General features: G+C 34.9%; 13 protein-coding genes across 20 annotated transcripts in view; 8 read left to right on the top strand and 5 right to left on the bottom strand.

The window, feature by feature from the left end:
- Nucleotides 1-818, bottom strand: part of LOC147283797 (putative serine/threonine-protein kinase WNK7) — a 3,843-nt gene extending 3,025 nt beyond the window's left edge. For both annotated transcript variants that reach the window (XM_086245897.1, XM_086245898.1), the window contains exons 1-2: nt 641-818; nt 71-207 (exon numbers count right to left, since the gene is read on the bottom strand). In XM_086245897.1, coding sequence (XP_086102023.1) covers nt 71-172 — 102 coding nt within the window. In that variant the 5' untranslated portion in view covers nt 173-207; nt 641-818. The remainder of the gene's footprint in view (nt 1-70; nt 208-640) is intronic.
- A 4,825-nt stretch (nt 819-5,643) lies between these two features.
- Nucleotides 5,644-10,842, bottom strand: LOC147283796 (ribonucleoside-diphosphate reductase large subunit). The gene is made up of 17 exons (XM_086243393.1): nt 10,416-10,842; nt 10,189-10,250; nt 9,974-10,061; nt 9,490-9,753; nt 9,144-9,384; nt 8,962-9,038; nt 8,696-8,866; nt 8,465-8,557; nt 8,204-8,353; nt 8,011-8,097; nt 7,733-7,897; nt 7,532-7,651; nt 7,177-7,379; nt 6,942-7,091; nt 6,708-6,855; nt 6,121-6,204; nt 5,644-6,034 (listed from the first exon to the last, which is right to left on the bottom strand). Exons 1-17 carry the CDS (start codon nt 10,641-10,643, stop codon nt 5,936-5,938), a joined length of 2,430 nt encoding a protein of 809 aa, XP_086099519.1. The 5' UTR covers nt 10,644-10,842; the 3' UTR covers nt 5,644-5,935.
- A 10,472-nt stretch (nt 10,843-21,314) lies between these two features.
- LOC147283795 (protein LIKE COV 2-like) lies at nt 21,315-31,564 on the top strand. The gene is made up of 7 exons (XM_086244518.1): nt 21,315-21,519; nt 23,020-23,072; nt 23,164-23,273; nt 24,639-24,806; nt 26,049-26,146; nt 30,207-30,333; nt 31,170-31,564. The coding sequence occupies exons 1-7, from the start codon at nt 21,403-21,405 to the stop codon at nt 31,268-31,270; spliced, it is 774 nt and encodes a 257-aa protein (XP_086100644.1). The 5' UTR covers nt 21,315-21,402; the 3' UTR covers nt 31,271-31,564.
- Nucleotides 31,565-35,921: 4,357 nt separating this feature from the next.
- LOC147283794 (actin-related protein 7-like) lies at nt 35,922-41,753 on the top strand. Its single transcript, XM_086243980.1, has 7 exons — nt 35,922-36,176; nt 37,282-37,497; nt 38,091-38,232; nt 38,764-39,008; nt 39,543-39,726; nt 40,105-40,172; nt 41,268-41,753. The coding sequence occupies exons 1-7, from the start codon at nt 36,099-36,101 to the stop codon at nt 41,418-41,420; spliced, it is 1,086 nt and encodes a 361-aa protein (XP_086100106.1). The 5' UTR covers nt 35,922-36,098; the 3' UTR covers nt 41,421-41,753.
- Nucleotides 41,754-44,673: 2,920 nt separating this feature from the next.
- LOC147283793 (uncharacterized) lies at nt 44,674-46,004 on the top strand. Its single transcript, XM_086245590.1, has 3 exons — nt 44,674-44,686; nt 45,624-45,940; nt 45,996-46,004. Exons 1-3 carry the CDS (start codon nt 44,674-44,676, stop codon nt 46,002-46,004), a joined length of 339 nt encoding a protein of 112 aa, XP_086101716.1.
- A 24,662-nt stretch (nt 46,005-70,666) lies between these two features.
- LOC147283792 (DNA repair metallo-beta-lactamase family protein) lies at nt 70,667-74,573 on the top strand. 3 transcript variants are annotated; one of them, XM_086244976.1, is made up of 4 exons: nt 70,667-70,978; nt 71,083-71,188; nt 71,666-71,853; nt 73,063-74,573. In XM_086244976.1, exons 1-4 carry the CDS (start codon nt 70,784-70,786, stop codon nt 74,386-74,388), a joined length of 1,815 nt encoding a protein of 604 aa, XP_086101102.1. In that variant the 5' UTR covers nt 70,667-70,783; the 3' UTR covers nt 74,389-74,573. The 3 variants fall into 3 exon arrangements, with proteins under 3 accessions (XP_086101102.1, XP_086101101.1, XP_086101103.1); XM_086244975.1 differs by having other exon boundaries at nt 71,642-71,853; XM_086244977.1 differs by lacking the exon at nt 70,667-70,978 and having other exon boundaries at nt 71,148-71,188; nt 71,605-71,853.
- Nucleotides 74,574-74,809: 236 nt separating this feature from the next.
- On the bottom strand, nt 74,810-76,513 carry NDHO (NAD(P)H:plastoquinone dehydrogenase complex subunit O). 2 transcript variants are annotated; one of them, XM_086244978.1, is made up of 6 exons: nt 76,282-76,513; nt 76,096-76,151; nt 75,471-75,536; nt 75,299-75,340; nt 75,122-75,181; nt 74,810-74,982 (listed from the first exon to the last, which is right to left on the bottom strand). In XM_086244978.1, exons 1-6 carry the CDS (start codon nt 76,502-76,504, stop codon nt 74,953-74,955), a joined length of 477 nt encoding a protein of 158 aa, XP_086101104.1. In that variant the 5' UTR covers nt 76,505-76,513; the 3' UTR covers nt 74,810-74,952. The 2 variants fall into 2 exon arrangements, with proteins under 2 accessions (XP_086101104.1, XP_086101106.1); XM_086244980.1 differs by lacking the exon at nt 75,471-75,536.
- A 5,424-nt stretch (nt 76,514-81,937) lies between these two features.
- LOC147283790 (Splicing factor, CC1-like protein) lies at nt 81,938-90,305 on the top strand. The gene is made up of 13 exons (XM_086243774.1): nt 81,938-82,736; nt 83,682-83,760; nt 84,191-84,247; nt 84,760-84,815; nt 85,701-85,929; nt 86,268-86,354; nt 86,438-86,512; nt 86,668-86,751; nt 87,354-87,418; nt 87,493-87,694; nt 87,782-87,870; nt 89,402-89,516; nt 90,001-90,305. The coding sequence occupies exons 1-13, from the start codon at nt 82,126-82,128 to the stop codon at nt 90,037-90,039; spliced, it is 1,788 nt and encodes a 595-aa protein (XP_086099900.1). The 5' UTR covers nt 81,938-82,125; the 3' UTR covers nt 90,040-90,305.
- A 1,554-nt stretch (nt 90,306-91,859) lies between these two features.
- On the top strand, nt 91,860-95,678 carry LOC147283789 (uncharacterized). Of its 3 annotated transcripts, none has more exons than XM_086243940.1 (9): nt 91,860-92,029; nt 92,123-92,248; nt 93,005-93,085; nt 93,201-93,289; nt 93,389-93,463; nt 94,156-94,217; nt 94,312-94,371; nt 94,823-94,996; nt 95,306-95,678. In XM_086243940.1, the coding sequence occupies exons 2-9, from the start codon at nt 92,123-92,125 to the stop codon at nt 95,380-95,382; spliced, it is 744 nt and encodes a 247-aa protein (XP_086100066.1). In that variant the 5' UTR covers nt 91,860-92,029; the 3' UTR covers nt 95,383-95,678. The 3 variants fall into 3 exon arrangements, with proteins under 3 accessions (XP_086100066.1, XP_086100064.1, XP_086100065.1); XM_086243938.1 differs by having other exon boundaries at nt 91,867-92,029; nt 95,297-95,678; XM_086243939.1 differs by having other exon boundaries at nt 91,872-92,016; nt 95,297-95,678.
- A 4,338-nt stretch (nt 95,679-100,016) lies between these two features.
- On the bottom strand, nt 100,017-100,697 carry LOC147283788 (uncharacterized). Its single transcript, XM_086245487.1, has one exon. The coding sequence runs from the start codon at nt 100,652-100,654 to the stop codon at nt 100,202-100,204; it is 453 nt and encodes a 150-aa protein (XP_086101613.1). The 5' UTR covers nt 100,655-100,697; the 3' UTR covers nt 100,017-100,201.
- Nucleotides 100,698-105,620: 4,923 nt separating this feature from the next.
- On the bottom strand, nt 105,621-113,560 carry LOC147283787 (cellulose synthase A catalytic subunit 5 [UDP-forming]). The gene is made up of 14 exons (XM_086243187.1): nt 113,022-113,560; nt 111,668-111,863; nt 111,339-111,571; nt 111,103-111,202; nt 110,809-110,995; nt 110,261-110,527; nt 109,773-110,118; nt 109,474-109,611; nt 108,860-108,985; nt 108,491-108,703; nt 108,138-108,411; nt 107,830-108,026; nt 107,388-107,738; nt 105,621-106,709 (listed from the first exon to the last, which is right to left on the bottom strand). The coding sequence occupies exons 1-14, from the start codon at nt 113,100-113,102 to the stop codon at nt 106,128-106,130; spliced, it is 3,291 nt and encodes a 1,096-aa protein (XP_086099313.1). The 5' UTR covers nt 113,103-113,560; the 3' UTR covers nt 105,621-106,127.
- Nucleotides 113,561-127,017: 13,457 nt separating this feature from the next.
- Nucleotides 127,018-131,325, top strand: PRORP1 (proteinaceous RNase P 1). Of its 2 annotated transcripts, XM_086244641.1 has the most exons (8): nt 127,019-127,267; nt 127,915-128,029; nt 128,109-129,273; nt 129,835-129,924; nt 130,024-130,205; nt 130,445-130,565; nt 130,808-130,876; nt 131,010-131,325. In XM_086244641.1, exons 3-8 carry the CDS (start codon nt 128,146-128,148, stop codon nt 131,109-131,111), a joined length of 1,692 nt encoding a protein of 563 aa, XP_086100767.1. In that variant the 5' UTR covers nt 127,019-127,267; nt 127,915-128,029; nt 128,109-128,145; the 3' UTR covers nt 131,112-131,325. The 2 variants fall into 2 exon arrangements, with proteins under 2 accessions (XP_086100769.1, XP_086100767.1); XM_086244643.1 differs by having other exon boundaries at nt 127,018-127,267; nt 127,915-129,273.
- Nucleotides 131,326-140,217: 8,892 nt separating this feature from the next.
- On the top strand, nt 140,218-141,384 carry LOC147283785 (extradiol ring-cleavage dioxygenase-like). Its single transcript, XM_086243961.1, has one exon. It carries the CDS (start codon nt 140,323-140,325, stop codon nt 141,136-141,138), a length of 816 nt encoding a protein of 271 aa, XP_086100087.1. The 5' UTR covers nt 140,218-140,322; the 3' UTR covers nt 141,139-141,384.
- The last annotated feature ends 1,330 nt before the right edge of the window (nt 141,385-142,714 follow it).

The raw sequence follows: 142,714 nt of genomic DNA, 5'->3' as shown, positions 1-142,714 counted from the left end.
ATGAGCTAAATGCAATTTAGAAAAATAATAATAAACAATAGAAAAACAGAGAATTGGATGTGAACATTACCCGAATGTAACGACATGTTGGGTCAATTTCAAGAACATCAGGATCAGGCGGCTCAGCATATCCAGAACCATTTACTGAAGCCTCCAAACCAGCCGAGCTCATTGTTTCAGGAGCTGTACTGTCTAAAATTTTATAACCTGAATGATTAATTAGACAAAATCAAAATTTTAATGTCTTAAAAACTGTATTAAGAAATTAAGCATCAAATTAGAACTTGACTCCTTGTTTCAGCATTGCAGAGCACTAAATTGGCTGATACTCGATAAAAAAAATCCAAACAACTTCAAATATCAATATCAAATTGGCTGGTACTCAACAAAAAAATAAAAAGCCTAACCTATCGAATTATAAAGCTGCATATAACCACCAAAAAAATCAAAATTCATACATCTAATTGAGCTTTCGTAAAAGCAATGACCCGCCCAAAATTCAAACATTCATTTTCGCCCTCCAAAAAAAAATATATATATATAAACCAACATTAATTAAAGGATTCACGGTAACCGATTTCGGAGAAGAAAAGGACCCAGAATCAGAAACAACACAAATTACGAGTTTCTAATTGGTTACCTGGAAAAGAAGCTGGTTGTATTCAGCTTGTTTGGTGGATGAGAAAAAAAATGAAACCCTAACCCTAACAAAATGGATTGTTCTGGTTTAATTTCTTTTATATAGGAGAGAGAGAAATCGAACAAGTGTCGAAGTCTATGGATGGACCACCAGCTTCTCGTGTTCTGTTCTGAACAATTTTCTCTTTCTCTCTCTCCCAACGAGACTCTCCCCCTATAAATTTAAAAACAGCTAAAAAAGGATTAACAGGCTTTAGTGGATATGTATTTATACCTATCCGTCTTACCTAATAACCTCTTTTTTGTTTGGGCGTTTCTCACGTGTTCTGCATGTTACTCTTCTATGGCTTTCCCTGGACTATATTATTGGTTGTTTATCAGAGCTCTGCTGAGCTGGCGACGGTGGATTGGGCATTTACAGAAGTAAGGTGACAGCTTGAGTAGCAGATTTTTTTAATAATAAAAGTGGGGCCGAACATTGATTCTTTATCCACGTAAGATTTTCATCCGGATAATGATTATGGAAAGTATATTATGTATATATGTATTCTCATTCTACTTTATATCTTCTCATGCCATCATGAATCGGTTATTTTCTAGACTACTCTTTAAATACCAACTCTATAAAACAATTAACTCTATAAAACAATCAACTAAATTGAAATATGTTTAGAGCTTTCAACTGAATAAACGATTTTGGTAACAATTAAATTAATTGTCTATTTATTTGTTAATGGTTAGATGACTAAATAATTTTATGTGAAAATTTAAGAGTAGTTTAGAAAATAAACCGATCATGTGACTAAAATAGATATGGCTTATTTCACGATTTACTATCCAAAATTATTTTCCATTCTAGATTACTACCTAAAAGTTTTTTTGTCATAGGTTATCACCATCTATAACTTACACCTGTATCCTATTTTATCTTGTTTCGTCAACACCTCCGTTAAAATATTGACGTGGCGCGCTGGATGTGCGACACTTGTCACATCTTTCTTTTTTTCGGATTTTTGTTATTTTCTTATTTTTATAAACTTTGAAAATTAATTAAAAATAGCTTCAGACTCAGAAAATACACCAAAAATTTCTACAAACTCATCTTGACTAGTACTAATTTACTATGTGGTCAAAATACCAATTTTTGCTTTGAGTGTTTCCAAAAAATTTGAGAAGCCCAAATTTATTTCTAGAGAATTAAAATACTCTAGACTCTTTGGAAATTCATAGGATAATCTCCTGAACTCCAAAAATTACGAGGTCTGCATCGTTGGTCTTCTAAAAACTAACAATATCTTTCTCGTGAACACTTGCTATCCAAAAGACCGGTCTTAGAGGAAAATATTTTTTCCTCTATAAAATAAATTCTAGAAAAATTTTACAATTTCTGTAAAGTCTTGAAAGAATTCTCTAAAATGGGTTTTTGGTAATTTTCAAAACATTTTTTAGAATTCTTCCTAGACTTTTTTGAAAATTCTATAATTCTTCTAGAATTTATTTAATAGAGGAAAATTTTGCTTAATTTTCTAGAAATCAATTGGAACTTCTCAAATTTTCTAGAAACACTCATAGGGAAAATTGGTATTTTAACCCCATAGTAAATTAGTACTAGTCAAGATGAGTTCATACGAATTTTTTGTGTATTTTTCTGAGAACGAAGCTATTTTTAATTAATTTTCAAAGTTTATAAAAATAGGAAAATAAAAAAAATATGAAAATAAAAAAAAATGTGACACATGGCGCACATTCAACTCGCCACGTTAGTATTAACGGCTATATCAGCATTTTTTACGAAGGTGTTGACGGAACATGGTAAAATGGGATACGGGTGTAAGTTATAGGTGGTAACTTGGGACAAAAAAACTTTCAGATGATAATATGAGAATGAAAAACAGTTTTTGGTGGTAAATTGTGAAATAAGACAATAAATAATGAGAGGAAGAATAGAGAAAGTAGAAAAGAGAAGGCAACTAGTTTCCTCTTAATACCATACCACATGCTATATAAAAAGAAGAAGTTTTGGGTTATTTTTTAAACTTTTCCTTACGTTGTTAATACTTAATAGTTGTTAAAAATAGTACATAGTTTTAGATAATCAGTCATGAAACGATAAGATATAATGAGAAGTCAATAACCATTTAGTCTAAGGAATGATATTCAGTCTCCCTTTGTCGGAATAGATCCTAAGTTCAAATCTTATAGACTCCAGTTGTTTAATTGAGTATAAAATATTTAATAAAAAATAAATTAATTTTATGATAATTTCTCATTTTAATTTAAATCAAAATTAATTATTTTGTCATGAAAATTAAGACACGTAAGGTTTCCTAAACATATATGTGTGTGCACATATATGAATGTTCTAATGAAGCTTTCTTCATGGCAAGAATCACGGAGACAGTAGAACTATTACTAATACAAACGAAGGTGTGTTTGTGTCACCAGAATAATGCCAATACAAAATATAGAAAATTAGGATTAAATATCAAATCTTAATAAATTTTTAGAAAATTAGGATTAAATACCAAATTCTAATAATTTTTTGGTATAGCATGAAGACCATATAATATTTCAATTGAACTACTAAATTTAAATGTAGTTTTTTAGATTAGGTCACAAATATGTTGACCCATTTAATTTGAGCCTTTTCCATTTGACATTTTTGTCCTTTGACCCACATATGATGGGTGTTAGTTAAAATTTATAAGGTTTTGACAAAAATTGTCCTTGAGGCTTTTATATTATTTTGAAAATTTGCTAATGTAGTCTTAACTTCACATTTAGTTGTGACTAAGGAGTCAAATTTCGAAATTTTCGGCGAAATTTCGTCGAAAATTTCGTTTTTTAGGGGTATGGAAATTTTAACACCATACCAAATTAATTTCGAGAAATTTCGGCGAAATTTTTGATATAGAGACCGGAGAGAGAGGGGAGGCTGAGACCGGAGGGAAAGAGGCAGAGCCGCCGCCGTCACCATCGCCGGAGGGAGAGGAAGAGCCGCGCGCGCCGTCGAAGGAGGGAGAGAAGAGATCCGGGGAGGGAGAGAGGGAGATCGGGAAGGGAGAGGGAAATAGAGCAAAGAGAAGAGAACATGGAGGAGGAGGGAGTGAGGGACTAGGAGAGAGAAAGAGAAGATGAGAACTGAAGAAGGAAAGAAAAAAAAAAAAAAGAAGAGGTCTGGACCGTCTGGTTAGTCACGGGGGCAGGGAGGAAGAAGTGAAGAACTGAAGAAGGAAAGAAGAAAAAAAAGAAGAAAAAGAAAAAGAAAGAGAGAGAGAGGAGAGAGAAGAGAGAGAATGAGTGGGGTAAGGGGGTAGGCGTGAATCACGGGGGAAGAGAAGAAAAGGGAAAGAAAAAAAAGAAGAGAAAAAGAAAGGAAAAGGAAAAAAAAAAAAAAAAAAAGGAAAGAAAAAAAAAAAGGAAAGAAAAAAAAAAAGAATTTTTTTTTTTTTTTTTAAGGTAGATTGAGATTTGGAGTCTTTAGACAATTGGAAAGAAAAAAAAAATTTAAGATTTTATTTGGGGTTTGATTTGGTCATTTTGGTGTTTCGTTTAATTGTAAACATAAATTATGAAAAAGACATAATATGGTATATTAGTAAAAAAACGAAAAAAGACATAACACAGGCTACACAGCAAGTTAGTATTTGGATCTGAAGATTAATAAAATAATAGAGTTTACAATGGGGTACATAGGTCAGATTGAGCAAATGTGAGGTGTTATTTATATAATTATTAATTAGTGACCCATTTTTTTAACAGTATTTACCATCAGCGCGCATTATATTCATCTTATATTACATAAAACCTATTATATAATTTAGTTTTTTCAATATTTTTTATCAATACAGTAGATAATATGTTAAATAAGCATATAGTCAAGTTTCATTCAAAATTTCCGTGTTTTGATAGCAATTTTCGTCGTTTTTATCTAATTTTGTCGAAATCGAAATTTTAATCGAAATTTCCACGAAAATTTCCGTCGAAATTTCCATCAAAAATTTCCGTCGAAATTTCCATCGAAAATTTCCGTTGAAATTTCCATCGAAAATTTCCTCGAAACCGAAATTTTACTCCTTAGTTGTGACTATACGACACTCACAACTTCAAATTTAGTTATGACTGAACGACAGTCACATCAAAGTTGTGATTTAATTAAATTATTTTTAGAGAAATTATACTACAATATAGTATAAATAAATGTCAAAACAATATTTTTACTCAAAATAATACATAGTATAGTAGTGTAAGTTGTTTCTTTCAATTTACCAAGACAGTCACAGTTAAATTGTGATTGGATTGTTTTTTTTTTTTTTTATACAATATAGTATAAATTAATGTAATATTTGTGATGTAATATATTTTTTTTTTTATTGTAGTGGCATGTGATGTAATATTTGTAAATTTTAATACCTTTTATTTTATTATTTTGTTTAACTTTTCAACTAGTACCTAATCTAAAATGTTATTTTATTTTGGTACCTAAAGTAAAAAATTATTGAAATTTAGTAATTAAAATAAATGAACTTATAATTTTTTAATATAACATAAAAACCATATAATTGAAAATATTTCAATTGAATTACTAAATTTAAATATAATTTTTTAAATTATATCACAAATTTATTAGCCCATTTAATTTGAACCTTTTCCATTTAACATTTTTGTCCTTAGGCTTATGAAAGGTTGGGAGCAGTAATAGTCTAATAGATCAAAGGCCATCGTCGAAAAAAAATGATTACTAAGAAAATTAATTTGCATAATACGTGACAAGCAGAACGCTCATTATGCTCTTCTATTCATTTTAAACTTCTAGATTGGAATAGGCATGAAATAAACCAATTAATTGGCAGAAAAGAAAAAAGAAATAGACCAATTAACCCAGGTCCAATTGGACAAGCACGAAGCTCCCTCTTTGGGCCAAGCTCGATCGACACAAGCTCTACAGCACAGCAGCCAAATAGCCAATTGCAGAACCGTATATACACGATGTCTCCAGGAAAAAGGCCAAGATCTCCATTACTTTTCCAGAAAAGACTTTCAGCTGACACATACTTTAAATTTGTGAAATCAATATTAGACTAAATTATTGTAGTTAGGCTAATTTCCATATGTAATTGCTATATAACGAGAATTCCAGCTCCAGTTTTACACAAAACCACATAGACATTTAAAACACCAATATCAGTAATAGAACTATACACATTTTTAGTTCATTTAAACTTCACACTATTAGTAGATATCCAAAATCCTTGCCGCCCCTTTAAACCCCCATAAATATTAGCTTAACATACTTCTAACTTCCACAAGCAATGCACTCCTCACGGTTTGTCAGAGAGCAAACCATCTGTGCCATTTGGGTATTAACATCATCCTCTGCTACCTCTGGCTTTTCCTGTATTCCCCAAGAAGAGTGGTATTAGTAATATGCCCAAATTCAATCATAAGATAAAATTGATAGCAAAAGATGTCGATGATTACTTTGAGAACAGGGGTATCAACTGTAAACTTGATGGCATCAGCTGCTGCACGTGATCGTAGATAATACATCCCTGTCTTCAGACCCTGATATATTTAATAGAAAAAGATAGAAATTAGTATGTGCTAACAATTTATAAAAGTTTTAAACAGCCCACTGGGAAAATTGCCCGCGCCAGATTCAGCATGACAACCAATAAATAATCAATATTTACAGGCACATAAATAGCGGCAACCAACCCAATTGCACCAATGGCCACCTCTAATATATACATTGAACAAAAATGCCCCAGCCCAAATTGTTAGTAATTAGAAACAAGCTTCAACCATGGCATAGAAGATCATTGGCCAAAGTGGGAGCACCATTATCTGTACTAAATTTTTTGAAGCAAACCATATGCACTATCAAACATTTTGGAAGCCCAATCATGAAACATGTATTGTTTGACCACTTGATAGTACACTGCCACATCATTAACTCCATCACACGCAGAACCAATACATTGCATGTTTACCACAAAGCTAGTACCAACTTGTCCATATAAAATCCCAAAGTACTAGGTACTATTACAGAGAAAAGTAGTGCATACCTTTGACCAAGCATAGAAGTGCAACGAAGTAAGTTTCCCAAAATTGGGTTGGTCCATATGTATGTTAAGGCTTTGACTCTGATCTATGTAACATCCCCTATCAACAGCCATGTCAACCAACGTCTTTTGCTTGATCTCCCAAACAGTTCTGATTCCAACACATTGTCTTAGCATATTCTAAATAAACAAACAAGCTAATTTAGGATTAAAATTTAGGAAATGGCAATTCCGTACCTGTAAATGACTTTCAGGTCATCAGGTATTTCTGGGATTTTCTGAACAGAGCCATCGTCATAGATTATATTATTCTTAATTACAGGAGACCAAAGACCCATCTCAGTTAGGTCATGAAGAAGATGTTTGTTCACCACAACAAATTCACCACTGAGACAAAAGGAAGAGAAGGGTTAAAAGGAAACCACAGACAATGAAAATGAAAACAGATGAACACATAAGATGGAAAGCAAACCTCAAAACCCTGCGACTGTAGATATTGGAAGTATATGGCTCAAAGCATTCATTGTTTCCAAGAATTTGGCTAGTTGAAGCAGTAGGCATTGGGGCTACAAGAAGTGAATTTCTAACTCCATTCTTTGATATCATTTCTCGAACAGCACCCCAATCCCATCGATCTGAAGGTGTTGCACCCCACATGTCTGGCTGAAGAATTCCCTGAACAATACAATTGACCACTTAAGAATCTAACAGGTAGTATTAGACCAAAGAATGTTTAAACATGCATAACAGGAGAGTTAGAATTGACGGTAAAAATAGAAAACCTGCTACCGACAAAAAAAAAAAAAAAAACTTTCAAATTTTAGTACCTTGCTCACAGGACTGCCATTATATGTTTCATAGGTGCCTTCTTTAGCAGCTAACTCAGAAGAAGCTTTCAGAGCATGGTAGTATATGGTCTCAAATATGTCCTTGTTCAGTTGTTGAGCCTACAGTTCAAAGGAAAATCAACTGTGAAACCAAAATTGTCAAAGGTTAAAATAAAGCACCAAAAAAAATATGGGACTTACCTCAGGTGAATCAAAGGACATGCCAAGTAAGATGAAGGTATCAGCAAGACCCTGAACCCCAATCCCAATTGGTCTATGTCGTAAATTCGATGTCTTTGCACTCTCAACAGGATAGTAATTAACATCAATTATTTTGTTGAGGTTTGCAGTGACAATTGCAGTGACCTAATTAACAGCACAAGAGAAACATAATTAAAGGCCATATTTTATTAAAATGACAATTTCAAGAATTAAGCCTGTAGAATCAAAAGAAAAATTCTCCAGATTTTGGCTCAAACCTCTGCTAGTTTGTCAAAGTCAAAATATCGATTTTTGGAACCTCTGCTTCCAACAAGCTTAGATGAATGTGAGTCTGCAGGAACACCCTGTAATATCAAGATGTAAGAAATACCAAACCAAGAGTTAAAAACACTATAACTAGCAAACAACTAACAAACAAGTTTGAGTTTATGCAAACCAAAAGTGCCTCACCTTCTCCCTAACATATCGTGGTAGAGCAATTGATGCCAGGTTGCATACAGCAGTTTCTGTTGGACTTGCATACTCAATTATCTCAGTACACAAGTTTGAGGACTTTATGGTTCCCAGATTTTGCTGATTACTTTTCCTATTGCAAGTATCCTAAATAGATAACCACACAAAGAAGAGGGGGGAAAAAAGGAGATCAAAACATACATAAACAAGAACATGGATAAACAGCTCAGAAGACAGATTCTTCATCAAAAGAATTACCTTAAATAGCATATATGGAGTTCCTGTTTCTATCTGGGATTTCAAAATTTCAAACCAAAGTTGTTGTGCCTGGACAACCTTTTTGGCCTTTCCCTGTGCAGAAGTACCATGAATAAATACATCCCAGTGATTAGGATTAAAATATATACATTTATATATATATATATATATATATATATATAAAGAAAACATCCAAAATTACAACAGCTAACAAAGCAAGTTTAGGCATACCGCTCTTTCATATTTGGTGTACAGCTGTTCAAATTTTTCACCCCAGCAATCTGCCAAACCCGGAGACTCATTAGGACAAAACAATGACCAAGTGCCATTACTTTGAACTCTTTCCATGAAGAGATCAGGTACCCAAAGAGCATAAAAAAGATCACGAGCTCGATGCTCTTCCTGCAAGATAATAAATTATGCGTCATCAAATGAACTAACATAATGCTTATGCAAGCAAGGTAATGCTCCCAAAGGATGATTTTGGATATACATACCTTCCCATGATTTTTTCTTAAATCCAGAAATTCAAATATATCAGCATGCCAAGGCTCCAAGTACACAGCAAAAGCACCTAGAATCATCAAACAAAGTTTTAGTATTCAACATTAAGGCACACTTCACACACAGCATATAACACCCCCCCACCAGAAAAAAAAAAAAAAAAACAATTATATACCTTTTCTCTTGCCTCCCCCCTGATCAACATAACGGGCAGTATCATTGAAAACTCGCAGCATGGGAATAATGCCATTGGATGTCCCATTTGTTCCACGAATATAACTGCCTGTGGCACGAATGTTGTGAACAGAGACACCAATTCCTCCAGCTGATTTGCTGATAACAGCACATTCCTTCAATGTATCATAAATGCCTTCAATGCTATCATCTTTCATGCAAACAAGGAAGCAGCTACTCAACTGCCAAAACAAGTCAGCAACAACCATGTAAGTAAACTTCAATAACAAAATAACAACTTTGTATCATTCTCCAAAACAATCGACTAGAAAAAAACACCAAAATACCTGAGGCCTTGGCGTTCCAGAATTGAAAAGAGTGGGAGAAGCATGTGTGAACCACCGCTGAGACATCAGATGGTATGTTTTGATAACAGAATCAATATCATCCTTGTGAATTCCAACAGAAACCCTCATTATCATGTGTTGAGGCCTTTCTACAACCTTCCCTTGAACCTTTAAGAGGTAAGACCTCTCAAGAGTCTTGAAGCCAAAGTAATCATAGTCAAAGTCCCGATCGTAAATGATCTCACTATCTAGACAAGCCGCATTCTGAAACAAAAGAAAAAGAACATAAGCTGTTTCAAATTTCTAGACCATCTAGACAAGCTGCATTCATAAATGTTTGTTTCTGACCAAGATCAGAGATTGACAAAACAATTATAAACATAAGCTGTTTTAGATTCCGAGACCGAAGAACATAATCAAAGCTATCGTATACTCTGACTAAACTATATACTGACTAATAAACATAATTTGCTAAGAAAATTACCTTCATGATGATTTCATAAACATCATCAGCTATCAAAGGGGATTCAAGTCCGGATCTATCATTAACATGGTTGTACATGATTTTGATCCTGCATTGACCACCCACTTGCATCAAAATGGAGATCAAAAGAAAAAAAAAAAAAAAAAAAAAAAAAAAAAAAAAAAAAAAAAAAAAGGTAAAAAAACCAAATAGTAACGACTCTTCATAAAACTCACGTCTCTGAAAACGATTTCTTTGTGTTCTTGTGTAGATTCGACACAACAATTCTAGCAGCCAACTGCATCAAAATCCAAACGAATTTATATTAATTCAAGAAGTCTGCCATTTGTGATGTCCACTATGAAACAAAACACACAGAATCAACTACAAAATCGCTCACAAAAGGAAAACCCCAAAAAAAAAAAAAAAAAGCAAGTAGAAGATGTGAGGCAAAGAGACTAACGCAGGCATAGTCAGGGTGATTGGCGGTCATGGCGGCAGCAGTTTCGGCAGCCAATTCGTCGAGCTGGCTGGTGGTGACGCCCTTGTAGACCCCAGCGCAGACCTTCTGGGCCACCAGAACAGGGTCGCAGTGGTCGATGCTAAGCCCGTAGCTCAGCTTCTTCAAGCGCGCCGTTATCTTGTCGAAGTGCACCGCCTCCTGCCGCCCATCTCTCTTCACCACGTACATTTTCTCTCTCTCTCTCTCAGAAATTTCGTCGAACAGGTGTTGAGCAAAGCAAAAGCAAGAAATGAAAAATGAAAGAGATAAGGAGCGGCTTATTATATATAAGAGGGAAGAATTAGGGTTTGTTTGAGTTTTCCCTCCAAGTGAACATTTTAGTGAATGCGGTTTTGGATTTTCCCGCTAAAAAATTAATGTTTGCTGGGTTGGGGAGCAATAGCAATGTAGCAATGTAGCAATGTGCCAAAGTCTTTTGGGCTTATGTGTTTGCTGTTTAGTTGCAAAGTGGGGCCCACTCTCAGATGCCTACCGGAAAAAAGGCAAAGGCAGGTCCAAAGGTAATAAATTGAATTGAAAGTGATTTGATTCTGCCGGGTATTTTGAATTAACGGGAGAGACTCGAGAGAGTGCATCTTTTTGGCGCCATTGGTCTTTGTCCGGAGAGTGATGTCAATTTATTGGTTGGTCTCAAAGTTGTCTGATATCGGTTTGAATAGTGCTTATTTACCTGCTAGTTGCAGTAGCTTTGAGAGTGATATTGTTGTAACAAATTAGATTATGATCGTGGCTATTTCAAACGTCTTAAACTACTGAGTTAACCATTTTAATTTTAATTTAACAAAAATATATATACTCTATAGCAAATGGATCATAAAGGACATCGTCTTTTATTTTTAAAACATATTTTCTCCTTACACCCCCTACCATCTTCAACCACAAGCTGGCTCTACCATCATCCTCACACTCCACTCTCTTCCACTACCACCATCTTCAACCTTCCATCACCACCACCACCACCCTAAACATAGATTGTTGCCTTAAATAATCTCACCAACTGGCTCCACCCATGTATACCACCATCTTCAAACCACTCCATTCTTTTCCACCACCACCATCTTTAACCTTCACCATTTTCAACCAAAACAACAATTTGAAGTCATTAATTTTGACGAATGGACACTCAAAACGACAATTTGAAGTCATCAAATGAAGTAAGTTCGGGTTTTTTTAAAATTTTCTTGAATTTTTTTTAAGGCTAAAAAACAATCAATTCGCATTTTTATTCGGTAAACCAGTACATATTTCGGTTTGGTACATGATCACCAAATAAATGTGTATATTTCGGTGGGCATCCACTGTTTGTAAATTTAACTATAATTTGCTAATTAGTCGTTCGGCTGATGTCAGTTGAAAAATGGTAAACTATTCGATGGTCTTCCACTGAAGTTTATACAACCATTTGGCAGAGATTCACCGAATGACTAAAGTATAGTTTTTTTTTATTGTTTCATTCAGTAGTGATTTGTCGAACTCTGTAAGTATATTCGGTAGTTTTCCACCGAATATATATGATATTTTCGGTGGCTTCTCGTCAAATACTAGGACCCAAATAATTATTTTTTTTTGTTGAATATGAGCAACAACTGGGTGTTTCCACCGAATACAGTATGGTTGAAGGGAAAATGCGAATATGAGTAATTCACAACAACGGAGGTAAGCATTTTTGATATGGGAATTATGAGTTGTGCATACTTAAATTTGAATTATAAATAATATAATTGTCATATGTAGGTGTTTCAAAGTAAGGATTCAATGCTTAGTTGGATTCGTTCACAAGGAAAGAGAAACAACATGGTAATTGTCATTAGAATGTCTAATGCAGGCGGGGTTCGTGGTAAGAGACCTTGGATCAAATTTGTTTGTGAGAGAAATGGTCAATATGAGCCAAATAGGTCAACAAAGTCAACCAAGTCAGATTCTGGCGACCAAACATTCGATGCTGCTAGCCCGTAAGCAACCACTTTATGATGACTCTAAGGACACTCGTTCGAAGAAATGTGAATGTTCATTCTCGTTGAAGGCAGTGAACACTGCATGTGGTGATCAATGGGAGTTCGAGGTTGTATGTGGAGTGGATAACCATGTCATTTAACAGTATATCAAAGGGCATTCATTTGAAGGCAAATTAACTGAAGAAGAGAATTCGTTGCTAGTGGCTTTATATTTTTGGACATGCTAGAAGAAATCCTCTAACATACCTTTTCACTTTGTTATTATCATTTCTACCCCACAAGTCCCATGTACGAAGCTTTGTAGTTTTGGACATGTATCTTAGGGGCTCACGTTCCTAGTTTAAAAAACAAGCCACAAGTCAATTACAATATTACAAACTATATAGTTTTAAATTTTAAAATTATATAAGCCATTATGTATAATTTAAAATACCTCATTTTTTCAAATGGAAGCAGCAATGTGACTTTTAAAGCTCTTAAGAAATGACATATCAGTGGGACCTCCAAGGAAAGGCCCATCTGACTCATTGTTGTTATCTTCTATTACAGTCTTAATCCAAAGTTTCTTCCGGCTCGACATCATCCCCCACCTCTAGGCAAGTAGTTTTAGCCGCTTTCTTTCGCCTCTCTGAAGTTATAAGACGTGTTCGATCTTCATTTGTAACACCACCTCTAGAAGATCTACTTCTAGAAGTTCCACCTCGAGAAAATTTACCTCTAGATGCTCCTTTTTTATTCATACCTACATTCACAAATTGAAATCATGTTTAGAATGCAGAGCATATAAGTTATCATGGAATATAGAATAAGAGAAAAGTGCATGTAAAATATGTTATATTCGTGCCATTCGGCAGATGTCCACCGAAACTTTCAAACCCATTCGGCAAACACCCACCGAAAATTTCAAATCCATTCAGCAGACACCAATCGAATAAATTTAAAAGTTTCGATAGATGCCCGTCGAATAGAACCAATATCAGTTAAATCAATATATTCATTCGACAGAGACCCATCGAATAACATTTGATATGTCAGAGTATAACTACCGAATGAATGTAAATAATTCAAAACTGAACTGTCGAATGATTTGTAAACAAATTTCGACCAAATTCTATTTTGAAGTACATTGTCAAATATTTGGACATAATTCGATAGGTAGCTATCGAACAAATTGTGAAATTTTGACACACCAGTACCAAATGAACTTCGAACAATAAGGATATATTGAAGACACCCACTTTCAAAATTTCATTTTAATTTCTCTAAAATATCAAATATATGTGTAATTGGTAGGCCAAATATATAAATTATTGCATAGCACAATGAAATTACATGAATATTTGCAAACAGAAAACCCTAAACATAGAGGACACAAAGAGTGAGTGAGGGAGAATGAGAGGGAGGAAGCAAAGAACTGGCGACGAAGGAATCGATGATGAAAGGGAGCTCTGGCAACAGAGGAAGCGGCGGCGACCAAGAGTGAAGGGCCTTCGATCTCTGCGAGTAAGGGGTGGGGTATGTGTGTTTGTTTGGGTGAGGTAGGTGTGTTTGGGGTATGGTAAGATTAATTGGTGAGTTTAGAGGGTAAAAATGATGCTTTTTATGAAATTAGGGGTATTTGTGTCATATTAGGGTGGTTAACTCAATATAAATTAAAGAATTCAAATTTGTCAGTGGTGAACAAAACAAGGGTTGTCAACTCAGCAGTTTAGGGTGAAAAAAATTATTAAGCTCAAAACTAGCTGGCCCAAAAATTAAGCTCCAGTCCAAATTTTAAAAAGTATGTTACTGTTCATTGCACGCATTGTTCACCGCGTAATTTTTTTTAAAGAAAAATCTTCAAGCAACATCAAAGAGCATCATATGTGCATGCAAAAAAAAAAAATATATATATGTTTTATAGCTTCATATTTGATATATGCAAGCATAGAAAATAATTCTTGGTTCATAGGATAATGATGCCTAAAGGATAAATGAAATCTTCCTATTAGCTTGGGTTTGGTTTTCCCTTTTTATGGGAAAATATAAATGATATTATTTTGCTAGTTTATAATTTTCAATCCCCTAACCTCCCAAAAAATTTGCCTAAACCCTCACCCATATAGAAACTCTCTAAAAACTCCTATAACTTATAATCCTAACTTACCCTTTTGACGCATTGACTTGTGTAACTGAATTTTGTTGAAACTCAATATTTCGCTAAAACTAAAATCAAACACTGAAACTACAAATCGAATATTTACTGGAATTGAAAATAGAATATTCGCTAAAAATGAAATATTCAAATTGTAACTAAATTGAAAAATAACATCGAAAAAAATAATTTAATTATACCGTCACACTGCTTAAACATTCTATTACACCTAAAACGAAACAATTTCACATAACACAAAAAAAAAAAAAAAAATAGTTACACAGTTATAGAGCTCTGGGTAGTTTTTCAAGTACAACTGAAACTGAACCAAAATCTTCAGAATTAAAATTATAACTGAAACTGAACAATAAAACAATTTCAATAGAAATGAAATGAAACAAAACATTATAATTATATACAAAACATAGTTATAAGTGAAACTTAATTTTCACAAACTGAAACTGAATTTTCACAAAACAAAAAAACTCATGAGATCATTATTTTGGGTGAGAAAAACACAGGTGTAGTCACAAACATTGCATCATTAAGTACATAATGCCATTTTCAAGCAACTCTATATGACCAATTGCAATCTTAAAAGCATGTAAGGAAGTAAAAAATTCACCAACTTGTAACATATGGAATGGTGAGGCAAATTTCTCTAAGAATGCCAATAAATCTTTAAAGTTCTATTTGCAATTATAAACACTCTCTAGTCACAAAAAGTATAATGCTTTGCATTTCTTTCATACTATCAAACATACGACTCAAAATCAAAAGCCAATATTTTCTTGAAAGTATAGTGTAACTCATATGTAAACCAAGAGCTGTTGTACTAAAAAGATTAATGGCTTGCTAGATATTATGTACCATAATAACATGTATTACCTCTCTTGATTTTTGTACAGTACACATTACCTTATGGCAGAGTCTAAGTTGGTCATTCCACAAACACCAAACAATAATTAGAAGTTGACATCCAAATTCAAAACGAAGACAACCAAAATACAAATTGAAAAATGCTCAAATCATGAAAACATAAAATTACATTAACAAACAAATCCAAAGGACATAAATTTGAGGAGCATGGAGAGAGAAAGAGAGAAGGCACTAATAGGTATGGAGGCATTCAAAGATGGTAGTGGCTTGGCTGAAGAGCTTTTAGCGGAGAGGATGACGCTGAAACATAGAGATGGTCGGCTAAGATGTCACCGACTTCTCTCATTCGAAACGGTGGGCCTAGGGGTCTTCTAGATCTTTTGATGGAACCAACGGACTCGAGACGACGAGAGAAGCCATCCCTAGCGGTTCGGAACCTCGTCGTCGTCAGAATCGGAGGATCGCCGGCAAGGGAGCTCGGGTCTGCCTAGACCCGATCCAACGTCAAAGTTTGGTTTCACGCACGTGGAGGGTAAGGGGAGGAAGAGGTGAGCATGATGGGACCGGTCTTGCTGGCAACCGCCGCTGGATGGTGGAGCACGTGCCAACAACAGCAGCTGGTGTAACACCCCGAACCCCGGGTATGTAACAGGGACACCCACCTTGAATGCCCCAAGAAATTAATACCACTAAATCAAGTATTAATCCTCCAAGATACCTAAGGCAAGTTAAGCCATTTGTTTAGATAGTATGTGTTGGATAAGAGATAATAAATAGAGAAAACATGTGAAGTAAAAATAAAACTTCTATATAAAACCAACCCCCAAGGTTACGATATATTACATTGCAATCTTGAACAATTAAATAAATTCGAAATACATAGCAAACACAAAATAAAGGTTTCAAAGCTACGCAAATGTAAAGTCAAAGTAAATTGCTTAAAACAATCTCCAAACAATTGAGAAAAAATCAATAAAACAAACTCGACACGAGAAAAACAATTAAATGAAATCACCATTTGAATTCAAGAAGTTGACAAGTATCAAGATGTTACTCTGCTCAACTTCGTCTAAGTTTGTCTCTTTATCATACCTCGTACCTATAAAACATTCAATAAAAAAGGAACAACAAAAAAAATGTAGGGGGTAAGTATCTCATACGATCATAACTTCCCTTCAGGGGACTCTGACTAGTTTGAAAACCACAAAACTTTTTCAGTGCAAATCATTATGGAAATCATTTTTTTACGGATCCTGAAATTATCAAAATAAGTTCTCCAAACCTTTCTCTTTAAATCATTTTCAAAACATTTATGACTCGGATGTACATCAATTATGATTATAAACATGCAAATTCACAATAATCATTCATAGTGAGAATACAACAACCACAGAGGTAGGAATTTGAGAACCGTACCATCTGCCAATTGATCAGTTATGAGCTCTGGCTTCGCACAATCATACGTCACTTGTATTAGCTTGGCTAGACACCCCATAACTTTGACTGATCACTTCTAGAAGGTTTAAGGACTTGCACCCAAGGTTATATGTGAACAACGCTACCCGTACTCACAGATCATAGCATGTTATAACAAATTAAAAACACAAATACACACAAAGTCTATAGTGAGGAATGTATGATAAATCTCTCTACTTGGAATCCAATTCTCTTCACATATTCTCTTACATAGCCTAAGCATCCTCATCCGTCTCGAATCCATCGCCTTTTTGTCACGTCACAAAGAAATCTTTCGATAACTAGTGTTCCTAGTGTTCGACAATACGACAACTTAGTCAAAAGTTAAGTTCAACACAATCTCGTTATGACCTATCTTTTTAGGTCACACGTCCCTAAACACTTTAGTCCTAAGTGGATTAAACTCTACTCTTTAGGGTTTTTAAGTTTCAAGTTAATTTTAAAGTCAAACCACTTGACTAATTGTCTTGGTTTAAAACAATTCCACAAATTAATTTAGGTTAGAATAAATCAAACCTAAGTATTATCCAAGTATTTAATTAATTAGTATTTCTAAAAAATATTCTACTAATTAATCAAGCTCGAATAATAGCTTTAATCCAATTTAATCTCCACAAGTTAATAACCTTTAATTAGATCTCCAAATTAAGGTTACAACTAATCATGCTTAATTACCAAATAAATTAAGTAATTAAATCTCCAAAATAAATCTAGGCATGCTTAATTAATAAATAAATCCTACTTAATTAATCTAAGCATGCAACCTAATATTAAAGCCTAAGAAAAATAAATAAGAAATAAAATAATAAAATACTTATCCGGTTGTTGACCTCCAAAGCTAGACTCTACTAAGCTCTCCAAGCTAGAGACCTCAAAATATTTTATTAGGAAGGAGCTTCTAAAAAATATGAGCTTACTCCAAAATAGAAAGAATAATAATATTTCTAGAGAGAAACCAAAGTTAGACTGAGAAGTTCTCAAACTCTATTTGGTGGTGCAAGTGAAAATGACGTATAAGAGTCTTTATTTATGTATAGGCACAAGGGGGTGGGAAGAAATTGTGAGTTTCCAATGTGGGACAAATTGCACTAACAAGTGAGGAATTTCGAACTGGGTTAAATGAGGTATATGTGGGTCGAAAACAGATATTTTGTGAGACAAAATGGATGGATTCGGTGGGTCAATGGGTAGGTCAAAGCGGTTCAACGCAGGGGTCAAAGTGGGATCCATATTGGCTAAGTGAGTTTCTAAAAAATGAATGGCTAAGTGAGTTGCTAAAAAATGGATGGCTAAGATTAAAACATGGTTTAATGAACTCCAATGATCAAGATTAAAACATACAGATTGATCCAATACAATCAAGCTTACACTACTCATGTGCTCTCATTTAAACCAGCACATAGTTAGCTTCCGCCCAGCCTCTTTCCACATGCCACATGGCTGTGTGTCAGTCCACGTCAACGCCACGTCATTTTTCCTATTTTCTAATTTCTCTAAACTTTGGAAATTCATGAAAAATAATTCGGGACTCCAAATAATTCTCTGAAAAATCCTACGGACTTGTTTGATGAGTACTAATTTCCTATAACCTCAAATAGTTAAATCACTTCCTGAAAAATCCTTCTGTCATAATTTAATTCTGAAAAATGAAAATAAATAAAATAATCACCAAACACTTGAATTTCATTTTACTAAAATTCTCTTCCACACAACTAAACTCTAGAACCACAATCAAAGGTCTTGGTTAGTCAAAACAAAGTTAAGGAAAATTTCAATTCCTTTAAACAAACCTTAAGAACAAAGTTAAAAAGCTTAAGTAACAAAATTAATCATAAGTAAAAAATTCAGGGTGTTACAGCTAGAAGAGAGAGAGACGCATAGAGATGAGAAAGAGAGAAAGCGTAGAGATGAGAGAGAAAGAGTGTGAGAATGAGAGAAATTAAATTGGAAAACTGATTTTGAATAATCTAGGGTTATAATAGGAATATTAAAAAAAAGGTCAAACCTAGCTGAGTGTTAGTTAACCAGGGAGTTTTGGGAGAGTTTAAGTGACTAATAGAGTTTTGAATCAGTTTTATTAAGGGTGGATGTTTTTAAATAACTAAGCTCTAAATAGGAGGTTATGAATAGTTTACTATTATTTTAGAGAGGCGATTTTCGCATTTCACTTTTCTCCACTTGCACTCCTTTTATATTTAAATGTTTTCCATATAATTTTATTATGTGAAATCCCAAATTACCCTTAAACTTTCTTTCTTATACAACTTCATTTTGTTTACAGAATATCTTTTCGTGTTTCTTTGCCTCAAATGATCCTTTTCCTTGTTCAATTTAGTTTCTCGTTTCTTCCTACATACTTACATGGATACCAAGTATTTCCCACTTTATTTTTATATGCGGATGTTGGATATTGGACCTTGTTTTATTGTTTGGGTTGATATTTCTATAGCTTCGTGAAGTACTTTTTTATATTCATTCTTTTTTTTTTTAGCCTGGTATTTATATTCATTCTTTAACCATTGCAAAAAATGGTGTAAGCATTTTAGTAATCCATGTGTCTAAAATTAAAGCACCAATAGTCTGTATAAGAACCCATTTGGTGCTCTGAATTTGTTGAATGTTTTTATATTCTAGGAATAGTAGGACTAGGCCGGACTAAGTATGCATGCCTTGCCTATAAGTTCGGTTAGGTGCTCAATGATTTTTGAAACTAAAACCATATAAAACATACTAAGGCAAAAATGTAATGGTGTTTGTTCAATCTATCTAAGTTTCGCCTGACATACTTCTGATTGACATGAAATGATGAAATTAATAGAAGTTTTGAACAAATAGAATACAAGTAGAGAGAGAGAGTGTTGTAGATGAAAATTAATTAATCAAGCAATGAACATAAAGAGATTTTCTAAAGAAAATGAAGTTGTTCAGGAAATAAGGTCTAGGGGTAAATATGAGACTTCACTTAATAAAATTATATGGAAAACATTTAAAATATAAAAGGACTGCAAGTGGAGAAAAGTGAAGTGCGAAAATCGCCTTCCTTATTTTAAGACCATATTACTTTTTAATAATTGAAAATTCCTATTCTATCCATAAGAAACTGTTGACATTCTTATTATTTATTATATATAAAAAATCAAAATGGCTAATATGAAAGACTGTCTTATAAGAGCCCTATAAGAGCCCGTAGATTAATCAAATGACACATATTTTTATTCATCCATGCTCATTTTATTACTTAATAAACCTTTTTAAATTACTAAAAAAAAAAAAAACTCACTCAAACCCATTATATTCATCATCCCGTTTTTTACCCCATTTGCTCATGGGTTAACCCCATATTCTTCTAGGGTGTAGAATGAAGTTGTGAATGTTGCATATTAGCTTTAACTTTGAGATTTTAGACGAAGTCGAAACCCAAAACTTAACATAAAACCGACAAACTAAATATTATTGGATTAATCAAAGGGCTTTTATAAAACAATCTCTCATAGTCCATCATAATTAGTCTCTCATATTAGCTAAACTCTATAATAAATAAAGATATAACTGGGAAAATAAACTATAATTGTTTCCTATTCACGTCCAAACTAAATATGGAAAAAAAAACTTGTGGTTACTTTTCTAGTTTTCTTACATGATTAAACATAAGAATAAGAATCTTAAGACTAGTTTAGTATCCTTGTCAAGAAAACATATTTGGTAGACAATTTTCAAAAACAATATTTAGAAAAAAAATTTAAACATAGGCCTATTTTTAAAAACGATAAAACAACGTTTTTCTCCTTTTTTTTTGTTTTTTTTACACTTCATTCTTCCTTAGCTGCCATCATTTTTAAAATTTTAAAATTGTTTTCAAATTTCATATCAAACAAGTTTTTAAATTTTTCAAATTGATTTTGAAAACTCATATTAAAAAAAAATCTTAATTTTTGAAAAAAAAACCGGCCCTTAGATTCTTTTTTTTTTTAAAGCATAAAAATTCATGAAATCTGCGAATCAAACTGAGCCTAGAGGTGGAAAAATTATTGGGTGTATCTAATACACCGTTACGTGGTGTAACCAATGCACCTTGTAAGGTTATTATTGGATGATATATTTATATTGGTAATGTATAATATTAATACGATCCACCTATATTATGACACGTTGGATTAGTTACACTATATGGCAGTGTATTGGTTATACAAAATAATTTATCATAGAATTGATCCATTGTAATAAGTTCTGTTTTAATAAAAAAATTTCCTTTGGTAGAAAAAAAAAATTGTGATTTTCTCCAACATGCCACATGGCAGTGCTTTAGTTGCAACTAAAATGTAGCTTAACGTCCAAGTCTGCACAATTAATCATTTAATCCCCAACTAAGACAGATGGCCAATCTTTGGAATCATCTCTCGCACCTAAATCACATTCATTTCATTTCCGGAATTCTCTCTCTCCCTCTCTCACAAGTGTGAGTGCCTCGGCAAACTGAGACAAAATGACCGAAGAAAAAGAATCGACGTCGATTCCACTGAGTCAAGCTGAGAATGGTGGTCCGGATCCCGAGGATCCAGCCAAGTCTCCCCCAAGCTCCCCCAATTCCTCTACTCGTAAGGTATGCTTCAATCTCTGCTGTCCATTCTTTTCTCTTCCAAATGTATGGATATACTTGCCCCCTTCTAGAAAAAAAAAAAAAAAAGAAAAAAAAAACCGTATTGGGTATTTCGTGTAAGTGATGATTTTGAGGGTTTAACTTTGTTTTTTTTGGTCGAATTTTGGAGGTTTATCTGGAACATGGATTTTGGTACATGGGTTTCGTATAAATGTTTGAGTTTTACTAAAATTTATGGTTGGGGCATGTAGAGTATAGCAGTACATGAAGGACTTTGAAGGACTTATGTCTTGCACTTCTTCTTAATTGATATCACCAATTCAGTGATATCAAGCAGAGATGGGATGGGTATGATGAGTCATTACCTTATTCGAATGTCTTTGATTTTGTTTTTCTTGTAATCCTGTCAACCCATGAAATCTATTTTCTACTTGGACTTGTGCAATGTGATTTAAGGAGATTATTTGGTTTGGACTACCCAATTTCATTGTCAAGTAGGAAATCTCCTATATTAAATTTACAGTCTATATGGAAGGATGGATATAAAAATGGGATATATGGATTTATTGTAATAAGGAATTAATATTACTAAAGTTCAATTAATTATTTCAGAAACAAAGAAAATAAAAGTTCATTTGAGCAACTTTTACTAGAAATGAACTCCAAATCGCTCATTTAAAATCCTTCAATATAAATGAACCCTTGATTCATTAAAAAAAAATATATTTGGATTTGACGACAAGGCTGAATTTGTTAAAAAATTTATAAATACATCTGATGGAATGTGTTTGAAATAACTAGATACTATATATTTGAAATAACTATATATAATGAATTATTTGATTTTTATTTTAGTTCGATTACAGATATAGATATTTCTGTATTGTAACAGTTCAATCAAGCAATTTAACTATAAAATATTAGTTAAATCCATAGAATTGAAATCACCCATTCCAAATGGACCCTAGTTCTTTTTTTTTTTGGGTCTGCAATGGACCCTAGGTTCCATTTGGATGGGTAGGGTTTAAAATGAAGGATTTGGATTTTCTTTTGCTTGACACAAGGACAGAAGCAAGGACAACTGGCAAAGAAAATGCTCAAGAGAAAAGTGTTATTTCGAGTACCTCATTAGCTTAAATAATCAAATTTATGTGGGATTTTATTAACATAAGAAATTAATATATCTAAGGTCCAATTAAGTAATTTACACTGAAAGCTCAAATCTAAACTTTTCATTTTAAATCTTTCCATCCGAATAGACTATTAACCTGTGTTATAATTAGGAATTTTAGTTAAGAGATGCCGCCACCCAGCTTTACCTACAGTAGTTACAATATGGGATTCTCAACAAAGGACCCCATATGGGTCTGATGTGAACTCCACCTGGACAATAGTTGAAAAATTGGCAATTCCAATCCATTTGTAGGGAATTTGTCATGTCAACGTAACAACCAAAGTAATATCTTGTTCTGCGTTTAATGCCCGAGTCATTTCATTTTTCAGGCTTGCTGTTTTGTTCTCCAGAGTTGGGTCTCAAAGAAGTTTATGACTGGATGGTAATAAGCTTATCTATTACTTTTAAATTTTTTAATTCTTAATAATTTCTCATGATTTTCTAAGCCTAATGTTATGCTGAATTGTTTGCAGTGTAGTTCTTTTTCCTGTCGCTGTTACATTTTTCATTACATGGTGGTTTATTCAATTTGTTGACGGTTTCTTCAGTCCACTCTATGCCCAGCTTGGCATTGACATCTTCGGTAAGTTCTAAATGCCTTACTAGTGGTCTTTGTTGAAAACCTTCTCTTATAAAGTGTGGCAAACATGATGATAATGGTTGTTTTCTAGAATAGCTGCAATTTTCTTTTGCATTGGTTAAGATGTCCACCAACTTAAAAGATCCTAGATAACAAACTCTAGGATATTTTACAGACCAAACACTACAGATAGCAATAGCATGTAAAACAGGCCTAGAAAACACATAAGCTCTAGACCCTAATGTGACAGCAATAATGAAGCCCTAACACACTACAGCCTCCCAATCAGACAGAATTGTATTAAACGAGTTGTCCCTGAATGCTGGAGTGATTGACGTCCATAATGAAGCCCAAAAACAAACTCTCTCCCACTGATTATCCACCTCTTCTCCCCTAACATCATCGAAAAGCCTTCTATTTTTCTCCAGCCAGATTACCCACAAAACAGCCAACACTGCACATCTTCCCAACATCACACCCCACTCCTTCCCCTTAAAGAACTTCAATCTCTCCGACAGCAAAGCAGCACAAGAAACTGGAGTCTCCCACCTCAATCCACCCTCCCTGAACAGCCTCCGCCACAAGGAAAGTACAATAGGACAATGTAAAACCAAGTGATTCACACTTTCTGCATCCCCTCTGCACATCACACACCATTGAGGAGATAAACACCAATTAGGTCTCCTCCTTTGCACCATGTCACAAGTATTCACTTCCCCATAAACAATGACCCAAGCTAGAACCTTTACCTTAGGTGGTACTTTAACCTTCACCTTAGGCGGTCAGGACATTGGACTCTGAGACCATGATTTTCATTTTAGGTTAGATAGCTTGGCAGAAGATAATGTAAAAGGTTTTAGATAGTGGAAGGAAACATTACATGGTTGCTTGCAACATTTGCTTATTCATTGTGATAGGAATTTTAATAATTGGTTAGCCCCATAGTGTAAGTGTCCTGCATGTGCTTAATGGGGCTTCATGGTGGAGATACAGTGTGGTGGGAAAATTGCAGTTGCAGAAAATCTGAAGGGTTTTAAGTTGTAAAGCAAGTTGGCAAGCGACCTTGGTGGTTGTGGTCTTTAGAGTATGTAATGATGATGTGCACCACATTGACTTTTCACCTTGGGGTGAAGAAGAAGGGGGGGAGGGGGAGGGGGGGAGGGGTGAGAATGTAATGATGGTGTGCCTTCTAATGTGTCAAAATGATGTCTAATCCGATAATAGATTTTACTGTGAACTATGTTGATATTTCCAATGCAAAGATCTTCTTTATCATTTAATGGAATTTGCTTGCTTCACGTAGTTTTTATTTTGATATATTTACTAAATGTTCTGACTCTCACAAGGCACTTGGTTTATATAATGCAGGACTTGGATTTGTCACATCCTTACTTTTTGTATTCTTTGTTGGAGTTTTTGTTTCGTCATGGATGGGTGCTACTGTTTTCTCGCTTGGAGAATGGATCATAAAGAGAATGCCTTTTGTTAAGCATATCTACTCAGCCTCCAAACAAATTAGTTCTGCAATTTCTCCTGGTAATAATTATTTATTTTCTGTACATGCTTGGTGAATTATACATACTGTTGCATCAAGGGATTCAGAAATGTGCAAGCACTTGTCCACATCGTACTTGGGGAGTTCTAGGAAACACATGCTTTATTTAGTATGGGCTGTCCCAAAGAGCAATTGTACTTGTTGTAGCCCAAATGCACCAGGAATGTTCTTAACAACAAACTAAGATTTCTCAGCAACAGAACAAATTAGATAGAAATCACCTAGACATAATGCATTGCAGCAGAAAATTGCGAGAAACGTGAAAAGAGGATTACGAGTCTTAAACATAAGCTTGCTGTCCCAGGGATACAGAATAGCTTAGACAGAAATCACTGACCAGTCTTTTGTGAGATAAACTGCTCCCTGCAGTGTTTACCTTCATTTAGACTTTTATGAGCTGTTATTGACTATAGTCTACCAGACTCGCAGAAATTACCATAACAAATTACTTATTTCTTCTCCAACAAAGACTTTAACTACTCTTGGCTGTTTGTCTTATTTATTCAAATTAAGCATGAGATCACATAACTTATTATATTTATCAAATTGCCAAATCCTGGTAATCATGTCACAAAAAAGAAGCTTCTCTGTTGACATTGATTTGTTATTGGTAATGTTTTATATGTTATTTTATTTTTTTTGGTATGTGTTTTATCATTTTTTAATTCTTTCTTGGTAGTTTTGTCATAAGAAAACGCAGAATCTGATCATTTTTTGTATGCGTTTAAATTGCACTTGCAACTTATGCCAAGCATGGAGAATGGGGCCTATGCTAGGTTGAATTTTCCTTCTTTTATATGCATCAAATAGATTCAAGCTCATTACCTGAAGAATGTATGAAAATTTTTGGTAAGAGTTATGTATAAGAAAAATTTAAAGTCTCAAAAAAGCTAAAAAACGAAAAATAAGAAGGAAATATTAAGGTATGCAAAATAATTATACGTAAACAAAATTTTCTTATCTTCCGTACTTTTCCAAATGTTGTTTTGTGTGTTTTTCGATCTCATGCATAGTGAATACTCTTATAGTCTGCTGATCTGTTTGAATATATTGAAAATTTCCTATCACATGAGATTGATTTGATAGTGATAGAAGCTACCCCCCAAGAAAAAAGAAAAGAAAATAAATGTTGATTCATTTATATGATCCAATTCCAAACAAAGAAATTGCATTAATATGCTTTAAGTTGTCATTTTGGGCTTAGAGCTCCATTTTCCTTGCAGACCAAAATACCACAGCTTTTAAAGAGGTAGCAATTATCCGTCACCCACGCGTTGGCGAATATGCATTTGGGTTTATTACATCAACTGTCATCCTTCAGGTTATTCTTTTTATGTTTTTATTTTTTCTAAATGTTTGGATCGTAATCCTTCATGTTCTTGTGGTTGATATTCTGTATTTCAAATGCATAGCTTATTCCAAGAACTTTCATAGCAAAGGCCACACCCATTTACTTTAGTGCTGTATTATTTTGTTGGCATATAGGACACTAGGCTTAAACTTATTGACTCTTTGTTTGTGATAAGTAAGAGTGATCATATTTCTAAGCTTAAGAAAAATGTAGTGGTTTAAAAATTGTTAATAAACGGTCTGAAAGTGCCATCCATGTAGAAGCTATTTTGCATTTCATAATTTGGTTGTCTCGTTTTTAGTCGAGATGGTCATTTCCAATGTATTCTTATCTATCAGCATCTGTTGAATATTGCTGGTTGGGGGTAGCTCCTTTGGGGGCAGGGAGATTGTTGGTTATGGGACCAATGAACTGCCCTTGTAAACTCCCAGCTGGCTAACTTAGAATTCGAGTCTCATAATAGAAGAGACTATAAAATACTTTGTAAATCCCTTTTCTGGCAAGACATCTTTTCAAGAGAAGTTGGTGAAGATGTGGGCCTCAGAACCTTGTTGTTATAAGTTCCAGTACATTTGTATTGGCATATTCTGTTGATTAAACAAGCCAGAGGTTTGTACGTGTCCTATTTTTTCAGTTCATCTTATTCATATCAGAGACGGGAGTTTGTAAATCATTGTAAAATTCAATTCAAGTTGCTTTCTCCTTAGGTTGGTAGGTGACTTAGTAACCTAAACTTCCTCGTTTTGCAACCCCTGTATTTTTCTCATCACTTAGTAACCTAAACTCGGTAGTGGGTTAGTGGACCTTAGATTGAGCATTTTGACTTTCATAGAATGTCATGTAATTGTAAGGTCAAGTTAGGCATTTTAATTTAGCTTAAAATGCTTTAATTTTCGTTTTTATATGTCTGAATCAATCCCTTCTGGAAATGCAATTGATATGATTTCCAACTATGCTTGGTGTTTTCTTTTTGCAAATCCGATCAATTGGATATTACATCCAATCCATGAGACCACAACAATATAAATAGATGGCTCCAGTTCCAAGCAGAACCCCATTGATGTCTTGGGAGGCTATGATTCCTCTGGTGTTTTTGAGTGTGGATGATGCAATTATTGTGGCTTAGTACTTAATTCCTAGTTGGTTTCTAAGTGATTGATGATCATAGAGCATTCCAGTGATGGTCATAGAACATTCCATATGCCCTTGGCTTAGTATCCTTCTCTAGGATTCCATTTCTAAGAAACTACACACATTTCCCTTCATGATTCTTTCTTTGCTTCCGTCGCTCAGTGCATCCGCACCACCGCACTACTGCCCCTGACAAACCTTTTTGATGGCTTGTGGATTCAAGCTTGGTTAGTGTTTTGGTATCGCGGATATAGTGAGGACCATCGAGTGCTTGATTCTGTGAATTCAAGGGTACAATGAGGGGAGCAGTAGAGAGCTTGTGTCTGATTGCAATTATTGTTGTGTCTTGTACCTTTAGTGTGAGTGTGTGCGGATAAGACTTTGTTTGGGTTTAGTGTGATAAAATTAGAGTAAAATATATGTTTTTGTCAAGGATGAAAAGTTGGCGATAAAAATTTCGGGAATTCCATCCACTGGCAGTGGTAGTTTTTTCACCTGGTATTGCCAAATTATTGGAAACTTGTTGATGTAGAAGTTGAGATTGGCTGAAAGGGGAACAAAACAATGGAAAAGTATGGAAATTCGAAGAAATCCTCAAAATTTTGGAAATGCTGACATTGCCGACATTGAAGAGAAGAACTTTGCAAACTCAACTCAAAGGAGACAGAACCACAGAGATGGTGTAGCTCAAGAAACCCAACAGAAAATGGAAACCCAAGCATGGTGTAGCCATATCTGCAACTTGTAGATGCCAACGAGAGAAGACAGGGGGAAGTGAGAAGCCATGTCTGCAACTTGTGAAGCCAAAGAGAGAAGACAGAGGGAAGTGAGAAGCCATGTCTACAACTTGGAGAAGCCAAAGAGTCATGTGAGGTCCGTGAGGGAGATAGAAGAAGCTATATTAAAGGAAAAATGAAAAATGAAAAGGGAAAAGGAAAGCCGAAGGGGCTGACTTTGAGGAAAGAAACGTGTGCTTGTGGTGGAGAACAGTTCATTTAATGGGCTAGAATATTTTGACTTGTGGGAAATGACAGACATACCCTAAATAAGAGTATTAAGGGCACTTAAATAATTTAAAAGTAAGTACATACTAAAGTATGTACTCTGTAAAACATAAATAAATTTACACGCTTATGCCCAAGGGTTAAGATCCAAGTTGTCACACTTTGCCCGGGTTTAAACCACACCAAATGAAATGATGCTTGAATTATCATTTATAGTTTTATGCCATACTTGTCATCGATGTGCATTATATTCACCCTATGTATTATATACTTATAATAGATATAAGGCTTAATTTCACCAAAAGTCCACTTACTTTTCCAAAAATTCCATTGTGGTCTACAAATTAAATTTTGTTTCACTATGGTCCACGAACTGTCTGACGTTTCCCATTGTGGTCTAAACTTTCAACTCCGTTTAGTTTCGTATTAAATATGGCCATGTGTCGCGCACATGATCACTTAAGTAAGGACAATTTTGTCACTTCATTCTAATTGTATTTTTAAACATTTCTGTTTTATAATTATTACTAATTCTACTTCAAATACAATTAAATAATTTAAAACACTAAATTACAAAAAGGAAGATGCAGCACCTCCTAACCCCATCCCTCCCCACCCCAACCCCTGCAACCAGACAAGTCTGTAGATTTCCGGCGATGGCTGAGCTTGGAGTTGGAGAGAAAACGTAGATCTCGATGGCGTAGGAGGTGTCCCCAAAGGAGCTCTGGTCGTGGAGTTCCTAAAAGAGGCAGTGGAAGCCGTTCGGTGGAGGCGCATGTGTATAGGATTTTCCCGGTGTCTAATGGCGACAGCAAGGCCCAATTCTAGTAATTGGCAGTCGCTGGTTCACACGGTGGTGTTTCCGATCGGAGCCGAATGTGTCGACAGTGCGTGTACCTCGGGCGACAAGCGGCCTTTTTCTAAATATTCTTTTTTTTTTTTTTTCTATAAGCTTCCTTTTTTTTTTTCTTTGTAGCTTCAAGAACCAGATCTAGAGAGATGGGTTTTTTCTTTTCTTTGCTGGGAAGGTTTATTTTATTTTCCTTGATCCACTGTGTTTGAAAAGAGAGAGAAAGAGCAAGAGAAAGGGAGGGAGAGCGGAGTAGGGTGGAGTGGGGAGGGAGGTGCTGCATCTTTTTCTTTTCATTTTAGTTTTAATTTTTATTTAATTTTATTCTGACGTGAACGGACAATTTTGTCCCTCAATAGTAGCCCACGTGCGCGGCACATGACCAAAATAGACGGACGTCCAACCAGATTTGACGGTTTGGACCAAAATAGGAAATGTCAGACAGATTGTGGACCATATTGGAACAAAAATAAATTCCGTAACCACAATGGGATTTTCTGAAAAGTGGACTTCTGGTGCAAATAAGCCTAGATATAATATCTTATGAAGTTTATTAGTTTAACAGATACATTGATGATTGATCTAACGTTTTCTAATATTTCACTTAAAATTGCTATATTTTAAGCAAATTTCTGTAGTTTCTGTTACCAATATTGAAGTATTCAAGTACTGATATTTCCATCAATATTGATATTTTCATCCTTGGTTACTGTATTTATCTATCTAAGTTGGTCAATATAAATCTATAAGACTTGGTGCGAGTTTTAATTAATTTAACGTAGTATTTTTGTTGAGTTGATGTTGGAATTGTTGTTGCTGCTGTTATTGGATTAGAACTGTGATCATTACAGGGAATGTGTAGTTATGTGAGTTTGGATTTGAACAAAGCAGACCAGGATTTGGTATATTGACTCCTTTTACCTTATATTTCCAACATAAAAAATGACTTTTTGGCATAGGGTTCTGTGTGACTAGCCACTTAATTATGTAAGTGCATTGTCTTTGAGTGGCTAATCTATGGTTTTCTTGTTGGTTTTTTCTGCAGAAAGATAATGGGGATGAAGAGTTATGCAGTGTTTTTGTCCCAACAAATCATCTGTACATAGGTGATATATTTCTTGTTAACTCCAAAGAGATCATCAGACCCAATCTGTCTATCCGTGAAGGCATAGGTATGTTTTCTGTTTTCATCAGTTACCATATTGTTTTGATTCCTTGATCATTGTTAATCTGGTAGCTTATATTTTGTGACAATGTATCTCTTTATTTATTTAATTTTTGTGGGGTGGGGGGGAACGATTGTTTAATATATTGCATGATCTATATTTATAGTTTAATTTATGATTGGCTCTCACAAGGGATGGCTTATTGGTAAGGAACCATGCCTTCAGCAGCCTAGGTCCCGAGTTTGACTCTTCTAAACCACTGTGGGCCAGCTCCACAGTAATTAGGGTTCTCATAGCTATTGGGTAACCGTAACTACTGTGCTCATCTGGTAGACTTGGATGGAGGTGCCTTCACTTCAAAGTTTTCCCACCTTATCTGAAAGGGTGGGTAAAAGGTTTTCTTCATTATTCAGAAAAAATAAAACCAAAGGTCTATGCTTTTGTCTTTTGCATCAACCACCAAACATACATGTAATTGTGTTCAGTAGCAATTAGTAGGTAGTTCCATTACGTTTCCAGTATATCCCTTTATAGAAAAACTAATATACCTGCTAATGGATGTGACACATGCACTGCTCCCCATTCAACTTTTTGGATATATTGTGTACCAGTTAAAGGTAGTTGTGTTTCAGTAGCAATTAAGTAGGTAGTTAGCCTAAAAATAACAGATGTACATGTGAATTTGCATGTCTGCTGTTGGGTGAAAAGTTTGCCTTCCTAATCATAACTAATGTGTATTGGCAAAAGGGAGTGCCTCAATGTCAAAGTTTTTGTTACCAAAGCATGGAACTAGGGCCTTCATTCTATTGCTGATACATTTTTCTTTTCTACCAATGATGCAGAGATCATTGTTTCTGGGGGTATGACAATGCCACAAATAATTTCTCCTATAGAAAGGATTGCCCAACAGAATGAGAAAATTCCTTTGAACAGAATAAAGTAGTGAGTGCATCAACAGAAGGCCTTCCTTCCTGGTAATATATGATTTTTACTTATATGCCATGATGTATCAAGCATCAGATTCTTCTCTGATGGCAGAAATGATGAGATTAAGTTGTTCATAGAAATAGGCTTTACGACAAAATATTACGGTTTTTTCAACTTGTATTTATAGTCACTTTGGGAAGTGCATTTGTATACCATGATTAATGTTGTATCTTATATGTTTATTTAGAGACAAGTGATGGGATCTGATCGATATGATTCTTGTGAGACCACCGAAAAAAAAAAAACTGAACGATATGATATGATTGTGCATATATCTTATTTTGCTCATGATGATGATTGTTAACCATCAAATTTATTTTTGGTACGGTTAGCCATTGCATTTGACAATTGCTGATTCATGGTGCTTTTGGTTGTTGGCCGTGATGTAATATCCAACTTTATTTACCAAAAAAAAATAGACACAATATCCAACTGCCGGTAAATGCTGGTAGAGTAATACAAGCGGATTTAACAGAACCCTATTCCAGTGACAAATCTGCAAACCCATTTGGAAGCTTCTAAAGATTTAAACATTACGAGGGATTTTTTTTATAAGCACGAGTATGTAATGTAAACATACATAAGCAAGAGAAATATGAGTTATTGTATTGCAATATTTTAATAGGTGTTTTGCAATCTAATGGCTCACATTTCTCATATTATGAAAGAATTTCTCTATACATAATTACATTAAATTTTTATGCCGGTTACTATTCCATCACAAACAAAAGTTTATATTTTATTTTTGGATTTGGGTTGTAAAACTTTCATGATCTAACTGCATGTTAGTATGTGGGGATTACAACTATAATCTTTAAGTTCGTCTGAACGAAATGATGTAAAAGAAGGATTTTGATTTTGACAATAAAGACAACTAACTTCTTCAAAAATGACACATAATTAATATAAGCATGATGAGCAGAACAAGTACTAGTATCTTCAGCCTTTTTGGGAAAGGAAAGCTCAAATGTTGTGACCAGAAGATTCGGACTGTCCAACATTGATCTTCAATGATAAATTGATAGCTAAACATTATATGCGCATCATCATCACTACTCATGAAATCTGTCAATTGGATGGCGCGGATAACGTAACGAGGGTGAATGCCATTGTGGTATATCCCAAAACTATCAATTTAATTACGCCGTCACCTCCGGCTGATCCAGATGCCAACTAACCTCCATATCACCACCGCTCAATTTTTCTTCCTTTTTTTCTCTCTTTCCTTTCTCTCTCTGATGAGAATTTGACATCAGGTAGGCCTCAGAGAGTCAGAGACATGGAAGAGAGGCCGAAGCTACTTATACTCAAACAGAAAACGTGTTAGATGCTGCTGAGCGAGTGGGCCGTGAAGCCGAGCGCAGAGGCTGCCCCATCCACCTCCTTTCCATCGACCAATACGACGCCGTAACTCTCTTCCATTCTATTTCTTTTTCTAAAACTTTTTTAAAGAGAATGATAATACGTTTTTATCACAAAATCCAAGAAGAGCCTAATGTATTGCACAATTACAAACCAATTCTCTTATTATTGGTTTAATTTTAGTGGTTTTTGGCTTGGCTTTAGTAGTTATTTTGCCCCCTCAATTATGCATCAAATTGCCTCTCAAACGTAAAATATGGTTAATTTATTCCTCTAATTTTTAAAAAGAGTTTATTTCATATTTAGTACCTAAACTTTGACCCTTATCTTGATGCGGTACTTAAACTTTTATTTGTCCCAATTGAGTACCTAAACTTTTATTTTGTGTCTATTAGGTACCAAAATGAATTTTTGTTAAAATTGTCAATAAAAATTATGGGCAATATAGTCAAAGTATATTTTAATTATTTTCTTTATATGTTTAAAATTATTAAAAAAAAACACACAACAAACAAAAAAAAATTAAAAATTAAAAATAAAAAATAAATTTTTTGAAATGACTATATTGCCCCTAACTTTTGTTGATAATTTTAACAGAAATTCATTTTGGTACCTATTAGACACAAAATAAAAGTTTAGGTACTCAATTGGAACAAATAAAAGTTTATGTACCACATTAAGACAATGGTCAAAGTTCAGGTACTAAATATGAAAAAAAAAAACCTTTTAAAAATATGCCAATGTGACCTATTCCATCAATTTCTTAAGATTCTATTGGTATTTTTGTCCAAACACATGTCACGAGACATGCGTGTGATGGTAAAATAGACAATTCATACCCAAACTTGGGATAAATTGACTATTATACCTAAAACGAAAAAAAAAAAACAATAAATCAATAAATAAATAAAATAGTAAATAAAATAAAATGTCTATTATTGTTCAGCCCAACTTTGGACATTTTACTCTCACTCACCTAGCACGTGACATGTGTTAAATGAATATATTGATGAAATCTTGACAGAATATTGGCCTATTTTTAAAAGTTATAAGGGGTGAATTAACCAAATTTTTATTGTGAGGCAATTAATTTGACACCCAAGTCATACTTGGGGGGATAAAATGGCTATCAAGTTATTTTTTTTTTTGCTTAAATGATTATATAGATATAGAGATTGTGGTGTCTTCGGTATAAGTAGCTGGTGTTTGTGGATAAACTCACACCGATCCAACATCCAATCATGGCTCGACACGTGGCCGATCTGATCCATCTTCAGGTCTGACTTTTCAACGGTCAAAACTCGGGTCTCCACGTCACCACATCAGCTCGGCGCAATTTCATGGCTAATTTGGATCAGCCCATCCATTCGGGTCCCTCTCGCCCGATCCGACCCGACTCGATCTAAGAATCTTCCAGGAATCAAGTGTTCATCTTTTCCTTGGTTATTCGAGATTAGTTCGGCTCGGCTTTGGTGATCATCACCTCAAAATCCAAATCCTAGCTAATTTCTATTCGATGGGAGTATGGCACCATCTGTCTGATCGGCTCGGCCAGATCCCCTAAATATCTAATTCGATCCGATCACACATGGGTTTCATATCTACATATGGAGACATGTGTTCGGATATGCTCGGCCTCCCACCGCCATTATAAGAAGATCACGTTGGGACGAACCACCATACTCAAGTACACCTGACATGATCCTCTGACAGATGAGATATTCCAGTTCACAGCCATGACTATTGGGGCATTCCACCTGATCTTCCATCCTTGCATTCAATGCAGCATTGAATGCAAAGGAGGTGGGTAGCTGTGCATGCCACTGTTCATGACCGAACGCGTGGATCTCTCTCAACCATTCATCCACATGCAGGTAATTTACTCTTCACAACTTTCTTTGTCTATATAAACCAACTTATATGCACAAATTCAGGATCTATCTATCACCAAGCAAACACATACACCAACTTTCACTCACGAAAGACTTACCAAAGACATTCTCAACTTGCTAAGAATAAACCAAGAACACTTTACTTTGTTATTCCCCATTCTCCCAAGTTCATCATCTGTTCTTCCTCACTCTTATTCAAACACTTCCAAATATACATCACTGACTTCATCATCGGAGCGTGTTTAGCTGGTACCACACCGGTCCATCTCCTTTGATCTTGTATTTCATGCAGAAAGAGCTCAAGTCGACATCCACGTCATCATCCAACAAGGCTTCTGATCAACCAAATCATCACCTCTAAGTTGTTGTATCTATCTTACGGAAATTTGCATCAACAACTGGTATTTAATATATTGTTCTATTGCATATATCATTAGGCTCTCTCACACACACTTATATTAAACACATATTTTCTCCCTCAGTTATCACAATTTTTTCTCTTTTTTTCATTCATCAAGACATGGAAAGTAAACTTGACATACAAAAACTGCTTTGGGGAAAACTGTATGGCAACCTCCAGAGGATGGGTGCGTGTAGAGTAATGTTGATGGGTTGGAATAGTGTTTCGAGACTATGCTGGTGATTTTAAGTTGTTATGCGCCCAAGACAATGGAACTCTATGCTTTGTTGCATGGACCTTCGTTTGGCTCTAATTACAGGATTCTACAAAGTGGTAGTGGAATGTGATGCTGCAGCAGTATTTTTGAAGTGAATAGCCAGAAGGAGAATTTTGGGCATGATGGGGAGCCAGTGGAAGAGGTTAGACAGTTGCTGCCCTCTTTTGTTAGTATCTCTACTTCTCATATTCCCTATTCATGTAATTAAGTGGCTTATCATTTGGCTAGATTTGGTGCATGTAGGTTGTGATCAATCTTTAGTTTGGATGGAGGAAGGGCCATTATGGCTTCATTCCTAGCATGCACCAAGATGATGTATTTTTTTGGCAAAAATTGAATGAATAATTTTGGATTATTGGCCTTTCATTAAAACAAAAAAAATATATGACAAACATCAAGGGAATTAAACAAATAAAATAAACTCTAGATTTCGTTTAGTATGTCAAAGTAGTGTCAAACTGTACAGACTATTTTTAATTGAATAATACTAGTTCGTGCTTGATTGTACCCACTATATTATAATAGATATTGTCAAGTCCTTGGTTTGTCATTTGCTAACTTATTAGTGACACGTGTCAAGATCAGAAGGGCCCAAATGTTATAGGTCGTACATATAACATTTTTCCTTCCATCCGATCCCAAATAAGAAAAAAAAAAAGAGAAAGCATATTTCCCTCCATAATTTTGTAAAAAATGAAAATACACAGCCTGCTTGAATTAGTGACCACAAGCGGGCTGTGTATTTTCAAATTGCCTTCCCCAAGCATCGAACGACGAATCATTTAACTTCATGCATCATTTGAGCATTGCAGAAACTAAAATTTAGGGTTAGGGTTTTGTGGTGAAGAGCAAAATGGAGGCCGCGGTGGTCGATGCTGGCTCCAAACTCCTCAAAGCAGGACCAGCCATTCCCGATCAAGCTCCTTCCATGGTAAATAATCAAACCATGCTCCATCTTCTTGGTTTCACTTCATATTCTCTGTTTGGTTGCTCAGAAAAGTTTTGGTTTTTGGGGAATTGGAAAACTCCAACTGCGATAAGCTATGCTTGTTGGTTTCAGGGAAATGAAAAACCAATTTACCTTAGTAGGGTCAGATTGGCTTTGTTTTGATTTCTTAAAGTGGGAACTTTAAATGGTATAAGTCAAACTGTTGTTTGGGGTAAGTTTAGTTGCAAAGGCTTCACGGTAGAGTCTGTTTGGTTTCTGTGAAAGAGAAGGAAAAACATGGTTTATTGTTGACCCAAAGAAAATTTCAGCAGAATGACTTAATTTATGAGGGTTTCGTTTTTGTTTACCTCATGTTTTGTTGGTCGTCAATTGTAAGGGAAAAAAAAAAACTTTTGGTTGTTTGAAACAAAACAAACAATTAATTCTCTCTCATAAATGATGACTTTGTAAAACATTTTGCCTTCGTATTCAAGTATACGGCCCATATTATGGAGAAATTGATGTGACATGATAACTTTTTCTGTTTGTTCCCATTAACCTTTGCAAACACTTCTTACTTATTATAAAAGAAAGAGTATTAGTATTCAATTTCCAACTGATTTAGTGGCTATTTAATTTCAAGGTAATTTGGCCTTGAAAGGGCCTCACATTTCAATTAATCCTCTCGTAGTTGGGAATACCGAGGAAAGGAAAAAATTCAATCAAATAGTGAATCTTAGGTCATGGTTGGTCTTTTGTTCTGCCAAAAAATATGTTTTGATTTCAAACTACTAAATGTGGATATTTTGCAAAAGTACAAATTTTCTTTTCAATATGCGGATAGAGGATTCAGAATTGCAGCTTTTTTTTTTTTTTTTTTCTTATGAGTCCAAATTTTTGTGTTTTACAACAAATTCTAGAAATTGCATATTTGGAAAGGAAGAAGCGAATCACTTATACTTAAAATGTTATTGTGGGTTGCATTCTACATAATGACAATTCAATCTGACTAACCTACAAGTAACTGATGCTATCTCTGTGGTCTAAACCTCATTCTTTTCTTTTTTGTTTGTCCTTTTAACTTTAATTTTTTGTCCACATGTTTCAGATAATCCTGAACCAAATGAAGCGCATGCCTGATGATGGAACAATGAATGATAGTTCATCATTTGAAGATAACATTGTTGAACCAGTTGTGCGAGGTCTTATTAGAGATTGGGATGCCATGGAAGATCTGTTGCAGCATATTCTATATACTGGCCTTGGATGGGAAATGGGCAATGAAGGCCAGATATTATTTACTGATCCACTATGTACTCCCAAGGTTAGCTTATCTGCTTTTTGGTTGAACATATATAATGAATATGGAATAGAATGGTTCCGTTCTGCAAGTCTTTGAGCCTGAGTATTGTAGTTATGCTTGCTGTTTTATCATTTTTATATAATTTAACTTGGAAAATCAAGGGATTATATTGAAAGACTATGGTCTAAGTGCAAACTCTATAAGTGTCAGTATGATATAATCATTCTTGCTACTATTCTTGTTTAATTAAATTTTAAAAAGAAATTCTGTGGCCTCAAGTTTGTACGCCATGAATCAGTTTGTTGTCAGTGCATAGTGGTGAAAGTTGCCTTTCAAACATTTTTGTTTTTTTGTGTGGCTATGTGTGTGCATGTAAGCATGCTGCCTACTTTTGTGGGCATGAAAACTCTTGTCGTGGAGGGATAGGGAAGGCTTGTATGGTTTTGAAATGCTGTCAAGTGTTTGTGTGACCCTAAATTGAAGTTGCCAATCCATCTCTCTAGAAAGTAAAAGACTAGCAACAGAACTTTCTGGTGCTCCAAAATTCCATTTTCTGTTATTGTAACTAATTTGTTTCCTTTTAAGAAAAAAATAAAATAGTAATTTTCTACCAGGCTGTCAGGGAGCAGTTGGTGCAACTGATGTTTGAAACGTTTAACATTTCGGGCTTCTATGCATCAGAGCAAGCAGTATTGTCTCTATATGCTGTAGGACGTATCTCGGGGTGCACTGTTGATATTGGCCATGGAAAGATAGGTATATATATCTTGCATAAGCGAACCTATATTAATTAATGGAAATCTTGTTTATTGAATAATTAGTGATGTTTGAGCTATTGTGTCTTGTTTACCGCAGGCAAAATTATGTGTAATCTAAAGATAATAAATCTATCTAATCAAATTCTATTTATCCTGTCTAGAATACAATCAATCAATTCATTTGCACTTCAAAATTTGTAATTTTTTTATAATGCACCAATCTTGCAATAGTATAACAATATTATTGTTAGTTGATATTGTGTTTCTATGCCAAGCTATAACCATCCACATAGTAATTCACTGCATTAGGTGTCCATATGATAATAATAGTCATAAAGATGTGTTGGTGGGTGACCTAAAGCTGGCGAGTTATAGTTAACCAGAATGACCTATTAATGGCTTTTGATATCTTTATGTGGAAGCTAGTGATAACTTTTCAAATGAACGGTACTCTTGGCTATGTAAAAAGGAAGCAAACTGATCGTCTTTTAAATGTGCCTTTTATGTATCTTTGGTCAATTTGTAACAGATATTGCACCAGTAATTGAAGGTGCAGTTCAGCACATTGCCTCAAGAAGGTTTGAAATTGGAGGTATTGAATTGACGAATTTACTCGCTGAAGAGCTTGGGAAATCCAATCCTCTGGTGAATTTCAAAATGTCTGATATTGAGAAAATAAAAGAGCAATATTCATGTTGTGTGGAAGATGAACTTGCTTATGAAAAGACCAAAAATGCATGTCAGACAGAGCAACATACTCTTCCTGATGGACAGGTCTGGTTTGTTTATGAAATTATGATCTGGATAGATGGAAAAGATATAGATGTTGTAGCTTATTAGGGATGTTGGGTTGAGGATATGTTGACCTGGGTACATCATTTATGTCTATAATTCACCATTATTTATGTTGTAACTGCCTTGCACTTGTCATAGTTAGCTGGTTTTGTTTAGTTTGTATCCAGTATGTGTTCATTATGCTTTATGTGTATAAAGAGTTTAAATGCAAAATTATCCACTCAGATCTTCTCTAATCTTACATGTTGAATTCTAAAGAAACAACTAGTGAATGGTGTTTAAAGTTCAAAACTTTTCTCTTTTTCTTTTAAAAAGAGGCAGTTTTTTATCGCCGATCTTATTTTCTGAAGTTTAAACACAAAATGACAGTGATCCCATCTCAAGGCATTCAGCTCACAGTTATGTTTACTCCAAGCATAGCCATCTGTCTTGTTGCCAAATTCTCTTTTCTCCCCGTTTTCATCACTCTGCTTTTTGCCAACGTTCTGAATGTAATACTGGTTATTGTTTTAGGTCATTACGATTGGAAGAGAAAAATATACTGTTGGGGAGGCTTTATTCCAACCATCTATTCTGGGTTTAGAGGCTCATGGGATTGTTGAGCAGCTTGTTCGTTGTATTTCAACAGTATCGTCTGATAATCACCGGCAATTGCTGGAAAATACGGTACTGTGTGGTGGCACTTCTTCTATGACTGGTGAGTTTTACTGTTTTATAGTCAATGATACTTGTGTATTTCAGATGCATTGAATAATATGATGTATTTACTTTATTTTTTTATCTTTTTTTCTTTCCCTAAATAATTTGCTAGTCGGAATACATTGTTTTCTGCAAGGCCCTTTCTTTGGACACTTTCCTTAACCTTATCATCTACATCGATTTAATTAATGGATTCACGAAGGTGTGGGGATCTGTGGGTTTAGAGTTCCTTTAACATGATTCTCTTTGGAAAGATTTTCCAGTCCAACTGATATAAGAGCATCGCCACATTTGAGTTTGACTTTCTTGTTTCAGAAGAAATAGAAACTTTTGCTCTGTTATTCCTTATTGGAAGTTGGATTGCTTTTTATTGCAGGTTTTGAAGAAAGGTTTCAGAAAGAAGCTGGCCTATGCTCATCTGCTGTCCGTCCTGCTTTAATTAAGGTAATTTATGCTATCATTACAAACTGAAATTTGGTTTTAGCTTGAGAGTTTAGGGTGGGGTAGATTTAGAGTTAAATCTGGCCAGGCAAAACATCTAAAAAATGTTCAGCTAAACTTTGTCAACATTCGTGATGTCATCTTCCTGAGTCATGAGATCACATCTATCATTTACTGTCACCAGAAAACTGTCAAAAAAGTGCAATTTCTTAATAATTAAGATGAAATAACCTCCTGAAAAGATGAAATAACCTCCTGAATTTACTTGGCCAAAATAGATGAAATAACCTCCTGAATTTCAAATTTGAGGTCCACATACTATAAATGTAAGTATGGTTGGTTTCCATTGTTTCCAAGGCTGTCTATAGCTCACGTACAGTCCACAGTCCACACTGATGTTGTGACAGTTTCTCTTGTATGGCATTTCCCTGTCTTGTTTGCTACACGTTAAACAAGTGATAATGCTATATTGTTGTGTTCCTGATCTTTTCGACAGTACCAAAATTTTCGTTGATTTGCTGTGGAAATTTTTTCTAGAATTTTATGCTCTTGCAGTTATGATTATGTTTTCTTCTTTGTTCTGGTATATTCGGTAGAATGTATGCCTGAACTCTAGTTTAAAAAGATCAATGTGTTCATTGATTTGGAAGTGACTTTTGGCGTGAAGAGTTTTATACTGGATATAAATATTCTTGTCCAATTTGGTTATATATGACATTAATTAATTATTTAAATATAACAAAATAGTAATAACTGGTGTTTGTTAATATTGCCAGTGCTCTACTAGAAAAATGCCATTGAATTTTGTAAAAAGGAATTGCATCATTCTGGGATACAGCAAAAAAACTTTTGGATATGTTTGTCTGTGCTTGAAATATAGATAATCACTTAATTTTTCTTAATTTGGTCACCTGCAATAATTTTCATGTTATTTCAGACAATAAGGTTAAGCAATCACTGAATCACTTTACATCCTGAGGACTGAAAGCTTGTGAGAAAATACTTTATGGTTTAGATAACATTTACCCAACACTGTTTTCTTTGTACTGGCTGCATTGCCAAATTTTTGTTTAAATCCTATCTTGGTGTGGGTTACAGCCTCCAGAATATATGCCAGAGAATTTGTCAATGTATTCAGCATGGGTGGGAGGTGCCATACTTGCCAAAGTTGTGTTCCCGCAAAATCAGCATGTAACTAAAGCAGACTATGATGAAACTGGACCTTCTGTTGTTCATCGGAAATGCTTCTGAGGATCTTTTGTTTGTGAGAGTTCTTGGAAGTCTAGTTTAGTTTGATTAGCATACTTGTATTATAATGTATGATAATGGCAACGGAAAAATTATTTGCTAGATTTTAATTTCAGAAATGTAGTGCTTTGATGGCTTCATTGATTAGTTGATCTGTGCCAACCCAGATAACCCCATTTTCGAGCTTTGGCTGTTTGAATGAACTTTTGGGGTTGTAAAGTATTTATCAGATTTATACTACCACCTGGATTTCTTCTATTTCACTAGCTTAAAATCATAGTGCTGAACTGAAACTCTTAATTTTCCCTGTGGTAATTGTCAATGCTACTTTTTGTTTGAGTGGTTTCTGATTTGATCTGTATGTTTGATGTCAAGGCTTATTATGTGGTCACTACATAAATAATGAAGTAATACTTTTCAATTTTCATGACTCCCCCAACATTCATCAAACTATAGCTGTTTTTAGTTCTCTCCTTTTAGTCATCCCACGATGACTTGGACTCAGAATAAGATATCAGCATTGTCAATACAGTGGCTGTGCTGTGTATCAAGTAAATCAAGATTCTTATGGCCATTCAATATATATGATTCTCAATGGAATCACTAGAGACTTGAGAAGAGGAAAACCCTCAGCAATCCTCCATTTGCAATTGACAAATGGGAAGATGTGCTGCTCTCAAGTCCTTCCATTAAGGTATTGGTAATCCAATGGAGTCTTATCTGTTTGTTGGTTTTCCAATAGAGTCTACAACTCTCTGCTATCTACTATTCTTAGTATTGGGTTGTCTATATAATGCTTTGTAGATGCCGTATGGCGGTAGGCAATATGAAAAATATAGCCTAAGGCTTTGGAGGTCCCTCCAAGAGATCAACGTTTAATCCAATTAATAGGATCAAAGCAACGGATTCAACATACTTTATACCAGCCGATCTCTCCACACTCGCTAACTCCAGAGGGAAGAGACATTTTCTACCACACATGAATTTAATATTTTTGTGTGAACAAAACAAATTAAGTTTAGCAGGAAAATTTGAAAACTAAGGGTGCGTTTAGTAACATTTTACAAAACAGTTTTTCATTTTACAAATTTAAAAAATGACAAAAATGCGTTTGGTTACAAGTTTCGAATATGCGCTCAAGGTAGGCACCGCGTATGTCACATGTCCAAATGTCAGGATTGTATCTTTAATCACATACTTGGGGTTTGGGGCGTGACACCCATTAACAACTCAACAAATTTTTATATATAGGCATTGTTTAATTAATCTCTTGTTGTCGTAATATATCGTTTAACATCTCTTTGTTTAACAACTTATCTTCTTGATCATCCATTATTTAGCAGACTTTAGCCTTCAGGAAGACATCAAATCCAAAATCAACTTTAGCATTTGATGAAGAAAAATAAAACTTGACCATGAAATTTGATGACACGATGTTACTATTAATCATTTGAAGTATACATATTTTCGTTGCATATATATAAATATATATATGTTCAATTTTCACTTCCTAACATTATTTAACATAATAAATACAACAAGAGTTTGTCATAAACTTATCAAGGTACAAAGATTTCATGCTCCAGAGTTGAAATCCACACATCTATTCTGGTAATCTGATTTTTGAGTACGTGTTATTGAACCCTCCATTGCATATCGAACAATATATATATGATCAATAACAAAAATGATCATATACATTCAAGAAGAGTTTGTAACAAAAATGATCAAATGAAGGGTTTAATAATATATATGTACCTCTGGTAAATCATTGATCCAATATTTTGAAAGTTAAGATCTCAAGAACAAGATCATCTTCATCTTCATCTTGGCCTTCACACACCTCAGAAATCCTCAACATTTTCTCTAAGGAAAGCCAAAACCCAATAAGTATGTATATGGAGATTAAGGCAGGTTGTGCACAGAACTCGATCAGTCCTATAGTAGGTCATTTTATAGATGAAGTGGACGATTCTAGAAGGGTTGTTTTGGAAACCAATGGGCTTCAATCTTTGTCTGGAACCTGGTTTTAGGTTTTGATATGTTTGGCAAGTAATCTCGCTCTATCCAGGAGTATTAGGTAGGTGTTGGGTCGTTGTCTTTATCCTGATATCTATAAGCTAGGATTTCTTCCTTTATTTTTTCATGATGTTGTCAGCCCCATATTAAGTGCTGCTATTCATGGTAGTTTCTTATTGATAGCCAAAAAAATATATATCATTCTATTTATAAACAAACAATATGATTTCTTAGGAAAACAAATTGATTAAACAATAGGGAATTTAATTCCTTGTACATGTTCCGAAATAAAATTTCCAAGTGTATTTTTTTTGGTAAAATTTATATATATGTTCACACAAAAAAAATGTGAACATGTACAAAGTCTGAAACTTGTACGATAGGAATGGTTGTCGAGAATGATTGATAATATACAAAAGTGATAAGTGACTAGAGAATGATCGATGGAGATAATGTTGGTAATTAATTGTGAAATTCAATTATTTTTCACATAAGAGATGGTGGTCTTTCATGAAAAATTATTGTGTATAACCGATATATCGTCACATGGTATAATAAATTAAATTTGTAAGAGTATTATTGGACGATATGTTTATATTAATATGTATAATAATTATATATTGTAAGGCGTATGATATGATGCGGCGGCGCCATGTGCTTGGCAGATAAATTTTGTTGGAAATATTTGTTGATATATGAATGGTGACACCATTGGCTCACCGATCGATATGAGTCACTTCCAAAATAAAACCACTCTTAATAAAATTATGAGAAAATAATTTGTTACACAAATGTAAAGATAACTCAATTAAGGACTACATGTAAGACTTATTGTTGTCTTAAACCATAAAGTGTTGGTCTTCTAATCACATTAGGAATAAAGGGCTGCAGTGTTTGATTAGGAACTTAAACCAGCTAGAGTTTTGGTCTTGGTATGCCATAAGTTTTCGGCTGCAATACCAAATCTCATAAGGATTCCATATTCTTGTGGACTTAGGATTGATTAAATATTAGCATTGCATAAGGACACGCAAGTGTTCTTTTGATGGGAATGACTCTTGCTGTGATGCATATAAATAGAGGTCCCTCTCCAAACGATCATGTATTCTCAAAAGTGATATTCACCCCATCTAGAATCAGAGATCAAGGGATCGGATTGTGAGAGAAGAGCTCTGTTTTATTTATTTCTTTGTTCTGCAGAATTCGAATTTTTCTTGTTGCTGCACTACTTGATCTCATGGCAGACCAAGGTATGTGTTTTAGAATATACAACTATAAAGTGCAAGGCTGTGGTATCAAAGCCTAAGTTGCATGTTCTAAAATATGATTGCTAACCTTTAAAATCAAGGTATTCACTGTACGTTTAACCATGTCTGCTTGCAAAAAAAAAAAAAAAAATCGATTTGTATGCTGCCTGGTTTTTACAAGAAACTTTGATTAATCAATTATATATATATATATTTAACCAGCATATATGAGTGCATATTATCTGATTGCTTGCATATTTTCGAATTCAAGTACCATTATAATATATACATATATATATATATACATATCAAGTCTGCATGTACTTTTATGTTGCAAGCTATACTGCAAATTGTGTACTATTTTAATCGAGACAAGCATATTTGTTATTGAACTTATTCAATTGATGTATCATAAATATTCTGTTAAACTAAGAATGATAAGATTGCATGTTTACTTAATATATATATATATATCTATATATATATAAAATATTGATTAACAAGTGTGATCTTGGTATCAAGAATCAACCAGATCACACTTGACAGCCTATAGATCGAATCTGCAGAATTTTGAATCAATCAAGTGAGCCACAGCAGCTTGGTTCATTCAAATATTTTGCAATCAAAGTTATTGATCTCAAAATATTGCATCATAACTGAAATCAAATTGATTAACTTTCTGTCCACAGATGAGAGTAACTCAATTTGAAATCACTTATGATGGAAAGACATATGATATGAACTGCATGAGTTAATAAAGAAATTCCTTCAGTCCACAGACGTGGGAATCTTTTTATTCAAGAAACTCATGCATTTTCATATTATAGTGCTTCATATACATGTTTAATTCTCAACCCACAGGTGTGAATTAAAATTGTAGTAAACTTTAAAGTTTTCATGGGGATTGTGTTAATTTGTGAATCTTGTTTTAATGCTACAGTCAACACTTCAATGAATTATAACACTATTGAAACACTGACTGGATCCAACTACAAGAAGTGGAAACAAGACCTTGAGATATCTTTGGGATTGCTGGATTTTGATATAGCACTGAGGGAAAATGCACCAGAAATTCCTGCTGCTGATGCAGCAGCAGATGTTAACGCACACTATCTTAAGTGGGAGAAGGCCAATAGGATGGCCATTCTCATTATGCAGAGATCCATGTCACCAGCTGTGAGGGGTGGCATTCCACCTTCTGACAATGCTAGAGCATTCCTTGAGTCTATTGGACTGAAATTCAAGGAATCTGAAAAGGTTGAAAAAGGCATTTTGCTGAACCAATTGACTAATATCAAGTACAATCGAGAAGGGGGAGTAAGGCTGCACATTCTGAATATGATTGATATTGGTACCAAGCTGAGAGAACTCAATGTCACAGTCGATGATAGTATGATGGTTCACCTTGCATTGAACTCTCTGCCAAGTGAATTCGAGCAGCTGAAAAGTAACTATATCTCTCAAAGGGAAACTTGGACTCTAGATGATCTAATAGGCATTTGTGCACAAGATGAACAAAGACAAAAAAGAGAGAAAGATAAGAACCATATTAACCTGATTCAAGCTAACCCGAGAGAGAACAATAATGCTCAATTTGCTGTTAGGGCCAACAATGCTCAACCTGCTGCCATGGCCAATTTTACAGGGAGAATTGGGAATAGAAACAATCCTAAGCTGGGGCAGAATAAATGTTTATTTTGTAAGAAACCAGGGCATATGAAGAAGGATTGTAGGAGGTACAAACGTTGGCTAGAAAAGAGAAAGACTAAAGGTAATTTTGATCATGTTTCAGTATGTTTTGAATCTAACACTATAGAGGTTCCTTCTGATTCTTGGTGGCTTGATAGTGGTGCAACAATTCATGTTACTAATTCTTTGCAGGGGTTCATAACCAAGAGACCACCAAAAAAGGATAAGGTGAAGGTGTTCGTAGGCAATGGAGAGAAGATCCAGGTGGACTTCATTGGATTAGTTAGGATTAAGAGCAAATTACAATTTAGTACCTCAACTTTACATGTTGTTTCAACTTAGTACCTCAACTTTGAAAACTTGCAAAAAAGTACCTCAACTTTCATTTTGTATCAACTTAGTACCCCAACTTTGAAAACTTGCAAAAAAGTACCTCAACTTTCATTTTGTGTCAAAATAGTACCTCAGTTAGTTTTTCTATCAAAGTGGCAGGGGTATTTTCGTCTTTTCCTTAAATTTAAAAAATAATAATTTTTTTTAATAAAAAAATTTCTTAAAATTAAAATTTCATAAAATTTTTTTTTTACTTTATGAAATTTTTTATTAAAAAACAATTATTATTTTTAAAATTTAAGGAAAAGACGAAAATACCCCTACCACTTTAACAGAAAAACTAACGGAGGTACTATTTTGACACAAAATGAAAGTTGAGGTACTTTTTTGCAAGTTTTCAAAGTTGGGGTACTAAGTTGATACAAAATGAAAGTTGAGGTACTTTTTTGTAAGTTTCAAAGTTGAGGTACTAAGTTGAAATAACATGTAAAGTTAAGGTACTAAATTGTAATTTGCTCTAGGATTAAATTAGAGTCATGATTCATTTTGGAATTAGTTGATGCAGTATATGTACCTTCCATTAGAAGGAATTTAATTTCAATTAGTAGGCTTGTTAAATCAAACTTCAACTTTGAGTTTGATCAATTTGGTTTCAGCATTTTCAATAACAAAGTTCTAGTTGGCAATGGAATTTTAGTTGACAATCTTTTTCGTTTGAATTGCAAGCATTCTGTTTCAACCATTAACACAATCAGCAGCAACCTATATTCAAATAAACTAAATCCGTGCAAGCTTTGGCATAAAAGACTTGGACATAAATCAAAGGAAAGAATGAACACCTTATGCAAAGAATTAGTGTTGCCACCACTTGATTTCAATGACTTGGAAGATGTGTGCATCGAATGTGTAAAAGGAAAATTCACAAATGCCAGAAAGAAAGGTGCTGTTAGAAGCCAAAATCTGCTAAAACTAATACACACAGACATTTGTGGACCTTTCCCTAACCAGACACATGATGGTTTTAAATACTTCATTACTTTTACAGATGATTTCTCCAGATTTGGTTATGTGTACCTAATAACTGAAAAGTCTAGTGCACTGGACATGTTTAAAATCTTCAAAGCTGAAGTTGAAAATCAGTTAAATCTCAAGATCAAAGTGGTAAGGTCTGATAGGGGTGGGGAGTTTTATGGAAAATTCGATGAGGCTGGTAGAAATCCAGGTCCTTTTGCAAGGATTCTACAACAAGAAGGCATTGTTGTTCAATATACAAATCCAGGAACCCCACAACAAAATGGAGTTGCAGAGAGGCGCAATAGAACCTTGAAAGACATGATTAGAAGTATGATGTGTTGCTCTGACCTTCCCATTTTTCTTTGAGGAGAAGCTCTTAAGGCAGCAAACTACATTTTGAATAGAGTACCTACCAAAAGTATGAATAAGATACCTTTTGAACTGTGGAACAGTAGGAAACCTAGTCTAAATCATCTTAGAGTTTGGGGCTGCAAGGCTGAAGCTAAGTTATATAATCCTATGGAAAAGAAACTAGACCCAAAAACTACAAGCTGCTATTTTGTTGGATATCCAAAAAGAACAAAGGGGTATATATTCTATTGTCCAACTAACATAACCAGATTTGTTGAAACACAAAGAGCTGTTTTTATAGAAGATGATACAGTTGAAACAAAAGAGGAGGGTTTTGTCTTTGATGAGCTACAAGATAGCAGTGAGAATCCATCAGTCCTAGTTTTACCTCATAGAAACTTGAGCAATGAGACACCTTTAGAAGCTGAGAATAATCCTCGACCACTTGAGCAAATTATTGAGCAACCACCAGCAAATCAAGAAAATCTGCCAGCTCAGAATGACAACATAGAATTAAGAAGATCACAAAGAGAGAGGAAATCAGCCTTGTCTGATGATTATCTGGTATACTTGCAGGAATCCGAGCATGACATTAACAATATAGATGATCCAACCACCTTTAGGCAGGCTTTGCTTAGTGAACAAAATGATAAGTGGCTAGTAGCTATGAAATCTTAATTAGAATCAATGAAGAAGAATGGTGTCTGGAAATTGATGGAAAGACCTTAAGGGTGTAAACCTATAGGTTGCAAGTGGGTTTTTAAAACCAAAAGGGATTCAAAAGGGAAAATTGACAGATATAAGGCAAGGTTAGTTGCCAAGGGCTTCACACAGCAAGAAGGGATTGATTATAATGATACATTTTCTCATGTTTCCACAAAAGACTCATTTTGAGTCATAATGGCACTTGCAACACATTTTGACTTGTCACTTCATCAAATGGATGTAAAAACTGCATTCTTGAATGGAAACCTTGATGAAGATATATACATGCAGCAGCCAGAGGGTTTCATTCAAGAAGGGGAGAATCATTTGGTTTGCAAGCTAGATAAATCTATTTATGGTTTGAAACAAGCATCTAGGCAATGGTATCTGAAATTTGATGAAGTGGTGAGATCACATGGTTTTATAGAAAATCCAGCAGATGAGTGTATATACCTTAAGGTCTGTGGGAGAAATTTCATTGTTTTGATTCTATATGTTGATGATATCCTCTTAGCTAGCAGCAACTTGACCTTTTTACACGATACCAAGATGTTTCTGTCAAAGCATTTTGAAATGACAGATTTGGGTGAAGCCTCTTATGTGTTAGGCATTGAAATCAGCAGAGATAGAGAGAGAGGGTTACTCGGACTATCACAAAAGGGCTATATTGAAAAGGTGCTTAAAAGGTTCAACATGGAGACTTGTGCAGGAGGTGAAGTTCCCATTACAAAAGGAGATAAGTTAAGCAAGAAACAGGCACCTCAAACAGCTCAAGAGAGAATGGAAATGAATGACAACCCTTATGCCTCACTGGTTGGGAGCATCATGTATGCTCAAGTCTGCACAAGACCTAATATTGCTTTTCCTGTTAGTGTTTTGGGCAGATTTCAGTCCAATCCAGGCCAAGCACATTGGGTGGCTGGCAAGAAAGTCATGAGGTACTTACAGAGAACAAAGGATTACAAACTGGTATACAAAAGAAGTGAAAATTTAGAGTTGATAGGATTTGCAGATGCTGATTTTGCAGGATGTGTGGATTCACTAAAATCGACCGCAAGTTTCGTTTTCATGTTTGGAGGAGGTGCAGTGTCTTGGAAGAGTGTCAAACAACATTTAGTGGCTTCATCAATAATGCAAGCAGAGTTTATTGCATGCTATGAAGCCACCGTGCATGCAGTGTGGTTGAAAAGTTTCATTGCAAGCTTAAAAGTGGTTGATTCGATTGAAAGGCCCATTCAGTTGTGGAATGACAATAGTGCTGCAGTCTTCTTTACTAAGAACAACAAAAGATCTTCAGGGACTAAGCATTTGGACCTTAAATATCTGCTAGTTAGTGAAAAGGTTAAAAAAGGGTATACCAAACTCGAACACATTGATACAAGTTCAATGATTGCTGATCCACTTAACAAAGGGCTTCCTAATACAGCCTTTCACAAGCATGTAAAGAGCATGAGATTGCTAAGTGGTTTTGATGGTGTGTTAGATTAGTGGGAGTTATGTCTCATATCTTATTTATTTTGTTGGTTTTAAGGTTTGCTGACAGAGTAGTTGATTATTGTTTAGTAACATATTTCATTGAATTTTTGGTGTTATGGTTCTAAATTATAATTTTTGCAAATATGATTTCATATTTTGTTTTTGATATAATTGGCAAGTGAATAAAGGTGTGTCTGTGCAGCATAGCTAGCAAAATAAGGTAGCTGCAGCACATATGAATTCATGAAAAGGCCAATTTTCATTTTCTAACACTACTACAAAATAGCAATCAGACAACGGATTTTCACCGTTGTGTGAGTTTATAATTTACCGTCGTCTAATCGATCGATGTCTATTCATACCCCAATAGACAACGGATAAAATTCGTTGTCCTGGTGCACCTACACAACGGTTATAGATGTACCACCGTTGTATATACAACCTTTAAAATCAATGATTTGGAGGATACCGTTGTTGAGTGCCAATTTAAACATCGGTTTATATTTAATAACCGATGTGTATATATATGTTAAACAACGATTATGTTAAGTAAAGAATTGGTTTTACAACTATTTTAAGTAGAAACACGAGGTGAAATAGTCACTAAAACAACGGTTTATTGTTAAAAACCGTGGTTTAATCTATTGAATAATATGTGTATTGCCATGTCTATAGGTTTTTCAAACTACGGTGTTTTATATGAAATCGTTGTATTAATGCATTAAGAAAATTGAATATTAACCATATAATTAACCGTTGTATATACTTATTTGGTACATCGATTTTGGGTTAGAAACTATTGTATGAAGGCACTTAGCACAATAGCTTTTTAAGATTTGTGTGGTATGCTTAAGAATTAAACAATGGTTTATGATATTGAACCATTGTAAGTCAAGGGCACAGACCATGCTTTTGATCGAAAAACTGTTGTATAATGTGCCTGTTTACATCTATTTTTAGAAACTCCCAATTGTCTTTGACCACAATGCAATTATGAACAAACAATGCAAAATCTAATTGATGAGATAGGTTGGTTTGGTACAACCATTAATTGTTCCAAATTGATTCCCTTCATAATTAACATTCCTAATAAATTATACATTTACAAAATACCAATTCACAATAATAAAGGATTGGAATTTCTAAAGTACCAAATAATATAAGATATTTGAAGGTAGTAATTGTATATATGTACCTCGCTCCCTTAACCCAATTTCATTCACAAAACCAGCCATATATGCCATAAACAAAAACCCTCCATATATACCTTTCCAAAAAACTAGGCATCAATCTAATTAATCAACCTAATTGCTGTCATATATATATCAAAATATTATCCAGCAGCTAGCCTATCAATCATCCCAAGCTAATCTAGCAAAGTAATCAATATATCATATATACCCAAAGCTAGTCTAGCTAAACATATGGCCTATGTCAAAAAGGTGTCATGCAAAAATCCAACCAGAAATGTCTACATAAACTGGCCCACGAAGTTTGCCCATTCAGCCCGGACTTCATCGATATCTTCTTGGGTATAAGTGTTGCCTTGCCTTCGTTCCCACTGAAACAAGGCAAAGATGGAGTACTAATTAAAAATAAAATTCAACCAAAAATGCAAACAGTCCAGCAGAAAGAAAAAAATAAAGAACATGCGCGCCCCTAAGTAGGTGTATTGAAAAACATAGGCATGCAAGAGAAGAATATGCCCCTGTCAGGTTTCAACATCCAGTAGCAAGCATATATATATATATATATATATATATATAGTTAGCATCCGCAAGATAAAATAGGGGCCTATATCCAGAATCAAGCTCCAATATATTAACACAAGTGATCATCAAACAGGGGCCAATATAACCTGTCCACTTCCACAATTTTGAAAGAATCCACCAAGTATTCCCAATCTGCACCCAAAACAAACTCCCCCAACTAATTTGTTTCCTTTTATTCCTTTACTACATTTCCAAGCTTTCAGCCACAAAACAAATTAAAGCATTATAAATTGCAACAATACATTAACTTCTTTATCAAGATTCGAATACCCATTTATAAATGCTCAGCAAGGTCTAAACAATTTATAAGTCATTTTGACATGATATTATATAGCTCCTAAGAGTACCAAGGGTTCAAAATGTCCAAGTAAAAGACAATTATCATATCACTACTCATACCAAAAGCATGACCAACATAATGTCAGGTTGGCTGACTAATTCATACCTTATTCACAAAAGCTAAGCCCTCATCTTCAATTATTTCCTTCATAAAGCGCATAACAACTGACAACCAAAGCATTTCCTTCATAAAGCTCATTGTGCCTTTGGTGCAGATGGACCGACAACCAAAACATTTTGAGCTCCTTCCATCTTTGAATCCCTACATAAAAATAGACAAATAGACTCATTAATTAAAGAAAAATCAAAGTCTGTGAAAATAAGACACATAATTGAAAATTCGATTATAAAATAAATCATATGTCACTTGGGAGATGTTGAAACTCATGGATGCATGAATATGATAGTCATTTAAATTTAAATTGACAAGGATAAAGGACTTAGCAGCTTACCTTGATATAATCCATGTAGTAATCTTTAATGGTTGGGTGAACACAAATACATTTGCCTTGATAAACACATACACAAAAAATAATGAGTAGAACAAGGACCATCACTGAACACAAATGCTCCAAAGAGTGCCCACTGATTATGTAATGATTTGCATGCTTGGAATTCACAACCTGTTGACAAATGAAGGAAACATTGCCTAAAATATTGGTTGGTTGGGTGGGGTGCAAAGAAAGTGTTTTATATATCAGAAACCAAACATGGATTGACAAGGGAAGTATATTCATCCCAAAATTTTTTTCAGAAAATCAGGTTGATCAACTAAAAAAGATTCCTTATCTGACAATTGTGGAGCATCTTGTTCTTTGGCTGAAGCAAGGAGAAGTTCATTTAGCAACTCCAGAACTTCATATACCTGAGGATTTAACACTTACGTACAGGTTATATATAGCTCACTTGCTAGTAACAGGACATCAATACTAGTGAAATTGTGCAAAAAATTTGGTGTTTCACTAAAACACTTGAACTAATTAATATCAGTACATCAATTTTAGTTTAGGTTAAAATCACGAGAAACATAAGAAAACATAGACATGCAAAGGAAGATAATTGCTGGCAGATTTCAGTATTTCAGGGCCAACTTAGAAAATGCGTAACTAATGCATCTGGGGTCCGATTGAGGTGATCTTGGTCTTGAAATAACCATTAGGATGTCTAGTTTATGCTCACCAAAAATCAGCTCGAGACCACTTACCAATCAGTACATAATTCACAAAGAGTGTCACGGGGTCAGTGACTACCAAAACCAGAAAAGTGGGATTTTGTGTAAAGCTCAAGACTCAAGACTCTCTTGCCAAACCAAGCATTATCAGTACACTCAAAGCAACATTACTAGGGTCTACACAGAGTTCACAACCAAGTTTAGACTTTCCTTACCAAGAATGCAACTCGGTTTGGAGAAAAGCAACATTACTAGGGTCTACACAGAGTTCGATCACAACCAAGTTTAATTAGACTTTCCTTACCAAGAATGCAACTTGGTTTGGAGAAAAGCTCAAGGACTGCCCTGCATGAAAGCCACCTACCAAATATTATTTAAGGCAGCTTTTTGTAAAGAGAATCAACCTAAGCACTCACATAGTATACAAAAATGGGCTAATAAAGTTTCCAATGTTGTTTATCTTTCTTCAATGCAACTTGCAGATTATATTTCAAAAGGGTCATCACACAAGCTTTATCACTAATGACAAATTTCTCATTTAATAACATACAGAAGTTAACAAAATTAACAAAATTGTAAACCATTATTTCTTAAAATTGCAAAGTGCAGATTTATTCATGATCTATGAGTTGCAAATAAAAGGGAATTCGGAAACTTTCACAGTTTGAAGTAGAAGCCAAAATGAACACACACAGTTTGAAGTAGAACCTTTCACAAAAAGCTCTTTTTCTGTTTCTACTGCTGAATGCAATTCATCCCCTACCTCTTTTTAATTTTCTAGTAGTACTTCTTAAACTAGGTGCTCTCTAACTTCCTCTTCAGGCAGGTGTCTTGGCCACAGAGATGCACAAAGCATCAAATAAAGGAATACCTAGATATGGGAATGGTTTTATGCAATATAAGAAATGTAATTAGTATCAACAATATTTGAAAGAATAAGCATGATATCGATTACATTATATATGCCTTCACTGGGGACAATTAGGAAAAGTATTTGCTCAAACTCTTTTATATGAGGTCAGATGAGTGATATATTCTTTTCACAAACTTTGAGATTGGTTAGCATTTTTATATTTATCAAAACTAAGAGAAAATAAGCAGGAACCAAATTTACTAACCAGCTATCAGGTATGCATGAACAAAAGCAAAAATCAATGTTATCAACTATTGAATTGTGTATAAAGTCTGATCAAAGTGAGTCTGCCCATTCCCCAGGATTCACTCCAGATCTTTTAGCTGTCTTCACTCATAAAATCCTTCAAGTCCAACAGTCACAAGGTGTTTTTCATCGACACTCTTAATGTATGCCGCCATCTCTATGATCCATGCATGTTCTCCAAGAAGTAAGCACCAAATTAAAGAAATTAAGCATATATGACATGTCTAAGTGATGTGGTACGTGGTGGTGATATATGATGACTAGCTAGTACAGAAAAAAGGATAGAAAAGGCTAGCTACTAAAAATAATCCACTGAACCCCTCCCACAAATGAGTTTTCCCTCATCAGGTTAATAAATAAATTGCAATATCATTGAGCACACAATAGCACCCAATACAAGAAACAACATCATAATGGTTTAAAAGTGTGCCAAGGAGCAAAATAAGAGATAATTAACCTAAATACCAACAAGGAATATGAGTGCCAAATACTCATCAAATTAATAGACTAGCTAGTAGTAGTAGAGTACACTCTCAGATTAGATCTAAATCTAATTTACAAGAACAAAGAGAAAAAAAATATTAAGCATGATGGTGATGTTGAAGGGAACATCAAAACAAGGTGGCAACATGCTCTGTTATTTTTATTTTAAGAAAATAAAGAGAGAGAGAGAGAGAGAGAGAGAGAGAGAGAGAGAGATATCACCAAAGAAAATTAGACCCCTTTAGTTTAGCAGTTCCTTGAGACTTCATGAAAGAATACAGGAGAGTTATTGCCATTCTACTACAGGAGAGCCACCTATTCCCTAACAACCAGCCACCAAATTCAAAACAACTGCCTTCTTTCTTATGTATGAATACAGCCATAGGACAGTCTATCCCAAATCCCATAGTCCAGACAGTTGGTGATATTAGACTACGTAACAGGTTTAAGAAACTGGTGAAAATATTCAGCCTGAAATAGAAATTAAATAGAAGGACATCAATGAAAAAAGGTGATATCTTCAAAGTGCTACATGCTAAAGCGCGTTGTCAAGAAAAATGCAATAAGATAAGCAAAAGAGAGAATTAAATAATAAATAAAAAAACATACACACTTTGCAATTAAATTAAAGAAAAAAAAAAGGGCATAATTCCATAGTTTTCAAAGTAACTTGCCCCCAAATCATATGAGCATTAGCACAGTAGAATGGAGATATGAATATTAGTTGTACCTAACAAACTTGCATCAGTTGGTAGTAGGCAATGATCCTGACACTCATTATAATCTTCCCACTTCTTTAATAGCTCGGTATCTCTTTATAGTTAACCCAATGAACATTCTAACCTTAAAAAAATTTTATGTCCTTGAAATAAGTCAGTTAACAGAATAGCACGCATACACAAAAAAACCCAATTTCGCTAATGATAAAAGTGTGAAGAAAACATATGAAATTTCATTATGTGAGTCTAGCAAAGCAAAGTCCATTTACTTAACTGATCTTAATGGTCCAAATCCATTCACAACACAAATATCAAGTTAAATTCATCCCTTAATTTTCGCAGTTTTCTTAACAACCAAACATAAACTAGTCCAGAAGAAAAAAAAACTCAGAAAACAATTAATGAACAAAAATTCCTATTAAAAATCCTAGTTCATGAGATTAAACCAAGCAAGAAAATTTTAAAAAGAGATGAAATGAAAGGAATCAACCTCAAAAAACAAACGAATCTAACCTTAAATCCCTCCAAAGTAAACCCACAAAAAAATTACAGAAAAAAATAAATAAATAACAAAACACAAATTCAGCAGCGCGCGTAAAGGAAATAATCAAGAACTTCATGTGAGAGCCCTATCACAGAGGAAAAACAAAAGAGTGAAGTGGGGGAAAAAGCACCTGAAAGCCCAGTGTGAGCTCAGCGAAGTCAATGGTCCAGATTAGGGTTAGGGTTTCAAGCTTTCCCAAATCTCTGTGTGATTTGGTTGGAGGAGAGCATAAATCCAGTGATTTCAGAAGGCATAAACTGAGAGTCGACATGATAAGAAGATGTGTGCAGCCATGGCGACGGTGATGAGAAGACGAGTGCGTACATGGTGGTGAAAGGGCGACGCAATGATGGTGAGGGACGGTGATGGGTGATGGCCATAATCAGAAGAGAGAGAAAGAGAAAGAGTGAGCAAAGTGAGAGTGCGGGAGGTCTGGGTTTTGGGAAGAAGCAAGTCTGGGTTTGAGGGTGTGAGGAGGAGGAGGTCTTGGTTCTGTCTGAAGGGTTAAAGGCGATATGATTTTTTTCATTAACGCGAGCGTGTATTTTGTCAAATACAAAGACCCGCATTTTTTTTTATTTTTGTGTAGCTTATCCAACACAACGGTTTTGTTTAAAACTATTGTGTTTAATATTTAGGAAAATTCATCCGACCAAATAGCATTGGATATGATACCATCATATAACAGTTTTTTAAAACCCGTTGTGTGTTAAATTAAGATAACGGACAAAATAAGAACCGTTGTCTATTGACTGTTGTCTATTTATACAATTGTAGTAGTGTAACTAAAGGAGATCTTAGTAATCTCTCAAGAGGACTTATGAATGTTTGTTATGATTTTGTGATCCTGGTCTTGACGGATGCCACATGTGTTTTTGAAGATGGATATGTGTGATTATAAAGACCTTGAATGATAATGCTCAATGTGCCTTGATGGTTCCATATCTAATCTTCAATCTTGACAGTGGCTTGACAAAGGAATATAGTTGGGTTAAGTTTCAACATGGCCATTAAAGTAATCAACACAAAGCCTCAGTGTTATTTGACCAAGTGGGAGAATGTAAGACTTATTGTTGTCTTAAACCATAAAGTGTTGGTCTTCTAATCACATTAGGAATAAAGGGCTGCAGTGTTTGATTAGGAACTTAAACCAGCTAGAGTTTTGGTCTTGGTATGCCATAAGTTTTCGGCTGCAATACCAAATCTCATAAGGATTCCATATTCTTGTGGACTTAGGATTGATTAAATATTAGCATTGCATAAGGACACGCAAGTTTTCTTTTGATGGGAATGACTCTTGCTGTGATGCATATAAATAGAGGTCCCTCTCCAAACGATCATGTATTCTCAAAAGTGATATTCACCCCATCTAGAATTAGAGATCAAGGGATCGGATTGTGTTAGAAGAGCTCTGTTTTATTTATTTCTTTGTTCTGCAGAATTCGAATTTTTCTTGTTGCTGCACTACTTGATCTCATGGCAGACCAAGATATGTGTTTTAGAATATACAACTATAAAGTGTAACACTACAAACACTTAAAATCCTAAAGTAAAAACGATTTGGTTTTGAAATACGAAAAAATATACAACAAATTTATGGTTCGATTGGCTCAGCCAGTTGTGGGTTGTCTTTAACCCATACCCCCGAGCTTATGGATTTCATTGCTAGTATTCAGATTCCTATTATGACGGGTGCATATATGTAGTGTGATGCCCTTGAGGTGGTCCATGATCGAAGTTAATCGTCTTCAGGACGGATAAAGAATTGGTGGAGGCTAAGGTTTTAATTCCTCCTTTATTTATGTTCCTTTTAGCTTTCATCCCCCTCTCTTGTAATAAGGTAGCACACAAATTGGCTCTTTTGGTTTTGGATTGTGACTAAGCTTTGGTTTGGGATGAGGAGTCTTGGACTGACTTCTTCACACCCTCCATTTGGCAAAAAATTAATGCATGAATTGGCTTGAGGGAGTTCAATAAAATATATATATATACACACACACACACACACACCCGTACATGCAAACTTTGAAAACAAAATTTTAATCTATTAATTTGTTTGGTTTATAAATATATAAGAAAGTGCATGAGCGGGATTATATATGTTCAAGGACATGTACATAAAACGAGATTGCGTGCATGGCCTTGCACGCAAGACCAGACTACATGCATGCCCATGCACTTGTTAAATTTGCACGCTTATTTCGTCTTAATATACATCATCCAAGTTAATTTGTTATTGAAAAAAATGTTAGTTAACTTTCCTAATATATTTTCAATGACCATTTAGTTTAGTGGATGACACTCAATTTCCCTTTGTTTCAGTAGATTATGAGTTTAAACCTCATGGACATTAGTTGATTAATTAAAAAAATGAACTTACCTAATATATTTTGAATCGTAAAATTCAATAAATTTATGATTACAATTAAAAATTTGTTTTAAATTAAGATTTATCCCTGGGTGTACGTTGAAAGCTTCTATAGTAGAACTCATTCGAGAGGGCTTAATTTATTAATATTCTTGAATTATTTGGATAAATTATTCTGTGCATAATTGCCGAATTTGTGTGTTGGAATTTCCAATATGTTCAATATGTTTAATTCTTTACATAACAAGTCGATCTCTAGATCACCTTCAGTTGTTTATCTTGTTTTTAAATTCCATCAAAAAGTAAAAAAACAAAAAAAATTCAAGGGGCCGGTATGGTTGTTATTGTTGGAATCATTCGGATGCTTTATTGAAAACATAATTTCTACCCTAATCCTATGTATATATATCTATGTATAGCAAAATTATGCAGAATGTTCATTTTTTACTTAAAGAACAGACATGCGTATTTTTATTATTTTTGTCATTTTATATCCTATTCTTGAAAAAGGTCAACATTTTAGGGTATAGGCCGGGTTCTATATTTCAGGGTTTGGAATCAGCATTTGAGGTCATTAATTATGTTTGAGCAAATTATAATTTAGTACCTCAACTTTACATGTTGTTTCAACTTAGTACCCCAACTTTGAAAACTTGCAAAAAAGTACCTCAGCTTTCATTTTGTATCAACTTAGTACCCAAACTTTGAAAACTTGCAAAAAAGTACCTCAACTTTCATTTTGTGTCAAAATAGTACCTCCGTTAGTTTTTATGTCAAAGTGGCAGGGGTATTTTCGTCTTTTCCTTAAATTTAAAAAATAATAATTTTTTTTTAATAAAAAATTTTTATAAAATTAAAAAAATTTGATTAAAAAAAATTTTCATAAAATTTTAAAAAAAAAAATTTATGAAATTTTAAGAATAATAAAAAAATTATAATTTTTTAAATTTAATTTTACGATAAAATTTCATAAAATTTTAAGAATTTTTTTATTAAAAAAAATTATTATTTTTTAAATTTAAGGAAAAGACGAAAATACCCCTACTACTTTGACAGAAAAACTAACGGAGGTACTATTTTGACACAAAATGAAAGTTGAGGTACTTTTTTGCAAGTTTTCAAAGTTGGGGTACTAAGTTGATACAAAATGAAATTAAGTTGAGGTACTTTTTTGCAAGTTTTCAAAGTTGGGGTACTAAGTTGATACAAAATGAAAGTTGAGGTACGTACTAAGTTGAAATAACATGTAAAGTTGAGGTACTAAATTGTAATTTGTTCATTATGTTTTATATGGGACTCAGTTGAGGATTTATATGCTAAAGTATCAAACTATGCCAAGAATACAATCCAAAGGTGAAAAACAAAACCATAAAATATACTCCAACGTCTTGCATATTTTTAATTCCCTTGTATTGAAAGAGATTTCCCTCCTTGTTAATACCACTTATCTTCGATCTTGAACATCCATTATTTAGCAAAATGAGTAGTGGCTTTACAGACTTTAGTCCCAGAAGTCATCGATCAACACTGTGCAAAATGAAAATAATGAACACCAAATCGAAAATCGGATTTAGCTTTTGATGAAGACAAATAGAACTTGATAGCACGGTCTTACTATTAATCATTTGAAGTATACATATTGAAATTTTTCACATCCAAAAATTTTAATAGATACAACAAGAGTGATAAACTTATCTAGGTACAAAGTTTCATATATACATAATTTGGCTTCGTAAACCCTCATATGACTGCAGAGCCTTCCCCAAATTAAGCTAATAATTACTGATATATGAACGAGTATTTAATTGTCCACCACATTAATTGCCTGCACTCATGGAAACCTCAACTTTTAATTAGTTAGGGGGTTGTTCGATCAGACGGTGCTGAATCATGTTGTAGTCTTGATCGAGATGTGGACCAATTGAAAACTTATTTCTCCCTGGAACACTGAAAGTAAGTTTTTGTGTTATGAACTCACTTTTAACAGAAAGAGAACATTGTTATATATTCAGATGCTATATGTATACTACAAAATACAGATACAGATAACCAATTAATAGAAGTCAATATAGAGCAGAATTAATTTAATGGATACTAAATTACTGCTGAGTTTGATATGAATTCATACCCAAATTCTCACAGCCAAAGGGGTCACCAAATTAAGATCAGTTTCATTACAAAACCATTTCTAATGACAATAAGTAAAAAAATTTCTTTTTTGTATGTAGATCAGATCGACATAAGATATCTGGTTTCAAAGACTCCAAATTTTATAAGTAGAAATTTAATCAAGAAACCAATTCAAAAAATAAAAAAGAATGTGTCAAATAGATTGCCAACAAAGACCTACTAGTTTTCTAGATCTGGACCCATTATTTGCATTCAGAAAAAGATCACCATAAATTTATCCATTAAAAGATCAGAACACCAAGATATAGACATATACATACATACATCAACTAATTAAAGTGGTTGATATTGCATCTCAATATCTCAGCCCCCAAACCAAATTTTTAGTACAAGCGGTGTGCCTGCGCTACATATATAGTAGAACATGAGTGTGTTTGTGTATATGCGTACGTGTGTATATATATAGAGAGCAGTTTTGCTCACCTCTTTTAACTCGGGTATATGCTCACCTCCCATCTAAAATGCTGTCATGTGTTTAAAAAACTAACCATGAGTTAATCTATTGTATTTAATTATTTCTGATGTTATAATGATGAGAGATAAAAATAATTTGACAATTCCTCTACTTTTATCCTTATCTTTTATTACTCAACTTTTTCCACTTTTTTTTATTACCTATTAATTTCTCTTTTCTCTTTTATTTAATTATTTCTAATAATATTTGCTTTTTTTGCTTTTTTGCTTTTCTCCAGTATGCCTCTAGTATCCAAAAAACCACATCCATTTAATAATTTTTGCTTCTTTTTTTTGCTATTCTCCAGTATGCCTCCAGTACCCAAAAAACCACATTTTTTTTTTTTTGGGTCTTCTCCTGTATACACCTTTTATCTACTTTTTTAATTAATTAAAAAAATATTACAACAACACATTTTTTTTGGCCTAAGAATTCTTCTCTCTTTTCTCATACATGACCTTTTCAGATCAAACAAATTCTTAGGCCAATCCAAGGTGTTGCAGCATTTGAAGAGAGAAGAATAGTTGCAACGACATAATTTTTTTTTTTTTTTGGGAACTCATGTAACTTTTTATTGGATTTTCTATGTATGCAAATGAGTTGTTTTAGATTTTTGTTTGGCCAACATTTTAGATTAAACTTTGCAAATGAGTTTTTTGTTCGAATTGCAAATGTGTTGTTGGAATATTTTATTTTTTCATTAATTAAAAAATAGATAAAGGTGTATATAGGAGAAGACCCAGAAAAATGGATGTGGTTTTTTGAGTACTGGAGGCGTACTGGAGAAGAGCAAAAAAACAAAAGAAGCAAAAATTATTAGAAATAATTAAATAAAAGAGAAAAGAGAAATTAACGGGTGATAAAAAAAAGTTGAGTAATAAAAGATAAGGGTAAAAGTAGAAAAGAGTTGTCAAATTATTTTTCTCTCTCATCATTATAACATCAGAAATAATTAAATACAATAGATTAACTAATGGTTAGTTTTTTAAACACATGGGAGCATTTTAGATGGGAGGTAAGCATATTCCTGAGTTAAAGGAGGTAAGCAAAACTACTCTCATATATATATATATATACACACATATATATTTAACTAATCGAACAAAAATTAGCAAAGAATCAGACAGACCTTTGATTTACCAAGAGTGAAAAGCAAGAATAATGAAAACTGTAATGATCAATCAATTAAAGGGTCAATGATATATATATTTTGGTAAATTATTGATCCGAAGTTTTGAAAGTCAAGATCTCAAGAATAAGATCATCTTTCTCTTCATCTTGGTCTTCTGATGCCTCAGAAATCTTCAACATTTTCTTAATGAAAAGCAAACTCCAAATGAGTAGTAAAAATAGATGGAGGGTTCTAGAAGGGGGCCGGGGTTTTGAAAACCAATGGGCAGGCTACAATCTTTGTTTGGAATCTGATTTTAGGTTTTGATATAAATTGAAAATGGTTGGCTCGGTCCAAGAGGTTCATGTATTTCATGATTGCTTCCTATTAATTAGGAAAAATTTTTTCTTTCTCAGTAAATAATAATTTTTTTTTTCTCTCTTTTCGTTAATCAGGCGTCAGCCCCAGCTTAGGAAAAATTATAGAGTATAACCAATCCAACGTGTAAGGGTATTATTGGACGATATGTTTATATTAGTATGGTATAATGTTAATAACATCCACTCATATTATAACACATAGACTGGTTATACCACGTGTCAATATATCAATTATACAAAATAATTTCGCTCAGCTTAGATGCATGTATTTGATGATTGTTTCCTATTAATTAGCCCAAAAAAATAATATTGTTCTTATATATAAAAGAAATTAAATATGATTTTTTTAGAAAAAATAAATGTATGATTATTATGTAAAGTCCAATATACCACCACATGGTGTAACAAATACACGTATTATAATATGAGTAGACATTAATAATTAGGCCCCGTTTGGGATTGTTGTGGATGACCCAAAAGCTGCTGTAGATGACAATTCTCAATCACCCACAGCAATTTTGGTGTTTGGTAAAAAAATGAAAAAGTGATTTGTCCCACAATTCTCAACTCCCCACAGCAAAAATAGAAAGCAGGTTTGTATGTGCTTTTGAAAGCTGCAGTGAATCACAGCAACAATGAAAATTTTATTTTACCCATAATACTCTTATTTTAGTAATTATAAATAGCCACAGCAGTTTTACATTACAATTTACCAAACACCTTCATACTGTTTTTTGTACTCACAACACTTTTGAAAATATAATTTACCAAACACTCAACTGCTTTACTTCACAGCTACATTACTTCACAACCGTTTTTTCTTACAGCAATCCCAAACTAAGCCTTAATACTAGTAGAAGTTGAACTTACTAATGTATATCTGATTCGAATCATACTAGTACAGATCAATTTATTTTACGACATTGGTAATAGGTAATACACGACCCAAAATTTTAATTACTAATCAGATGGTATGCAAGTAGTTCATTTCATGTTTCACACCCACTTTAACCTTCCAGGATTGCAACAAAATCAAATTCTTCATCTTCTTTTTTCTCAATTTTAGGAATTTGAGGAATCGATCGACGAAGAGAATGTCATGAAGAGATCGAATGAGAATAACCCAGCTGAACATTGATCACAAATTGAGCTTCTAAAAAGTCTTTCCTTCGCCATGTGAATTATGATAACCTTCGGGCTTGTGAACTTACATTTGTAGGGAACAGAAACTGAGTCATATCAACCTTCCTTTACTGACGTTACATGAACCTTTTTTTTAAGGGAACGTTAAATGCATGAACCTTAAAGGCATGTAGTTCTCCAAGGAACCCAGGAGAATAGAACGTATATGTCAAATTATCTTTCCGCTTAAGAACCCTATTACAAAGGTATGTTGGCATTGATTAACATTCTGAATGTTAATTGGCTATATATTAAATGCATTGAAACCTTGGGCAATGAATAAGAGCTTGCAGTTTTGATAATAGCCTCTCTCGGTTTAAATTCTATAAAAAGTATTTGTATTTTGAAATATCAATAATATATACAGAAAATTTATGGTTGGGTTGACATCAGCCTGTTGCATGTACGTGGGTTGTCTGTCACCCAAAACACCCGAGCTTATGGCTTTCATTGCTAGTCTTCAGATGCCATGGTGTAGGGATGCATGAAGTTAATTGTCTTGACGAGTCTCTCAGCACGGTTAAAGAATTGGTTGAGGCTAAGCTTTTTAATTCCTCCTTTGTTTATGTTCCTTAATTTTAGCTTTCATCCCCTCTCTTGTAATAGAAAAATTATTAGATAAATCTGATACACCGCCACGTAGTGTAACCAATCCAACGTGTGAGGGCATTATTGGACGGTATATTTATATTAGTAAGGTATAATATTAATAAAATTCACCCATATTATGACATGTTAGATTGGTTACACCACGTGGCAGTGTATCAATTACACAAAATAATTTCTCTTTGTAATAAGGTAGCACAAAAATGCACTCATTTTGCTTTGGATTGTGACTATGTTTTGGTTTGGGTGGAGGAGACCGAGTGCTTTAATTAGAAACCTAAAATGAGAAAGAAATTTAACTTAAACGCCAACCGACCAAAAAATTAAGTTGAAACTCAAATTGTCCACCGAGCGTTTGGCAGATACATTTGCAACCTAACCTGCATCTGAAAACTCCATCTACGTAAAACATGTCATCTACAACCTAAAAAAGGCATATGCAACTTAAAAAAAATGTATCTGCAACCTAAAAATGTGCAGATGCATAATGTATCTGTTACGACTCGTCCTCAAATATTGATAAGTACTTTATTTTAAATTTCAAGGATGAAATTTGTTTAACGAGTATATGTTGTGACGACCTATCCCGAAATTTTTCCAAATTTAATTGGATATGTTAACAATTTATTTTTGAAGGTTACTATTCACAAACACTATTCAAGGTTACTATTTGAGACACTATTTAAGTCTAACAGGAAAAGAATTTTATTTGGAGGGCTACAGGAAGTCTAAAAATTTTTCTGACCCTTTGGAAAATTAAGTTAAGCCAAGATGAGCATGTAGGAATTTTGTTTGGAATTATTTGGGTTTGGGAACACCTAGTTTGACAATTTTATCCTTAAGGGGTAAGTTTCGATGTCGCCGACCTTCTTAATTTGTTGATTCTAGTCGATTCCGGCCACTCCGCGACCTATCACCAATCGGGTTTTGCTCCCCTCTCCACCCTCAACAACCTAGTACCGTCCAATTTCAAAGATTTGGACGTTTGAAGTTCGATTAGAAACTTGGGTGATTTTGGGATTTCGGCGGTGTTTGGAGCTAAAATTCTTGGAAAGAAATTAATTAGTCAACAATAAATAATTAGTCGAAGAACCTGACCAAGAGATGAACAAAGTTGATTAATGAGCTCTCGATATCCAACACGCGAGGTGTGTCCTTTTGCAAAAGACACTCCGATGCCAAAATAAGTGTTTACTCAATTTAATAGTAATTGAAACTCGGAATAATTGCTTACCTTTTGCTGCCCATGTTTGGGGTTATTTATAGATCCTCAGTCCTTGTTCTCAAAGCGGTTCTTCCTATCTCCCCCACTCTCATTCTCCATGATTCCACATCCTGCATGGATGGATCACGTTGGGAGTGGGGAGATCATGGGTCAACTGATACCCACGTTCCTAGTTAATAGGAACGTGATGTGGTATTTAACATGGGTTTAATACCTGGTCTTTAGTCTGGGCCTTGATTATTCAATTAATGGGTCGATTTCACAGTGAGCCTCACATTTAAGTGGTATTGTTTGAAAGCCCAATGGTCAAGAAAGCCATTTTTCCTTGACCCAGCCCAATTCACGTTTTATCTATTGTTGCTTTATTTGGAGCCCATAGGCGGGTTTTCGAGTTTTTCGGCCAGTTTCGAGCTTCGTGCCAATTATAAAGGTTGGTCCTCTCATCGCACTCTTCTATTTGATATAAAATTTGTCAAAATCGGAGGCATATCTGGAAAAGGTCCTATTCACGCCGGCGGCCATCGCGGCTTTGTTGTGTGCGGCAGTGCTGGGGCCAGGCAGCAACATTTTTCTTCCTCGTCTTGATTCTAGGGTCCTAATTGGCCATTATTGACTCGTTGGTTGTGTACATGATGATCAAAAAGGAAAACCGAACGATAGACGAATTCCAGAAAGGTATAACCATTGGAAACCCTTCGTCGAATTATGTTGAACGTTTTTTACGGTCGTTGCTGAGACCAATTGTATTTATTGGATATATTTGGAATTAATTGTGATAATTATCTGTTTTTAGATAATTAAAGGAATAGTGCATTGTACAATTTGTACACAACATACATGGGCGTGTTTTACGAAACGGTCACCATATTTGGATTCTTTGGTGAATTTCAAGTGAAATGGATGTGACGCATGTCGTCAATTGATGTGTAGATTGAGAAATATGAAAACGTTATTGAAAAAGAGAATAATCGAATTATTCAATTAGAATTATCGAATTTAAGTTTTGTTCGTGGGACATTAGAACACCCACACCTATTTCAAGATTTTGAACGAGCCTAATACCTGGGTGAATCAAGATTTCGAGATTTAGGTGATATCGACACTCAAGACTCTCCCAACAAGGCTCGTGATTAGCTAGCCCAGTTTGTGAGTGGATGTTATTTTCAAAGAAGAATTTAAATGATTTAATTCCTTGAATATTATTTGAGATTCATTTAAGTCATTTCATTTAGAATATTATTGAGATTTCAATTGAGGTTTAAATGATTATTTTCCAAAATCATTTATTTGAAAGGAAAATGGAGGTATTGCATATGATATTTTGAGAAATGTTTATGCGTTATGAAATTATATGCATTTTATAGATTTAGAAATGAATTTGATTTATCTATGACATAAAAGCTCTTAAATTGAGCATGAGTTATTTTCAAGGAATATTTGAGGAAATGTTGAACATATTATTATGAGTTATGAAACATAATATATACTTTGAGATTGTTTTAAACCACTTGCCAGTACCCGTGCTCTAGGATGAGATTATATACAGGTAGATTTGGAAAACAAGTCGTGTTTTACGGGTTCGGGTCAAACCCAACACGACCCGATAATGTTCGGTTGGTAAAAACTCCAAATTGAATATGACTCGAAAATTATCGGGTATAACTGACACTACTCGTTTTACTCGAAAAAAAACCTATATCTTTTTTAAGCAAAAATATATTTATTTTAATAAGTTTTAATTAAACAAAAGAAGAAACAAGCATCTAACTATCTAAGCAATACATAGACACGATGGATAAGAGAGAGATGATCGATGGAGAAGAGAAAGACGATTGATGGAAATGAGAGACCAAGAGTGGTGATGCAGAGGAAAGACATGATGGAGAAAAGTGAGACGATCAATGGAGAGGAGAGACCAAGAGACACGATCGATGGAGAGGGGAGCCTGAGAAAGAGAAGCCAAAGAGGTGGAGGCGCAATTTTTGTTTTGGGAGTGAAATGAAGCTCAGTTTTTGATTAGGTTATGGTGTGGATATGTGAATGTGATTACATGTGGTAGGGTGTAGGATACGGTCTTAACATAATTATTAAAATGCCCTTAACGGGTGAAACGGGTAACTGCGAATTGACCCGACCCGACTCGTTATCTTAACGGGTCACTAACGGATGACACTAACCTGACCCTATAATTTCGAACCCAAACCAGTAAATTCTCATGTTGTGTCATGTTATTGGGTCGTGTGTGTTTTTGCAACGTCCATATACAGGCCTTTGGGACCCATCGAGATACACGTATAGGCTTTGGGCTATATGTTCGGGTGCTTTATCTACGTGGACATATGAGAGGATTACGGACATTGTGATACTGGTTGAGCCGGGTCACATGTGTTGGGATATCGGTTAAGCCGGATGCCTAGATTCGTAAGCCGGGGAAACCACGTATGGGTGACGAGGATGTGTTCTTAGTCGGGTACTAAAGTGATGGATTTGAGTATATGGATGTTTATAAATGATTTATTTCATTATGAGGTTTCTTGAGGAATTTCTTATTTTTATTTCATACACTTGAGATTTAAAATGAGAAATTGTTTATTTTGCTTTTGAAACAATATTATCGCATAATTGAGATTGAATATGATGGGATTACCCATATTTTGTGATTTGAGAAAGAGGTTATGAATTATGAGTTTTTAAACTAGGGAATTCAAAATGAGGAAAAATTAGGTTGATAGCTACGTTCAAAAGGAAGGTTTTGAAGGAAATGAGTTTAAAGTTATTTTTATCCACTCATTAAGGTTTTTATCTCAGTGAGGAAATTCAACGGTCGAATATAGGTTTTGTCTGAAATGAGGCCAAAGAGTAAAAAAAGATAAAGTTGAGGGTTAAAAAATTAAGAGTTGTATTAAAAGGGGTTATTTAATAAAATTTCCCTCATTTTTTCCATATATGAGGCCTCATATACAAGAAAGTAATAAACAAGAAAATAATAAGTTTATTTTAATAAGCGATAATTTTATATATGAGACCTTTGCTCAACATGCAAGGCCTCTACCTTGGGCTTGAGTCGGCCGGTGAGGAACTTTAATATTGTATATATTTCTTGTGTAACATTCACATTATTTGTGCAACATGATTTCATTTTTGTAATTGAGAAATATATATATATTCTGTATGTACACCAAGCACAGGGACAGATTTTAGTGGAGGGCTGGGCGTGCCCAAGCCCATCCTAATTTTTTAAATAGCTATAATGTATAAGCCCATAGGCCCCCCTCCCCCCTCCCCCCAATTAAAAAGACAAAACAATGAATTAAACATCACCCACTCACCCAAGTACTAATTATTTTCTTTTGTGACTTTTTGTTTCCTTTTATTTTATTTCACTATCTATTGTTCATTTTCCTTTGCTTCTCTCTTCTTTCACTTCAGCCTTTAGTCTTTAACAATTCATTGTATGATAAGAAATCAATAGTGTTTGTTCATAAATGAGAGAGAGAACTTCGTCTCTATAATGGTCCAAGGTCAATGATATTTCTTTAATAAATTCAGCCCCTCCAAATTTTCAATCATGGCTCTATCCCTGACCAAACACATAAAATTGCATTGAACAATTCGGATGGCAAAATTCTCTACCTCCCGAAAATCCCCACGGGATCTGACCCAATTAAGTAGGTATGGTAATACCATCTTCATTTCCGCTCCGTGTCCTGTATACCCGTTTAATAAAAACTCTTATACCCGTGTAATTAATTAATGAGTCTATTAATTATTAGGTACTGACACATTTTTTTATAACTCAAAACACACCAAAAGCCTTATAATTCCTTTGCGGGCCATCTTCTACAAATCTGGGCGTTCATGGTCTCTGTTTGTATCAGACCCTTTCTCTTTCCCCCTCTCTTCTTCCTTTTCTCTTCTTCCCTCCCTCTCCCTTTATCTCTCTTCTCTCCTCTGTCCATCTCTCTACTATGTTGCAACTTAATTGAACTAGTTCATATCTCGAAATCTTTATCAAAGAAACTGGGTAGTACTAGTGGTCCCTCTAATTAATTGAACTAGTTCATATCTCTACAATTTCAGTTTTTTTTTTGTCAACCTCTACAATTTTAGCTAAAAGGTCTAAATCCTAAATCAAAAAGCATTTATGTGTTTTTTTTTTCTTTAGTTTCTTTTCTAACATTCTTCTGAGCCACTTAACATAATTGGATTTAGCGTTTCAGAAAATACTCATATCAAGTATTCTACACTACTGAAACTGCAGTTTTAAAAACTGTATAGTTGCAGTTTCAGAAACTGAGCTAAAGAAACAAAAATCAAGAATCCATATCAAGTGTTCTACACCACTAAAACTGCAGTTTTAGAAACTGCAAGTTGCAGTTTCAGAAACTGCAAGTTGCAGTTTCAGAAACTGAGCTAAACAAAAAAAATCAAAAACCTGCTATTGATAAGAAAGGCATGGGGGTGAAGTTGGCTTCCCTGATAACTGTCTGGGCATTGTTATAGTGAGGAACTTGGCATGTTCTTTGGCTTTGGAGGGTGGGAGAGAGTGGAGTGAAGCCAACTAACCTAGATATTACAATAAAGTGACCTAATTGTTAAATATTATAAATAGGTGTATTACATGTTACAAATAATAGGTAAAGTGTAGCCCAAATTAATTAATTCTTAATTAATTATCAACCTCAGCCCGTAGGCAATAAAATTATAAAAAAATTTCCGGTTCCCTCTCTATCTATTTGTTTCCCACAATTTTCCCTCTTTTTCTGTCTGGGCCTGAAGCTTTGAGAAAATCGGCGGGAGAAGGAGAGGAAGAGAGAGGGCGAGGAAAGATGCCAATTGAAATGCCGAAAGGGCTACCATTCTCAGTGGATACATGGAGTTCATCTTCAAAGAGAAAGAGGCACCATTTCTTAACCCATGCCCACAAAGACCACTCTATTGGGATCTCCACCCACTTCTCTTACCCAATCTACTCTACCCTTCTCACCAAAACCCTTCTTCTCCAACACTACCACTACAGCAAGGTGTCCTTTCCTTACTTATTTACATTTTTCATTTCATTGTGTTTGATTTATTTCATTTTTTCTTTTTGGGTTTGATTTATTTCTTCTCTCCTTGCCTTTTGCAGCTTCATGATTCTTTGTTTGTGGGTATTGAGGTTGGGCAATCGGTGGTCATCGATGACCCTGATGGAGCCTTCACGGTTACGGCTTTCGACGCCAATCACTGTCCTGGTATTTGACTCTGATGAAGCCTTATTTCTTTTTCTCTTTATTTACTGAGGTTGCTCATGTGGGTTTGGTTGAAACGTTGAATTTATTATGTTCAAGCAATTGGATATTAATCGTGTTTGTTGATGTCCAAAATTGGTTTATTCACTGTTTAGTTTCTTATCACGGTGCCATGAATCAAACAAAAAGACTACCCAATCATGAAGTCCAGTAATGCCTGAAATGGCTTCAAAACCAATCATTGTTTCAAGACAATATCTTTTTTTTTTAACTGATGATATCTTGTATGAATCTATTGACCTCATAATATCTCATGGCTTTCTTTAGATGTAATCCATCTGTATATGGGGCCGGGGAGATTTTGTTGCTTCTAATTTTGCTCAAAACCTATAGTGACTTGAGGGGAGCTTTATTGACAGACAATACCTTTTTTGGCATGGATTATCTGAACTTCAGGAGCTGTAATGTTCTTGTTTGAAGGCAATTTTGGTAATATCCTCCACACGGGAGATTGCAGACTGACACCTGAGTGTCTGCAAAGTCTACCAGAGAAGTACCTTGGTAAGAAGGGAAAAAAGCCCAGGTGTCAATTTGATTATGTTTTTCTAGACTGCACGTTTGGAAAATCCTCTCAAAAGATCCCCAGCAAGCATTCAGCAATCCGACAGGTACTTTTTTTTTTTCCTTCGTAGTGCTATCCAGTCTTAAAGATCATGCAGAATGCTAAACAATCAGTCTTCTATTCAAGATTCAAGCTGAGACCTTTTTTCTTGGGGTTTTATTGAATAGTCTGAACTATATACATATGACGATAGATGTGTAAAGCATTTTGTGAAAAATCAATGGTGCCCTAAGATACCAATTTATAGATAAACACTTACACAAAGTTTTGCCTAGAGAGGGGGTCATGTGATAGACCACTGCATCATAGATAGAGGGTGAATAGCTACTGCATCATCTTGTATTGAATTCATCAATTTTTCTTTGGTGTATTGTCAAGGGACAGGCTGCAAGACATTCCATGGTTAAGTGTGTTTTAGATATGGAATGTGCTAATGGACTTTATATTTTGGCCTAACAAAAACCATCTCTGTGGCTTCTTACCTCTGATTGTCTGACATAATATTTCAAACCATGTTTTATTGAAGTAATCCCATCATAGTTTCCTATTTTCAGTTTCTCTATAGACTGTGAAACATAGCCATCTTATCTGTATTAGCATACATTTAATATGGTAGTTAGAGTTAGAAAAGCATTAGAGACTGTATTTTGAATCTCGACCATACCTCTAATCTTCCTTTGGGCAGTCAGATGAAGATACAAGTTGAGTTGACCCTTATGCAGGACCTAATTAACTTATATTGTTTATTAACCATTTTATCCTAATCAATGAAACATGATGCCAAATCAATATTGACCCATTTGTGGTTTTATCATATCTGGGTGCTATATTCTTGTGCCACTTTATTTGATTTCCATGTTATTTCTTTAGTAATTTTCATGGGCTGTGAGACACTGTTTTCCATCTGTTTAGTCAATGTGCTGAATTTGAGAATCGTTCATTTGATGTTGATGTGGACCTGTGGTAGTAGTGACTAGTGAGCATACATTTATAAAACGCAAAAACACATTTTTTTTTTGTGCATATTTCTTCTTTATGTAAGTTATTTGTGTATTCTCTTTTTTGTAATACTTTTAAATTTTCATTACTTGATTTTTATTAGTTTATAATAGTTTCCTCCACAAAAAACATAGTTTATATGAGTTTTACTTTTATGTGTACGTGTCCTTGGCTCATGCAACCATCTCAATGTACTCTCTCTCTCTCTCTCTCTCTCTTACTCATTCTGTTTGTTTTGCTTATCCTTTTAATATAGGTAATCAATTGTATATGGAAGCATCCTGATGCCACCAAGGTTTATTTAACCTGTGATCTTCTCGGTCAGGAAGAGATATTGGCTGATGTGTCCCGAACATTTGGATCAAAGATATATGTTGATAAAGCCACCAATCCTGAAGTTTTTGATGCTCTGACAGTCATCACTCCTGAAATCCTCTCCCAAGATCCATCCTCCCGATTCCAGCTGCTTGATGGATTTCCAAAACTTTCTGAGAGAGCAAAAGCAAAGCTTGCAGAGGCCCAAGTTAACTTAAAGCCTGAGCCTCTCATAATCCGCCCTTCATCACAGTGGTATGTTTGCGGGGGAGATTTCCTGGATAAAGAAAGTCAAAGAAAGCTGAGTATTGATGAAGCAGTAAGGGACCAATTTGGCGTTTGGCATGTTTGTTATTCAATGCACTCATCCAAGGAGGAATTAGAGTGGGCTTTGCGTCTTCTAGTGCCTAAATGGGTTGTTTCAACAACCCCCAATTGCAGGGCTATGGAGCTGAATTATATTAAGAAACACTGTTTTAGCTCCCAAATTTTTTCGAATGATCCTCTTTGGAAACTTCTAGACATCAGTGTGGAAACTTCTTCAACTGAGGATGTACCCATTAAAGGTGTGGCCTCTCCAGTTCTTGAAGTGTCCACTCAAAGCCCTGCAGATTCTCAATCACAACTGATAAAAATATCCACTTCCCAGAAAGAATTCTTCAATTTCTCTCCTCCAAGAAAAAGACCGTCTGTCACGTTATTTGGTAGAGCTAGGCTTGGTTTCCAAGAATTTGCTATTCAGCAGGAAGAGAAGAAAATTGTGTACATAAAAGATGAACCTTCTCAAGAAGTTTGCAGTAGGGTAGAACCCAAATTCTCAGGCCAGGAGGAAGAAAACAGTGAATTAAAGTGGAACAAGCCTTTGGTGAACAAGGTGGAGGAAGCTGTTGAAGAATTACAATGTGAAAAGCAAGTGGAGGAAGAGAAGAAAATTGTATACACTAAAGATGAACCACCTCAAGAAGTTTGCAGTAGAGTAGAACTCAAATTCTCAGGCCAGGAGGAAGAAAACAGTGAATTGAGGTGGAACAAGCCTTTGGTGAACAGGGTGGAGGAAGATGTTGAAGAATTACAATGTGAAAAGCAAGTGGAGGAAGAGTCAGAAGCTCACAAGGTTTCTTGTTCTCCCATTGGGTCATCAAAGTGCTTCAGTGACACATTGAGAAAGTTATACAGGTCAATGAATGTTTCGGTGCCTCAGCCTCTTCCTTCTTTGGTCGAACTTAGGAATTCCCACAAGCGTGCTAAGAGGAGATTTGATTTCTGATCTCTCAATTAAGTGAAAAATTGAGTCTTAGCTTTGATTATCAGACTCACAAGAACAGTATACACAACATATAGCACTTTATTTTTCCTGTCTGCCAGGTGAAAATAGTTATTCTGGTTATCCTTGGGTATGGAGAAAGTAGAAATTGCACTGCAAGAGTGCCTGTTGTATAAGTACATGGCGTACATACATGATATGAAAATTTGCAGGATTTCATTTATGTCCAATTGTGAGTCAAAACCAGAGTGTATGTATTGGGTTATAACTTGTGCTTCATTACTTGTAATCATCAATACATAATTGTAGCGCTGTAACTTTAAATGAGAACCGTCTTGTTGAAGTGTTCTATGTGTGCTTGATCGGTCAATTAAATCAATTACACTGCCATTGACAAAAAATGCAATACAAGTTGCAAATGGTGTTGAAGAACCAAGACTGTTTTTTTTTTTTTTTTTTACAAAGGTACAGTACAGCCTGTAGATGCTTAGTTTTGATATTTATTAGCATGATGAAATCAATGCCATCCTCAAATGGCTTATTGAAATCCTGCATTTGGAGCCTGTATCACAGTCTCTCATAATCGAGTTTCTCTGACTGCAAGAAAACACAAGTCAACTACAAAATCGATCTGAAAAGTGTCTGCCACGCAGAAAAACCTCAATTGACCAAAATTGAATATTAATCAATGTAACAAGCACCACATAACATTATGGAAAAAAGCAGTTACAAGTACCTTGATAAGCATGTCGGTTGGAAGCCAAGCCGGTGCGGTTGGGACCCCAACCCATGCTACCTACAACATAATAATTACTTCATTAGTTTGTTTGGTTAGATACAAGACTCGAGAGCTACATTGGATTTCAGAAAAAATAAATAAATAAATAAAGAAATAAATTATAATAAAACTTACAAGTGCATACTCCCCTGTCTCAAAAATGCGTAAATCCAATACCTGAAAAGGGTTCCTTTAGTTACTCAAAGATGTGCAAAGAGTCATACCTAATTGCAATTAATTAATAAACTTGTTCTTTTATTAGCATTAATATTTCCACTAGTTATGTGAAAAAGTTTGAAGACACTACCTCACCGCGGTCTTCATAAATATAGTCTAACCCTTTGTAATAAGGTGGATGTCCAACGGATAGATACTGAAATTGTGCAAATAAAATCATAATCGATTGATATCTTTCATTCATTATGAATAGCTAGCGTGCACACACATATACACACACAGACACATATAGTGTTATTCAGGTGTGAACGTGATATATATATATAGTCTCATGCATGTTCGCCGGTGACGCCGAGCGCTCGGTGACCACCACCCAGTACTCGGTAGTGTAAAATTTTGCAACTACTAAGCGCTCTGCACTGGTTTGTCGACGTTTATGTTATGATTTAGTTCTTGAAACTAAACCCTAACATAACGCCTCTACTAAAACCATTCTATACCCTAGGAGAGGATAGGGTGAACCAATGAGAGTTTACCATCAACACTCGATTGTTTTAAAAAAACATTTCCGAGCACTTAGTGACAGGTTCACATGTTGTTGGTTCTCATATATATATATATATATATATATCTATATTTGTATATCTATCTGATATCACAATAATCTTATTTGCTTCTAAAACAATTGTATAGGAAATAAATAGTAGCAATGTGTGTATTATCACTTCACTAAAAGTCCACTTGTGAGTACTTACATTGACACTATTAAGATACTTCTCTTTATCCACCCTCACAATCTGACCCTTCTTCACTGCCCAAAAGAAGAAAAATTAATAATTAATAATAAACAAAAGAGCAATGATATTCATCCCCTCAAGTATATCCTAAAATGAATCTCATTTCTCAGTTCAAACAGATTTTACAGAAAATTTGAAACTCACTGGAATAGACGGGCTTCTTGGGAGGCTTAGAAACTGTGCTTGAAGGTTTAGCATTGGAAGAGTCTTGGGTTTGGGGATGTTTGAGTTTCTCCTTATCTGGTTCTGCAGCTTTTACAGCTCTAATAGACAAAACATGAAAAGAGTTTCTTCTCAAAGTTTGTGGGAAGGGAGAAGGAGACAAGGATGAGAATGGGTTCTGTGAAAGAGTTGCAGAGAAAGCCATGGGAGAGAGAGAGAGAGAGAGAGAGAGAGAGCTTTGATGGAGAATGTCACAATTCAGGTTTCAGAACCCTCTCTGTTGAGTACAGATAAGAGATGAGGACTCGTCTTTTATTTCCAACGGCCAGCGTTTGAAGACAAGAGTCTGGTGGGTTCCCGGTAAGTGAAAAAATAATAATCATAACAAACGGGTTGAATTGAAAATAGTTTTTTTTTTTTGGCCAAGAATATAGTTAATTTGTAAAAAGCCTACGGCAGAAATTATAATATTGAAAAAAATAAAAAATTACGGATAAATCAATAAAAAGTTTTGAAATACTAAAATGGTCATTATGGGCTTTCTTTTACTTGTGAATATGTGATTCTATGAATGTGAGGGAAAGATGGAGATGGAGGAACCTTGTAGACTTGTAGCTCCCAATTAGCTTATTTTGACAATTTTGTATGTCAATGCCAGTAGCCTTCAGGTCTTATGGCACATTGCTTTCTTTAAGAATAAGAACTAGGGTAAGTTTGAAAGTTTAATTAAGGGAGATTTAGAGTTTAGTCTATTTTATGAGTCTTTCTTATATTAAGACCGGTAGTGATTTAAGGTTTTTAATTAAGTTATTTTCTTTTTCTTTTTTGACCACTTTATATTAGGTTCTAACATGCAACCTCTACAAAGCCCACTCTACACCCAAAATCTTGGAACCTAACATGTAGTCTCTACAAAGCCCACTCTACACCCTAGGAGGGGAAGTACCCTTCAAATAGAGGGAAATACCCTTCAAATCGGGGAATGACTTTATTATGAATTAAAAGGATTTTCTTATAAATTATTATGAATTAAAAGGATTTTCTTATAAATTATTATGAATTAAAAGAATTTTCTTATAAATTTTAAAACACCCCCGGTCCCCATTTAAAAACGATTTTTCTAAATGACCTAAGTCTAATTATCTCTTTAATTAATCCCCATGACTCCACTTGTACCACATAAATTGCTCTTCTTATTTCTTTTTTTAGTATCTGTAGCACATATATTGTTTGTTCTCGATCCTTTATTCCTGTATTGATTTATTTTTGAGTTACTTAGTGATTATACACTATTCTTTCTTTTTTCAATATATGTTTGAAGTTCTTGTGTTGTTTTATTGGTTTTGGAAACTGTAATACACTCACTGATTTGAGGAAAATAAGAACAGTTTTTCAAAATTTAGAAACCAAACACTATTGCACAATTACTGAGTTCTCAATCACATAAAAGAGCAGCGTGTCGCTGCACCCTAAGACTCTCAATACGCCTTTTTTTTTTTTTTTTTTTTTTTGTGAAAATGGTCATTGTCACACATTGTGTGAATTTTCAATAAGTCAATCATTCAACTTGGCAAAAGTAAGAATGGTTTTTCAAAATTCAGAAACCAAACACTGTTACACAGTTATCAATTTCTCAATCACATGAAAGAACAGTGTGCCGCTGCACCCTAAGGCTCTCAATAAGCTTTTTTTTTTTTTTGGTGCAAATGGTTATTGTCACACAATGTGTGAATTTTCAATAAGTTAGTCATTCAACTTGGCAAAAGTAAGAAGAGTTTTTCGAAATTCAAAAACTAAAAAATGTTGCACAGTCATCGATTTCTCAATCACTTAAAAGAGCAGCGTGTCGCTGCACCCTAAGGCTCTCAATAATTTTTTTTTTGTTGTTGTGCAAATGGTCATTGTCACATAGTGTGAATTTTCAATAAGCTGATTTTGAATCGATTACTGTTTGACAATCACCATTTGAGTTTACAAGGGTTGAAGGTTTATAATGTTTCTTTGGGGTTTATAAATGTTTATTAGTATTCAAGGGTGTTTAAATTTTTGGTTTAGTATTTCTTATTTTTGGTGTTGTGAATTTGAATTGTTGATTGTCACACAATTATTGATTTCGAATCAGTGGCTGTCACACAGTTACTGATTTTGAATCAGTGACTGTTTGACAATCACCATTTGAATTTATAAGGGTTGAAGGTTTATTTATGTTTCTTTTGGATTTATAAATATTTATTAGTGTTCAAGGGTGTGTAAGTTTTTGATTTAGTGTTTCTTATTTTATGGTGTTGTGAATTTTGAATTGATGATTGTTACATAATTACTTATTTCGAATCAGTGACTGTCACACAATTATTGATTTTTGAAAAGTTTTTCGAAATTCAGAAACCAAATATTGTTGCACAGCTACTAGTTTCTCAATCACATAATAGAGCAGCGTGACGCTGCACCCTAAGGCTCTCAATATATATATATATATATATATTTTTGTGTGTGTACAAATAGTCATTGTCACACAGTGTGTGGATTTTCAATAAGTCGGTCATTTAGCTTCGTGAAAGTAACAAGTGTTTTTCGAAATTCAGAAACCAAACACTATAGCACAGTCATTGATTTGTCAATCACTTAAAAGAGCAGCGTGTTGCTGCACCCTAAGACTCTCAATAAGCTTTTTTTTTTTTTTTTTTTTTTTATGCAAATGGTCATTGTCACACAGTGTGTGAATTTTTAATAAGTCAATCATTCAATTTCGTAAAAGTAAGAAGAGTTTTTTGAAATTTAGAAATTAAACATTGTTGCACAGTCATCGATTTGTCAATCACCCAAAAAAGCAGCATATCGCTGCACCCTAAGGCTTTCAATAAGCTTTTTTTTTTTTTTTTTTTTTGTGCAATTGGTCATTGTCACACAGTGTGTGAATTTTCAATGAGCTGCAGAAAGACTAGGTAGTTTTTGATAGTCATTAAAATATTCATTATTCATTCTTTGCACACGTACTGTTAAGCAGTCATTGAATGATTATGTTTATTCTTTTTCCTTTTCATTCTTTTGCACACTGTCAAGCATTTACTGAATGATTATGTCAAACTAATAATGCACATAAAATTGTCCAGCACTAGTTTGGTGTCTCAAAATGTTTGTTTGTTAGGTTTTTCATGTTTGTGTATATTTTTTGCATTTTTGTTATTTTTGTATACAATATATCATACAATCACTGTTGTAGTTTTTTAGATATTCATGGCTTGTTGTTACTGTTTTTGAAGTTCATGCGTTGTTTTATTGGTTTTGGACACTATAATACACTCATTGATTTGTTTTATACCGTCAGTTGTTCAATACTCCAGACCAAAGCCATTACACGGGGAGGGAAGCAGTTAAAACTCTGCAGTTGAAAGTAGTTTACCATTGGATATATAATGTCATACTAATTTAGTTTTTAATTAAACTGTATTATACATTTTTTTAATAACAATTAGTTAAGTTAATATTGTCACGTGTCAAGTCCTAGTTAATATTGACCTTTTTGTAATTTTTCCATGTGTCAGCTTCTGGTGACATCACTAGTATATAAGCACAGTGACAAAGGATGGTAAATATATCTACCTTTTATGACTGGTTCTATTTGTGCAAAATTTCAAAAATTCCATTTTAGTCAATGGATAAAAGCATTGACCATTATGAAATGTTAAACTATTTTTGTGATTTTTATGTAATTGACCAAAAAACGAAAAGAGATGATGAGGGTGTAGTCCACATTTTGACTACGATTTGGACTAAAACTATATATCTTTTTGGAATTAGACTGAAATTCATTTTTTATATTAAGGTCCAAAAATTCATGAAAAATTAGCAAATAATATATTACTGACATAAGGTTTTCACGTACATCAATATGCTGCAAGGACATTCATGGGTTGAATTCATGGACATTCATGTTTTGTGTTTATGTTAAAGTTGCTGAGATGCCATACATTTGGTTATACTGGGGTCACAGATAGAAGAGGAAAATCAAGCTTAAAGAGTTGCCAGGAGGAAATTGAACTTCAGATGAAAGCAACCTCAAGTAAGGAACAAAAGGAAAGTGGAGACAGAAGCTGAAATTGAAGTGAGGGAAGTTGATTTTCTTTTTAGTCGATGCATATGGTTCTTTTGCGGTTAGGTTGTAAAATTTATGTACTTTAGTTTGTCAAATGTTGTTTTGGTAATATTTTGGAATTAGCATTTTGACTTTGTAAATTCAGATGACTATTAATATATAATGTTAGATTTATTTTTGTCATGGTTGAGTTAATTACTTTGTGGAAATGTTACTAAAAAGGAAACAATTTGGATGCTGAATGTCTTTCTAACCATCACACAAGCCAAATTTGCAAAACAAGTTAAATGTGAATCAAATAAACAATGGTTGTCAATTTAAGAATATTGTGTTAGTAAAACTGAGACAACAATTTTAGTTGAATCGTCATTCCTTAAGATATCTTCTAACCACATTTAATACGTTAAAAATGATGTATATCAATACTCTATACAACAGTTTTTATTTTATTTTAAAATAACGATGTTTAACTTGCTTTCGGACAACGTTTATAATGAATAACTATTGTGAGTAATACTTGATAACAATAGTTGTCTCTAAAACCGTTGTGTAAGTTTGTGCGAGACAACGATTTTAATTAGTTGAATCACCATTGTATAAGATATCTTCTAACAACATTTAATACCTAAAAAATGATGTATATCATGACTCTATACAACGGTTTTTTTAAATAACGATGTTTAACTTGCCTTCGGACAACGTTTGTAGTGACTAACTGTTGTAAGTAATACATATTAACAATAGTTTTATCTCTTAAACCGTTATATAGGCTTTTATAAGACAACAATTTAGACAAAATATAAGGTTTTTCATGCACCATATACAATGTATGAAGGGACAAGAGATATCATGTGCCTAGACGACGAAATTTTGGGGTAATAGACAACGGTGAAAAACCGTTGTCTATTAGCCTGATTGTAGTAGTAGTAGTGTGTCAAGATTAACACTCTATATGTTATCCAAATTTCAAATGTGAATGTCTCATCATTAACTCGAATTCTATAATTATAACTTGTATGTGTGCTAAGATTGACACTCTATATGTCATCCAAATCCCAAATGTGAATTTGATTTGAACTTTGGTTTTCAAACAAAATTATGCATCATAATTCAATACACTAGGCAGGCGTTGTATGTGTGCCAAGATTAACACTCTATATGTCATCCAAATCCCAAATGTGAATGTCTCATCATTAACTTGAATTCTATAATTAACTTGTATGTGTGCCAAGATTAACACTCTATATGTCATCCAAATATCAAATGTGAATGTGATAGGACTCTTAGGACAAAAAAACTCTATTAAGTCCATGTAGGGTTGGGCCTTTCCTTCCTAGGCCGGGCTGGCTGGCCCAGCCCATTGTAAAGGCCTAGTTGTACAAAGACTGTGGGCTGGTGTGGCCGCAAAATAGATTTGTTGTTAGCTGTTGGGCCTTGGGCCCCTTTTAACAAAACAAAATGAAAGGTAAAAAGGCCATCATTTATGCGCAAATTACATCCGAGTCCATATTCAAGATTAATGAGAACCTCAGCAACCAACCAAAATCCCTTCCCATTCCTCAAAACAAACCCTTCGTTATTTTTGGTTGAATTCCTCAAACCTTTCAAAACCCTAGAAATACAAAAAACCCAAATACACACCGTTTCGCTTCTTCCCCGTTCTGCTAAACCTAGGGTTTCGGCAAACCCTAGCTAAGCTCAGAGAACCTCGAAGAGCAATTGTTAATCCCGCGATGGACTTCGACGAGTACGATTATCTGGAGAAGACAGTGCAGGAGAACGACGAACGCGACTCGAAGAAGAAAGCGAAGAAGGAAGGGACCGAGAAGAGCTACAGGAAGAGAGAGGTTGACGACGACGTTTCGGTCGGCGGTGAAGACGAGGAGAGGAAGAGCAGCAAGAGGTCGAAGGGGGGCGAGCACGAGAATGGCCGCGAGAAGGATCGGCACCATCGGAGTGGGAGAGAGAGAGACAGAGAGAGCGAAAGGGACAAGGACCGCGGCGATCGTGATCGCGGTGGCGAGCGAGAGAGAGACAGAGACAGAGAGAGGATTAGTAGAGAGAAGGATAAGGATAAGGAGAAGGAGAGAGAAAGAGAGAGGAGGGAGAGGGAAAGAGAGAAGGAAAAAGAGAGGGAGAGGAGAGAGAGGAGAGAGAGGGAGGATAGAGAGAGGAGAGAGAAGGAGGAGAAGGAGAAGGAGAAGGAGAGGTCTCGGAGGAGTGTGAGTCGGTCGGATCGGGAAGAGAAAGAGAGGTCTCGCAGAAGTAGGAGCCACTCGGATCGTGATAGGGAGAGGGAAATTAGAGAAAGGGAACGAGAACTTGAGTTGAGAGAGAGCAGCAGGTAATAATATTAGTAAATTTTATTATGCTTTTGTTTCTGCATTGGCTCTACTTTGTTCTTAGTTGTAGTCATTGTGGATGGTTTTGTGGGAACTTGATCACATTTACAAGCATTTTGCCTTATTTATGCAAAAGTTGTTCACTCCTCAATTTATTTAAGTATTACTATTAAATCAGGAGTTGGTACAAATAATTAAGATTCATTTGGGCTGATTATGCTATGTTTTCAAAGAATTAATAATTAGATCTGAAACTTATCATGTTTTTCTGTGTTAGGTATTGCAGTCGTTATAGACTGACATTTTACATTCTTTTCTTTCAGTGTTTATATTTTCTTGCAGCTAGTATGGAACTGTTTTGTTTTGGAGAAAGTATTGAACTATATTGATTTGGAGAATGTTCTAAATTTTAATTATTATATGGGATATTGTGTATCTCAGCATGTTAGGTTAACTGTCAATTTGGTTGTCACTAATACTCAAAATAAAGTGTTGGATATCATAGCATTTCCTAAAAATAGCTTTTATTGTAATGTAAGACAATCAGTTAATTCCAAAATGGATTGGTTAGTGATTCTGAATAACCAAACCAAACTGCAATAAATAGTTTTCATGGGTTAAGTTATAGGCTTTATGATTCATATCAAATACTGTATTTGGTGTAATTATTTATCCTTGCTCTATAGATATAAATAAAAATAACTGTAATATAGTACAATTAACAGTATGATAAAATACTGTTAATGGGAATGGGTTCTTTTGCATGCCAAAAGTAGATACAGGATATTTAGGGATGGTTCTGGCCTTTTTGAATGCATCAGAATGCTTATGCTTTCATAGTTACATATGTTTGACAAGGTAGCTGAAACATGATACAATAAATCTTAAAATGTTTGTGCAAAGGTTAATTATTTAACCTAATTATTTTTCACTGTGTCGAATGGCAGGAGGTTTAAAGACAAAAAGGAAGTGGTGGAGCCTGAAGCTGACCCAGAAAGGGATCAGAGAACTGTTTTTGCTTACCAGGTATATGGCTTGCTTTTTTTCCTGCTTAGGAATTTTTTATTTATTTGAAATCAAGACTTAGGTTCTCTTCAAAGATTATAATTTTGGTAATGAGATTAAACATTTGATTATGCTATTTAATCAATCTTGTGTGATCGATCATATTAAAAAAATCATTAAAAAATATTCACTGTAATGTCTGATTTTTAACCCATGTTTATGAACTGGTTGAAAACTTACAAACATTTTATGAGAAAAATGAGAGTTACATTTTAAACGTTTGCATTTTGAAAATTAAGTTGATTTTTTTACAAATTTGAAATTTTATTGATTGTAGGGTCATGATTGTTGATTTGGGAACCTTGTGAACCTAACCTAAGTTTTTTCCTTTTGCAATTTTCTCTGATTATTTTTTTTTTATTATTTTTTTATTTTTTTCTGGTGATGACAGATGCCACTAAAGGCAACCGAGCGAGATGTTTATGAATTCTTCTCAAAAGCGGGCAAGGTTGGCTGAAATTCATTCTTTCACTCTTTTAGATCATTAGATAGTTTTTTTATTTAATCTTAGTTTTTTTTATTTAATCTTTAAGGTTATATTATACTTATGTAACCGGGGTTGGTACTTTTGCTTTCTCATTTTGTGACATTTGCATGCATTATGATTGTAATTGTTTCTTCCTTCATGTTTGAGAATAATTACATTATTGTTGCATGAGACACTCCTTCAAACATTTTGGTTGCATGCTATTGAGATACATTTGCTTCCTGTTGCAGTACATGCCCCTCTGCCTTCAGTTACGAGTAGTATAGTGACTTTCTATTGTCTCAACATTCTGTATATGTGGGGTGAGTGAAAATGTACAAATGATGTGGTCGTCTTGTCAACACCCCAACCAAGTGTTTTATCACGTAGTGTCAATAATTGTAAAATCTCTCTGTATACGCTACTTTTCTTTTAAGCACTTGAATTTCTCTTCGATCTCACGTTTTTCGTTTTTGTTCTTTTTCCACTTTCAGGTGAGGGATGTACGACTGATCATGGACAGGAATTCTAGACGGTCAAAAGGAGTTGGGTATGTGTAGTTATATAAGATTATATCATAGCCATGTGTGTGTACTTTGTAAGATAGTTGTTAGCATATCATCTTTCTAGAATCAAGTTTAACTGTATTCTTAAATGGACTAGCAATGCGATAATGATGAGGGATGAGGGATGATGGGAATACCTTGCACTCATGTTTAATCAATTCATGCTGCGTACTCAAGGTAGATGACAAACACCTATTTTTTATCCTTTCCCGCTTTCTTCCTCTGCGTTTTTCGTGCAATAAGGACACCATTCTGCATCCGAGTTCACCTTTTCAAATTCTTCATTTAATAGTCCTTCCGCTCTGTAGGAGAAATTGCTACATTGACATGGTGGAGTTAAATTGTGGTAGTAGCTTTTTTGAATGGGAAAACTTTGCTGGGGGTGTGGTGAGTGGACAGTTTTGGCTTGATTTTCCTTGGTTCTGGTATTTTATAAGTTTTAAGTCTAGTTGACATCTTAGTGCTCTTTTCTGTGCTGTTTAAGGTTTTAAGATGACAGTCTTCTGTTAATTGTCGTGATTGGAATTTCACTAGAAAACTTATATGTTCATCTCAAAGTGAGCCAGAAGACGACTGCCTTTTGTTTTTGTTTTTTTTTTCTTTACTGCCCTATTCTAGTAGTTTTCTCTTGCATATCGATTTGTAATGTAATATTTGCTGTAGTTTTTATTTTTACTGTGATGAGCTAACATTTTCTTTTATATGAGTCATCAGATTCATCAAAAGAAATTCAGCTTGAGCTCTCTGCCCTAGAGTTTTTGTTTCCCTACATCTCTTTGATATATGCTTTGTAAGTTTTGATTGCAATACTTATGGTCTTGTATGTTCCATCAAACTTACTGTAAGGGCCTGGTGATACTATACTGCAGGTATATTGAATTTTATGATGCAATGTCTGTGCCAATGGCAATAGCTCTCTCTGGTCAACTACTGCTTGGACAACCTGTAATGGTGAAACCTTCAGAGGCTGAAAAGAATCTTGTTCAATCAAATGTTTCTGGTGGGGCAGCAGGTGTCGCAGGGCCATATGGTGCAGTTGATAGGAAACTGTATGTAGGGAACTTACATTTTAACATGACTGAGACTCACCTTAGAGAGGTATTGCAGCTGGGTTCTTCATCTAGGTTTACTACGATATTATATAAGTATATATAGATACCTTTGAAATGTATATTTTCACCAAAAACATAGGAAAAGAAAAAGAAATCAAAGGAGTTCTGAACTATCATGAAATGCCATTAGAGGGATTTATCGTGTACACCCTGAGTAAAAGTCAGACCTAAGATTTTTGTGTTGTACTTTAAAAAACCCACTATAGATCAGCATTGGAATGCTGGATGACAGTTGAAAATATTATTCTTGATTTTTCAAATCTTTTATACAGTTATGTGGTCTTCTTTTCATGACATCTAAATATTTTTGTGTTGAATGATCAGATTTTTGAACCATTTGGTCCAGTGGAGCTTGTGCAACTTCCCCTTGATATTGAGACAGGACAGTGCAAGGGGTTCGGCTTTGTTCAAGTGAGTGATTACCTATCTTGACTGTTTAGGAGATTGTTATGTTGATTGTTTGGTACTTATTTAATTCTTCATTATGTTTATAGTTTTCTCATCTAGAACATGCAAAGGCAGCTCAAAGTTTGAATGGGAAGTTGGAGATTGCTGGTCGAACTATCAAGGTAAGGATTGTATTATTTTGAAGGGAAGTTGGATATGACAAGTTTTTCTAGAGGGAATGATTTTAATGTGGTGATTTGTTGTCAGTTATCTCTCTGGCTGTACTTCTATGACTATATCTCTTTGAAGGTCCATGCTTGACACTTTGTATGTATAGGTTTCATCTGTTACAGATCATGTTGGATCACAAGAGACTGGAGCAAAATCTGCAGACTTCGATGATGATGATGGGGGTGGTTTGGTGAGTCGATATTTCATTCAATGTTGGTGAACTTGAGTACTTTCACATATATCCAAAGTATTAAATATTGATGGTTTGAGAATATTGAAGATTTATAAATGTCAATATTTAGGTAAAATAGACTAATTGATGAAAGTTTGAATGAAATATTCTAAAAAAAGGAATTTCAAAAAAATATTGTTTTTTATATCGGCACTTGATAGAAAGAAAAAAATTATTGGATAAAGATGGAGGATATTATTGATGATTAGTTCAATGCATATATCTGGGGGTGACTATCAGCTGAGTTCATCATGTTTTTTGATGCTCTCCTTGCCCTAAAAGAGAAAAGGAATTTAAATGACAACAGAAAAGGAGGAAGAGAAGGATTTTTCCATTCCCCTGGATGCTTTTATTGCCATGTTTGTTCTCCTTTTTCCCTACTTGATTGGTAATAGCAGAAATACCAAAATCGGATGCAATCATGGAAGGTGCAGAATCTTGAACAGTGAATTTGAAATGTGGGCCTTAAATGTCCCCTATTATTGAAGTGTGTAGGATCAATGAATACCTCCAATTTCTAAATTAGTGATATCTCTGACGTGGAGTGTCTTTCTTTGCAGTCTTTAAATGCCCAATCCAGAGCATTGCTAATGCAGAAGCTAGATCGCACTGGTATTGCCACAAGGTTTGTGTCTGTCGATCCTTACTGCAATCATGTAATTTTGTCATCATTATTGCTGATTGTTCCTTTTTTGGCAGTATTGCGGGGTCTCTTGGGGTACCTGTGCTGAATGGGTCAGCCCCAAATCAAAGAGCTGTTACTTTGCCGATCAATGGTCAAGCTGCAGTTTCTGCACCAATTCTTCCAGGAAAAGTTATGCCGCTTGCAGCAGTCGCAGAACCCATTGGGAACCCCAGTGAATGTCTGCTATTGAAGAATATGTTTGATCCAGCTACTGAGGTTTGTGTTCTTAAAAAAAGAAATTTCAATAATTGTTTCATTCTCTTTTAAAAAATTGTAGTCTTACGATTTAATATTATGCTGCAGAGGGAGCCAGATTTTGACATAGACATTAAAGAGGATGTTGAGGAAGAATGCTCAAAATGTGGCCGGGTGAAGCATATTTACGTAGACAAGTAAGTATATAAATATAGACTGTTATGTGAATTTATTTTAACTTTGTTGTTTGTGTAACAGTATTGTATTTATATTAAAGAATTTTTGAAATTATCTTACAAATTTAGGGATGGGCTGGGGGTTGGGGGTTGGGTTCAGTGTTCAGGCTCAATCCGCCAACCGACCCTATCTAATTGGATTGAGCAAATGGAAAACTGGAACTGACCAAAGGGATTTGAACCAAGCCAATTCAACCCAGTTGAATCCGGGTCAGGTTGTTCGGTTTTACCAGGTTCTGCCTGAGCTCAGAAGCCTTAAGAAACCGAAAGTAACCCCCAGAAGAACAAAAGTACATGGAATGGGGAGAAACCAGAAGTAAAGCACTTGTTTTAATTTAAAAAATAACACTCTGTGAGAGAGAAACCACCAAGGGAGAGAAATAGAAAAACAAATTACCAGAAAACTGAAACATAAATCAAGAACAAGTTGAAAAAGAAAATAGAAAAAAAAAGTAACCTTCATGGCATGTTTACCAAATGAGCATAGGAGAATCTCCCAATGGACATATACTGATATACATGAGGATTGCTATCACCCCCGTTGGACATAAGTTCAAGCATGAAACACAGATGGAGTTATTGCCCAATGGGTGCGAGCCAATGGGTGCGAGTTTTACCAGAAGAAGCATGAGTACATGAAGCAAAAAGTTAAAAAAAAAAAAAAAAACCTCTAGCACTTTAAATAGATGGAGCATGGCAGATAATGAAAATTAATTTGTGGGGAGGGGGGATGATTGAATGACTGGTGTGAGTTGTTGGAAGAACAAACTCAGAGGAGGAGGAAATTAGGGGTAGGCAGCTGGGGAGGATCAATGGATTCGGGTTTAGAGAATAAGAGCTTATTTTATAGTGGATGTTAGATATGCAGGTTGGGTTGGTTTAAATTGGGTAAGAAAACTTATAGACAGGTCGAAAATAACCCGATTGCAAATTTAACCGAGTCACCACATCTGGACCAACCTGCAATTCCTGGGTCAGGTTGGACGGGTTAGTCGGGTTCATTGGAAATTTGCCCACCCCTATACAAATATATTTGTAAGGTGAGTTGACGTATCCCAATACTCAAACCTGTATTTCGCACACATTGTTCCTTGCATCTAGTTATTTAATCTTACTTTCGTCCCTTTACCAGCTTTGAGAGAGCACCTTTGAACTCCTTGGGTATCACAGTGCTTTCTAAGCAAATATCATATGGTGAAAGGAAGACTGGATAGCTTCTCAAAACCCTTATAACAGAGAGGGCTCTATAATATAATTTCCATTACATTCGAATAATCAAATATTTTCATCATATCATGGTTAAGAAACAAAGGTTTTGCCAAAAAGCTCTGCATTTTCAAATCTTTCGTCTGTTTGATATTGTGCTAAGCTGCTTATTGTACATAGGCTGCTTATCCAGCACGTGTGTGGGTGCATGCATGTATTGTGCGTGCATGTGATTCGAGAGAGGAGGTAAGGGGTGCAAATTTAATTTCTTTTGTTTGGCATACAGAAACAGTGCTGGCTGTGTGTATTTGCGGTTTGAAACTGTGGAAGCGGCAGCTGGAGCTCAACGTTCAATGCATCTGAGATGGTTTGCAGGCAGGCAGATTTCAGCCCTGTTCATGGTAATGCGTTTTGCCCTCAGAGGTTATTGTTCCATTTATGATGTCATGTATTTGATTATTCCTGTGTATCTAAATTATAAACACACCCAGTACTTTATGTCGTGTTACCTAGAGTTTTACTCCCTTACGGGTTTCTCGAGGTTTTGATAACTTATAGGAGTTCTTTGTTGTAGCAGCGGAAAATGTTTCACGAATCTACTCTAGGATTTTAGATTTTTGTCATTTGTTTTAGAATGTGATCTAGCATCAGTGCAAACTTTTAGTATCACTGTCTTTTTCTCTTTTTTTTTTCCCCTTTTTTCTGAGAGAGAGAGATCAAATACCACATGACAATTGCTGTTTGACTTGCAAGCAATGTGTTCACACTATATGTGCTTTAGATTAGATGTTAAGAAGCTCTATTCATGGGAATGACTTGTCTATAAATCAATATTGCTATGATGAATTATCTTGTTTCTAAGTAACTTTTTGGTCTGTTCTGCAGCAACCACAAGTATACGATGCCAAGTTTGGAGGAGCTTGAACCGATGCTCACAGGCGGGATCGGAAGTGTCTTTGTGGAGATGCATTTGGGTGTTTTTAGCTGAAGGGTAGTTATTTCTGTAATTTTTTTTTTTCCCTTACAAATGGGGCCGAAGCCCATTTCTCTGTCTTTTTAGGATATCGATTTCCTAGTTTTGATTCGTACACATGTATGATTGCATCGAATGCGTGACACTTGGTCGAAAATGTGTAATTTTGTACTGCAACCCTGCGGTTTTATATTAATGTCAAGAGTTCAATTTATTATCTTACTGTTGTTTTTTCATATCCCAGACACCCATTAACATTAACATTAACTAATACTATAGTGGCAAAAAAAAAAAAACATTAACTATATTAATAATGTTGGTTGTTGAACCTTGCCTCTGCAGTGCTCTACGTAACTTCGGGGTAAGCATCATAAACTATTGTAGTCCGATAAGGTGGCTACCCATCACTTGCAATTAGGTTCGAAAATAATTCTAACCTTGAGAGTTGAGACTTACAAAGGCATGGTCAGTAGCTAAAAGATGGACGCCCTTTACATACAGGCAAAAAGAAATATTTGAAAAATTATTTGTATTCTTAGATGAAAAATTATAGTGTGTTAATATCATAACATTGATAAGATTAATATATATTTTTTCTTTCACCACAATCTGAGACTAAAAGGACCAACTAGTATCATAGAATAAGAGGAACCAGGATTTATTCTCATAATAAAATATGTCAAATATTAGTGAATCTTAGGAAATGATTTAACTTGGAAAAAAAAAAAAAAAAAGAGTTGAAAAAACAAATAGAAAGGTTAGGGCATTTCGTGAAGTATGCCTCGTTGAAGAACTAATAAGGTCCAAGGGGCCTTGTTAGCTTACTAAAATAGTGAGTTTTTTAAGGAATCGGTTCTATGATCTCCGTGATATTAGAGAGATCCAAGTTAAAATCTCCCTCCTTAAAAAAAAAAAAAATAGGGAAAAATGCAAGATACAATTTATAATTAAGAACATGGTAGAACAATGAACAAGTTTATTTAAAAACTAAAGACAAAAATTCAAGCATATATTTTTATTGTTGCCTATGGGGTTTGACCTCCAAGTTGAGGTCAGATTTGGGTGCCACGTACGATGCAAGATAAGAGAGGTGAAGACACTGGTGTGAGATTGGCTAAAGGTCTTTAGACCCTAAAGTCAATAAATGAGCAAAGTAATAGCGAGTGAGTTTAATGATGAGTTCAATTATATTTGATAAAAATATGTACAAACAATTTTTGACATTGTAGTGCACTTGTCAAATTTGACATTAGAATGCATTTGTCAAGTAGGTGGGCGCACATACAATAAATTTCTCAATGCTCTAAGTCACTTAAACAAAAAAGAAAATAGATCGAGAGTGGAGCACAAATTATTTTCATGGTTATTATGCAATAAAAAAGCACATTAAAAAGACACAAGAAAACGTAGCCCAATTAGGCCCAAATTTGTGAGGCAAGAGCGGCCCAATAGTTTATCGAAGGTAGCTGAATAGAAAAAGGTTTGACAAGTGTTTGGGCCGAGACCCAAGTAATAGAAGGAGTTGGCGAATCGCGGTCTTGGCGGCGATAAGACCGTAACGAGATAAAAAGCCCTACTTTCTCTCTGAATTGAAATTGGTTTTGTTTTATGGTAAAAAAAAAAAGAAAAAAAAGAAATTGGCTTTGTTTTGGCTGGCCATTTTCCTCGTTATTAGGTTTCTATTTATAATTATAAATTTATAATAATAAAAAGTCAAATCCAAAACACGGGTCTTTTGGGGCGTATTATTTTCAAATCTGAAGGTTTAATCTAATAAGGCTTGGCTAGAGAGAGAGAGAGAGAGAGAGAGAGGCAGCCGAAGAAACAAACCCCAAACGCAGACACCGAGCGCGAGAGCGAGAGTGAGAGCACGCACACGCTCACACAACGCAGTTTCAGCTATTCCCTCCCAACTCACTTTGTAAAACGTACGGACCGACGGTAACTCCCAAACCCTAATTCATTTCTAACCCTATCTATCTCTCTCTGGCATAGTTTGTGTCTTGCTCAGTAGGGTTAGGGTTTGTTTGGCAGATGGATAGGTACCAGAGGGTGGAGAAGCCCAAGGCCGAGGCTACGCCTATAAACGAGAATGAGATTCGCATAACCGCTCAAGGCCGAATGAGGAACTATATTACTTACGCCACCACTCTCCTCCAGGTTTTTACAACTCCTCACTGCTTTGCCGAACATGCACTTTTTGGATTGTATTGTATAAGCCTATAAGGCTTTGTTACTGGTTTTCCTTACATTTTTTCTTTTCGAATTTTTTTACCAGTTTTTCCATTGGTTCTTAGGTCTCATGGTTTCTGGGTTAGTAGAAATGGAATGGTATAATTAACATTTGCAAGATGACATAAAACATAATTTTTAGGGACTGAGAGTTGAATAAAGGAGGATTCAATGATACATAACAGCACAAATCTTACTGGGCTGATTCAATGCACAAGATGAATTAATGGGAGTCACTGTTTTGACAAATTTTCTTGTTGGGAGGAGGGTAGGCACCAATTGCCAAATCTTGAATATGAATTCATTCTTAGGTGGAAACATCATAGTTGATGCAAACATATGTTTTCTGTACTTCGAGAACACTTATATTAAAACTAGATTTCAGGCCGATAATGGAATATTAAAACTGGATTTGTACATTATTGCTGCATCTCTATTTGCGTAAGAAACTACCATTTAGCTCAGATATCCTTGTCAAACTTGGATTCTACGCTTATTTTAGGCCGTATATTGTCTTGGAGTTATTTTATTTGTTTGCCCTTCTCCATGACAAGTTATGCTCTTCTATTCCCTTTCTTCCACTACTCCAAAGTGTTTTCACATGTTTTATTTATGGGCGTCCTCTATACAAATAACTTACTGTTTTATTTAGCTCTATCTTACACATGCTTGTATATTCTGTAGGAGAAAGGGTCTAATGAAATTGTTCTCAAGGCAATGGGCAGAGCAATCAATAAAACTGTGATGATTGGTGAACTTATTAAGGTGAGATGACTAGTGACCTACCAACCATTATGTGTGAGTGTGTCTGCATCCACTTCCCATGTGTATTAGCGTTTGTGTATATACTTATTTGTTGATCACGATTTTATGCTTCCAGAGAAGAATTGTTGGTCTCCATCAGAATACTTCTATTGGATCAACTGACATAACTGATGTTTGGGAGCCCCTGGAAGAAGGCCTGCTTCCGTATGAAACCATATACTCTTCTCAGCTACTAACCATATGCAGATGTGACAAATTTTTTTTGGTTGATATTGATATGAATGGTTGTATTTTTTGCTGCAGTCTAGAGACGACTCGGCATGTTTCAATGATCACAATTACTTTGTCGAAGAAGGAGCTTCATACATCCTCCATAGGGTAAGTCATTTACGATTTGACATCTGTTTGGATACTGTTTATGTGGTTTGGTGTATCTGTACCATATCATGGATGTTCCACTTAGGTGGTAAGTATTCTGATGTTCATTCACCTTGTAAGGTAACATTATTGTCCTTGACCTTACAAGGTGAATCAACCTTGGATGTTCCATTTTGTTGGTCAATGTTGCAAATCTTGCAACAACAAATCGAGTATTATTACACATGTACCGGTGATAGTTCAATATATTAGGTCCTGAATGGTTGATATTATTCAAGTCCAAGAAGGATGTCAGTTTTCAGTGTCTTCTTCGAATATTCAAAGTCACTAGTATTTTTATTGTCTTATCAATTTTAAGTTACCATGAATATGTTTAGTCTTCTGTTTCAAGTTAATGTATGTGCTTGAATGGCTACATCTGTGGGAGAGCTTTGTTTGATACTCCTTGATACCTCCCATATGTGTATGATGCTTCATAAGCACATCCAATATTGTGGTGATTTGTGTTACTCTGTGATTTGTATAGTTGGGAAACTCTTGTAATTTTTCTGAATGAATAGATTTTCAGGTCTGCAACCAGAAGCACAGTAGTAAATCTGACCTACATATATTCTGTTTGATTAAGCTGAGATCTTGGAACCTTATATGGTGCTTAGAGCATCCCTAATTTTCTTTTTTCTGCTGCAATACAGATACCAACCCCCTCTTCCAGTTGATCAAGTGAAACCATTGAATGATTTTGAGGATGAAGGAGGTGATATGATAATGTTTTGTTAATGTCTATAAAGCCCTTTACTTCTATAGTGTAACCACTTCAATTTATATTGATTTAATTGCATGAAAATCAGAGGGTTCACCTAGATTCCGAGGCAGGGGACGTGGTGGCCGAGGAAGAGTTAGGGGTAGAGGTATTGCTCGCTGCTCTAAAATTTTGTTTTAACCTAGTTAAGTCAATATGTTCTTTCTTTCATGGAAAAACTGCAGACTGAGATGCTTTTTGTCCAGAAGTTTTGGATTATTTTTACCAAAATAGGGTTTACAGAATTGTAGATTGAGAACTGGAATTGGTCAAATGTGCTTGCATTTTAGATTTTGGGAGTTTGCTTTACTTCAGGTTCTTCATTTATTGTGCTTCCTTACAATTATGCATACTTTGGTTTCTTGTTGCAAAACAGTTGATTTTGGTTTTAAAGCATGGACTCGTGTCTTCATTTGCTTTTGAAATGAAGTTGAATAATACTCCCCTTTTTAAAAAAATCACATGCCATTTACGATTATGGTTCCTTGAAGTCTTTTCTGACATGAGTGGCTAAAGTTGCTCATTGGGTTTTGCTCTGTTTCTTGTTATTGTGTGTGAAGGAAACTACAATGGAGTTGGGGATTATAATGGAGATGGTTGGGATGGTGGGCGTGGTTATGGTGGCAGAGGTAGAGGCCGTGCAAGAGGTGGTTCTTTCAGGGGCCGAGGACGAGGTTATGGTCAGCCAGCGGGGTACTATGACTATGGTGATGGTGCACCTGCCCAAGGTCGCGGTAAGTTCTTGGGGCAGTGATTTTTATGCTCTATGTGGTTATAGTTCATTTCATTCTCTTTAAGTTTACTCTAATTGCATTATAATATTACACCTAACACCATGCATTTAGCACTCCACCTCGTTGGTAGTAGGCAAGAAGTTCTTGTAGATTTTCTCCACAGAAAAGTTAAAAAGGAGGAAAATTTTACATCTCTTATCAAATATTTTCAGCAGTGTTCTGCTCTACTCATCTTGAGACTGTTGGAGTGCTTGTCAAGCTGTTCAATTGAGTAATCTGATAAAAAAATATTATTTGAAGGTTTTGCAGGGCGTGGTCGAGGCAGGGCAAGAGGCCGTGGGCGTGGTCGTAATATCAGATTGGATGGACAAGCACCTGCTGCTTGAGCAGAGGTTTTCATAAGTACAAGATATGCATGGACTTGAAAAAATGATATACGGGATGCCTGCTCTGCTTATGTCTTCGTGAAGTTTGCTGATATCTATGGGCACTGTCTTTCCTTTGACGTTTTCTAAGTGTAGCAACCAAGATGCTTGAAATTTTGCTTTGTAGGTCGTAAGGTAGGAATACTTTCGTAGTTATTGCTAATCAAGTTTTTTATACACCTTACAGAAGTTTGTAAAATGTTTTGTTTCCTTTTCTTCATAGAAATAATAGAGCAGTACATTCTTTTATTCTTAAATGAATATTGCATGCTAACTCTTACATTACAAAGCATCAGTTTGAACCTTGTATTCTGCTTCACGAATCGATTTAATTTTGGGCTCAGCTTCTTGATTGTGAAGTTGACATAAATTTACAGCCCTATGGAAACAGTAATTGTCCCCATTTGTCTATGTAAGATTTACGCGTATCTGCTGGACTGGCTGCAGAGGGGGTGGGTTGGGTTTGGGCTCTGTGTTTTTTTTTTTTTTTTGTGTGTAGTGTGGGTTTTTTTGAAAATGTTAGGGTGTGAAATGACAAAGTATAAAGCAGGCTATTATATGCACACCCTTTATCCTCTTACTACACCCATTTTAATTAATTTGTGAAGTAACAAAGGCCAAAGTTCACTTTTAGTCCTTATAGTTTGAGTTAGGTTTCACTTGTATCCATGTAATTTCAATTATTCTGATTTTGATCTTGAAGTTTACAAATTGTTGTAATTTAAGGACACATTAGGATTTTTATCCATTAATTCGTTAAATTAGTTATTGAATCACTAATGGAATGTAAAGTATATGACTAAAAGCACAACAAATTTGACGATTTGATGAACAAAAATGCTAACATGTCCTTGAATTGCAACGATTTGTAAACTACAGTACCAAAATCATAACAATTGAAACTACATAAACCAAAGTGAAACTTAGCTCAAAATACAGGGATCAAAAGTGAACTTTGGCCAATAACAAATTAGGCGACGAATTCTTGATTTTTGTCACCTAACATCGCTTTAGGCGATGAAGATGTACGACGTCGCCTAAAACCACTTTAGGCAACAAAAATGGCTCGTCGCCCAAAGTGACTTAGGGGACGATATCATAACTTCGCCGCCCTATGTGACTTGAGGCGACAAACCATATTCGTCACCCAAGGTTTTTTATTTTTTATTTTTTAAAACCTTTTTATCCAAAAACTATATAATATAACACAAAATTTATTTAATAAATTGATATTAACACAAATTACCAAAAAATTCATAATTATATCCAAATTATATATGTACAAACGATAACTAGTATATGACCCTAGTAGTCAATCTAAGTCGTTGGCATCAACGGAATCTCGTCTTGGCGGCGTAGGCAGCATAGACGTGGTAAACCCAGGTAGGTATTGGGTGAACAGTTGTTGCATCTGTGCTTGCATTTGACTCACTTGTGCCTCATGAGTCTCTCTCTCTCTCTGAATTTAGCTGATGCTGCATCTGCTCCAATCGATCGGTCAGATTGGCGACGGCTAGAGATGACTGAGAAGAAGACGAAGAGGTATTGACGTCACGAATCATCCCATATCCTATGCCACGTATCTCCCTACCGGGCTTAACACCGAGTGTGTCCATTAGAATATGAAAGCCAGCATCGAGATCAGGTTGGATCGACTCCAACGAAGTGTCAGGAAGGAGCTGGTTGGCCGCTTCATCCAAATACCTCGCCCTCTTAACCAACATCTCAGCTTTCAAAACCTCTCATACTTATCAAACTCTTCGCTTTGAACATCTGCTGCAATCCATCATCTACGACCATATTATCGATATGCGTATCGAATCATTTTTAACGCCAACTTCCTCAAAGATAGGTTGACTTTGATCTCGCGACTCATTCATTATACCCATCATTCGGTCATTATCATCATCAACAGATTTTGTAGATTGCTTCATTTTCCGGGCATCCGAGGAAGTCAAAGTAGCCACCATCGGTTCACCATGATGATATCATGTCGTATAATTGTCTGACATCCCACTGTCTAACAAATGACATTGAGATCCCTCATTTAGTGTTAAATGAGGGATATCTCATTGGAAGGCCCCTTCATATATATATATTTATTTATTTATATAAGTTCTGCTTATTAAACGTTCTAAGGGCCCGTTTGGTTCAAGTTTTGAAAGCTTGAGAATGAGAAAATAATTTCATTCTCATGTTTAATAAGGGCAGACATGAGAAATCTTTTTCTTACTCATGGGAATCTGGTGCCCTCAAAATGGGGAAAATGAACCCTTCTCTAAGCTTGGGTATTGTTCTCCCTTCCTATAGGAAATCATTAATTACACTTTTCAAGAAAATTATACCATTTTCAAAATTTAAAATACCAACTTTATCGAACAAAATATACAGGACCCTTCTATTGAAGGATCCCTCATTTAAGGGTAAATAAGGAATCTCTTATAGGGTCTATTCCGCATTTTGTTTTGATGATCAGAACCGTCTACATTTTAGGTTTCCATTGAAGGATCATCCTTGTAAAAAATTAGCTATATTGGAAACCATTTACCCGTTTGATTAAATAGTCATCATTTCAAGTATTGAAAAATATTTTGTTCGTTTATTTATTTGATTAAAGTTAGATAGCCTAATAGTTTCTAATTGGTCTAATTTTTTGTAAGAATAATCTTTAAATAGAGACCTAAAACATAGACGGTTCTGATCATTAAAATACTATATGGAGTGGCTCTCATAAGGAATCCCTTAAATAAAATTATTTGAGGGATCCCTCAATGGAAGGGGCATGTATATATATATATATATATATCTATACATGCCCGTTCATGTGCGAACATCCGCACGTTCGCACCTAATGCGCTGGTTCAATGAAGTTTATGTTATGTTTTAGCTTCGAAATTTTGAGCTCAAGCCTATTCTCTACTCTATGAGGGATTGAGGTAAAAAAATAGGGGTTTATCCTTAACTCGACGGAGGAAGCAGTGTCGAGCGTTGCAAGCCTGTATTAAAAAAACTTCACCGAGCAATCATCAAAGTCACTGAGCACTCGGTGACAGGTGCGCATGTTCATTGGTGCGCACCTGATGAGTTCTATATATATACACTTTTTCGTTACATAACAAAACAAAACCAACTTTTCTAGTATTTTTCAATTTCTAGCTAGATTTCGGTTTTTGAATTGTAATTAAAAACATGCTTTAAAAAACCAAAATAGGGTCAGAAATCAATTAATTCGGTTTAAACACCAAACGACACCCGAGCTCTTACAAATCCCTATTAATTACAAAGTATATATTTTTATACTCTTTAAACTCTATATTGAATACGTAGTTGTTGAGATAGCCCAGGAAGGGACGTTAAATTACCCCTTTCATCCAAGTTCGATCTTCCCTCCCTCCAAATAAAATAAAAAAACACTATATGTTAAATACACCTAAATTTAAAAGTCAAAATGAATTCCTTCAAAATATATTCGGATCTATATTCGATACGAACCTGGATCCTCTGTCTTGCTTCCCTATAAGGCTGGTACCAGGCTCAAATATGAGTCTTTGAAGACAATAGTACCAGCCTTGATAGAACATCGTAGGTTCAAATACGAGCTAGAGTACGTTCAAAGTACGTCATGATAACCACATCAAATAATGAAAAATTATTTGAAAATAGAAATTGATAGAACAGAATGTCGAGTATCAATAGTTCTTATATATGATTGCTACAAAGAAGCATAGCTAAATTATGGAGTTCTGTATTTTCTACCAGATCGATTATATCTAATCATTAATTAAACTACACTACAAAAAATGTGAGCAAAGCCCATCTTCATTGGTGGCATAGAACGAGGTAACAATTGGGCAATAGGGACTGAAGTGCCTCAATTTTAACAAAAATTAGTAGCAATTGGGCAATAGGGACTAAAGTTTCCAATCGTCACCCCATGTTGTGCCACCAATGAGGGGTGTGCTTTACTCAAATTTCTTATAGTGCTAATATGCTCATCCTCATCAGTATTTGGATTGTTAAGTAAGATTTATCATTGCTAGCTAGCTAGTTAGCTAAGATAAAATATTATCAGTGCCCACTTAATTGAAAATTAATTAAGAGGGAAAAGATGAACTGTCAAGTTTCCATATATCCCATTTTTGTTTTTTCGTGTCAGACCAGACCATATATCTCATTCTTGATTGGCACTGAATTAATGAAACAGAGCTACTGGCTGGGATTTTTGGGTTGCAGTTAGCTCAAGATTTGCAGCTGCGCAATGTTATTTTAGAGATGGAATATTCATCAGCCGGGGTAGTGCAACGGATCCATGGGCGTCCTCTTGCTTCTTTGGCGGCGGATATTTGGAGTTCTAATGGAGGATCTCAAAGATCTTTTGGCTAGTTTCTGAATAAAATTCTCATTCATCTAAAAAATAATGAATGCAGTAACCAACTAAAAAAATTAGGACTTATATATATTCATTCATCAAGAATATGCAGAAGAACGGATATTTATGTATAAAGTATATATATAAATATCAACTCTCATGGAAAATCAAGAAAAGCTAGCTATATACATACTTATTATGAAGCAATCAAGCAAGGGAACGCAATTCGCCAATTAGTCTCCACTTGTACTACAAAAGAGCTAGAAAATCATGAAAAGCTCTTCAAACAGTTAGTTACTTAATCACTAAGATAAACCTTAGTCTAATTATTAAGATCACTACCAATTAACTTGGCCAAAAAACAAAAAGATCAGTACCAATTAGCAAACTAGCTAGCCTAAATCGACCTCATTAAGTCTTCACCTTCTTCCCATAAGAGTATGATAATGTTGCATGAACATTCAATATTGGTTTGGTCGCCAAATAAATGTTAGCAAGAGACCGGTATCTCCGCTTCTTAGGCCGATAATAATGATCTTCTTCTTCTTCTTCTTCTTCTTCTTCTTCATCTTTCCCAAAAATCTCTTCCATATTAATCTTTGCCCAACTTATCACACTCCTTAGAGTACTCAGCTGCGGGCTTTGATCAACCTCTTCATCATTTGTGTCCATCTTCGCGTTGATGTCGTCGTTGTTGTCGTCGTCGTCGTTGTTGTTGTTGTTGTTGTTATCTTCATCGCTAAGCTGCATGAGCTGATGAGCCGCGGCCATGTCCGACTCCGTCAAGACCTTCTCAGAATCATGATCACCAGAAGCAGCAGTAGTAGTACTATTACGTGAAGATACTGCTTCATGATCTGCCATTGAATTATATCAAACAAATTATTAAGTAAATGGTGAGTGAAGCACAAAGAATTAAATCATGCCTTATATATATATGGTTAATTTCTTGTTGGGCATGTTTGGTTGGTTATATTTGGTTTGGCGTGGACCGCGTTTTTTCGGGTACGTGTTGTATGAGTTTTAAGGAGAAAAGAGATCTCTTTTTATTTTTAGGGTCAACTGGTCAAGTGGTCAACAAGGAAAAGAGAGATCAAACAAAGAAACTTCAGCGTTGCTTCTATGAAAATGAGTGGAACTGCAAGATGTCAATAATTAATTTACATAACAGTATAATACCACATGTATGGCATTTATTTATATTTTTACGTATATTATTGGCTTATACGGGCATTCGGTCACACTCATGCATTCCGGTCCCACTTTTATTCTAATTGGACCAATGGGTTTGGTTTCTAGAATTATTAGACTTAGATAAGTCTTTTTTTTTTTTTTTTTTTTATTTAAAGGAAGGGAGAATCGAACTTGGGTGCAAATGGGTAAATCCTACGACCCTTCCAACTGGGCTGCCTACCGATTACAAACTTAATAAGTAACTCACTAAATTCAATATTATTGAAAGAAGAAATAGATACTAACTTCTAATTTTTTCTCCAAGTCAAAAGAAAAAAATGATTTAGTCATGAGGGAAACTTATCTCTTACAATCCTCACAAAATAATAGGATATCAACCTCTTAGGCTAATTCATCTTCTTCAATCACCTTACACAAAATTTATAGTTAATCTCAATTTTCAATATATTCAAAATTAACCTATTGAATTCAATTTTGAGCATTAGACGAGATCTAATTAAGAAAACGACTTTTAACTTATAAAATCTCACAACTTTAAAAATTACTCAAAAAAAGAAATGAGTGATTGGTTTTCAAACTTATACAGGACAATTTCATATCAGCATCGACCCTTAATTGACTTTGACCAACGACTCAAACCTCGTGTCCTTAATTGTTGCTATACTCAAATGGGTTCATAGTGATTTCCCGACTTTACTCAAAACTTGTAATCCGTATTCGCTATTGCCTTCTAAAATTGAACCAACCCCTTTGTTTTAGAAGGCATTGGGTCGACCCAAAGACGTTCTTTCACATTGAAAAACTAACCTCCTTTGCCTTTGGTTCGTCTGTTATGCCTTTACCTTGGCTAAGCTAATTTGTTTGTTCTTTCATGGACTTATGCGTGAATTTGCTTGTCAAATCTTGACTTGGACCAACTACACGTTATTATGAATAATACAAAGTTAATTTTCACTACTTTTAATTGAAAAACTAAAACGTCATCTACCTTTTCTTTTAGTCTCTCTCATCTATCTTCTTCATTTTCCTATGACTACTACTTACACGTACAATTCACAGTTTAGTACATTTTAAGGTCTTTTTTTCTTTAAAGTCTACTTGAAAAATAAGGCTGATAACTCAGCCCACATGCAACAGCAACATTTCAGCCCAGTTCACTTTAATAAAATGCGCGCAACACGAAACCCCTTTGAGCGTTCGGCATTGTTCACCGAGTGTTCAACAATTGTCATTGTGCAACAGTAACAATTTGAACTGCATAAGAATAATACTTATAGATACAGGTCTATCCAGGTGCGGATGTCTGCATATTTGCATCCAGTGCCGAGCGCTTGGTCGTTGTAAAAAACATGCTTCAGAGTGCTCGGCGAAGCTACCGAGCGCTCGGCGGCATGGTCGCACGTCCGTTCGTTTGCATCTAATTGAATCTGCGTATAGATGTACCTTATGTCCTTTTTTACATAAACATGTCAAAAACTAATTAAACCAACATAAAATACAAAACTCAAGCTTATGAAGCCACATATACCCGTGTAATAACGTAAAAATGACTATTATTAATTGTCACTGTCGAACAGTACTAATAACTACCACTGTCGAATAGTGCCAATTTGCCAGTTTAAAAAAAAAAACACAAATCGAGCTCTCAGTACAAAAAATACGGAGAAAGTTATAACGTGGGCTTATTTGTCAAAAAGTTGACCTATGTGTTATTGCAACCCTGAGTTTATTTATCATTAAGGACTATAAAATGGGTTTTAAATTATAAGAATTGACTAAGGTCCAAAAATATTGTTTAGTTGCCACGTTGGCGTTTTCTATTCCAAAACTACCACTAATATTTCCTTAAAATTAATGAGATTGAAATCTCACAAATTATCATATTTAAATTCCACAATTTAATAGATTTAACGGATTTAAATTGTAGAAGTTTTATTCACTTGCAAAAATCCAAATAAAAACACATTAGTCCACAAAAAGAAAATAAATCAAATGGTTAGAAAAAAAAAAAAGTATGGGTTGGTACATTTCAACTGTACCTATACATGGATTTGTCTCTTTGCCTCTATACAGTGCCAGATTTGACGTGGTGCAAATGGTGTGACCTCACAGGGCCCACCACAGTAAAGGGCCCCATATTTTGGACTAATATTATATAGGCCGACTTTATTGTTTTTTTCTTTTGCCAACATAGGCTTTATTGTTTACTAAACTCTGAATAGGTAGACAACTTGTTGAGCATTTTTCTTATGGCCCATGTCTCCAACTAGTGTGTTAAAAAGCTACCAAAGCCCTACAAAATGAATAGCGTGACACAACTTACACTAATAATCTGATATCAAACTAATTAAAAATAATATAAGTAGCCCTATAAGATAAAGAAAAAAAGGAAAAACGTTGGGCTTTAATAAAATCATTTTCTAATTTTTATATTGGCTTTGAGAAAGATAATTTTACTCTTCATTTTGAAGTAGGATTTTGCTTTGTGTTTTTATTTAGATGTATTGGTATGTTAATTCAATGTTCTTCTTTGATATTGTTAGGGTTAACAAAATTATATTTTAGCTCTGTATTCTTGACTTTAAACATATTGATTTTTTATTTTCAATTGTACCTATACATGGGTTTGTCTCTCTGCCTCTATATAGTGCCGGATCTGACGTGGTGCAAATGGTGCTACCGCACAGGGCCCACCACAGTAAAGGGCCCCATATTTTGGACTAATATTATATAGGATTTTTTTTTTTTTTTTTTTTGCCAACATAGGCTTTATTGTTTACTAAACTCTGAACAGGTAGACAACTAGTTGAGCATTTTTCTTATGGCCCATGTCTCCAACTAGCGTGTTAAAAAACTACCAAAGCCCTTCAAAATGATTAGCGTGACACAACTTACACTAATAATCTAATATCAAACTAATTAAAAATAATATAAGTAGCCCTATAAGATAAAGAAAAAAGGAAAAATGTTGGGCTTTAATAAAATCATTTTCTAAGTTTTATATTTGGCTCTGAGAAAGATAATTTTACCTCTTCATTTTGAAGTAGGATTTTGCTTTGTGTTTTTATTTAGATGTATTGGTATGTTAATTCTATGTTCTTCTTGGATATTGTTAGGGTTAACAAAATTATATTTTAGCTCTGTATTCTTGACTTCAAACATATTGATTTTCTATTTTATATTGTATACTCTTAAAGAAATGAACAAATGTCTTATTACTTCTTAAAGTTTGCATTTGCTTTATAAGTTAGTACTAAGCATAGAAATTGCAAAGTGAAACTGTAGCTATAGCAAAAAGAAATATGCAAAATTGAGTATAAAAAACGATTTCAATGCAATCAGCTACAGATTTGAGCACAAAATATAAGTAAATATAGATTTATAAAATTGGAAATCAAAAATCAAAATTAAACAAAAAAATCAAAGTAGAAAAAGAAAAAAGAAACATAAATTAGTCATAAATTGAAAGCCAAACATACCTTAAAACTTAGCGATTGATGAATAACAAGATCGAATTATGAAAGTGAACCGCAAAATTGAAGAAGATCGATGTGCAACATTTCCAAATTGAAATTGAAAAGAGAGAAGAAGATTGATAGGCGAAATCAAAGAAGATATACAAAATCGAAAAAAATCAATGTGCAAAACTCCAAAGAGAAATCAAGAAAAGAAAAAGATCGACGTGCGAAATCACCGAAAAGAAATAGAGAAGAGAAAAGAAAATTGCAGCAAGCTTGAAGACCCTTAGTTCTTAAAGGCACATGAGTCTAAACACTATCTTGAATGTGTGCTATGTTGAATGTGTGTGGTAAGCAGGTTAAGATGACTAATTAACTTGATTGTTAAAAATTTGACCTTATTATTATATTTTCAAAATAATTAAGTGTATTATAGCCTTATAGGTTAAATAATATGCCTGTCATGCATCCTAGAGTAATTAATTTTAAAATTTACCCAGAGTGGATGGAAACATACATGTCGAACTTCATTCCAAAAATATAGTCACTTTCAATTTAATACATGAGTTTTAAACTTTGACAATTCACGGAACAAAAGTTGTGTACCTAATTGTCAATTTTTGAAACTCATGTACTAAATTGAAAGTGACTATAATTAATATATGTATTTTGTAATTGATCCTAAAAGGAACTGCATCAGTTTAGTAAAACATTCGTTATTCCAAAATTATCTATGAGTAATAAAAACATGATGCAAAAGAAATTGTACTTAAAGGGGATAAATTTGTAAAATTAACAACCACATTGTATAAGAAGTTTTATTGAGCAAACTTTTTTCTAAGAAAAACTAAACATTAAAATTGGGGAAAAAAAAAAAAAAAAAGCAAACCACATTTAAGAAGTTTCTTTATTCTACTTCTGTGTAACAAGAAAATAGATGTAAAAATTAAGAAAACAAAATCAGCAACCATGTTAAAATTAAGATGAAAAATTATTTGAGTATAACTGATACACCGTCACATAGTATAACACTGTAACCAATCTAACGTATACAGGTATTATCAAAAAATATATTTATATTAATAGGATATATTATTAATAACATCCACTCATATTATGACACATTAGATTGGTGTGTCGGTGTATCTGTTGCACAGAATAATTTCTCACATAACAGAAGCTTTACAAAGAAGGTTTGAAAGGCTTAAAAACACTGCACGTTCTCCTTGACAACTAGGTCGTATTAATATAAGTACATCTTATTTGTTAAAAAATAAATAAATAAACAAATCGAGGAACTACTAAGAAAATGAATTAAATATAAATCTACGGATGCAAAATATAAAAAGCCTATTAACGCGAGCCTGTCAAGAGAATAGTAAATAATAATGCAATGCTCTTTGAGAATACAAGACCAAGGGAGGGAAGAAAGAATAACAAAAAGAAAATGCCCTAAAACCCACAGGAATGTAATAAAAGAATTAATAAAACAAATAACAATTTGTCATCCCCCAGCCCTCTTTATCTACACACCCCGAAACTATAGATTTCATACCACAAAAATTCCTCTTGCTAATGTGGAAAACAGCTTTAAACGTTTGAAATCGGAGGAACAATACCCTTCTGCAACTCCACGACGATCATAAACTGGAACCAAAAGAAACCTAAAACCTTTATTCATGTATCTAATCACAATTTAACCCACAGACCTCCAATACAGGGCCATCTTTTGACACAAACGGATTGACTCGAACCCACATGAGAGTTAATATTGAGGCCAGCAAAATGGACCAAACCAAGATAATGGTGGGCATTCTATCTTGTTTACCAAGTAGTCCCTTGAGGAAGGGGTAGAGGTGCATAATGACCCAGAAGGCGAAAAATAACCTACCAAACAATGGACCCCAGGAATCATACCCGTTATTGATGGCGTCTGAAATACCAACGACAACTCCAACAATATTTATTATTAATATAGTTGTGGGAGGGATCAATAATGATGTCCACTTGAAGATGTAGAGTTCTGAAAATGCTCCATCATCTGCTGCCTTAGATGTAACTGTAAAGTTTGTGCTAACACCAGCCAAAACCTTGAGTAAACCCTGGAAGAGAGCAAAAAGATGTGATGAAGCGCCTCCAATTACCCAGAACTGCTCATTTCTCCACCAGTCATCGATCCCAACACCACCCCATTGCATCTCAAGGATACCAGTTGCAGCTATGGATATGAAGAGAGCCATGAACACGATACTGGCATAGTTGCTTATCTACACATTCAAGTTAAAAAGCCAAGAGTTGGATGTTAGAACAAGCATGATTACTATATAACAGCTGTGTCAAGGATTCTTTTTGGAATAAAAACATAAGATTATAGGGGCAGAGCAATTTTATAATGGTAGGCTTTCCCCAAAGTATAACTGTAGAAGAACCATCCAGTCACCTAAAGTGAATCCACAAGAAAATCCACAGTAACAACTACGCATTTCGTTGTTCACATGCTTTTATTGTTAATCAATGAAAATTTCGCTCAATCACTTATTTCTCCACTCTCCAGAGGAACTTGCAGAGTAGGTTTATACTTAACAGACAGAACTTGAATGTGATACAAACACCTAACTTCTGCACACAACTCACAATAACAAGATGACGATCCAACAAATTATATCCTTAAATCTGGTTTTTAACAATTTGCCAGTCATTTTAATTTGTGAAAATTCCTTTTAGCAAAATGCCAGATCTAGTTTGAAAAGTTAGGTATAGCAAGACCATCTAATCATGGAATTTTGGTTCTAATAATCAAAAGCCACATGCAACAAGCTCAGTATGTTGCTTGAGACCCCAAAATTTCAGTTTGAGACCTATATGCAACTCAAACCTTCATACCACATATTTGATACAATTAGACATCGTTCCAACATAGAACAGGAAAAAGTGATCGAAATTACCTCAGGGACAATGAATTTCCCAGTCAGAAGGCAGATGGCTGGCAGACTACAGTAAACAATCAAGGGAATGGAGGTCCAAGGATATACAACTGAGTTTATATAGGAAAATCGTTCCAACCATTTCAATCCACTCCCATACCCATACCAGATTGGACAATGTCTACTCAAGAAAATCTCAACAGATCCAAGGGCCCACCGAAGAACTTGGTGTAGACGATCTGAGAGGTTAATAGGAGCTGACCCTTTGAAAGCAGGTAGCTTGGGTATGCAGTAGACAGACCTCCAGCCATGGCAATGCATCTTAAATCCTGTCAGAATATCCTCAGTAACAGAACCATAAATCCAGCCAACCTGTTTGAGATTCAATTAGTCATTAGGTGATAAAAATAGATTTCAGAGATACAAGTTTCCAACACTTTAAAACTTTTTCCTATTTGCTTACTTCCTTTCCCCATTCTGTCTTATCTTCATAACCACAGCTTATGACCTGGATGGCTTCCCTCAAGAGAGAAGCAGGACTGACATCCTGAGGAATTCCACCATTTTCCAGAACAGCAGAGGCTACAAAGACTGGAGACTGCCCAAATTTCTTCTCCAATTTCAGTTGGGACATGTTGGATGATTTGTTGATGCTTGATTCTGCAAGACCAACAAAACTTAGCCTCATTGGTTTGGTATTTTTCATTTTTCTTAGATTAGATAAAAAAAAAAACAACAATGCAAGAATGACAGTCACTTGCAACCATTTACCTTCATTTCCCTCTTCAATATTCTCAAGTGCATGTATCTGCTTTGATGCTTCCCTCTGTTTTGATTTCTTCTTTTTCTCTTTCTTTGACTTCGCATTAGTGTTCTTTCTAGACCCACAACACAGGCAGCACCATTTTGGCCAACAATTGCAGGTTCTGCTGGGGGGCTTCTTTTTGGTAGGTGCATCGTATCCATAAAGAGCTTGCCTTCTGAAAACACACCCGGTTCCAACATATATTGGCCCTTGGATACCATCCAAGCCTTTCATGTTGATCTGTTTTCAATCACCAAATTAGCCTTTCCGGTAGCAACAGAGAGCATAAAAAATCAAATAAAAAGAACCATATACATACATCAAAGAACACGACATTCCGATTTGAGTATCTATCATGACGATCAATCCCATCAAATCTTTGAGGAAACTGCACATAGCAAACTTTCTTCCCAGATGTAGGGTCCATCATGAAACACATGGCTTCTCTGAGTGCCTTGCTATTGTTGATGTAGTGATCACAGTCAACATTCAGAAGATAAGGAGCATTTGAGATAATTGCTGAGACCCGTATCTTTAGATATAAAATAAAGAAACAAAAGTTGTCAATTCTAAGCCATAAATATAGTAACGACAAATGATTGGAAAGCAAACCAAAACATAAAGAAAAAAGGAAAAAGAAGTAAGCTATATGCAACAAAAATATAAAAGAAAGAAATTTAGAGCTTACCAGAGCATTCATGGCACCAGCCTTTTTATGGTGATCAAACCCTGGTCTCTTTTCACGAGAAACATAAACCAGACGAGGTAACTCATTTCCTTCAAGATCACAAACACCATTATTACCGAGAAAGACCTGTAAATGAAAAATGAAGCGTCATAAGGAAAAAGCGTCTTTATTTGGTATAACCACACCATCAAACATTGTGTCATTCCTCCAAGTACTTTAAGCCACCTAGGTCATTGGTTACTAAGGCAAATACCAAGAACAGAAAAGATATGGAAGGTACAAGACAATGAAAATGCTGCAAGAAGCCCAAGTTTGTGTACGCTCTTCAAAACTGATATTCTGTACACATATATACACAACTTAATAGCATACATAACATACACATAATAATCTTAGACAACCCAGAGGCATCACTGACTTTCAACAGACATTAACCAATGATTGTGATAAAAAAGCATTAATGAAAATAATTAATACTGGAACTGGCATAATTCATTAATTCATCCAAAAAGAAAATATGCGAAAGAAAAAGGGCTCATCTTGCCGAGTGTACTATGTAATTTTATACTTAAAAAATTGCAGTCAATAACTTAAAGAAAGTAATATAATCCAACCTGAATCATGCCAGGATGGTCTCGTACATTGTTCCCAGGCCAGGGAGTCCCATCCTGCATTGTCCAGCCATCCTCAGGAACCTTCTGTGCCATAGCTACCAAACTGTTAATCCTAACTTTAAATTCTTCATATTCTCTCTGCACAAACAAATAAAAATTAGATAAAAATCATTCATGTAAACTCTAAAGTATTTTACCAGATAATTATTAGAAGCAAAAAAAAAAAAAAGATCTACTTTTCCTTTTTTAAAACAATGCAATCAATTGTACAAGAAACTGCATGAAAGTAGGTCACGAACCTTCATTGCACGCCTTTCCCTAACAAATGCTGGATGAACTTTATTTTTCAAATAGTCAATCTTCTGACAGAAGTACCATTCTGGGGCCCGGGGTTCAATACTATATTTCTTACAAAAAGGGACCCATTTCCTGGAAAATTCAGATGTCTCAGAAAGAGCTTCAAAGGTAAGCATGGCAGCACCATCATCCGAGACATAGCATGCAACTTTATCAACTGGATAATCAACAGCAAGGATGGAAAGAACTGTGTTTGCAGTGATTAGTGGAGGTTCTTTCATAGGGTCAACTGTACTAACAAAGATGTCTACACTGGCTAATTCAGATGGCTTCCCTTCCTTTTCATACCTGAGAATATATGAAACAAATCAGGAAGCAACTTATTCCAACTTATAGGGGAATGTCCCCATAGCTAGTCGAAATGATACATTTTCTTCCCCAAAGAAACCTGACAAAATGAGAGCATGTAAATACAATAAGTTGGTCGTACCTCAGTGATAGCCGATCTAGGTATGTTTCACGCTCTATTGGATACCATTTGGGGAACTGATCCAGAATCCATGATACAGCAAACCATATTTCGCATATGACTGATGTCAACCACAAGCCATATGCATCATTAACTGGATGGAGAATTCTATAATGAAAAAAGAAGCCAAGGATTACAAGGCGGAGTATTATTATCATTCTGTATGGATTTATCTTGCTTGAAGGGATGGGTATCTTCCTTGAAAGTGGCTGCCTGCCTTCATCCATCCTGATAAAGTATATCAAAAAAAATTATTAATACACCGAAAAGTAAATGAAGAGAGGAGCTCCACATAATAGAATTTAGAAATATATATATATATATATATTCTTATCTTCAAATATATTTGAAAAAAATCCCTATCATGATAAACAATGAGGGCTTTGAAGGAGCACAGAGTGGTCTGCATGCATGTTGTTCTATAATCCTCACGTTTCTTAGTAATGTGATTCTCTCAACATAAATTATATAACCTTTTTTCCTTGTTTAAATTTTGAATAGTCACTTACATGGGTAAATCAGGATCATCTGGTTCATTCCCACCAAAGTTTCTTCCATCATTGTCTCCTTCATGCTTTACAACTTGAAGTTTCTCATTCTGCTTTTTCTTCCACTCTTCCATTCGATCTTTCCATGCTACACTCCCATACCCATATACTGCAATGTCTTTCTTAGGAACCATTGGTCTAGGTTGCACTAAGACAATCAAAGTACTAAGATTACTACTCTAGGGATAAGAAAAGTTACAGTCACATGCACGCATGAGACATTAAAATATCCAATTTGACACAAAAATAACTTACAAGTAGATGGATCAGGAAAAGGCACCGGATGAACTCTGTTTCCATGACCCATATAGGGAGGTAAAATAAGAGCATGTCGATCAGAAGAAATCTCAGAAGCCTAACACAAGAAAATGCATCACCATAAGCCATTAATCAAATCACGGCATTTACATACTGAGGCACACAACCATACCGACATACATTGACATATATGCCCACATAAAAAGAACGGCATTGCAATTAAACTGTTTTACCTCCTCGCCATAGGTCAAGAGTGGGATTTCAGAACCAAGGGGAGAGGATTCATGTTCTGAGTGTGTGGGAATTCTGGAATTAGAGTGTGAACCACGGCCAATGTTAAGGCGTGCAGACAGCATAGCCTCTGCAACTTGATGTGGGCCCAAAGCATCAAGATTACCATAATCGAACTCATTGTCCAAATCATCAATGCCATCTTCTTCTTCATCACCTTCAACCCTAGGACTACCTGCAAGTTGTGTCATTAATTAGAGAAAGTTTCAAAAATAAGGGGCAAATGAAAGTAAATGCATTTAGAAAAAGAAAGATGCAAAAAGAGACTCACCTTTGAGGCGCTTGTATCTGGTTTTACACTGAGGGCAAGCCTGATTTCCCTCTCTTCTCTCATACTCATAACAAGGTCTGCACACAGGGAAAGCACATTCGTTGCAGGCAACAAAGGGCTCTCCATCTACTGTAATCTCAATCTCGTCTCCACAAATCTGACATATTTGGCCACTCAATTCTTGCACAGACTTTATCTGTAAAGATGAAAAAGACATTAATATGGGCGACAACTTAAGATGCAATGCAAACTACCATCTTTAAATCTTCTCTTTAAATTTCATAAAAGACATACTACAGACGATAAGACGAAGATGCAACCAGTGATCTTATCATCTTTCATTATAATTTTTATTGAGGGCTTTAAGGACCTTCCCAAGCCCCCTTTTCCAGCACAGTTAAGTGAAAACTTTATCATTGTAGTGAATGATCAACTTGCTACCAGCCAAACCAAGAAATTAATAAGTCGCATAAGGTAGCATGCGTCTAATAAAAATTTAGATGTTTCCCAAAATGATTCAACGAATGCCAATTATTTCTTTCAATTGTCAACAGTTGATTCAATCTAAACACTAATTCCATCACTTGAATTGCATTACTGCTTCTTGCAAACTTCTCCAAAATACAGAACAAACAACCTCATTTGTTCTAGTGGACGTGCTCTCTTAAACCATGTTCCTTGACTGTGTTACTAGACTACTACCTACTTTCTCCTTCCCTAAGTCAATGAGTTAGTGTGAGAGAAAAGAGAGATAAATGTTGCCAGTTTCATACAAGACTGGGATCCCAGTAATGAAGGTAGATGGTGAAGAATAAATTATTGAAATGTCTTGAATGAAAACTTTAAACTAGTTCATCACAATAACCAGTATGTGCATAAGTCAGATGGCATTTCCAATTACATTCTCAATAAATAAACTATTTCATAATACTTTACCAAAATATTTGGAGATTCTTTATAAATTAAAACTTTTGAACTTGTGAAGATCAAACTACGCATCAGAATCCGAATATTAATCTTCCTTCTCAAATCAGTTTTGTTCAGGTCACGTTCAACAAAGGAAACAAGCATAGAACAGAAAGCTGATGAATTTCAACTTATAGGACTAATATTTGGAAATGAGTCTAAAATATTAAAGGGAAAATAAAAATAAAAATAAACACTAAAATAATCATAAATAGGCAAGTCAGGATGCTCAAAATCAGAACCAAAAGTTGACAAAATTTATCAAACTACCATCAAACCCTAATTTATAGCATCTCCATGATACCCCAAATTAGAAAACAAGAAAATGAGCAAAGGGCATCCTCAAAAGCAACAAAAACATACAAATGAGGGGTTGAAAGCTTCTTACCCGTGCATTCTCATCTGCATTGATGAGCACAAACTCATTTCTGTTGTGAGAACCAGCAACAAGTCTACCCCTTGTGTCCATCACTTACCACCAATACACCACAAGAAGCAAAAAACAAAAGGAAAAAAGGCCAAGTCTTTAATTCAACAAACCCAGCTCTTCAAATCAAGAAAACTCAACTCAAAAACCGATCTTTCACTGTGTCAGCTGACCCCGACTCGCCCATAGATCCACTTTTGCGGTGCAGACCCCTCTGGTCGGCAACCATCACAAGAAACCCAAACCCCAGTTAATGGAAAAGCAAAAAAGAATGGCAAAGTGTGGTTTTTTAATAATAAAGGAACCCAGAAAAAATAAAAAAGTCTTTCGGTTAATTTGATTCCTCCACAAGCCACCTCTCCTCTGTAAAACCTGGCTGGTCTTAATCTATGCCAATGTTGATGGGAGAGAGAAAGAGATACAGAGTGAGGAGTCTGTGTGTGGACAATGAGGGAGGACGCGTAGGAGAGAAGGAGATGATGGGTTAGAGAGAGAGAGAGAGAGAGAGAGAGAGAGATGAGAGAGAGAGATGTAATGGCAAAGCGCAGATCAGAAATTGTATTTTATTAGCTGGATTGAGAAATAAGACAGTGAGAGTGAGGTGAGTGGGGCCCAGATTGTGGTGGTGGCGCTGGGTTGTGCCCCCACCGGAGTTGGTAAGAAAAACAATTGCCAAAAACAAAAACAGAAATGAAAACCAAAAAAGAAAATAAACAAAAAATATTTGGTACTAATTTGTAATTTCTCTGTTTCTGTTCTGTAATTTAGCAACTCTGTTCGGTGGCTGGTGGGTGTTGTGGGATTCTCTTTTGGGCTCTTTGGATTGCTGCTTTCGGGTCTTCTTTAACGCTCGGTTTTGGTATATTTAAGTAATAAGTAATAAGTAATAAGTAATAAACTAATAACAAACAAACAAATAAATTAAAATGGGGTTATGGAATATGGAGGACAGGAAGTGTGACACTGACTATTTAGATGAAGAGAGAGAGAGAGAGAGAGAGAGAGAGAGAGAGAGATCTGCTCACGCGGAATAGATTATGTCTTCACTGTGCCTTTGCTTTAACTGTAAATTACAATAACCTACCCTCCGTACTTTGTACTAACTACGCGTTTTCACTTCTTTTGTTTTTTAAAGGGAAGGTTTTAGCAGACGTGTCATCTGTGTGACCGTTCGATCTTCCATGTACGGATGCAATGACTGGTAAGTACATGCTGGCGAGTAAAGCTAAGTTGCAGCTGGCAAAACAGAAATCTAAGAAGTCATGCACAGCACTTTTGGGTTTGGCAAAGCATTAAAAGGTGTGTCATGATCATGAATGATGTGGCTAAAGTCTCAGGCAAGGACAAGTCTAGGCCAAGCGATATGCATGCACCACAGTGAAAACAATTCTAAGTATCTATCTATCTGTATCCGAGTGAGAGAGATTGTCAAAATTGTTGGATGTCATCTTCTGCATTTAAGATTTTCTTCCGGCAATGGAAACTATCAGAAAATAATCCATAAATAATTATGTCAACAATCATTATAATCATTTGAATATTTTTAATAATTATATATTCTCACATAGTCACATCTTATTTTATAAATTTTTTCATAAAATCTAAAATTTTTATTTTGGACATACAAAGAATTAACATAGCCTACAATAAAAGATAGACAAATACGTGGCCTTTTTGTATATGATGCATGTAAATATCATATCAGACCCAAAACGAAAAATCTATCATTTAATATTTAAGTATGTGTGGGACTGTAACTATTTTGTCGGGGCAATATGGACCACCCAGGGCCGGTCCAAGAAACTAGGAGGCCCTAGCCGAAAATCAAAGTTGAAGCCCTTTGGATAAATAAAAAAAATTGTTGGACAAAAATTTACCACCAAACAATTTTTTTACTAATATCTCTAACAAATTTTCTGATAAATAAAAAATAATTGAGCAAAAAACACAAGAGCAAAAAAGAGAAAGAGAGAGAAAACATAGAAAGAGATAAGAGAGTGAGAGAGATGACGAGAAACTAGTGAAAAAAAGTTAGATGTTACTTTGATATAATAAGTCTTTTTTTAAACAAAAAGACTCATTTATAACAAAAAAGATTAGGTTGTTTTATTTTTAAAAGAGAGGCTCATTTATTTAAAGGAGGAGGAGTCCAAATATGGGCTTAAAAACAAAAAAATAAGTGAAGATTAAGTCCACACAAAAAAAATAAATAAAGAATACTTTTTATTTTTTAGTGGGCTTAAAAATTAGTGGACCAAAATGAGGCCCTATACTTACCTGGGCCCTAGGCGGTTGCCCAACCCGCCTACCCTCTGAGCCGGCACTGGGACCACTTATACTCATTCGAAAAGTAGATCTAATTTTACTAAGATATATGAGATTTTATTATGTGGAATCTATATATGTACTTAAAAGTTTTCCTACAATTACAAAATCATTTTCTAAAAATTATTTCACAAAATAAAAATGAGAAATTAAATTTTACATTTTTAAGATTTGAGAATGCATTTGGTAGCATAAGCCTAAAAACGTTTTCTTAATGAAATAGTTGCTAGTTTAATTTTTGGTCAAATTATCCAAAAAAGTTCACTACATACATAACGACCAAATATTTAACTAATGGGTTAATTTCAGTTCAGTATCTCAAGTTTGCTTCAAATTTCAATTTAGTAGCTCATGTATAAAATCTTACAATGTTCTAACTTATGTTTCCAATTTGTTGCAATTTAGTACCTTCATTAGTATGATTGTTAAGGGATCCGTTAAATGCTGACATAGCACAATACTAACTGGATGCTACATGGTCTGATAACATGCCACATCATGCCACGTACATAAAAATAATAATTAAAGATCTGAAAATTAAAAAATAAAATAAAATAACTTGAAAAATTAATGAAAAAATAAAGGATAATGTTTATATGACTGCCCAACAAATGAATAAGGATAATAAGTCAACTATAGATGCAAGGTTTAATCTAACATGGAAATTTCCGGTGACTTCAGGTGGTGCTAGGTATTTAGTTAGGTTGCATTTCTGTGATATTGTAAGTCCTGCACTTAACTTGTTCTACTTTAATGTATATATCAATGGGTATGGTCTTCACTACCTTCTACTTTGAAACGTCGAAAAAAGAAACTGAAACCCAGACCTGCAGAAAGTGTAAGGTCTTCACTACCTTCATACAGGTTTTGCTCAAGGAATCATCCACTGCGACATTAAATCAACTAATATCCCTCGTCGAGCGTCGAAACGATGTCGTCCTCATCCTCTTCTTTAAAACCAAAGACCGTCGCACTCTAAAACTCTCTCTCTCTCTCTAAAAATTGCGAATCTTCCAATTTTACCTTTAGATCAAGGCAAACCCTAAAACCTAACCCTTGGTATGTAGTCCCTATTTTATTAGGGTCTGTGGGGTAATATTTTAGGGTTAATTTCAATTCTGTATCTCAAGTTTGCTTCAAATTTCAATTTAGTACCTCATATATAAAATCTTGCAATATCATATCTCATGTTTCCAATTCGTTAAAATTTAATACCTCTGTCAGTATGACTATTAAGGGATCCATGAAATATTGACGTGACACCCCCACAATGCTGACTGGATGCCACGTAGTTTGACAATATTCCATGTGGCATAAAAAAATAATTAAAAATCTGAAAATTGAAAAATTAGAAAAATATATTTTTTCTTAGAAAAAAATTAAAAAAATAAATTTGTTAAGTAAAAAAAAATTTTATACTCAAAACTAATTATAAAAAAAAAACTTAAAACTTACAAAAATTGGAAAATAGGAAGGAGACAACCGAAAATGGATCAATCGGGGACAGAGGCGATATTGTAGAGGAGTGTTGGGTGTTGAGAGCGTTGCCGGCCTTGGAGATCTCGGCCTGTTCGGTGGGGCCCAGCGGAGAAAGAGAGAGGGAGAAAAGGAGGAGGCCGCTGATCGACGAGTAAAGCTCTCAACTCTAAAAACTCAACTAAATGCAAATGTGAGGAATAGAGGGGGTGGCCCGGATGGAACCAAGGGTTGAGATCAACCCATCAAAAATGGAGGGCTAGAATGGTTTTTAGTGCATCAAGGATGGACATTTGATCAAAAAATCACAAACAAAGACAAAAATCGAGTCGGGTCGTGCAATACCCATGGGGTTAGACATGCAAATTTTGTGTGTATGTAATTGATATGTTCGTTGGTAAATAGATGGTGAAAACCGGGTGGTGCAGAAGCATGTCAGTTGAAGCATTTTATTTTACAATAATGTTAATTGTCCCACATTTTTTTACCCACATTTGTATCCCACCTGATGTGTCATTACTTTACTGGAAGGGTACTTTTTTTTTTCTTTTTTAGGTTTTATTTTTTAATTTTTAGTGTCCAATGTATGAATGTTATGTAAGATGGTATGAAATTACGGTAAGTGTAGCATTACTGTTTATTTTAACATGTTGAAGGCTTGAAGCTAGCATTTTGAGCTAAAAGCTCACATCCTTTTAGCTCTCATATCGTAGCTCTTTATATATATGATTTTACTTATTTATTTTATTTTTTTGGAGACATTAAGAGGGTGAGATCCAGTGATGATCTCGAATCGTACAGAATTCTCCTAGAGAATGGCTCTATAAACCAACTAGAAAAATTAAAGAAGAAAAAAATGAAGAGGAGAACTAGAGAAGAAGATTGAACCAGTAAAAGAGATGGAAGAGAAGACACGTAAATAGGTAAATTAGAAGGGCCATCTAATGTAAATTGTAAAAATGATATAGGACATTTTGGGCTTACATATGTAAATTGTAAAAATGATATAGGACATTTTGGGATTACATAAAAATTCATTAAACTCCTACCAGTTTTCCACTTGCTTTCCATAGAAGTGGAAATGAAAAGCACCATTTCAACTGCTTCTTTGTATTGCTATAGCCTATCATTGACAGTGAATTTTCAAAAAAGCAGATTTCTAATACTTTACCAAATAGGTTTAGGGAAAATGTTAACAAAATGATTATAACTATACCTCTATTTTCAGTTGAGGATCTCGTTTTCACTTTGCTTCAATTAAGGATTATTATTTTTCAAGTGCTTCAATCAAGAATATTCCGTCAATTTTGTCAAAACTTCCGTTAAAATTGATCACGTGAAGGTCACGTGACCAATTTATAAGGGCAAAAAAGTATTTTCTCATAAAATAATAAAACTCAATAAATTTAAACAAATTTAAAAACAAAACAAAAATTCCCTCCATCTCCCACCTTCGCCACCCCCTGCACCATGTTGACCCAACATTCCCCCCACCCAGCCCCGCCCAGCCCCGCCACTCCCCTCCCCTCCCCTCCCCTCCCCTCCCCTCCCTTCCCTTCCCTTCCCTTCCCCTCTCTTTTCTCTCATATCTCTGCCTTTCTTACAAACCCAACCCCGACCGCATCGCAAAACCCAGCCCTGGACAAAGAATTTCAATACAATTTAAGCCCAAACTCAACATAAATGCAACAATAGAGCCCAATTAAGGCAAAACCCGAGCAAACAACCCTTCCCATCCACCACGTGCAGCTCCACCCGCGGTGGCCGTGGGTTCCAAAGTTGAGTTTTCAATTTTAGCAACTTTGGAGCTAATCAGACCCAACCAATAGGTAGAGAAGAAAGAGAGGATAAAAAATTATACCTTACCCGACCTAATTCGCCGCCTACTGTTCTAGCTTCGCACAGTCGTCTTCGGTAGTCAGATTACCAATTAGAGACCACCACTGGAACGAGGACGACGAGAGGAAGCTTCCTTGGGTGGTAATGGGTCGCGACGCTGTCGGGATCGAAAGTCAACGCTGGTGTGTTCGGATTGTGCTGCAGCAAATTTGGTCGACCAAAAGTCGACCCTTTGTCGACCTCCAAACATATATTATTTGTTTGGTCTATGCGCGGAGGAGGGTATTTTGGGCACGAAATGGGCAAACGACAATGGGTTTGTAAGAGTTTTTGCGACGGGGCCGGGGCCGGGGCTAGGTTTGTAAGAGAGGCATAGATATGAGAGAAAAGAGAGGGGAAGGGAGGGGAGGGGAGGGGAAGGGCGGGGCTGGGCTGGGTAGGGGGAATGTTGGGTCGACATGGTGCAGGGGGTGGCGAAGGTGGGAGATGGAGGGAATTTTTGTTTTTGTTTTTAAATTTGTTTAAATTTATTGAGTTTTATTTTTTTTTTGAGAAAAAACTTTTTTGCCCTTATAAATTGGTCACGTGACCCTCACATGATCAATTTTAACGGAAGTTTTGACAGAATTGACGAAATATCCTTGATTGAAGCACTTGAAAAATAATAGTTCTTAATTGAAGCAAAGTGAAAACGAGATCCTCAACTGAAAATATGTGTATAGTTATAATCTTTTTGCTAACATTTTTCCAATAGATTTATAAGCAAAATTATAAAGATAAGTGATTTTAACCGTTAAAAAGCAATACTAAACAGGGCCTTGCTAATCTTTTCACAAGTTGGATGGTCAATGTGATGTCTGCGACATACCCAAACTTTATAGGCCCTAGTTTGGAGTGTGACACCCCTCCTCTTTCTTCCCCTCTCTTTTTCTCTCTCCACCCAAGTCATCACTTTGTTGGATTTGGACATGTCAGTGAAATTGTTTGGATTTTGGTTGGAATCATCTTCACCAAAATCTAAAACCATGTAGATATTTGGACGGAAATGGCCATCTGAGTTTTCCTTTTTTATTTTGTTTTTGCTAACATATATCTAAGCTTTTGATCTTTTGTTGGTTAGTTCTTGTCATTTTCTGTTTTATAATATGTTTGGTTGCTGATCGAGAAAATTACAGGGGAATAATGAAGTAGCTAGTTTTTTTCAGTTGTCTTTTATTTTATACCAATGATTCAGCAACCATGACTGTACACTGACACTCGTACAAATTAATTTGAGCCCTTTATCTCACCTAGTTATGCACTCTTGCTCTCTCTATATTTACCTTTCAATGCACCCCCGTATACTTCATCGATATTTATAGAATGCACACTATCTATGCTAAATTATAGAAAATTTCCAAGTCGGAATAGGTTATGGAATCATGTTTCAACACCTACAAACTAAAGACTCAAGTGTTCATACATGTTTTCTTTTTTCTTTTGGGTAAATAAATGTGTAAATAAAAGAAAGAGACAAGCTCTAAAGTCTGTACAAATAAGACTTAGAGAAATTAACTTTGACCAACGAAAAAATAAAACAGCAAAGTCGGGGAACAAACAACACCCCATAACTAAGCAAAAAGCAATAAACTTGCCCCAGGACAGAAAAGAGGCAACCAAACGAGACTAGCTACCAGATCTTGCAGTAGGAAATAATATTCTAAGATTGAGCCACTGCCAAGTTAGCTGCAGAAGGTTAATTTGAAAACAAGAGAGCAAAGCCTACATGTTTTTTGGGTAGATCATGATACATGCTTTAAATGCATACGTACAAAAGCATGTCAATTTATAGGTCCCATTTGCATAACTTTGTCAGTCTAAACAAAGCTAGCTAGCTTTTTGGGTTCTCTTTAATTTCTAAGGCATATGAAAATGAGTAGTGTTTGTTGAGATAAATCTCATATTGAAGATGTGAGCGTCTTGATAGTGGCTTATAAGGGTTTGTGTTACTCCTCTTATTGCCAATTGATTTTGGGATGAATGTCTAAATTTTTTCATGGTATCAGAGCAGGTTATCCACGTGATGCGCCTAACGGCCACACGTGTTCTCACGTCGTCCAATATAAATTGTCCACGTGTTAGACTTAAATGACGCTATACGTGCGGGGGCGTATTGAGAGAAATCTCACATTGAAGATGTGAGGGCCTTGCTAGTGGCTTATAAGGGTTTGGGCTACTTCTCCCATTGCCTTGGTTTTGAGATAGATGCCTAGATTTCTTTAGTGCTTTCGACCAACCAAAAAAAAAGTAGTGTTGTGTTTTTCATTATCCTATCCACTTGCCAAATGTTTTAGGTTTCTACAAGCTTTATTATAAGTGACCAATCCCAACAAAGCTTTTTGGATACTATTTTCTAAAGGCACATGAAAATTAGTGGCGCTGTGTTTTCATTATCCTATCACTTAAAAGCAATTCCTATTGCCAAATGTTTTAGCTTTCTACAAGCTTTTATTATAAAGGACCAATCCCACTTCAACACAATTCCCGTTGCCCAATTGTTGAACACATTTTATAACATTTAATTTATCTCTAAATTAAACATTTTAGTCTTTTGTTTTTTAGTATTTTTAGTGATTTATTTATTTTTAAAAATTTTTTATTTTTTTTTTGGCCAAATTTTAATTATTTAGTTAAATTATTGGGTTTTATTAATTTTTGTTTTATTTCCTAGATTTTATTAATTTTTATTTAATTTTAGATTAGATTAATTTTCTTGTTTTTATTATGAATTAGTTTTTTTTTTTGTAGGATTTTAAATTAAAACGCCAAAAAGAAGGAAATGTGAGAAGAAAGCCCAAGTGAAAGAATAGAAAGAAAGAAGCCAACCCAAAAAGAAAGCCCAAGTGAAAAAGAAGAAAGAAGAAAAAGAGGCCCAATTGTTTCGATCCAAGAAGACGAAGCCTGCGTGCTAAAAGGTCACAACCCAGCCCAATTGCCTCTTGGGAGGCAAACGGACACAAGGGAAACTTCCCCGCCAACCTCTTTCTCCTCTTGTCAAAAAAATTCCTAGAAATCCCAAGCATTAAGAGCCTTTGTATTTTCAATTTTCATAAGTAGTCACTATGTTCTTCTGTTTTTAGGCTTGTTCTTGAAAAAATCTCATGGTTTCTCTCAAGAACTTAGGATAAAAACCTTTATCTTTTTCGTTTTTAATTGGTATTAATATGAGTATGTTTCTTCAATTCGCATATTGTTAGTTTTAGATTTACTTTTCGCATAAGTAGGTTTATTACTTTCTTAGATTAAAATAGTTTAGATTATGCGTTTTACTGTTCATACTCAAATTATTACTATTAATACCAAAAATCATCTTTGTTTTGATTTTGTTTTTACTGTTATTTGCTATTCACTTGACCCTGATTCCACACCTATCACTCGCACATACACGTTTTCACACCGTATCACCATAACACCCAATACAGCCCATTTACCCTAAGTCATTACAACCAAGGCATCAGAACCTTTGCTACCATGAGGTGTTCCTTCCTTGGTTCATGATCGCCTAACCGGAAGTCAGATTCATGCATCATCATCATTGTACACTCAACCTCTCGGCCGTGTACCAGCACGCCCAACACAAAATTTGAAGGACGTGGATTCCTTGATTCACGACATAGGTAACACGTGGTAGTAAAGCTTTTGAGGCAAACAATAGTTTATATAGTATATAGTTTGTAATACAGTTAATAGTTTATATAGATTGTATAGTTTATAATTTATAGGTTTAGTCTATAGAGTTCATACTTCATAGTTTTTGGTATACTAGAGGGCTTTATGATATACATATACTAAAACTATTATAGTTATAGGGTTTAGTGTATATGGTACAACTGTACATGATATAGGGAATAAGGTTTAAGGTTTAGAGAAAATTCTTTAATAGAGACCTAAAATATAGACAGTTTCAATCATTAAAATACAATGTGCAGTAGACCCCATAAGAGATCTCTTATTTACCCTTAATTAAGGAATCCTTTGATAGAAGGGACTTGTATAAACTAATATAAGGTTTAATTAAAAGGTCTATTGATTTTAAATACCAAATTTTAATAACTTTTTAGTTTAGATACTAAAATTTAATAACATTTTAGATTAGGTACTAGTTAAAAAGTCAAACAAAATAATAAAGTAAAAGGTATTAGAATTCACAAATATTACATCACATGCCACTATAATAAAAAAATAAAAAAAATATTATATCACAAATATTACATTAATTTATGCTATATTGTATTAAATTTAAAAAAAAAAAAAACCAATCCAATCACAACTTAATTATGACTGTCTTGGTAAATTAAATTGGAAGAGACAACTCCCACCATTATACTACGTATTATTTTGAGTAAAAGTATTGTTTTGACCTCTATTTATACTATATTGTAGTACAATTTTTCTAAATAAAAATTCAATTCAGTCACAACTTAACTGTGACTGTCTCACAATTTAGCTGTGACTGTCGTTCAATCACAATTAAATTTGAAATTGTGAGTGTTATACAATCACAACTAAATCTGAAGTTAGAGACTACATTAGCCAACTTCCAAAACAATATAAAAGCCTTAAGGGCAATTTTGTCGAAACTTTATAAATTTTAACTAACACTCATAAGATGTACATTAAAGAACAAAAATGTCAAATGGAAAGACCCAAATCAAATGGGCCAACATGTTTGTGACCTAATCTAAAAAACTACATTTAAATTTAGTAGTTCAATTGAAATATTATATGGTCTTCATGCTATTCTAAAAAATTATTAGACTTTGGTATTTAATCTTAATTTTCTATTAATTAAATTAGTTTATATACATTTTAAATTGTTTAATTAAATTTTTGTGCTACTATTCCCACCTTTTTTATATATTCACCACCTTTTTTTCTTTTTTCTTTTTTGAAAAAATATTATTCTAGTTTCCGACCACCCATTATCCCTAAAACACCCCTAATATATAAACTAAAGTTACCATTCTCACATTTCAATCTTATCATCACACCCTTTCTCTTCCTCATATTTTTTTTTATTAAGCCCTTCCTCCATATTTTCTCTCTCATAAAAAATTTGATTTCATCTTACAAACTCATAACTTTCTTGTCTGACATTCTATGATTCTATCACAAGGTATGATTAGTTTATATTTTAAATTTGTATTTAGTTTGGGTGGGAGCAAGAAATAAAATTTCGGGTTTCGAGGAAATTTCGAAGATTTTTAAATTTCAACAAAAATTAGACGGAAATGACGGAAATTGCTATCAAAATACGGAAATTTTGAATGAAATTTTACTATATGTTTATTTTACATATTATTTACTAAATTGATAAAAAAATATTGAAGAAACCAAATTATATAGTAGGTTTTATGCGATATAAGATGAATATAATACACGCTGGAGACAAATACCGTTAAATAAAATTAGTTTATTATTTATACTCTATAATCTGTACACTAAACCCTATGTATTTTATAATCTATATTTTATATTGTTTATGATATGATATATGATATTAGAGTTTAGGTCCTTTAAGGTATTTTAAATTATTTTTTATATAGAAATATATTATAGTTTACTATTTAGGGTTTAAAAACAACTAAACGAAACTCCAAAACGGCCAAATGAAACTCCAAACTATTTTTTTTCTTTACAATTGCCCAAAGACCCCAAACCCCAATCAATCCTAAACCTTTTAATTTTTTTTTCTTTTTTTCTTTTCTTTTGTTTTCTTCTTTTTCTTTCCTTCCTTTTCTCTTTTTTTTTTTTTCTTCTTTTTCTTTCCTTCCTTTCCTTCCCTTTCTTCTCCCCCCGAGTCTCCAGTTCAGCAGTTCTCCACTATTTTTTTTTCTCTCTCTCTCTCTCTCTCTCTCCCCCCCCTCTTTCTCCCTTGATCTCCCTCCTGCTGCCCTCTGCCACCGCTCCATTTTTCTACAAAAACCTAGTCTTCCAAAACCAGATCTCAGTCTCACTGCCGAAAATTTAGCTGAAATTTTGAAACTTTCAACGAAATTATCCCCCAAATTTAACAAATATGGGTTTCGATTTCGACACCCCAAAAAATCGAAATTTAACACCTTGGGTGGGGTTTGTTGAATTTGATCACAAATTTTATTCTTTCTCCACTTTTTTTAGCGAAATTGGGGATGGGGATTTGATCGCAAATTTCATCCATTTTCCAATTTTTTAAGAGTGTGGGTTATTGTGAGACTTTGATTCATACATGTCTTTGTATTGATACATTTGTGCGGATCATATATTGGAGAAATTATTATGTAAAACCGATATATTGACACGTGGTATAACCAGTCTATTTGTTATAATATGAGTGGATGTTATTAATACTATACCCTACTAATATAAACACATCGTCTAATAATACTCTTACACGTTGGATTGGTTATACCACGTGGCTGTCTATCGGTTATACCCTATAAATTTTCCATATATTAGAGTGTTGCTGCAAATCAAAATTTGCTCCTTTAGATGTAGTGCCCGCTGCAAACTAGGTTGGTAGATTTATATAACAAACAATTTATTGTGCATCCGTATATATCAAATAAATTGAGGAGGAGGGAACTTGGGTGCAATTCTATGATCCTTGCAACTGAACTATCCAACAACTGCATATACCAAATAAATTACGAAAACATTTATGAAAAATAAAGGACATATTACAAGATGAGAGATGGAAAGAAGATGAATTTAGAATTTGGAGAATTTAGATGGGTGGATAGAGTAGGATTAATTAATTTATTCTTTTTAACTAGGTCTTTAGAGGTCATCTTATAAAAGTGTGAAATTGTCATTAAATTTTTTTATTATAAGGTGAGTGGTAAAATAAGACAAGTAGATGATAGTAGTAGCACTCTTAAATTTTTAATACCCTATAAATTCCTAAAGAGGAATGCTATCTACCTTCTCAACCGACATTCTCATTTATTATTCTTATTCCGCAACGTAAATTAATGATTGGAACCGTTCATTTTTTAGATCTAACTATGAAGATCATCTCTAGCAAAAAATCAACCAAATCGAAAATCGTTTAGTCATAAAACTGTAATCAAATAAACAGACGGTTTTGATGACAATTTGATTCACGGTTTATTTGTTTGATAACCATTACATGACCAAATGATTTCTGATTTAGTTGATGTTCAAACTAAAAATCTCTGGAAAGACAATTAATCAACTAATAATTATTTCTGATGATTTTTGAGAAGTCAGACTCCATTTTTGGTCGTCATCTATGAGAGCGGAAGGAGGTGTACCTACAAAGACACTCTGATGGCTAAGTTAGCATGAGTTCGACATGTCTGCAAGTGAAATTGGTCAGATTGTGTACCTTGAGATGATTTAATCTCAGTCTTTATAGAGCTCTTGAGTCTTGGACTCCAAGTCTTGTTGTTTCTACGTTCTTCTCTACTCACACGTTCTTTATTTTGCTAATGGGAGAGAATGATGGAGAGAATGGTGGTCTTGCCTCCTTCTTCATAGGACCATGTGGTTCAACGTTTTGGTTATTGACTTCATCAATAACTCTGATAAGTTTGCATTAGGTTTATAGGCCCAACACCATATGTCTCTTGTGGGCTTTAGTTTCTCTCATTCCGTCTGGTTTTAAACTTAAATAATAGGTTTATTCACACCATTGCCCTTTGCTCATACACTTTTTTTCACTTTGTCCTATAAAAATTAAATCATCTTAGTTTGCCACATGAACTTCACACAGTTGTTGCAAAAAATCCTATGTCGTCAACTCTGTCAATTTTTTCGTTAAAAAAGCTGATGTGATACCTATATGGCATGAGTGAGACCCTTTTCTAATTATGTAAGATCCATGTGGACAAAAAAAATTATAAAAAATTGACATTGATATTATTATTTTTAAATTTAAAAATAATTTTTTATTATTTTTTTGTCCGCATCAATCTTATATAATTAAAAAAGGGTCTTACTCATGCCATATAGGTGCCACGTCAGCTATTTTAACGAAAAAATTGACAGAGTTGACGACATAGAGTCTTTTGCAACAACTGTGTGAAGTTCAGATACAATTTGAGAAGATTTAAGTTTCAAGAGGCAAAGTGAGAAAAAAGTATCTGAGTAATGGTGTGAATAAGCCTAAATATTAATACTTCAACATCCTAAACTCTTAATATTTACATAGATAATTTTTAAATAATTATCTATAAAATAAATGATTTTGATCATAAAAATATACGGTATAAGTGTATAACGAGAACAATAAAAAAGAAAATTGACAGAGAAAGTTTATCGGAGATGGCGAAAACTGAAGCACAAATAATTATTTATTAGTTAAAACTAAACCCAGACACTCGCAGTCTCGCACGCCTCCCTCGAGCTCGACCCTCAGTTCTCACTTTCTCTGTTTCTCAGACCACCATCCTCTCTCGACTTCTGTATTCTTTGTACTCCCCATTCCGACAAGGTCGGTTTGGTTAGAGGTTCGGGCTGTGTTGGAATTCACAGGACAATTTGAAGAAGGGAAAGGAAAAGCGGAAGTGACTTTAACAGCGCTGGTACCACTTTCTTTGTTCAAATTTTAAGCATTGATTGCTAATAGTTAAACACTCATCTCAACCATTGCTTCATTTGATTACTCAAGGTTTTATTCTGTCTGTTATTTGGGTTTTCTTCTTCGTCGTATATTGTGAATAATGTGTTTGAGGAAAGGCCTCAAAGGACCCATATTTATGTATTTTCTACTGCCTTGTTGGGTTATTATTAAAATGAGAGATTTTTTTTTTTCTTTGAGCATGTGGGTGGGGCTGTGGTCTGTTGATTTCGATTTTGGCATCCTTTTTCACCATACCTGCTTATTGTCTGCTTATGAACCTGCAATAAATCGTTTAGCTACTGATGCTTTTGCATTTGATAAAATAGATGGATCACGTTTTGTGCATCTCATTTGGAAGATGTATGCATATACGTACACAATTTTGTTTATAACATCATAATCCCATGAATTAGTAGCCTATTTCAGCATGCACTACCAACTGTAAAGGCATTTGTATCTTAAAGTTTTTTAGTGCATGTGTGAAAAGCATTTTGGAGAAAAACAGATTATGAATAAATCTTTGTTGAGTGTAGTTTGAATGGCATTTAAAGTTCGGTCACAATTTCTGATGAGACATTTTTTTTTTCTTTGGCATTTTCTGAATTTTAGATGGATGCCTGTTAAAGGACCAGATTTTGCAACCCATGCACTTGCTGGGGTAGGGTCAGTGGCATTAGGCACAGCTCTTACTTACCCTCTTGATACTATCAAAATCCTTATTCAGGTTTGTCACTCCACATCTTTGCCTTATTCAGGTTTCTCAGCCTTATTTCTGTTAACCAAATTCTTCCTTTGCTGTAAAGATTTACAAATTACAACAAAAAAGAAGAAGAAAAAAAGATGTTACGCGGATGCCCTCTCTCAAGAACCCCACCTCTCTTCTCCTTCTTCATCAAAATCCCACTCCCCATAATCTCCCGAAATTTTCGCCGAATCTGTTGTCCGACTCTCCACTTCCTGAAACATCGGAAGAGCCCAGTTTCCACCAACAGCTTCTGCATGGACAAAAAGCTCCATCTTTGCACTTTGGCTCTCGCCAATGACTCCTCAGCGGCTTCAGCGCCGGTGCTTTCCAACAAAGTCAAGAAGAAAATGAGGCGAGAATCGCCGGAGGGAGTCTTGAGGTCCAAGCTAGATATGTGTTCGAGGCACGGCGAGGTGGTCGAAGCTCTGAGGCTTTATGATGAGGCCAGGAGTAGTGGGGTTCAGCTTAGCCAGCACCATTATAATGTTTTGCTGTATTTGTGTTCTTGCAACGGTGGTGAGAATGGTGATGTGGGTTTGAAAAGGGGGTTTGAGATTTTTCGCCAAATGGTGGTGGATGAGGTTGTGCCCAATGAGGCTACTTTTACGAATGCCGCCAGGCTTGCTGCAGTGGCGGAAGACCCAGAAATGGCATTTCAATTGGTGAAGCAGATGAAGGGGTTTGGGATTCCTCCCAAGTTGAGGTCTTATGGACCGGCATTGTTTGGTTTCTGTAAGAAGGGGGAGGCTGATAGAGCTTTTGAAGTTGATGCACACATGGTTGAATGTGGGGTTATTTCTGAGGAGCCTGAGATTTCTGCTTTGTTGAAAATTTGTTCGGATTCAAGCAAGGGTGACAAGGTTTATGAGATGTTGCAGCGCTTGCGAATTGCGGTGAGACAGGTCTCGGAGTCGACTGCTGGGGTGGTTGAGGAGTGGTTTAAGACTGAGGAGGCGGCGAAAGTTGGGATGAAGAATTGGGATGTGAGCAAAGTGAGAGAAGGGGTTGTGAGAGGAGGTGGAGGGTGGCATGGGCAAGGGTGGCTGGGGATTGGGAATTGGAGTGTGGTGAGGACTCAGATGGATGAAGCAGGGGCATGCTCTTCTTGTGGACAAAAGCTTGTTAGTATCGACATTGATCCGAAAGAGACAGAAAATTTTGCTACCTCTTTGAGCAAATTGGCCGGCCAAAGGGAGGTCAAAGCTGATTTTTTTCGGTTCCAGGTGTGATGCTGTCTTCCTTGTTTTTCTGAGATTTAAGACATTTGGTTACCCCTGATGCATTAGAGTTTTGAGATTCATTTTTTGAATTTAGCATATCATAACTCAAATTTGAAACCTGAATGATTGGATCAGCTTTTCCATTGTGCTCAATAATTTGACTTGCTTGATATGCATTTTTATATTCATATATTTGCATTGAGAAGAGCTCCAAGGGCCTTGTGGAACTATGCATTAAGTTATATATTGTGTGCCCCTTCTTTGGTATTTAACTGAATACTGATTTATGTGATATAAGTACTTGAATCCCACTTAAAAAGTAAGATTGACATTAGAACAGTGTATGTAATCTGTTCTTTTTAGCTTGGGTTTATTAAGAAAATGGGTTCATAACTCTATTTGGAAGCACAGTCTCTTAATCTCTTAAAAGTATTAGTGACAATGCCTTCTCGCTGATCTCAATTAGTCAATAGCCGATGCTCCTTATTTTGTATGCTTTAGGCAATGGATACATAATATGTTTATCAGCGACATCCTGATTGATTTGAAGTTAAACTCATCCAGGTGTGGCTTCAGCGGCATGGTCCATTGGATGCTGTTATAGATGGTGCCAATGTGGGTCTTATCAATCAACATAATTTCAGCTTTTCCCAGGTGAATTGAAAACTATGATTAGTTTCATAACACTCTCCCTTGGTTTCTTCTTATCAATTATCAGATATATGATGATGGATGATTTCATCTTTGTTCTAGCTCAATTCTGTTGTGAATCAATTACGTGAATTGAGTCCAGCAAAGAGATTGCCACTTGTTATATTGCACAGAAATCGCATAACTGGTGGACCTTCCCAGAATCCTAAGAACAAGGCTTTGCTAGAGAGTTGGGAAAAGTCTGGTGCACTTTACGCTACTCCAGCTGGTTCAAATGATGATTGGTAAGTTTGCATTTCTTGACCTATAAAATTGTCAGATTGAGTTGTTAGACATTGCTGCATGTTGAAGAGGAGAAAAAAAAAAAAATTCATTCAAAATTACAAATAGTTGCAGCATATATATAAATATATAGATATATACTGCAATTTGTTGCTACAATTTAAATCATTTACAAAATGAAACTCGTCTATACTGTAGCTAGCTCCCTTTGCCTAAAATGTGTTCCCCGTGTGATTTATAGGTACTGGTTGTACGCTGCTGTTAAGTTTAAGTGTTTGCTGTTGACAAATGATGAGATGAGAGACCACTTATTCCAACTCCTAGGGACTAGCTTTTTCCCAAGATGGAAGGAAAAACATCAGGTATCATGCTTCTGCTGATTTATAGGTTCATGTTTTCATTATCAAGAAGACTAGAAGAACTTGAGGGGCTTGTTTGGATCCAAATTCAGATGCATTCCCCAATTTGTCAAAGTTAATAAACAAAAGAAACAAAAATATTGAAAGGGCATTGAGCTGTTCTTGGATTTCTTTTTTAGATAGTATGGTAAATACCAGGTAATCGAGAAAGATCTTGCGCAGTTGTATTTATTCATACTTTGCAGGTTCGGTTGTCTGTCTCAAGGCGTGGACTTAACCTTCACATGCCTCCCCCATATTCAATTGTAATTCAGGTGCCATAATCAGCCAAGCCCTGTTAATCCCTTTTTTGCCTTTGGTTTTTGAGGATAAGCATAACCTTTTGCTCTAGTAGTATGAAGTGTTAACACACGTTGATGAATGCATTGGTGGGTGTTGTAAATACAGGAATCAGAGGAAGGGCATTGGCATGTACCAACAACCACAGGTGATGACATTGAGACTCCAAGGCAGTGGCTGTGTGCCACCAGAGCCAGGAATACGAAATAGAGGGAGATATTTATTTATTTATTATTGTTCATTTTAATTTTTATTGGGTTATGATCAATCAGTGGTTTTCAGAAATAAATGTAATTCATTGTACACTATGATTCACCATGCCAGAAGATAAGTTTACATATTACATTTTGTAGGAGAATGCCCTGAACGTTAATCAATCATTTCTCATATTCTATAAATTTCTAGTGTTGAAAGGGATACAATGAGCACATTAGTGTTGTAAGAAAAATTACATGGATACTGGGTCTAACTACAAGGAATGTTAAATTTGTCCTTTGCTTTTTATGGTTGATCAAGGAAACTGAACAGTAAAGTGAACATAGAAGGCTCCATGTCTCAGAAACATACCGCATAAAGGTGGTCAAAGATAATATCAACCTGAATTGGTTCCACTAGTGTCGATTTTGAGACCTCCCTTTCCTCAAAAACTGTTGGAGCAACATGTGTAGGAACACTATCAATGTTGTGTATGAGGGCATTGAGGAGCTGATCAAAACGTGTCTCATAGCTAAACACTTCTCGAAAAGCATCACATCCAGGCTGAAATGATGTTTGGTCTGGATCAGAATCTCTTCTTGACAAGTTTCTTGAAAGCTCCCTAAAAACGGTGACGCATTTGCTTGGTAATTTATTACTCAATTCGTCAATGGGTTACACTTACACCAGAAATTTCGATTGAGCTTACCTGGCTTAATGAATATTATATGCTTAAACGGGTCGAGAGAAAATTCAAGAAGATTATATATTCTTCTTTTTTCTTATCTTGCATGATCAACCATTCACCAATCCTCTCAAAACACCCACGAAGTAAGAGAAGATTGAGTTTTGTAATGCTTGTTTTTGAGTCTATTCCTTATTGTTTTCTTGGGTTAATTCCAAATGACATTAATTGATGTTATTGGATTCCCAAATTTAAGAGTGTCCACTTCTCCCTCATTTTTCGAATCAATCATCCAAGATACGAGTCTTAAAAGTTTAGACAGAAAGCAATACAAGTTTTCTGATACGTGTTTTGGTCTTGGGATTTTGTTGTATATTAAGAGTCAATTATGGTTATAGTTGGGGAGTTTGTTGGCGGAGCTGTTCTTGTTTGATGTCGTCAAGGAAGCGATAGAGAAGTCTTCCAAGTTTAAGTCCTACTTCTTAAAACCACTGATCGAAAAGATAGGAGAGCATATATAACATGGAATTGGGTCTCCCAGATAAATGGAGAGCTGGTTCGCAAGTTGTCCAACGTTAGTAGTAGGTTCTAGAACTGCATGAGGCCTTGTCGAATTGGATTTAGACCAAAAAAAAAACTTGTCCAATTGGATGAGTCTCAACTCTCAACCATGACATAAGAAAACTGAGTATACGTAATTTCATATTATCTAAAACACACCTAACTTTCCTTTGACCTTCAATCACATTTAAACAAACCACTTTTTTTTTTTTTTTCTTCTTCTGATTGATAATTCCAAATAGGATAGTCACTAAACCAGCTAGGAATAAACCGTCTTGCCTTTTGACCAAAATTAGTCAGGGGAAGGACATGGTTTCTAGGTTGACAAGGACCTTTTTGAAGATATGATCTTTGAACTTGGTCTCGAACATTAGGATGATAATCTAAAATTCGAGTTCGAAGTCCTGGATCAGCAGGGAGATCTGCCACATTGATCTCAACACAAGTTTTTTTTGGGGCATTATCAATTTTCTTGGAAGGGGAAGCCTCTGATCGACAACTCAGACTGGGATTTTCTTTTAAAAAATCTGTCCATCTATTTTACCATTTAGTAACAATCATCAAGCACATAAATAATGCATTCAAACAGAGCAAACCTAAAAGCACATAAATATTATTTTTAGTTTAATAACAATCAGTCATAAGACTTTAAAAGATCTTAAAAATTGTAACTGTTAATTTTCTGGACTCCAATGTTTTAAGATGTGAGTACATTAAATGATACACAATTTTGATTGACTGATACACAATGTTTTCAATAATCATTCTATTACACAATCAACAAATAATCATTCTTTATTGAATTAATGATACACAATGCAAGGATGAGTTCCACAAACCTGATATCCCCAAAAGCAAGTCCCCACAGGCCACAGTGGGAATAATTCGTTCAGTTTAGAGTTACTTCAACTTCTCCAGTAAAGCTAGTCTACAATTTAAGATCAAAAACAAGAATTTAATATAACTTAATGCATATAAAACTGTGTTGGGGATTTGGGGAGGGGAGCTTATACATAAAATCAGAGTCTCCATTTTTTGAAATTACCAAATGCAGTAGTTTTTCCTCTCTGATTCTCAATACCTAATCAACTTCAAGATCAAATAAGTAAACCCTAAATCAAATTCTTATAAACCAAACTAAAATTCAAACTTTGTTCAAACTTATTTACAAACCATGTCTTGTTACTCCTACGGTTTTGGATCTTCACTGGTTGAACTTGCAAAGTTTATGAGGGGGTGAACTCTAATCAACGGCTCAGTAGGACAATCGACCTTATCATGCAAAATTAATTATACTGAACCTCAGTGAAACATACAACATGAAGCAAATAATATATATAATAATATTATAGATGCATGAATGTTATGTTGCACTTCCTCAATTTAAGCCCTTGAAAAGTAAATTGCAATTCATCCTACCTTCGGTTTTTGCCGAAGGTCCCAATAGCGCATTTGAGAAAATAGATCGTTTTTCAGTCTTTGTTAAAGGGGCTTCACTCCCCTGCGGACTCTATGAATTTAAATTACTCTCAATCCCTACTCACCTCTGTAACTCCATTCTCAATGAATCATGCTTCAGGTTCAAATATATGCACATAATTATATATAATAATTAACTAATTCATATCATACTCAAGTAATTCAAATAATTTATATAAATTACTTATTAGCACACATATCGCATTTTCCAATAAAGATTTAATAAAATCAAATTTGCAGTTTAAGGTTTCTCATATCCCCTACCTTGAACTTGGACTTAAACCTCCTTTAGAAATTGTCCCGTTTTTCCCGGTCGTCCTTCAAAGCCGGGCATTTCCTAATTTTTATTGTTCCTCAATGATTCACGTAAATAATTTAAAATCCAAATAATTCACCAAAATTAACTTCGAGGTCTTAAAAACGTTTCGTAAAATCTTATGAACTTGTCTCGAGTAATCTTATTTTCCCACAACCTCAAATACATTTATTTACCTCCAAAATATCTTAAATAATTTCCAATACCTTTAAATCAATATAATAATTGGAAATAAATTACTATTTCTCCAAAATAAACTTATAAAAAATTTTCAGGGCCTTACATTATGCAAATTACATTTTAATCAATGGCCCAGTCCACTACTAGATTTACTTGAAATAATGATTGCGTTCATTTACTTTTTTGCCCTTGTGTTAATTTTAGTCACTTTTTAGTTGTTGACATTTTTGTAATTTCGATGGATAAGCACAGTGGCAATGGCAGCATAGATTGACCTTTTTGAAATTTTTTGAAATTTCCAGAGGTTAGTGATGTTAGTGGCCGTGGCAGTGGCTATAATTTCTAGTATTTGTTATATCCTCTTTTGTAGAAAGTATAATTTCATTTAATTCATTTTAGTCAAGACATTTTTGCACAAATACAACTTGGACTATGGGCCAGTTTGGTATTGCTGTGAGAAAAAACAGCTGTGAAGTAAAACAGTTGAGTGTTTGGTAAACTATGTTTTCAAAAGTGTTGTGAGTGCAAAAAAACAGTATCAAAGTGTTTGGTAAATGTTAATATAAAAATGCTGTGACTGTGTATAATTACTAAAATGGACATGATGCTGAAAGTGCATTTCACTTATTTGTTTGGTAAAAATAATATGTTTTTTTACTACAAATTTTTATTAGCATTAATTTTTCTGATAACAACATTATTAAATAAGTATGCCTATTATTTTTTTAGGTATATTATAATTTTAATCCTATAAATAAAATATCATAATTAATTATCACAATATACAATATAACTAACAATGGACATATTTTTTAATTTAAAATAAACAAATAAAAATCATAGAAATCAATAAGGGTATTATGGGTAAAATAAAATATTCATTGTTGTTGTGAGTTACTGCAGCTTTTAAAAGCACCTAGAAACCTGCTTTCTGTTTTTGTTGTGGGGAGTTGAGAATTGTGTGGAAAAGCCGTTTTTTATTTTTTTACCAAACACCAAAACTGTTGTAAGTGATTGAGAATTGTCATCCACAGCAGCTTTTGGATCTTCCACCGCAATCTCAAACGGGGCCTATAGGGGGTATGTTCCCATACCAACCATAAAAATAAATTTTACTATTTACCACCCAATCTTATTAAAGTGTGACAATATGGCACCCCCAGCCAATTTTACTGTTAAATCATCAATTTTTTTCTCAAATTTCCTATTTTGCCCTTAAGTAAAATTGAGAAAAACAAAATACTTTTTAAAAGGTATTTAGAGATAATTATTCCTCTAAATCAAATTAATAAAATTAAATGAAAGTTAAAAAAAGAAATTAAGAGATAATTATTCTCTAAATCATATTAATAAAATAAAATGAAAGTTTTTTTTTTTGCCACTAAAATGAAATGAAAGTAAAAAAAAAATGAAAACAAGAACAAAAGTTACAAAACCCAGAATGCAGCAACCACCCTCCTCCCACTTCCCACCCACCCCCCAGCTGGTGAATCACTCTTCTTCCTCTCTCTTTCTCTGAATCTTGAAGCCCAATGCAAAGTCAGGACGATGCTGCATCGGACCTCCACCGGGTCATTTCTTCCTACGGCAGCGGTGGCCACTGAGCCGGCGGCTGCTGCTCTGAATTGGGCTTAGGCAAAAGGTTAAGCCCAACACCGTAAACTGAGTAATCAAGAATGGCTCCGAGGCCGTGGACCGCCACAGTGGTGGTGAGATAGAGGTCGGGATGAGTGAGCGGAGAGTCATCGACGGTGAAGTTGGAGCAGGAGTTGTTGGTGATGAGGATGGACTTGCCATGAAGTAGAGTGGTGAGGCGAGAGTTGGGTTTAATTTTTAGATTTTTTTTTTCTTTTTTCTCACAAGCAATTTGTTGTTCTTTTTTATTTTATTTTTGTTAGAGTTTTTTAAAAAAATAATTTTAGACATTTTTAGATTTTCTATTTTATTTTTTAAAGGCTTTTTACCCAAATAGCACCTGAACTATAAGGCCATAAGGGGTGTGCTCAAATACCACCAAAACTTTTTTTCTTGCCAATTTACCACCTGAAATTATTAACATGTGCTAATTTGCCACTTAACATTCATTTTTCTGTTGAATCATCAAAAAACTTCCCAAACTTCCCATTTTGCCTTTGAATACAATAAAAAAATATTATTATTTTAAAAACTTTTTTTAAAATATAATTAGAAAAAAAAATTAAAAACTAAAAAAATAGAAAATGGAAATACCCTTTTTTTTTAGGGGGTTTAATTAGATTTTTTTTAATATTTAAAATACTTTTTTATATAAATGACGAAAATACCCTTGAAATAAACAGAAAATTTAACTAAAATGACGGTAGGTGGTAAATTGGCCAATATGTGAAAGTTCAGGTGGTAAATTGGCAAGAAAAAAAGTTTGGGTGGTATTTGAGCACACCCTTTATAGTTCAGGTGGTATTTGAGTAAAAAAACCTTTTTTAAAATATTTTATGACATGAATTAATAATAGTACGTTTGAAGTTAACAAAAAAGTTAACGGAAGTGGATGACAGGTGTCACATTGTCACACTTTGATAAGATTGAGTGTTAAACAGTAAAAATTATTTTTATGGGTGGTATAAGAGCACACCCTCTATAGTTCAAGTGATATTTGTGCAAAAAAGCCTTTAGTCAATGATGACTGTTTTAGGATTTAAGAATTGTTTATTGACCTATTTGTAATATTGAAATTTTTTATTAATTTTTTTGTAAATGACCCATTTTTAAAATAGCAAATTACCAAAAAAAAAAAAAATCAATAATACATTTACATAATAGTCAATACAAAATTTCCTATCCCTTAATAATCAATTGAATATTATGACAAATTACATTTTAATCAATGACTCAGCCCATTACTAGATTTTCTTGAAATAGTGATTGCGTTCATTTACTTTTTTGCCCTTGTGTTCATTTTAGTTGTTGATCTTTTTGTAATTTTCAAAATTAGGATATATTACTGACATCATCGATGGGTAAGCACAGTGGCAGTGGCAGCATAAATTGACCTTTTTGTAATTTTTTGAAATTTTCAGACGTTAGAAATGTTAGTAATTGTAATTTCTAGTATTTGTTATGTCCTCTTTTGTAAAGGGTATAATTTCATTTAATCCATTTTAATCACTGATAACTGTTTTGAGATTTAAGAATTGTTCATTAACCTACTTGTAATATCGAAACTTTTTATTGACTTTTTCTGTAAATGACTCATTTTTAAAATAGCAAATAAAAAAAAATCAATAAAACATTTCGAAATTACATAATAGTCAATACAAAATTTCTTATCTCTTAATAGTCAATTGGATATTATGACAAATTACATTTTAATCAATGACTTATACTACTACCGGATTTACTTGAAACATTGATTGCGTTCATTTACTTTTTTGTCTTTGTGTTCATTTTAGTCACTTTTTTAGTTGTTGACTTTTTTGCAATTTTTAAAATTAGGATATATTGCTGACATCATTGATGGGTAAACACAGTGGCAATGGCAACGTAGATTGGCCTTTTTGAAATTTTTAGACATTAGTCATGTTAGTGGCAGTGGTAGTGGCTGTAATTTCTAATATTTGTTATGTTATTTTTTATAATGAGTATAATTTCATTTAATTTATTTTAGTCAATAATGACTATTTTAGAATTTAAGAATTGTTTATTTACGAATTTGTAATATTGACTTTTTTTTGTAAATGGCATATTTTTAAAACCCTTCCCCATGTTTGGGGGCGGACGGCGAGCTAGTTGATGATCTCAAAACTTCAAAAGACCTCTTAGCCAGCTTCAATTAGGTCCAATGTCAGTTTAGGCGGAGAGAGTCCAACAAAATTGCCCATCTTTTAGTAAATTATTATGCTTTAACTAACCATGGTTGCAATGTATGGTTAGACAAGAATAGCGGCCTGCTTTGGCTCGGTCCAACTTTGTAGGAGGATTATCACTCTTTAGTCTTGAACAAGGTATAAAATTTCGAAATTTTCGGCGAAATTTCGCCGAAAATTTCGATTTTTGGGGTCATGGAAATTTTATCACCTATTCGTTGATATTTCGGTAATATTTCGCCGAAATTATCGAAATTTCGGAAATTTCGGCGAAATATGACGAAATTTCGCGAAATTTCGTTCACTTACAGCAGCTCTTCCTCTGCCTTCCCCTGTCTATTTCTCAGATCCCTTTCATTTTTTCAAGCTCGGTAATTCTATTTTATGGTCTTGAAAGAGATCCAAAGTTTGTCTAAAAGTCATGAGAAAGAGAAGAGATCTGAGATGGAGAGGAGGAAGAGGAGGAGAGATCGGCGAGGGAGTGGGAGGACTGAGGAGAGAGGAGGAAGAATAGGAGGAAGAGGAGGAGAGATCGGGGAGGAAGTGGGAGGACTGAGAAGCTAGGAGATGCAAAATACTGGAAGGAGGAGAAAGAAGTGAACTACAGCCAGAGGAAGAAGATAAGTCTTCGACCAAAAAAACAAAGAAGAAGAAGATAAGTGGACAAGTGATAAGTCAAGGAAGAAAAGGTGTCAGGGAAGAAAAGGAGTCAGGAAGAAAAGGGAGGAAAGAGAAAAGAAGGAAAGAAACAAAAAGAAAAAAAAAAGAAAAAGAAAAAAATATATATATTGGAAATTGATTAAAAAATAAAAAGGAGGTTTGCTGCTAGCCTGCTACAGTTTTGTTTGAAAGGAGAAGAACCATGTGTCATAATGAAAAAGGGTGCTGCAGGCTGCAGCATGGTGTGATAGAGACAAGCCTCCTTGAAACAAGGAGGGCTATGACAATTGATAGGTAGGGGGCTGCGGAGCTGTGGGCTAGTTGGATCAAGTTGAAAACCAACTCTTGGTCTTTATTAGTTGGCACATTGATGGCTGCCTTTTATTTGTTGACTTCGGTGGATGAAAGAGTTCACCCACTTCAATTGTTTATAAAAGGCAGCAACCCTTTCATATATTGATGTAGCAAGGCATTAGAGAAGCAAGCCTTGTGAGCTTCTGAGTGCAGAGAGGAAACAAGAGTGCAATACTCTTGGGTGAGATAGAGAGTTCTTGGGAAATTCTATGAGTGTGGGTGTACAAGGGTTCATGGGATTGGGTTATGTGATGTAACTCAAGTGTGTCTTGTACTATTTGTATTCTCATAGTGAAGAGCAAATATCTCTGGTGAATGTAGGCGAAAATTTGCCGAACCACGTTAATCTTGTGTGCATTATTTTTATTTCTCTGTTATTCTTGATATTTCTCTAAAGTAGGATCCTGGAGAAGATTTGGAAATACTCTCAAGTTAATATTGAGAGGTCCAATTTTCCCAACAATATATATATATTTAAGGTTAATTTGGGTTTGGGGCCTTTGGGCAATTGAAAAGAGAAAAAAGGATTTGAGATTTGATTCGGCTTTTTTGAGATTTCGTTTAGTTGTTTTTAAATTCTAAACTTTAATACATTTTTATATAAAAAATACCCTAAAGGGCATAAACCCTAATATCTCATATCATATCCTAAAGAATATACTAATTTTATTTAATAGTATTTGCCTCCAGCGCGCATTATATTCATCACATATCACATGAAACCTACCATATAATTTGGTTTTTTTCAATGTTTTTTATCAATGTAGTAGATAATATGTTAAATAAACATATTATGAAGTTTCATTCAAAATTTTCGTATTTTGATAATAATTTCCATCGTTTCCGTCGAATTTTTGTCGAAATTTAAAAATCTTCGAAATTTCCGTCGAAATTTCCATCGAAATTTCCATCGAAATTTCCTCAAAACCCGAAATTTTATTCCTTGGTCTTGAATAAAAATTCTCATATTTCTCTAAAAGAAAATAATAGATGATGACATAAGCACAGACGTGTTCACCAAACTCTTTCCTCGATAAATACAATAACCATAATTTCACCCAAAAAAAAACCCAAGCAAGAATTCTCAACCCAATTCGGCAATTCCCACTTCCCAATTGGAGAATTGGTTCTGTTTCTCTGTAGTCAAAGATGGCAGTGAGGGACACGTTCTACATATCGCACGGATCGCCGACGCTGAGCATCGACGAGTCCCTCCCCGCCCGGCATTTCCTGAAATCATGGAAAGAAAAGGTGTTCCCTGAAAAACCCAATTCCATTCTCATCATCTCCGGCCACTGGGAGACCACCATCCCCACCGTCAACTCCATTTCCGGCCCAAACGACACCATCTACGACTTCTACGGCTTCCCCAAGCCCATGTACAAGCTCAAGTACCCGGCTCCCGGGTCGCCCCAATTGGCAAACCGGGTCAAGCAACTCCTCCTCGAATCCGGGTTCAACCGGGTCGACGAAGACAAGAAGCGCGGGCTCGACCACGGCGCCTGGGTCCCACTCATGCTTATGTACCCGGAAGCGGACATCCCGGTTTGCCAGCTGTCGATCCAGACGGACCGGGACGGGAGCTATCATTACAACTTGGGGAGGGCTCTGGCCCCTCTCAAGGACGAGGGTGTCCTAATTGTGGGGTCGGGAAGCGCGACCCACAATTTAAGGGCACTGGGGTCCACCAATGGTGGGTCCATTGCTCCTTGGGCTTTGGAGTTTGATACTTGGCTTAAGGATTCTCTCCTTCAAGGGAGGTATGAGGACGTGAACCGCTATGAAGAGAAGGCGCCACATGCGAAAATGGCTCACCCTTGGCCGGACCACTTTTACCCATTGCATGTGGCCATGGGTGCTGCAGAGCCAAATGCCAAGGCTAAGCTCATCCATCACAGCTGGGACCTTGGTGCTCTTTCTTATGCCTCCTACCAGTTTGCACCACCACCTTCTACCACCTCTTGAATCATTGCTGTTTGTTTCATTTTCTTAATGCTTCTTTTTAAATAAGGTTGCATACATCAGTGCTGTAAATGAATGTGTTGTGTATATTAGTCAATGCTATATGTATAAGTGTGTAGATGTATGAGACATTGAGACTCTGCTTGTGTGATCTAATAGAAAGACCATGATAAGGTTTAAGCGAATGCTTGTTTGCAGGACATTGATGTATATATATATTGGAATGAAATGGGCATTCCCTTTTCTATTGTTTGGTAGAGTGTTCATTCTCTAGAACGGGGCATTCCACGTGAATGTCCACTCCTCCATTCCATTCCTACTCAAAGACTGGGAATTTGCATTCCACATGAATGACTACTCTGTGGTCAATCCCTTTTCGACTCCAATGGTGCCGAGTTACCGATATTTGATTGAGTTTGATTTGGTGGTTGTACGTTATAGGCTTTTTCTATTATGCATTCAAGGAAATGAAGTAATATAAGTAAAAAATTAGTGAAGCTACTATCCAAGAAGGCAGAGGAATTTCTGTGTTTTTATATTAATTCTGGACCAAATCATTTACATAAATAACACACACACACATATACATAACCTAAGTTAGAGATGTTGTTTCTGTTGGTTTGGTTACTAAAAACTACAGCTGTTGTTTCTATTAGTTTCTAAACACCCTACAGCTCAGCCATGCTTGAGTACCTTTGATAGACTTGGAATGGTGGCTGTCTTGACTGTCAGAAGCTGTGGCTTTACTGGTGTAGCCATTTTAATGTCGTTTGCTTTCTTTAACATACCTGCATTTTAATTTCCTTATGTACACAGAGGTTGATACAACATCAGATACTTTGGCTTCAAGTGCTGCTCTCTCCTCCAAAAACTTCGCCCCCAATTCATCATGTGGGCTCAAGTATCAAGGTACTTCACAATTTGACAAATAGAACTATTGACTACAAACCTTCTGTCAATTCACATTAATATTTTGCATAAAAATGTAAATGTATAATGTTATTATGATCAAGCTCTTCAAAGATAAAAGATCAGTTGAAAGATGAATGGCACTTGAACATGAATGTTCTTAGACTACACCTTTGGTACCCTATAAGAGAGATGCATGAGAGATCCCACTCAACAATTGCACATTTGGCAAACTCTAGAACTTCCATATGGATTCAAAATATTGAGTCTTATGTCTAATCAAGACCAAGGATTCGACGGCCACATACCCAAAAATCAATACCAAGGTTTCTTTTGCCACAGAAAAGTCTTAGAATTGAGCTCCCGGATAAGATAAAGCATAAAGGAATCAGAAAAATATCACATTAGCCTTACTGTTATAAAAAACACTTCTGGACATGAGAAATGAGTGAAAGGGTCCAGCATAGTCATAGAAATTCAGGAGAGCCAACCATCAAAGTAAACCAAAAACCGCTTCTTGAATGTGATGTCTCCTTTCTCCTTTGGCTATATGGAATTGGCTACTGTGGTTCTGCAGATCAAGAGAAACTAACATTCATTTCATACTTGAAAAACAATGTACCATTCTTACTTCTTAGAATTCTCTATTAATTAATGCTCTGACTTCACA

The sequence above is a fragment of the Dryas octopetala genome, chromosome 5, assembly GCF_963921425.1.
Source record: "Dryas octopetala chromosome 5, drDryOcto1.1, whole genome shotgun sequence".
Taxonomy (NCBI): domain Eukaryota; kingdom Viridiplantae; phylum Streptophyta; class Magnoliopsida; order Rosales; family Rosaceae; genus Dryas; species Dryas octopetala.
The sequence above is the reverse complement of the archived record's forward strand: the minus strand, read 5'-3'. Positions and strand labels throughout refer to the sequence as shown.

Excerpts from the sequence above, each read along its gene's own strand:
- NDHO (XM_086244978.1), bottom strand. The coding sequence starts at position 76,504 with ATGGCTTTCTCTGCAACTCTTTCACAGAACCCATTCTCATCCTTGTCT. Across the intron at positions 75,341-75,470 it reads TTTATGAAGACCGCGGTGAG|GTATTGGATTTACGCATTTT; the intron begins GTAGTGTCTTCA and ends AACCCTTTTCAG. Across the intron at positions 75,182-75,298 it reads AGACAGGGGAGTATGCACTT|GTAGCATGGGTTGGGGTCCC; the intron begins GTAAGTTTTATT and ends ATTATGTTGTAG.
- LOC147283788 (XM_086245487.1), bottom strand. The coding sequence starts at position 100,654 with ATGGCAGATCATGAAGCAGTATCTTCACGTAATAGTACTACTACTGCT.
- LOC147283787 (XM_086243187.1), bottom strand. The coding sequence starts at position 113,102 with ATGGACACAAGGGGTAGACTTGTTGCTGGTTCTCACAACAGAAATGAG. Across the intron at positions 107,739-107,829 it reads AGACAGAATGGGGAAAGGAA|GTTGGCTGGATTTATGGTTC; the intron begins GTAAGCAAATAG and ends AATCTCAAACAG. Across the intron at positions 106,710-107,387 it reads GGAAATTCATTGTCCCTGAG|ATAAGCAACTATGCCAGTAT; the intron begins GTAATTTCGATC and ends TTGAATGTGTAG.
- LOC147283785 (XM_086243961.1), top strand. The coding sequence starts at position 140,323 with ATGGCAGTGAGGGACACGTTCTACATATCGCACGGATCGCCGACGCTG.
- LOC147283794 (XM_086243980.1), top strand. The coding sequence starts at position 36,099 with ATGGAGGCCGCGGTGGTCGATGCTGGCTCCAAACTCCTCAAAGCAGGA. Across the intron at positions 36,177-37,281 it reads CCGATCAAGCTCCTTCCATG|ATAATCCTGAACCAAATGAA; the intron begins GTAAATAATCAA and ends CACATGTTTCAG. Across the intron at positions 40,173-41,267 it reads TCCGTCCTGCTTTAATTAAG|CCTCCAGAATATATGCCAGA; the intron begins GTAATTTATGCT and ends TGTGGGTTACAG.
- LOC147283795 (XM_086244518.1), top strand. The coding sequence starts at position 21,403 with ATGACCGAAGAAAAAGAATCGACGTCGATTCCACTGAGTCAAGCTGAG. Across the intron at positions 21,520-23,019 it reads CCAATTCCTCTACTCGTAAG|GCTTGCTGTTTTGTTCTCCA; the intron begins GTATGCTTCAAT and ends TTCATTTTTCAG. Across the intron at positions 26,147-30,206 it reads CATCAACTGTCATCCTTCAG|AAAGATAATGGGGATGAAGA; the intron begins GTTATTCTTTTT and ends TTTTTTCTGCAG.
- PRORP1 (XM_086244643.1), top strand. The coding sequence starts at position 128,146 with ATGTTACGCGGATGCCCTCTCTCAAGAACCCCACCTCTCTTCTCCTTC. Across the intron at positions 130,206-130,444 it reads GCTGGTTCAAATGATGATTG|GTACTGGTTGTACGCTGCTG; the intron begins GTAAGTTTGCAT and ends TGTGATTTATAG. Across the intron at positions 130,877-131,009 it reads CATATTCAATTGTAATTCAG|GAATCAGAGGAAGGGCATTG; the intron begins GTGCCATAATCA and ends TTGTAAATACAG.
- LOC147283796 (XM_086243393.1), bottom strand. The coding sequence starts at position 10,643 with ATGTACGTGGTGAAGAGAGATGGGCGGCAGGAGGCGGTGCACTTCGAC. Across the intron at positions 7,898-8,010 it reads ACTTTGACAAACTAGCAGAG|GTCACTGCAATTGTCACTGC; the intron begins GTTTGAGCCAAA and ends GCTGTTAATTAG. Across the intron at positions 7,092-7,176 it reads TACAGTCGCAGGGTTTTGAG|TGGTGAATTTGTTGTGGTGA; the intron begins GTTTGCTTTCCA and ends CTTTTGTCTCAG.
- LOC147283790 (XM_086243774.1), top strand. The coding sequence starts at position 82,126 with ATGGACTTCGACGAGTACGATTATCTGGAGAAGACAGTGCAGGAGAAC. Across the intron at positions 84,816-85,700 it reads AGACGGTCAAAAGGAGTTGG|GTATATTGAATTTTATGATG; the intron begins GTATGTGTAGTT and ends ACTATACTGCAG. Across the intron at positions 86,752-87,353 it reads ATGATGATGGGGGTGGTTTG|TCTTTAAATGCCCAATCCAG; the intron begins GTGAGTCGATAT and ends CTTTCTTTGCAG.
- LOC147283792 (XM_086244975.1), top strand. The coding sequence starts at position 70,784 with ATGCCAATTGAAATGCCGAAAGGGCTACCATTCTCAGTGGATACATGG. Across the intron at positions 70,979-71,082 it reads AACACTACCACTACAGCAAG|CTTCATGATTCTTTGTTTGT; the intron begins GTGTCCTTTCCT and ends TGCCTTTTGCAG. Across the intron at positions 71,854-73,062 it reads AGCATTCAGCAATCCGACAG|GTAATCAATTGTATATGGAA; the intron begins GTACTTTTTTTT and ends CTTTTAATATAG.
- LOC147283789 (XM_086243938.1), top strand. The coding sequence starts at position 92,123 with ATGGATAGGTACCAGAGGGTGGAGAAGCCCAAGGCCGAGGCTACGCCT. Across the intron at positions 92,249-93,004 it reads ACGCCACCACTCTCCTCCAG|GAGAAAGGGTCTAATGAAAT; the intron begins GTTTTTACAACT and ends TATATTCTGTAG. Across the intron at positions 94,218-94,311 it reads TGATTTTGAGGATGAAGGAG|AGGGTTCACCTAGATTCCGA; the intron begins GTGATATGATAA and ends CATGAAAATCAG.